This window comes from Pan paniscus, chromosome 20, assembly GCF_029289425.2.
Source record: "Pan paniscus chromosome 20, NHGRI_mPanPan1-v2.0_pri, whole genome shotgun sequence".
Lineage (NCBI taxonomy): Eukaryota > Metazoa > Chordata > Mammalia > Primates > Hominidae > Pan > Pan paniscus.
In genome coordinates, this window is record NC_073269.2 from 67,234,055 (window position 1) to 67,378,233 (window position 144,179).

Genomic DNA, 144,179 nt, shown 5'->3' on the forward strand with positions numbered 1-144,179 from the left:
CTTTATACAGATGGCATTGTAGATATTTCCTTATTCACACAGATGTCGGTGTAGATGTTTCCATGTTTATACAGATGGCGGAGTAGTTAGTTCCATGTTTATGGAGATGGCAGTGTAGATATTTTCATGTTTATAGAGATGGTGGTGTAGATATTTCCATGTTTATACAGATAGCGGTGTAGATATTTCCATGTTTTTACAGATATCGGTGTAGATATTTCCATGTTTACACAGATTGCGGTGTAGATATTTCCATCTTTCTACAGATGGCATTGTAGATATTTCCATGTTTATGCAGATGGCGGTGTAGATATTTCCATGTTTATATAGATGGTGGTGTAGATATTACCATGTTTATACAGATAGCGGTGTAGATATTTCCATGTTTATACAGATAGCGGTGTAGATATTTCCATGTTTATAGAGATAGCGGTGTAGGTGTTTCCATGTTTACAGACATAGCGGTGTAGATATTTCCATGTTTATATAGATGGCGTTGTAGATATTTCCATTTTTATACCGATAGATGTGTTGGTATTTCCACGTTTATACAGATAGCGATGTAGATATTTCCATGTTTATACAGCTCGCGGTGCAGATATTTATATCTTTATACAGATGGCATTGTAGATATTTCCTTATTCACACAGATGGCGGTGTAGATGTTTCCATGTTTATACAGATTGCGGAGTAGTTAGTTCCATGTTTATGGAGATGGCTGTGTAGATGTTTTCATGTTTATAGAGATGGCGGTGTAGATATTTCCATGTTTATAGAGATAGCAGTGTAGATATTTACATGTTTATACAGATGGCTGTGTAGGTATTTCCATGTGTATACAGATGGCATTGTAGATATTTCCATGTTTATACAGATGACTGTAGAGGTATTTCCATGTTTTACAGATGGCTGTGCAGATATTTCCATGTTTATAGAGATAGCGGTGTACATATTTCCAAGTTTGTACAGATGGCGTTGTTGATATTTCCATTTATACACCGATGGCCGTGTAGATATTTCCATGTTTATACAGATGGCAGCGTAGATATTTCCATGGACATGCAAATGGCGGTGTAGATATTTCCATGTTTATACAGATAGCGGTGTAGATATTTCAATGTTTTCACAGATGGTGGTGTAGATATTTCCGTGTTTATACACATGGCGGAGTAGATACTTCCATCTTTATGGAGATGGCAGTGTAGATATTTTCATGTTTATAGAGATGGCGGTGTAGTTATTTCCATATTTATAGAGATAGCGGTGTAGTTATTTCCATCTTTCTACAGATGGCAGTGTAGATATTTCCATGTTTATACAGATGGCGGTGTAGTTATTTCCATACTTATACAGATGTCTGTGTAGGTATTTCCATGTGTATACAGATGGTATTGTAAGTATTTCCATGTTTATACAGATGGTGGTGTAGATATTTCCATGTTTATTCAGATGACTGTGTAGATATTTCCATGTTTTTACAGATGGCAGTGTAGATATTTCAATGTTTATAGAGATGGCGCTGTAGATATCTCCATGTTTATACAGATCGCGGTGTAGATATTTCCATGTTAATACAGATAGCGGTGTAGATAAGTCCACGTTTTTACAGATATCGGTGTAGATATTTCCATGTTTACACATATTGCGGTGTAGATATTTCCATCTTTCTACAGATGGCATTGTAGATATTTCCATGTTTATGCAGATGGCGGTGTATATATTTCCATGTTTATATAGATGGTGGTGTAGATATTTCCATCTTTCTACAGATGGCAGTGTAGATATTTCCATGTTTATACAGATGGTGGTGTAGAAATTTCCATACTTATACAGATGTCTGTGTAGATATTTCCATGTGTATACAGATGGTATTGTAGGTATTTCCATGTTTATACAGATGGTGGTGTAGATATTTCCATGTTTATTCTGATGACTGTGTAGATATTTCCATGTTTTTACAGATGGCAGTGTAGATTTTTCAATGTTTATAGAGATGGCGCTGTAGATATTTCCATGTTTATACAGATTGCGGTGTAGATATTTCCATGTTTATACAGATAGCGGTGTAGATATTTCCATGTTTATACAGATAGCGGTGTAGATATTTCCATGTGTATACAGATGGCGGTGTAGATATTTCCATACTTATACAGATGTCTGTGTAGATATTTCCATGTGTATTCAGATGGTATTGTAGGTATTTCCATGTTCATACAGAAGGTGGTGTAGATATTTCCATGTTTATTCACATGACTGTGTAGATATTTCCATGTTTTTACAGACGGCAGTGTAGATATTTCAATGTTTATAGAGATGGCGCTGTAGTTATTTCCAAGTTTATACAGAACGCGGTGTAGATATTTCCATGTTTATACAGATAGCGGTGTAGATATTTCCATGTTTTCACAGATGGTGGTGTAGATATTTCCGTGTTTATACACATGGCGGAGTAGATAGTTCCATCTTTATGGAGATGGCAGTGTAGATATTTTCATGTTTATAGAGATGGCGGTGTAGATATTTCCGTATTTATAGAGATAGCGGTGTAGATATTTCCATCTTTCTACAGATGGCAGTGTAGATATTTCCATGTTTATACAGATGGCGGTGTAGATATTTCCATACTTATACAGATGTCTGTGTAGATATGTCCATGTGAATACAGATGGTATAGTAGGTATTTCCATGTTTATACAGGTGGTGGTGTATTTATTTCCATGTTTATTCAGATGACTGTGTATATATTTCCATGTTTTTACAGATGGCAGTGTAGATATTTCAATGTTTATAGAGATGGCGCTTTAGATATTTCCATGTTTATACAAATCGCCGTGTAGATATTTCCATGTTTATACAGATCACGGTATAGATATTTCCATGTTTATACAGATAGCGGTGTAGATATTTCCATGTTTATACAGATGTCTGTAGAGGTATTTCCATGTTTTACAGATGGCTGTGCAGATATTTCCATCTTTATAGAGATAGCGGTGTAGATATTTCCATGTTTGTACAGATGGGGTTGTTGATATTTCCATCTATACACAGATGGCCGTGTAGATAATTCCATGTTTATACAGATGGCAGCGTAGATATTTCCATGGACATGCAGATGGCGGTGTAGATATTCCCATGTTTATACAGATAGCGGTGTAGATATTTCCATGTTTATACAGATCGTGGTGAAGATATTTCCATGTTTATACAGATCGTGGTGAAGATATTTCCATGTTTATACAGATAGCGGTGTAGATATTTCCATGTTTTTACAGATATCGGTGTAGATATTTCCATGTTTACACAGATTGCAGTGTAGATATTTCCATCTTTCTACAGATGGCATTGTAGATATTTCCATGTTTATGCTGATGGCGGTGTATATATTTCCATGTTTTTATAGATGGTGGTGTAGATATTACCATGTTTATACAGATAGCGGTGTCGATATTTCCATGTTTATACAGATCGTGGTGAAGATATTTCCATGTTTATACAAATCGCGGTGTAGATATTTCCATGTTTATACAGATCACGGTATAGATATTTCCATGTTTATACAGATAGCGGTGTAGATATTTCCATGTTTATACAGATAGCGGTGTAGATATTTCCATGTTTATAGAGACAGCGGTGTAGGTATTTCCATGTTTATAGACATAGCGGTGTAGATATTTCCATGTTTATATAGATGGCGTTGTAGATATTTCCATGTTTATACCGATAGATGTGCTGGTATTTCCACGTTTATAAAGATAGCGATGTAGATATTTCCATGTTTATACAGCCCGCGGTGCAGATATTTATATCTTTATACAGATGGCATTGTAGATATTTCCTTATTCACACAGATGGCGGTGTAGATGTTTCCATGTTTATACAGATGGCGGAGTAGTTAGTTCCATGTTTATGGAGATGGCAGTGTAGATATTTTCATGTTTATAGAGATGGCGTTGTAGGTATTTCCATGTTTATAGAGATAGCAGTGCAGATATTTCCATGTTTATGCAGATGACTGTGTAGATATTTCCATGTGTATACAGATGGCATTGTAGATATTTCCATGTTTATACAGATGACTGTAGAGGTATTTCCATGTTTTACAGATGGCTGTGCAGATATTTCCATGTTTTTAGAGATAGCGGTATAGATATTTCCATGTTTGTACAGATGGCGTTCTTGATATTTCCATCTATACACAGATGGCCGTGTAGATATTTCCATGTTTATACAGATGGCAGCGTAGATATTTCCATGGACATGCAGATGGCGGTGTAGATATTTCCATGTTTATACAGAGAGCGGTGTAGATATTTCCATGTTTTCACAGATGGTGGTGTAGATATTTCCGTGTTTATACACATGGCGGAGTAGATACTTCCATCTTTATGGAGATGGCAGTGTAGATATTTTCATGTTTATAGAGATGGCGGTGTAGATATTTCCGTATTTATAGAGATAGCGGTGTAGATATTTCCATCTTTCTACAGATGGCAGTGTAGATATTTCCATGTTTATCCAGATGGCGGTGTAGATATCTCCATACTTATAGAGATGTCTGTGTAGATATTTCCATGTGTATACAGATGGTATTGTAGGTATTTCCATGTTTATACAGATGGTGGTGTATTTATTTCCATGTTTATTCAGATGACTGTGTATACATTTCCATGTTTTTACAGATGGCAGTGTAGATATTTCAATGTTTATAGAGATGGCGCTTTGGATATTTCCATGTTTATACAGATCACAGTGTATATATTTCCATGTTTATACAGATAGCGGTGTAGATATTTCCATGTTTATACAGATTGCGGTGTAGATATTTCCATCTTTCTACAGATGGCATTGTAGATATTTCCATGTTTATGCAGATGGCGGTGTATATATTTCCATGTTAATATAGATGGTGGTGTAGATATTACCGTGTTTCTACAGAGAGCGGTGTAGCTATTTCCTTGTTTATACAGATCGTGGTGAAGATATTTCCATGTATATACAGATCGCGGTGTAGGTATTTACATGTTTATACAGATCACGGTGTAGATATTTCCATGTTTATACAGATAGCGGTGTAGATATTTCCATGTTTATACAGATAGTGTTGTAGATATTTCCATGTTTATAGAGATAGCGGTGTAGGTATTTCCGTGTTTATAGGCATAGCGGTGTAGATATTTCCATGTTTATATAGATGGCGTTGTAGATATTTCCATGTTTATACCGATAGATGTGTTGGTATCTCCACGTTTATAAAGATAGCGATGTAGATATTTCCATGTTTATACAGCTCGCGGTGCAGATATTTATATCTTTCTACAGATGGCATTGTAGATATTTCCTTATTCACACAGATGGCGGTGTAGATGTTTTCATGTTTATACAGATGGCGGAGTAGTTAGTTCCATGTTTATGGAGATGGCAGTGTAGATATTTTCATGTTTATAGAGATGGCGGTGTAGATATTTCCATGTGTATACAGATGGCATTGTAGATATTTCCATGTTTATACAGATAACTGTAGAGGTATTTCCATGTTTTACAGATGGCTGTGCAGATATTTCCATATTTATAGAGATAACGGTGTAGATATTTCCATGTTTGTACAGACGGGGTTGTTGATATTTCCATCTATACACAGATGGCCGTGTAGATATTTCCATGTTTATACAGATGGCAGCGTAGATATTTCCATGGACATGCAGAAGGCGGTGTAGATATTTCCATGTTTATACAGATAGCGGTGTAGATATTTCCATGTTTATACAGATCGTGGTGAAGATATTTCCATGTTTATACAGATCGTGGTGAAGAAATGTCCATGTTTATACAGATAGCGGTTTAGATATTTCCATGTTTTTACAGATATCGGTGTAGATATTTCCATATTTACACATATTGTGGTGTAGATATTTCCATCTTTCTACAGATGGCATTGTAGATATTTCCATGTTTATGCAGATGGCGGTGTATATATTTCCATGTTTATATAGATGGTGGTGTAGATATTACCATGTTTATACAGATAGCGGCGTAGATATTTCCATGTTTATACAGATCGCGGTGAAGATATATCCATGTTTATACAGATCGCGGTGTAGATATTTCCATGTTTATACAGATCACGGTGTAGTTATTTCCATGTTTATACAGATAGCTGTGTTGATATTTCCATGTTTATACAGATAGCGGTGTAGATATTTCCATGTTTATAGAGATAGCGGTGTAGGTATTTCCATGTTTATAGACATAGCGGTGTACATATTTCCATGTTTATATAGATGGCGTTGTAGATATTTCCATGTTTATACCGATAGATGTGTTGGTATTTCCACGTTTATAAAGATAGCGATGTAGATATTTCCATGTTTATACAGCTCGCGGTGCAGATATTTATATCTTTATACAGATGGCATTGTAGATATTTCCTTATTCACACAGATGGCGGTGTAGATGTTTCCATGTTTATACAGATGGCGGAGTAGTTAGTTCCATGTTTATGGAGATGGCAGTGTAGATATTTTCATGTTTATAGAGATGGCGGTGCAGATATTTCCATGTTTATAGAGATAGCAGTGTAGATATTTCTATGTCTATACAGATGGCTGTGTAGATATTTCCATGTGAATACAGATGGCATTGTAGATATTTCCATGTTTATAGAGATGACTGTAGAGGTATTTCCATGTTTTACAGATGGCTGTGCAGATATTTCCATCTTTATAGAGATAGCGGTGTAGATATTTCCATGTTTGTACACATGGGGTTGTTGATATTTCCATCTATACACAGATGGCCGTGTAGATATTTCCATGTTTATACAGATGGCAGCGTAGATATTTCCATTGACATGCAGGTGGCGGTGTAGAAATTTCCATGTTTATACAGATAGCGGTGTAGATATTTCCATGTTTACACAGATTGCGGTGTAGATATTTCCATCTTTCTACAGATGGCATTGTAGATATTTCCATGTTTATGCAGATGGCGGTGTAGCTATTTCCATGTTTATATAGATGGTGGTGAAGATATTACCATGTTTATACAGATAGCGGTGTAGATATTTCCATGTTTATACAGATCGTGGTGAAGATATTTCCATGTTTATACAGATCGCAGTGTAGATATTTCCATGTTTATACAGATCGCGGTGTAGATATTTCCATGTTTATACAGATTGCGGTGTAGATATTTCCATGTTTGTACAGATGGCGTTGTTGAAATTTCCATCTATACACAGATGGCCGTGTAGATATTTCCATGTTTATAGAGATAGCGGTATAGGTATTTCCATGTTTGTACAGATGGCGTTGTTGATATTTCCATCTATACACAGATGGCCGTGTAGATATTTCCATGTTTATACAGATGGCAGCGTAGATATTTCCATGGACATGCAGATGGCGGTGTAGATATTTCCATGTTTATACAGAGCACGGTGTAGATATTTCCATGTTTTCACAGATGGTGGTGTAGATATTTCCGTGTTTATACACATGGTGGAGTAGATACTTCCATCTTTATGGAGATGGCAGTGTAGATATTTTCATGTTTATAGAGATGGCGGTGTAGATATTTCGATATTTACAGAGATAGCGGTGTAGATATTTCCATCTTTGTACAGATGGCTGTGTAGATATTTCCATGTTTATACAGATGGCGGTGTAGATATTCCCATACTTATACAGATGTCTGTGTAGATATTTCCATGTGTATACAGATGGTATTGTAGGTATTTCCATGTTTATACAGATGGTGGTGTAGATATTTCCATGTTTATTCAGATGACTGTGTAGATATTTCCATGTTTTTACAGATGGCAGTGTAGATATTTCAATGCTTATAGAGATGGCGCTGTAGATATTTCCATGTTTATACAGATCGCGGTGTAGATATATCCATGTTTATACAGATAGCGGTGTAGATATTTCCATGTTTTTACAGATATCGGTGTAGATATTTCCATGTTTACACAGATTGCGGTGTAGGTATTTCCATCTTTCTACAGATGGCATTGTAGATATTTCCATGTGTATGCAGATGGCGGTGTATATATATCCACGTTTATATAGATGGTGGTGTAGATATTACCATGTTTCTACAGATTGCGGTGTAGATATTTCCATGTTTATACAGATCGTGGTGAAGATATTTCCATGTTTATACCGATCGCGGTGTAGATATTTCCATGTTTATACAGATATCGTTGTAGATATTTCCATGTTTATACAGATCGCGGTGTAGATATTTCCATGTTTATACAGATATCGTTGTAGATATTTCCATGTTTATAGAGATAGCGGTGTAGATATTTCCATGTTTATAGAGATAGCGGTGTAGGTATTTCCATGTTTATAGACATAGCGGTGTAGATATTTCCATGTTTATATAGATGGCGTTGTAGATATTTCCATGTTTATACCGATAGATGTGTTGTTATTTCCACGTTTATACAGATAGCGATGTAGATATTTCCATGTTTATACAGCTCGCGGTGCAGATATTTATATCTTTATACAGATGGTATTGTAGATATTTCCTTATTCACACAGATGGAGGTGTAGATGTTTCCATGTTTATACAGATGGCGGAGTAGTTAGTTCCATGTTTATGGAGATGGCAGTGTAGATATTTTCATGTTTATAGAGATGGCGGTGTAGATATTTCCATGTTTATAGAGATAGCAGTGTAGATATTTGCATGTTTATACAGATGGCTGTGTAGGTATTTCCATGTGTATACAGATGGCATTGTAGATATTTCCATGTTTATACAGATGACTGTAGAGGTATTTCCATGTTTTACAGATGGCTGTGCAGATATTTCCATCTTTATAGAGATAGCGGTGTAGATATTTCCATGTTTGTACAGATGGCGTTGTTGATATTTCCATCTATACACAGATGGCCGTGTAGATATTTCCATGTTTATACAGATGGCAGCGTAGGTATTTCCATGGACATGCAGATGGCGGTGTAGGTATTTCCATGTTTATACAGATAGCGGTGTAGATAGTTCCATGTTTTCACAGATGGTGGTGTAGATATTTCCGTGTATATACACATGGCGGAGTAGATACTTCCATATTTATAGAGATGGCAGTGTAGATATTTTCATGTTTATAGAGATGGCGGTGTAGATATTTCCATATTTATAGAGATAGCGGTGTAGATATTTCCATCTTTCTACAGATAGCAGTGTAGATATTTCCATGTTTATACAGATGGCGGTGTAGATATTTCCATACTTATACAGATGTCTGTGTAGATATTTCCATGTGTATACAGATGGTATTGTAGGTATTTCCATGTTTATACAGATGGTGGTGTATTTATTTCTATGTTTATTCAGATGACTGTGTAGATATTTCCATGTTTTTACAGATGGCAGTGTAGATATTTCAATGTTTACAGAGATGGCGCTGTAGATATTTCCATGTTTATACAGATCGCGGTGTAGATATTTCCATGTTTATACAGATAGCGATATAGATATTTCCATGTTTATGCAGCTCGCGGTGCAGATATTTATACCTTTATACAGATGGCATTGTAGATATTTCCTTATTCACACAGATGGCGGTGTAGATGTTTCCATGTTTATTCAGATGGCGGAGTAGTTAGTTCCATGTTTATGGAGATGGCAGTGTAGATATTTTCATGTTCATAGAGATGGCGGTGTAGATATTTCCATGTTTATAGAGATAGCAGTGTAGATATTTACATGTTTAAACAGATGGCTGTGTAGATATTTCCATGTGTATACAGATGGCATTGTAGATATTTCCATGTTTATACAGATTACTGTAGAGGTATTTCCATGTTTTACAGATGGCTGTGCAGATATTTCCATGTTTATAGAGATAGCGGTGTAGATATTTCCATGTTGTACAGATGGCGTTGTTGATATTTCCATCTATACACAGATGGCCGTGTAGATATTTCCATGTTTATACAGATGGCAGCGTAAATATTTCCAAGGACATGCAGATGGCGGTGTAGATATTTCCATGTTTATACAGAGAGCGGTGTAGATATTTCCATGTTTTCACAGATGGTGGTGTAGATATTTCCGTGTTTAAACACATGGCGGAGTAGATACTTCCATCTTTATGGAGATGGCAGTGTAGATATTTTCATGTTTATAGAGATGGCGGTATAGATATTTCCATATTTATAGAGATAGCGGTGTAGATATTTCCATCTTTCTACAGATGGTAGTGTAGATATTTCCATGTTTATACAGATAGCGGTGTAGATATTTCCATGTTTTTACAGATAGCGGTGTAGATATTTCCATGTTTACACAGATTGTGGTGTAGATATTTCCATCTTTCTACAGATGGCATTGTAGATATTTCCATGTTTATGCAGATGGCGGTGTAGATATTTCCATGTTTATATAGATGGTGGTGTAGATATTACCATGTTTATACACATAGCGGTGTAGATATTTCCATGTTTATACAGATCGTGGTGAAGATATTTCCATGTTCATACAGATCGTGGTGTAGATATTTCCATGTTTATACAGATCGCTGTGTAGATATTTCCATGTTTATACAGATAGCGGTGTAGATATTTCCATGTTTATAGAGATAGCGGTGTAGGTATTTCCATGTTTATAGACATAGCGGTGTAGATATTTCCATGTTTATATAGATGGCGTTGTAGATATTTCCATGTTTATACCGATAGATGTGTTGGTATTTCCACGTTTATACAGATAGCGATGTAGATATTTCCATGTTTATACAGCTCGCGGTACAGATATTTATATCTTTATACAGATGGCATTGTAGATATATCCTTATTCACACAGATGGCGGTGTAGATGTTTCCATGTTTATACAGATGGCGGAGAAGATAGTTCCATGTTTATGGAGATGGCAGTGTAGATATTTTCATGTTTATAGGGATGGCGTTGTAGAAATTTCCATGTTTAAAGAGATAGCAGTGTAGATATTTGCATGTTTATACAGATGGATGTCTAGGTATTTCCATGTGTATACAGATGGCATTGTAGATATTTCCATGTTTATACAGATGACTGTAGAGGTATTTCCATGTTTTACAGATGGCTGTGCAGATATTTCCATGTTTATAGAGATAGCGGTGTAGATATTTCCATGTTTGTACAGATGGCGTTGTTGATATTTCCATCTATACACAGATGGCCGTGTAGATATTTCCATGTTTATACAGATGGCAGCGTAGATATTTCCATGGACATGCAGATGGCGGTGTAGATATTTCCATGTTTATACAGATAGCGGTGTAGATAGTTCCATGTTTTCACAGATGGTGGTGTAGATATTTCCGTGTTTATACACATGGCGGAGTAGATACTTCCATATTTATAGAGATGGCAGTGTAGATATTTTGATGTTTATAGAGATGGCGGTGTAGGTATTTCCATATAGATAGAGATAGCGGTGTAGATATTTCCATCTTTCTACAGATGGCAGTGTAGATATTTCCATGTTTATACAGATGGCGGTGTAGATATTTCCATACTTATACAGATGTCTGTGTAGATATTTCCATGTGTATACAGATGGTATTGTAGGTATTTCCATGTTTATACAGATGGTGGTGTATTTATTTCCATGTTTATTCAGATGACTGTGTAGATATTTCCATGTTTTTACAGATGGCAGTGTAGATATTTCAATGTTTATAAAGATGGCGCTGTAGATATTTCCATGTTTATACAGATCGCGGTGTAGATATTTCCATGTTTATACAGATCGCGGTGTAGATATTTCCATGTTTTTACAGATATCGGTGTAGATATTTCCATGTTTACACAGATTGCGGTGTAGATATTTCCATCTTTCTACAGATGGCATTGTAGATATTTCCATGTTTATGCAGATGGCGGTGTAGATATTTCCATGTTTATATAGATGGTTGTGTAGATATTACCATGTTTATACAGATAGCGGTGTAGATATTTCCATGTTTATACAGATCGTGGTGAAGATATTTCCATGTTCATACAGATCGTGGTGTAGATATTTCCATGTGTATACAGATCGCGGTGTAGATATTTCCATGTTTATACAGATAGCGTTGTAGATATTTCCACGTTTATACAGATAGCGGTTTAGATATTTCCATGTTTATAGAGATAGTGGTGTAGGTATTTCCATGTTTACAGACATAGCGGTGTAGATATTTCCATGTTTATATAGATGGCGTTGTAGATATTTCCATGTTTTCACAGATGGTGGTGTAGATATTTCCGTGTTTATACATATGGCGGAGTAGATACTTCCATCTTTATGGAGATGGCAGTGTAGATATTTTCATGTTTATAGAGATGGCAGTGTAGATATTTCGATATTTATAGAGATAGCGGTGTAGATATTTCCATCTTTCAACAGATGGCAGTGTAGATATTTCCATGTTTACACAGATGGCGGTGTAGATATTTCCATACTTATACAGATGTATGTGTAGATATTTCCATGTGTATACAGATGGTATTGTAGGTATTTCCATGTTTATACATATGGTGGTGTAGATATTTCCATGTTTATTCTGATGACTGTGTAGATATTTCCATGTTTTTACATATGGCAGTGTAGATATTTCAATGTTTATAGAGATGGCGCTGTAGATATTTCCATGTTTAAACAGATCGCGGTGTAGATATTTCCATGTTTATACAGATAGCGGTGTAGGTATTTCCATGTTTTTACAGATCGTGGTGAAGATATTTCCATGTTCATACAGATCGTGGTGTAGATATTTCCATGTGTATACAGATCGCGGTGTAGATATTTCCATGTTTATACAGATAGCGGTGTAGATATTTCCATGTTAGTACAGATAGCGGTGTAGATATTTCCATGTTTACACAGATTGCGGTGTAGATATTTCCATCTTTCTACAGATGGCATTGTAGATATTTCCATGTTTATGCAGATGCCAGTGTATATATTTCCATGTTTATATAGATGGTGTTGTAGATATTACCATGTTTATACAGATAGCGGTGTAGATATTTCCATGTTTATACAGATCGTGGTGAAGATATTTCCATGTTTATACAGATCGCGGTGTAGATATTTCCATGTTTATACAGATAGCGGTGTAGATATTTCCATGTTTATACAGATAGCTTTGTAGATATTTCCATGTTTATACAGATAGTGGTGTAGATATTTCCATGTTTATAGAGATAGCGGTGTAGGTATTTCCATGTTTATAGACATAGCGGTGTAGATATTTCCATGTTTATATAGATGGCGTTGTAGAATTTCCATGTTTATACCGATAGATGTGTTGGTATTTCCATGTTTATACAGATAGCGATGTAGATATTTCCATGTTTATACAGCTTGCGGTGCAGATATTTATATCTTTATACAGATGGCATTGTAGATATTTCCTTATTCACACTGATGGCGGTGTAGATGTTTCCATGTTTATACAGATGGCGGAGTAGTTAGTTCCATGTTTATGGAGATGGCAGTGTAGATATTTTCATGTTTATAGAGATGGCGGTGTAGATATTTCCATGTTTATAGAGATAGCAGTGTAGATATGTACATGTTTATACAGATGGCTGTGTAGATATTTCCATGTGTATACAGATGGCATTGTAGATATTTCCATGTTTATACAGATGACTGTAGACGTATTTCCATGTTTTACTGATGGCTGTGCAGATATTTCCATGTTTATAGAGATAGCGGTGTAGGTATTTCCATGTTTGTACAGATGGCGTTGTTGATATTTCCATCTATACACAGATGTCCGTGTAGATATTTCCATGTTTATTCAGATGGCAGCGTAGATATTTCCATGGACATGCAGATGGCGGTGTAGATATTTCCATGTTTATACAGAGAGCGGTGTAGATATTTCCATGTTTTCACAGATGGTGGTGTAGATATTTCCGTGTTTATACACATGGCGGAGTAGATACTTCCATCTTTATGGAGATGGCAGTGTAGATATTTTCATGTTTATAGAGATGGCGGTGTAGATATTTCCATATTTATAGAGATAGCGGTGTAGTTATTTCCATCTTTCTACAGATGGCAGTGTGGATATTTCCATGTTTATACAGATGGCGGTGTACATATTTCCATGTTTATATAGATGGTGGTGTAGATATTACCATGTTTATACAGATAGCGGTGTAGATATTTCCATGTTTATACAGATCGTGGTGAAGATATTTCCATGTTCATACAGATCGTGGTGTAGATATTTCAATGTTTATGCAGATCGCGGTGTAGATATTTCCATGTTTATACAGATAGCGGTGTAGATATTTCCATGTTTATACAGATAGCGGTGTAGATATTTCCATGTTTATAGAGATAGCGGTGTAGGTATTTCCATGTTTATAGACATAGCGGTGTAGATATTTCCATGTTTATATAGACGGCGTTGTAGATATTTCCATGTTTATACCGATAGATGTGTTGGTATTTCCACGTTTATACAGATAGCGATGTAGTTATTTCCATGTTTATACAGCTCGCGGTGCAGATATTTATACCTTTATACAGATGGCATTGTAGATATTTCCTTATTCACACAGATGGCGGTGTAGATGTTTCCATGTTTATACAGACGGCGTAGTAGTTAGTTCCATGTGTATGGAGATGGCAGTGTAGATATTTTCATGTTTATAGAGATGGCGGTGTAGATATTTCCATGTTTATAGAGATAGCAGTGTAGATATTTACATGTTTATACAGATGGCTGTGTAGATATTTCCATGTGTATACAGATGGCATTGTAGATATTTGCATGTTTATACAGATGACTGTAGAGGTATTTCCATGTTTTACAGATGGCTGTGCAGATATTTCCATGTTTATAGAGATAGCGGTGTAGATATTTCCATGTTTGTACAGATGACGTTGTTGATATTTCCATCTATACACAGATGGCCGTGTAGATATTTCCATGTTTATACAGATGGCAGCGTAGATATTTCCATGGACATGCAGATGGCGCTGTAGATATTTCCATGTTTATACAGAGCGCGGTGTAGATATTTCCATGTTTTCACAGATGGTGGTGTAGGTATTTCCGTGTTTATACACATGGCGGAGTAGATACTTCCATCTTTATGGAGATGGCAGTGTAGATATTTTCATGTTTATAGAGATGGCGGTGTAGATATTTCGATATTTACAGAGATAGCGGTGTAGATATTTCCATCTTTGTACAGATGGCTGTGTAGGTATTTCCATGTTTATACAGATGGCGGTGTAGATATTCCCATACTTATACAGATGTCTGTGTAGATATTTCCATGTGTATACAGATGGTATTGTAGGTATTTCCATCTTTATACAGATGGTGGTGTAGATATTTCCATGTTTATTCAGATGACTGTGTATATATTTCCATGTTTTTACAGATGGCAGTGTAGATATTTCAATGCTTATAGAGATGGCGCTGTAGATATTTCCATGTTTATACAGATCGCGGTGTAGATATTTCCATGTTTATACAGATAGCGGTGTAGATATTTCCATGTTTTTACAGATATCGGTGTAGATATTTGCATGTTTACACAGATTGCGGTGTATGTATTTCCATCTTTCTACAGATGGCATTGTAGATATTTCCATGTGTATGCAGATGGCGGTGTATATATATCCATGTTTATATAGATGGTGGTGTAGATATTACCATGTTTCTACAGATTGCGGTGTAGATATTTCCATGTTTATACAGATCGTGGTGAAGATATTTCCATGTTTATACCGATCGCGGTTTAGATATTTCCATGTTTATACAGATCGCGGTGTAGATATTTCCATGTTTATACAGATATCGTTGTAGATATTTCCATGTTTATACAGATAGCGGTGTAGATATTTCCATGTTTATAGAGATAGCGGTGTAGGTATTTCCATGTTTATAGACATAGCGGTGTAGATATTTCCATGTTTATATAGATGGCGTTGTAGATATTTCCATGTTTATACCGATAGATGTGTTGGTATTTCCACGTTTATACAGATAGCGATGTAGATATTTCCATGTTTATACAGCTCGCGGTGCAGATATTTATATCTTTATACAGATGGTATTGTAGATATTGCCTTATTCACACAGATGGAGGTGTAGATGTTTCCATGTTTATACAGATGGCGGAGTAGTTAGTTCCATGTTTATGGAGATGGCAGTGTAGATATTTTCATGTTTATAGAGATGGCGGTGTAGATATTTCCATGTTTATAGAGATAGCAGTGCAGATATTTGCATGTTTATACAGATGGCTGTGTAGGTATTTCCATGTGTATACAGATGGCATTGTAGATATTTCCATGTTTATACAGATGACTGTAGAGGTATTTCCATGTTTTACAGATGGCTGTGCAGATATTTCCATATTTATAGAGATAGCGGTGTAGATATTTCCATGTTTGTACAGATGGCGTTGTTGATATTTCCATCTATACACAGATGGCCGTGTAGATATTTCCATGTTTATACAGATGGCAGCGTAGGTATTTCCATGGACATGCAGATGGCGGTGTAGGTATTTCCATCTTTATACAGATAGCGGTGTAGATAGTTCCATGTTTTCACAGATGGTGGTGTAAATATTTCCGTGTTTATACACATGGCGGAGTAGATACTTCCATATTTATAGAGATGGCAGTGTAGATATTTTCATGTTTATAGAGATGGCGGTGTAGATATTTCCATATTTATAGAGATAGCGGTGTAGATATTTCCATCTTTCTACAGATGGCAGTGTAGATATTTCCATGTTTATACAGATGGCGGTGTAGATATTTCCATACTTATACAGATGTCTGTGTAGATATTTCCATGTGTATACAGATGGTATTGTAGGTATTTCCATGTTTATTCAGATGGTGGTGTATTTATTTCTATGTTTATTCAGATGACTGTGTAGATATTTCCATGTTTTTACAGATGGCAGTGTAGATATTTCAATGTTTACAGAGATGGCGCTGTAGATATTTCCATGTTTATACAGATCGCGGTGTAGATATTTCCATGTTTTTACAGATATTGGTGTAGATATCTCCATGTTTACACAGATTGCAGTGTAGATATTTCCATCTTTCTACAGATGGCATTGTAGATATTTCCATGTTTATGCAGATGGCGGTGTAGATATTTCCATGTTTATATAGATGGTGGTGTAGATATTACCATGTTTATACAGATAGCGGTGTAGATATTTCCATGTTTATACAGATCGTGGTGAAGATATTTCCATGTTCGTACAGATCGTGGTGTAGATATTTCCATGTGTATACAGATCGCGGTGTAGATATTTCCATGTTTATACAGATAGCGTTGTAGATATTTCCATGTTTATACAGATATCGGTGTAGATATTTCCATGTTTATAGAGAGAGTGGTGTAGGTATTTCCATGTTTACAGATATTGCGGTGTAGATATTTCCATGTTTATATAGATGGCGTTGTAGATATTTCCATGTTGTCACAGATGGTGGTGTAGATATTTCCGTGTTTATACACATGGCGTAGTAGATACTTCCATCTTTATGGAGATGGCAGTGTAGATATTTTCATGTTTTTAGAGATGGCGGTATAGATATTTCCATATTTATAGAGATAGCGGTGTAGATATTTCCATCTTTCTAAAGATGGCAGTGTAGATATTTCCATGTTTATACAGATGGCGGTGTAGATATTTCCATACTTATAGAGATGTCTGTGTAGATATTTCCATGTGTAAACAGATGGTATTGTAGGTATTTCCATGTTTATACAGATGGTGGTGTAGATATTTCCATGTTTATTCAGATGAATGTGTAGGTATTTCCATGTTTTACAGATGGCAGTGTAGATATTTCAATGTTTATAGAGATGGCGCTGTAGATATTTCCATGTTTATACAGATCGCTGTGTAGAGATTTCCATGTTTATACAGATAGCGGTGTAGATATTTCCATGTTTTTACAGATATCGGTGTAGATATTTCCATGTTTACACAGATTGTGGTGTAGATATTTCCATCTTTCTACAGATGGCATTGTAGATATTTCCATGTTTATGCAAATGGCGGTGTAGATATTTCCATGTTTATATAGATGGTGGTGTAGATATTACCATGTTTATACAGATAGCGGTGTAGATATTTCCATGTTTATACAGATAGCGGTGTAGATAGTTCCATGTTTTCACAGATGGTGGTGTAGATATTTCCGTGTTTATACACATGGCGCAGTAGATACTTCCATCTTTATGGAGATGGCAGTGTAGATATTTTCATGTTTATAGAGATGGCGGTGTAGATATTTCCACATTTATAGAGATAGCGGTGTAGATATTTCCATCTTTCTACAGATGGCAGTGTAGATATTTCCATGTTTATACAGATGGCGGTGTAGAAATTTCCATACTTATACAGATGTCTGTGTAGATATTTCCATGTGTATACAGATGGTATTGTAGGTATTTCCATCTTTATACAGATGGTGGTGTAGATATTTCCATGTTTATACAGATAACGGTGTAGATATTTCCATGTTTATACAGATAGCGGTGTAGATATTTCCATGTTTATAGAGATAGCGGTGTAGGTATTTCCATGTTTATAGACATTGCGGTGTAGATATTTCCATGTTTATATAGATGGCGTTGTAGATATTTCCATGTTTATACCGATAGATGTGTTGGTATTTCCACGTTTATAAAGATAGCGATGTAGATATTTCCATGTTTATACAGCTCGCGGTGCAGATATTTATATGTTTATACAGATGGCATTGTAGATATTTCCTTATTCACACAGATGGCGGTGTAGATGTTTCCATGTTCATACAGATGGCGGAGTAGTGACTTTCATGTTTATGGAGATGGCAGTGTAGATATTTTCATGTTTATAGAGATGGCGGTGTAGATATTTCCATGTTTATAGAGATAGCAGTGTAGATATTTACATGTTTATACAGATGGCTGTGTAGATATTTCCATGTGTATACAGATGGCATTGTAGATATTTCCATGTTTATACAGATGACTGTAGAGGTATTTCCATGTTTTACTGACGGCTGTGCAGATATTTCCATGTTTATAGAGATAGCGGTGTAGATATTTCCATGTTTGTACAGAAGGCGTTGTTGATATTTCCATCTATACACAGATGGCCGTGTAGATATTTCCATGTTTATACAGATGGCAGCGTAGATATTTCCATGGACATGCAGATGGCGGTGTAGATATTTCCATGTTTATACAGATAGCGGTGTAGATATTTCCATGTTTTCACAGATGGTGGTGTAGATATTTCCGTGTTTATACACATGGCGCAGTAGATACTTCCATCTTTATGGAGATGGCAGTGTAGATATTTTCATGTTTATAGAGATGGCGGTGTAGATATTTCCACATTTATAGAGATAGCGGTGTAGATATTTCCATCTTTCTACAGATGGCAGTGTAGATATTTCCATGTTTATACAGATAGCGGTGTAGAAATTTCCATACTTATACAGATGTCTGTGTAGATATTTCCATGTGTATACAGATGGTATTGTATGTATTTCCATCTTTATACAGATGGTGGTGTAGATATTTCCATGTTTATACAGATAACGGTGTAGATATTTCCATGTTTATACAGATAGCGGTGTAGATATTTCCATGTTTATAGAGATAGCGGTGTAGGTATTTCCATGTTTATAGACATTGCGGTGTAGATATTTCCATGTTTATATAGATGGCGTTGTAGATATTTCCATGTTTATACCGATAGATGTGTTGGTATTTCCACGTTTATACAGATAGCGATGTAGATATTTCCATGTTTATACAGCTCGCGGTGCAGATATTTATATCTTTATACAGATGGAATTGTAGATATTTCCTTATTCACACAGATGGCGGTGTAGATGTTTCCATGTTTATACAGATGGCGGAGTAGTTAGTTCCATGTTTATGGAGATGGCAGTGTAGATATTTTCATGTTTATAGAGAGGCGGTGTAGATATTTCCATGTTTATAGAGATAGCAATGTAGATATTTACATGTTTATACAGATGGCTGTGTAGATATTTCCATGTGTATACAGATTGCATTGTAGATATTTACATGTTTATACAGATGACTGTAGAGGTAATTCCATGTTTTACAGATGGCTCTGCAGATATTTCCATGTTTATAGAGATTGCGGTGTAGATATTTCCATGTTTATACAGATGGCAGCGTAGATATTTCCATGGACATGCAGATGGCGGTGTAGATATTTCCATGTTTATACAGATAACGGTGTAGATATTTCCATGTTTTCACAGATGGTGGTGTAGATATTTCCGTGTTTATACACATGGCGCAGTAGATACTTCCATCTTTATGGAGATGGCAGTGTAGATATTTTCATGTTTATAGAGATGGCGGTGTAGATATTTCCACATTTATAGAGATAGCGGTGTAGATATTTCCATCTTTCTACAGATAGCAGTGTAGATATTTCCATGTTTATACAGATGGCGGTGTAGAAATTTCCATACTTATACAGATGTCTGTGTAGATATTTCCATGTGTATACAGATGGTATTGTAGGTATTTCCATCTTTATACAGATGGTGGTGTAGATATTTCCATGTTTATACAGATAACGGTGTAGATATTTCCATGTTTATACAGATAGCGGTGTAGATATTTCCATGTTTATAGAGATAGCGGTGTAGGTATTTCCATGTTTATAGACATTGCGTTGTAGATATTTCCATGTTTATATAGATGGCGTTGTAGATATTTCCATGTTTATACCAATATATGTGTTGGTATTTCCACGTTTATACAGATAGCGATGTAGACATTTCCATCTTTCTACAGATGGCAGTGTAGATATTTCCATGTTTTTTCAGATGGCGTTGTAGATATTTCCAAACTTATACAGATGTCTGTGTAGATATTTCCATGTGTATACAGATGGTATTGTAGGTATTTCCATGTTTATACAGATGGTGGTGTATTTATTTCCATGTTTATTCAGATGACTGAGTATATATTTCCATGTTTTTACAGATGGCAGTGTAGATATTTCAATGTTTATAGAGATGGCGCTGTAGATATTTCCATGTTTATACAGATCGTGGTGTAGATATTTCCATGTTTATTCAGATAGCGGTGTAGATATTTCCATGTTTTTAGAGATATCGGTGTAGATATTTGCATGTTTACACAGATTGCGGTGTAGATATTTCCATCTTTCTACAGATGGCATTGTAGATAATTCCATGTTTATGCAGATGGCGGTGTATATATTTCCATGTTTATATAGATGGTGGTGTAGATATTACCATGTTTATACAGATAGCGGTGTAGATATTTCCATGTTTATTCAGATCGTGGTGAAGATATTTCCATGTTTCTACAGATCGCGGTGTAGATATTTCCATGTTTATACAGATCGCGGTGTAGATATTTACATGTTTACACAGATAACGTTGTAGATATTTCCATGTTTATACAGATAGCGGTGTAGATATTTCCATGTTTATAGAGATAGCGGTGTAGGTATTTCCATGTTTATAGACATAGAGGTGTAGTTATTTCCTTGTTTATATAAATGGCGTTGTAGATATTTCCATGTTTATACGGGTAGATGTGTTGGTATTTCCACGTTTATACAGATAGCGATGTAGATATTTCCATGTTTATACAGCTCGCGGTGCAGATATTTATATCTTTATACAGATGGCATTGTAGATATTTCCTTATTCACACAGATGGCTGTGTAGATGTTTCCATGTTTATACAGATGGCGGAGTAGTTAGTTCCATGTTTATGGAGATGGCAGTGTAGATATTTTCATGTTTATAGAGATGGCGGTGTAGATATTTCCATTTTATAGAGATAGCAGTGTAGATATTTACATGTTTATACAGATGGCTGTGTAGGTATTTCCATGTGTATCCAGATGGCATTGTAGATATTTCCATGTTTATACAGATGACTGTAGAGGTATTTCCATGTTTTACAGATGGCTGTGCAGATATTTCCATGTTTACAGAGATAGCGGTGTAGATATTTCCATGTTTGTACAGATGGCGTTGTTAATATTTCCATCTATACACGGTTGGCCGTGTAGATATTTCCATGTTTATACAGATGGCAGCATAGACATTTCCATGGACATGCAGATGGCGGTGTAGATATTTCCATGTTTATACAGATAGCGGTGTAGGTATTTCCATGTTTTCACAGATGGTGGTGTAGATATTTCCGTGTTTATACACATGGCGGCGTAGATAATTCCATTTTTATGGAGATGGCAGTGTAGATATTTTCATGTTTATAGAGATGGCGGTGTAGGTATTTCCATATTTATAGAGATAGCGGTGTAGATATTTCCATCTTTCTACAGATGTCAGTGTAGATATTTCCATGTTTATACAGATGGCAGTGTAGATATTTCCATACTTATACAGATGTCTGTGTAGATACTTCCATGTGTATACAGATGGTATTGTAGTTATTTCCATGTTTATACAGATGGTGGTGTAGATATTTCCATGTTTATTCAGATGACTGTGTAGATATTTCCATGTTTTTACAGATGGCAGTGTAGATATTTCAATGTTTATAGAGATGGCGCTGTAGATATTTCCATGTTTATACAGATCGCGGTGTAGATATTTCCATGTTTATACAGATAGCGGTGTAGATATTTCCATGTTTATACAGATCGCGGTGTAGATATTTCCATGTTTATACACATCGCGGTGTAGATATTTCCATGTTTATACAGATCGTGGTGAAGATATTTCCATGTTTATACAGATCGTGGTGTACATATTTCCATTTTTATACAGATGGCGGTGTAGATATTTCCATACTTATACAGATGTCTGTGTAGATATTTCCATGTGTATACAGATGGTATTGTAGGTATTTCCATGTTTATACAGATGGTGGTGTAGTTATTTCCATGTTTATTCATATGACTGTGTAGATATTTCCATGTTTTTACAGATGGCAGTGTAGATATTTCAATGTTTATAGAGATGGCGCTGTAGATATTTCCATGTTTATACAGATCGCGGTGTAGATATTTCCATGTTTATACAGAGAGCGGTGTAGATATTTCCATGTTTATATAGATGGTGGTGTAGATATTACCATGTTTATACAGATAGCGGTGTAGATATTTCCATGTTTATACAGATCGTGGTGAAGATATTTCCATGTTTATACAGATCGCTGTATAGATATTTCCATGTTTATACAGATCGCGGTGTAGATATTTCCATGTTTATACAGATAGCGGTGTAGATATTTCCATGTTTATACAGATAGCGGTGTAGATATTTCCATGTTTATGGCGATAGCAGTGTAGGTATTTCCATGTTTATAGACATAGCGGTGTAGATATTTCCATGTTTATATAGATGGCGTTGTAGATATTTCCATGTTTATACCGATAGATATGTTGGTATTTCCACGTTTATTCAGATAGCGATGTAGATATTTCCATGTTTATACAGCTCGCGGTGCAGATATTTATATCTTTATACAGATGGCATTGTACATATTTCCTTATTCACACAGATGGCGGTGTAGATGTTTCCATGTTTATACAGATGGTGGAGTAGTTATTTCCATGTTTATGGAGATGGCAGTGTAGATATTTTCGTGTTTATAGAGATGGCGGTGTAGATATTTCCATGTTTATAGAGATAGCAGTGTAGATATTTCCATGTTTATACAGATGGCAGCGTAGATATTTCCATGGACATGCAGATGGCGGTGTAGATATTTCCATGTTTATACAGATAGCGGTGTAGATATTTCCATGTTTATACAGATCGTGGTGAAGATATTTCCATGTTTATACAGATCGTGGTGAAGATATTTCCATGTTTATACAGATGGCGGTGTAGATATTTCCATACTTATACAGATGTCTGTGTAGATATTTCCATGTGTATACATATGGTATTTTAGGTATTTCCATGTTTATACAGATGGTGGTGTAGATATTTCCACGTTTTACAGATGGCAGTGTAGATATTTCAATGTTTATGGAGATGGCGCTGCAGATATTTCCATGTTTACACAGATCGCGTTGTAGATATTTCCATGTTTACACAGATTGCGGTGTAGATATTTCCATCTTTCTACAGATGGCATTGTAGATATTTCCATGTTTATGCAGACGGCGGTGTAGATATTTCCATGTTTATATAGATGGTGGTGTAGATATTACCATGTTTATACAGATAGCGGTGTAGATATTTCCATGTTTATACAGATCGTGGTGAAGATATTTCCGTGTTTATAGACATAGCGGTGTAGATATTTCCATGTTTATATAGATGGCGTTGTAGATATTTCCATGTTTATACCGATAGATGTGTTGGTATTTCGACGTTTATACAGATAGCGATGTAGGTATTTCCATGTTTATACAGCTCGCGGTGCAGATACTTATATCTTTATACAGATGGAATTGTAGATATCTCCTTATTCACACAAATGGCTGTGTAGATGTTTCCATGTTTATACAGATGGCAGAGTAGTTAGTTCCATGTTTATGGAGATGGCAGTGTAGATATTTTCATGTTTATAGAGAGGCGGTGTAGATATTTCCATGTTTATAGAGATAGCAGTGTAGATATTTACATGTTTATACAGATGGCTGTGTAGATATTTCCATGTGTATACAGATGGCATTGTAGATATTTCCATGTTTATACAGATGACTGTAGAGGTATTTCCATGTTTTACAGATGGCTCTGCAGATATTTCCATGTTTATAGAGATAGCGGTGTAGATATTTCCATGTTTATACTGATAACGGTGTAGATATTTCCATGTTTATACAGAGGGCAGTGTGGATATTTCCATGTATATACAGACGATGGTGTAGATATTTCAATGTTTATACAGATAACGGAGTAGATAATTCCATGTTTTCAAAGGTAGCTGTGTAGATATTTCCAAGTTTACACAGATAGCTTTGTAAATATTTCCATATTTATGCAGATAACGGTGTAAATATTTCCATGTTTAAAGAGATAGTGGTGTAGGTATTTCCATGTTTATACAGATAGCCGTGGAGATATTTCCAGGTTTATACATATAGCGATGTAGGTATTTTCATGTTCATACTGATAGCGGTGTATATATTTCCATGTTTATACAGAGAGTGGTGTAGATATTTCAATGCTTATACAGATAGTGGTGTAGATATTTCCATATTTATACAAATAGCGGTGGAGATATTTCCAGGTTTATGAAGATAGCGGTGGAGATATTTCCAAGTTTATACAGATAGCCGTGTAGATATTTCCATGTTTATACAGATATTGGTGTTGGTATTTCCCTGTGTATACAGATAGCGGTGTAGATATTTCCATGTTTATACAGCTCACAGTGTAGATATTTCCATCTTTATACAGATGGCAGTGTGGATATTTCCATGTTTATAGAGATAGAGGAGTAGATATTTCCATGTTTACCCTGATGGCAGTGTAGATAATTCCATGTTTATGGAGATGTCGGTGTAGATATTTTCATGTTTATAGAGATGGCGGTGTATATATTTCCATGTTTATAGAGATTGCAGTGTAGGTATTTCCATGTGTATAGAGATACCGGTGCAGATGTTTCTATGTTTATACTGATGGCTGTGTAGATATTTTCATGTGTATAAGAATGGCAGTGTAGATATTTTCATGTTAATAGAGATGGCTGTGAAGGTTTTTCCATGTATATACAGTTGACTGTGTAGATATTTCCATGTTTATACAGATGGCGGTGTAGATATTTCCATGTTTATATAGATAGCGGTGTAGATATTTCCATCTTTATAGAGATAGCGCTCTATATATTTCCATCTTTGCACAGATTGCGGTGAAGGTATTTCCATGTTTATACAGATAGCAGTGTAGATATTTCCATGTTTATAGAGATAGCGGTGTAGTTATTTCCATGTTTATACAGATAACTGTGTAGGTGTTTCCATACTTATACAGATGGTGGTGTAGATATTTCCATGTATATAGAAATAGCCATGTGGATATTTCCATGTTTATACACATAGCGGTGTAGACATTTCCATGTTTATACAGATAGCGGTGTAGATATTTCCATATTTATACAGAGAGCAGTGTAGATATTTCCATGTTTATACAAGTAGAAGTGTAGATATTTCCATGTTTATGCAGATCGCGGTGTAGAAATTTCCATCTTTCTACAGATGGCAGTGTAAATTATTTCTATGTTTATATAGATGGCGGTGTAGATATTTCCAAGTTTACACAGAGGGCGGTATAGATATTTCCATGTTTATCCAGATGGAAATGTAGATATTTCCATGTTTATAGACATGGCGGTGTAGATATTTCTATGTTTATAGAGATAGCGTAGTAGATAATTCCATGTTTATAGAGATGGCGGTGTAGGTATTTCCATGTTTGTGCAGATAGCGGTGTTGATATTTCCATTTTTATACAGCTCGCGGTGTAGATATTTCCATCTTTATACAGATGTCTGGGTGGATATTTCCATGTTTATAAAGATAGCAGTATAGACATATCCATGTTTACAGAGATGGCGGTGTAGATAATTCCATGTTTATGGAGATGGCGTTGTAGTTATTTTCATGTTTATAGAGACGGCGGTGTAGATATTTCCATGTTAATAAAGATTGTGGTGTAGATATTTCCATGTTTATAGAGATTGCAGTGTAGGTATTTCCATGTGTACAGAGATAGCGGTGCAGATGTTTCCATGTATATACTGATGGCTGTGTAGATATTTCCATGTGTATACAGACTGCAGTGTAGATATTTCTATGTTTGTAGAGATGGTGTTGTAGATATTTCCATGTATATACAGATGACTGTGTAGATATTTCCATGTTTATACAGATCGCTGTGGAGATTTTTCCATGTTCATACAGATGGCCGTGTAGATATTTCCAAAATTATACAGATAGCAGTGTAGATATTTCCAAGTTTATACAGATAGTGGTGTAGGTATTTCCATGTTTATAGAGACAGCGGTGTAGATATTTCCATGTTTATACTGATGGCAGTGTAGATATTTCCATGTGTATACAGATGGCAGTGTAGATATTTCCATGTTTATACAGATAGCGGTGTGGCTTTTTCCATGTTTATACAGATAGCGGTGAGGATACTTCCATGTTTATAGAGATGGCTGTGTAGATATTTCCCCGTTTATACACACGGCTGTGTAGATATTTACATGTTTATACAGATGGCACTGTGGATATTTCCATGTTTATACAGATAGTAGTGTAAAAATTTCCATCTTTTCACAGATTGCGGTGTAGATATTTCCATCTTTACACAGATAGCGGTGTAGATAATTCCATGTTTATACTGATAGCAGTGTAGGTATTTCCATGTTTATACTGATAGCGGTGTAGATATTTCCATATTTATACAGATAGCTGTGCAGATATTTCCAAGATTATACAGATAGCGGTGGAGATATTTCCGTGTTTATACAGATAGCAATGCAGATGTTTCCATGTTTATACAGATAGTGGTGTATATATTTCCATGTTTATACAGATAGTGGTGTAGATATTTCCATGCTTATACAGATAGTGGTGTAGATATTTCCATATTTATACTGATAGTGGTGGAGATAGTTCCATGTTTATGCAGATAGCGGTGGAGATATTTCCATGTTTATACTGATGGAGTTGTAGATATTTTCATGTTTATACCAATAACGGTGTAGATATTTCCAAGTTTATACAGATAGCCGTGTAGATATTTCCATGTTTCTACAGATATTGGTGATGTTATTTCCATCTGTATACAGATAGCGGTGTAGGTATTTCCATGGTTATACAGCTCACCGTGTAAATATTTCCATCTTTATACAGGTGGCAGTGTAGGTATTTCCATGTTTATAGAGATAGTGGTGTAGATATTTCCATGTTTACCCAGATGGCGGTGTAGATAGTTCCATGTTTATGGAGATGGCGTTGTAGATATTTTCATGTTTTTAGAGATGGAGTTGTAGATATTTCCATGTTTATAGAGATTGCAGTGTATATATTTCCATGTTTATGTAGATTGCAGTGTAGGTATTTCCATGTGTATAGAGATAGCGGTGCAGATGTTTCCATGTTTATACTGATGGCTGTGTAGATATTTCCATGTGTATACGAATGGCAGTTTAGATATTTTCCTGGTTATAGAGATGGTTGTGAAGATATTACCATGTATATTCAGATGACTGTGTAGATATTTTCATGTTTATACAGATAGCGCTGTATATATTTGCATCTTTGCACAGATTGCGGTGCAGATATTTCCATGTTTATACAGATAGCAGTGTAGATATTTCCATGTTTATAGAGATAGCGGTGTAGATATTTCCATGTTTATACAGAAAACTGTGTGGGTATTTCCATGTTTATACATATGGTGGTGTAGATATTTCCATGTTTATAGAAATAGCCATGTGGATATTTCCATGTTTATACAGATACCGGTGTAGACATTTCCATGTTTATGCAGTTAGCGGTGCAGATATTTCCATGTTTATACAGAGAGCAGTGTAGATATTTTCATGTTTATACACGTAAAGGTGTAGATATTTCCATGTTTATGCAGATCGCGTTGTAGATATTTCCATCTTTCTACAGAGCAGTGTAGATTATTCAATGTTTATACAGATGGTGGTGTAGATATTTCCAAATTTACACAGAGGGCGGTATAGATATTTCCATGTTTATCCAGATGGAAGTTTAGATATTTCCATGTTTATAGAGATGGCGGTGTAGATATTTCTATGTTTATAGAGATAGCGGTGTAGATAATTCCTTGTTTATAGAGATGGCGGTGTAGGTATTTCCATGTTTATAGAGGTAGTGGTGTAGATATTTCCATGTTTATAGAGATAGCGGTGTAGATATTTCCATGTTTTTACAGATAGTGGTGTTGGTATTTCCCTGTTTATACTGATAGCGATGTAGATATTTCCATGTTTATACAGCTCGCGGTGTAGATATTTCCATCTTTATAGAGATGGCAGTGTAGATATTTCCAAGTTTATACAGATAGCAGTGTAGATATTTCCATGTTTACACAGATGGTGGTGTAGATATTTCCATGTTTATGGAGATGGCGTTGTAGATATTTTCATGTTTATAGAGACGGCGGTGTATATATTTACCTGTTTAGAAAGATTTTGGTGTAGATATTTCCATGTTTATAGAGATTGCGGTGTAGGTATTTCCATGTGTACAGAGAGAGCGGTGCAGGTGTTTCCATCTTTATACTGATGGCTGTGTAGATATTTCCATGTGTATACAGATGGCAGTTTAGTTATTTCCATGTTTGTAGAGATGGTGTTGTAGATATTTCCATGTATATACAGTTGACTGTGTAGATATTTCCATATTTATACAGACAGCGGTTTAGATATTTCCATGTATATACAGATAGCGGTGGAGATATTTCCATGTTTACACAGAGACCGGTGCAGATATTTCAATGTTTATACAGATGGAGGTGTAGATATTCCCATGTTTATGCAGATAACTGTGTAGATATTTCCATGTTTTTACAGATGGCGGTGAAGATATTTCCATGTTTATACAGATAGCGGTGTGGCTATTTCCATGTTTATAGAGATAGCGGTGTAGGTATTTCCATGTATATGCAGATGACTGTGAAGGTATTTCCATGTTTAAACTGATAGCGGTGACGATATTTCCATGTTTACACAGATGGCAGTGTAGATAGTTCCATGTTTATGAAGGTGGGGGTGTAAATATTTTCATGTTTATACAGATGTCGGTGTAGTTATTTCCATTTTTGTAGACATGGCGGTGTAGGCACTTCCATGTTTATAGAGATTCTGGTGTAGGTATTTCCATGTGTATAGAGATGATAGCGGTGCAGATGTCTCCACGTTTATACTGAAGGCTGTGTAGATATTTCCATGTGTATTCAGATGGCAGTGTAAATATTTCCATGTTTTTAGAGATGGTGGTTTATATATTTCCATGTATATACAGATGACTGTGTAGATATTTCCATGTTTATAGAGATGGCGGTGTAGATATTTCCATGTTTATAGAGTTAGCAGTGTAGATATTTCCATGATTATACAGATAGCGGTGCAGATATTTCCATGTTAATAGAGATAGTGTTGTAGATATTTCCATCTTTGCACAGACTGCGGTGTAGATATTTCCATCTTTAAACAGATAGCGTTGTAGAAGTTTCCATGTTTATAGAGATAGCGGTGGAGGTATTACCATGTTTATACAGATAGCGATGTAGTTATTTCCGTGCTTATACAGACGGCAGTGTAGGTAATTCCATGTTTATACAGAGGGAGGTGTAGATATTCCCATGTTTATTCAGACGACTGTGTAGATATTTCCATGTTTTTAAAGATGGCGTTGTAGATATTTCCATGTTTATACAGATATCGGTGTGGCTATTTCCGTGTTTATAGAGATTTCGGTGAAGATATTTCCATGTATATGCAGATTACTGTGTAGATATTTCCATGTTTATGCAGATAGCGCTGTAGATATTTCCATGTTTATACAGATGGCGGTGGAGCTATTTCCATGTTTATACAGATGGCGGTGTAGATATTTCCAAGTTTATACAGATCGCGGTGTAGATATTTCCATGTTTCTACAGATAGCGGACTAGATATTTCCATTTTTATAGAGATTGCCGTGTAGTTATTTCCATGTTTATAGAGATAGCGGTGTAGATATTTACATGTTTATACAGATGGCTGTGTAGATATTTAAATTTTTATACTGATGGATGTGTAGATATTTCCACGTTTATACAGATGACTGTGTAGATAATTCCATGTTTTTACAGACGGCTGTGTAGATATTTCCATGTTTATACAGATACCGGTGTAAATATTTCCATGTTTATACAGATGACTGTGTAGGTATTTCCATGTTTATACAGATGTCGGTATAGATATTTCCATGTTTATAGAGATAGCCATGTAGATATTTCCATGGTTGTAGAGATAGCTGTGTAGGCATTTCCATGTTTATAGAGATAGCGGTGAAGCTATTTCCATATTTAATCAGATAGCGGTGTATATATTTCCATGTTTATACTGATAGCAGTGTAGATATTTCAATGTTTATAGAGATGGCGGTGTAGATATTTCCATGTTTATACAGATAGCGGTGTAGATATTTCCATGTTTATACAGACAGCGGTGTAGATATTTCCATGTTTACAGAGATAGCGGTGTAGAAATTTCCATATTTGCACAGATTGCGGTGTAGATTTTTCCATCTTTACACAGATAGCACTGTACATAATTCCATGTTTACACAGATAGCTGTGTTGATATTTCCATGTTTACACAGAAAGTTTTGTAGATATGTCCATGTTTATAGAGATAGTTGTGTAGATATTTCCATGTTTATGCAGATAGCGCTGTAGATATTTCCATGTTTATACAGATGGCTGTGTAGATATTTCCATGTGTATACAGATGGCAGTGTAGATATTTCCATGTTTATACAGAGGGAGGTGTAGAGATTTCAATATTTATACAGATGACAGTGTAGATATTTCCTTGTTTTACAGATGATGGTGTAGATATTACCACGTTTATACAGATAGCAGTGTGGCTATTTCCATTTTATAGAGATAGCAGTGTAGATATTTCCATATTTATAGAGATAGCTCTGTAGATATTTCCATGTATACATAGATGGCAGTGTAGATATTTCCATGTTTACACAGATAGTGGTGTAGATATTTCCACGTTTACACAGATGACTGTGTAGGTATTTCCATGTTTATACAGATAGCGGTGTAGACATTTCCATGTTTATACAGATAGCGTTGTAGATATTTCCATATTTTTACAGATAGCGGAGTAGGTATTTCCATGTTTATACAGATAGCAGCACAGATATTTCCATGTTTATAAAGATACATGTGTAGATATTACCATGTTTATACAGATCGTGTTCCAGATATTTCCATGCTTATACAGATAGCGGTGTAGATATTTCCATGTTTGAACAGATAGCGGTGTAGATATACCCATGCTTACAGTGATAGCGGTGTAGATATTTCCATATTTGCACAGATTGCGGTGTGGTTATTTCCATCTTTACACAGATAGCGGTGTAGGTATTTCCATATTTACACAGAGAGCGGTGTACATATTTCCATGTTTATACAGATAGCGGTGTAGATATTTCCATGTTTATACAGATAGCGGTGTGGATATTTCCATGATTATACAGATAGCGTTGAAGATATTTCCGTGTTTATACAGGTAGCGGTGTTGGTATTTCCATGTTTATACAGACAGCGGTGTAGATATTTCCGTGTTTATACAGCTCGCAGTGTTGATATTTCCATCTTTATACATATGGAAGTGTAGGTATTTCCATGTTAATAGAGATAGCGGTGTACATATTTCCATGTTTATACAAATAGCGTGGTAAATATTTCCATGTCTATAGAGACATCTGTGTAAATATTTCCATGTTTATTCAGGGAGCGGTTTAAATGTTTACCCCTTTACAGAGATAGCGGTGTAGATATTTCCACGTTTATACAGAAAGTGGTTTAGATATTTCCACGTTTACAGAGATAGCGGTGCAGATATTTCCACGTTTATAGAGATAGTGGTGTAGATATTTCCACGTTTATACACATAGCGGTGTAGATATTTCCACGTTTACAGAGATAGCGGTGAAGATATTTGCAAGTTTATACAGATAGCGGTGTAGATATTTCTACGATTATACTGATATCTGTGTAGATATTTCCACGTTTATAGATATAGCGGTGTAGATATTTCCATGTTTATAGAGATAGCGGTGTAGATATTTCCATGTTTACAGAGACACCGTTGTATATATTTGCACGTTTACAGAGATAGCGGTGTAGATATTTCCATGTTTATAGAGACAGCCCTGTAGATACTTCCACCTTTATAGAGATAGCCGTGTAGATATTTCCAAGTTTATGGGGAAAGCGGTGTAAATATTTACATGTTCATAGAGACAGCGGTGTAGTTATTTCCATGTTTTTAGAGACAGCGTCATAGATATTTCCATATAAATAAAGATAGCGGTGTAGATCTTTCCATGTTTATAGAGACAGCAGTGTAGCTATTTCCATGTTTATACAGATACCGGTGTAGATATTTCTATGTTTTCACAGATAGCTGTGTAGATATTTCCATCTTTACACAGATAGCGTTGTAGATATTTCCAGGTTTATAGGGATTGCGGTGGAGATTTTACCATGTTTATACAGATGGCGGTGTAGATATATTCATGTTAAGACAGATAGCGGTGTAGATATTTCCATGTTTATACCGATAGCGTTGAAGATATTTCCAGGTTTATACAGATAGCGGTTTAGATATTTCCACGTTTACAGAGATAGCGGTGCAGATATTTCCATGTTTATACTGATGGCTGTGTAGATTTTTCCATGTGTATACAGATGGCAGGTGAAATATTTCCATGTTTATTCTGGTGGAGGTGTGGATATTTCCATGTTTGTACAGATGACTGTGTACATATTTCCTTGTTATTACAGCTGTCGGTGTAGATATTTCGATGTTTATGGAGATAGCATTGTGGATATTTCCATGATTATACAGATGGCGGAGTTGGTTTTTCCATGTTTTTACAGATAGCAGTGTAGATATTTCCATGTTTATACAGCTCGTGGTCTTGATATTTCCATCTTTATACAGATGGCAGTGTAGCTATTTCCAAGTTTATAGAGATAGCGGTGTACATATTTCCATGTTTATACACATAGCGTAGTAAATACTTCCATGTTTATAGAGATAGCAGTGTAAATATTTCCTTGTTTATACAGATAGCCGTTTAAATGTTTAGTCATTTACAGAGATATCGGAGTAGATATTTCCACGTTTATACAGAATGTGGTGTAGATATTTCCACGTTTACAGAGATAGCGGTGTAGATATTTCCACGTTTATACAGGTAGCGGTGTAGATATTTCCACGTGTATACACATAGCGGTGTAAATATTTCCATTTTATAGAGATAGCGGTGTAGTATTTGCATGTTTATACAGGTAGCGGTGTAGACATTTACAAGTTTATACTGATAGCGGTGTAGATATTTCCACGTTTATAGAGATAGCGGTGTAGATATTTCCAAGTTTATAGAGATAGCGGTGTAGATATTTCCATGTTTACAGAGACAGCGGTGTAGATACTTCCACCTTTATAGAGATAGCCGTGTAGATATTTCCAAGTTTATGGAGACAGCGGTGTAGATATTTGCATGTTTATAGAGACAGCGGTGAAGATATATCCGTGTTTTTAGAGACAGCTGTGTAGATATATCCATGTTTATAATGATTGCGGTATAGATATTTCCATGTTTATAGAGACAGCAGTGTAGATATATCCATGTTTATACAGACAGTGGTGTAGTTATTTCTATCTTTATAGAGATAGCAGTGTAGATATTTCCATGCTTATACTGATAGCGGTGTAGGTATTTCCATGTTTATTCAGATGGCGGTGTAGTTATTTCCATGTTTATACAGATGGCGGTGTACATAATTCAGTCTTTATACAGATATCGGAGTAGCTATTTCCATGTTTATACTGATAGCGTTATAGATATTTCCATTTTTACACAGATAGCTGTTTAGATATTTCCATGTTTACTCAGATAGCGTTGTAGATATTTCCATATTTATACAGATAGCGGTGAAGATATTTCCATGTTTATACAGATAGCGGTGTAGATATTTCCATGTTTATACAGATAGCGGTGTAGATATTTCCATGTTTATACAGACAGTAGTGTAGATATTTCCATCTTTATACTGATAACAATGTGGAGGTTTCCATGTTTATAGAGATAGCGGTGCAGATATTTCCATATTCATACAAATACTGATGTAGATATTTCCTTGTTTATTCAGATGGCGGTGTAGATAGTTCCATGTTTATACAGATAACTGTGTAGTTATTTCCATGCTTACACAGATGTCGTTGTAGATATTTCTATGTTTATAGAAATAGCCATGTGGATATTTCCATGTTTGTACTGATAGTGGTGTAGACATTTCCATGTTTATACAGAGAGCGGTGTAGATATTTCCATATTTATACAGAGAACAGTGAAGATATTTCCATGTTTATACAGGTAGAGGTGTAGATATTTCCATGTTTATGCAGATCGCGGTGTAGATATTTCCATCTTTCTACAGATGGCAGTGAAAATATTTCTATGTTTATACAGATGGCGGTGTAGATATTTCTAAGTTTACACAGAGGGCGATATAGATATTTCCATGAATATCCAGATGGAAGTGTAGATATTTCCATGTTTATAGACATGGCGATGTAGATATTTCTATGTTTATAGAGATAGCGGTGTAGATAATTCCATGTTTATAGAGATGGCGGTGTAGGTATTTCCATGTTTGTGCAGATAGCGGTGTGGATATTTCCATGTTTATACAGCTCACGGTGTAGATATTTCCATCTTTATATGGATGGCAGTGTGGATATTTCCATGTTTATACAGATAGCAGTGTAGATATTTCCATGTTTACAGAGATGGCGGTGTAGATATTTCCATATTTATGGAGATAGCGTTGTAGATATTTTCATGTTTATAGAGACGGCGGTGTGGATATTTCCATGTTTACAAAGATTGTGGTGTAGATATTTCCATGTTTATAGAGATTGCAGTGTAGGTATTTCCATGTGTACAGAGATAGCGGTGCAGATGTTTCCATGTATATACTGATGGCTGTGTAGATATTTCCATGTGTATACAGATGGCAGTGTAGATATTTCCATGTTTGTAGAGATGGTGTTGTAGATATTTCCATGTATATACAGATGACTGTGTAGATATTTCCATATTTAAACAGATAGCGGTGGAGATATTTCCATGTTTATACAGATCGCGGTGTAGATTTTTCCATGTTCATACAGATGGCCGTGTAGATATTTCCAAGTTTATAGAGATGGCGGTGTAGATATTTCCATGTTTATACAGATGACTGCCTAGATATTTCCATGTTTTTACATATTGTGGTGTAGGTATTTCCATGTTTATAGAGATAGTGGTGTAGATATTTTCCTGTTTATACAGATAGCAATGCAGATATTTCCATGTTTATAGAGATAGCGATGTAGAGATTTCCATCTTTGCACAGATTGCGGTGTAGATATTTCCATCTTTACACAGATAGCGGTGTAGATATTTCCATGTTTACACAGATAGCTGTGTAGATATTTCCATGATTACACAGAAAGCGTTGTAGATATTTCCAAGTTTATAGAGATAGCAGTTTAGATATTTCCATGTTTATACAGATAGCGGTGTAGATATTTCAATGTTTATACAGATAGCGATGTGGATATTTCTATGTTTACGCAGATCATGGTGTGGATATTTCCATGTTTTTACAGATATCAGTGTAGATATTTCAATGTTTACACAGTTAGCTGTATAGATATTTCCATGTTTACACAGATAGCGGTGTAGATATTTCCATGTTTGTACAGCTAGCGGTGCAGATATTCCCATCTTTATACAGATGACGGTGAAGATATTTCCATGTTTATACAGATGGCGTTGTAGATATTTCCATGTTTATACAGATAGCGTTTTACTTCTTTCCATGTTTACACAGATAGCGGTGTAGATATTTCCATCTTTGCAGAGCTTACGGTGTAGAAATTTGAATCTTTACACTTATAGCGGTGAAGACATTTCCATGTTTACACAGATAGTTGTGTAGATATTTCCACGTTTACACAGATATTGTTGTAGATATTTCCAAGTTTATACAGATAGCGGTGGAGATATTTGCATGTTTATACAGATGGCGGTGTAGGTATTTCCATCTTCATAGTGATAGCAATGTAGATATTTCCATGTTTATAAAGATAGCGATGTAGGTATTTCCATGTTTATACAGATAGCGGTGTAGATAATTGCATTTTTATACAGATATCGCTGTAGATATTTTCATGTTTATATAGATCGCGGTGTAGATATTCCCATGTTTATACAGATAGCTGTGGAGATATTTCCATGTTTATACAGATAGCGGTGTAGATATTTCCATGTTTATACAGATAGCAGAGTAGATATTTCCATGTTTACACAGATAGCGGTATAGATATTTCCATTTTTACAATGAAAGCGGTGTAAATATTTCCATCTTTACACAGATAGCGCTGTAGACATTTCCATGTTTACACAGATAGCGGTGTAGACATTTCCATGTTTACACAGATAGCGTTGTAGATATTTCCATGTTTATACAGATAGCGGGGTTGTTATTTCCATGTTTATAAAGATCGTGGTGTAGATCTTTCCATGTTTATACAGATAGCGTTGTAGGTATTTCCATGTCCATACAGATAGCTGTGTAGATATTTCCATGTTTATACAGATAGCGGTGTAGGTATATCCATGTTTATACAGATAGCAGTGTAGATATTTCCATTTTTCTTCAGATGGCGGCGTAGATATTTCCAAGTTTATACATATGGCGGTATAGATATTTCCATGTTTATAGAGATGGCATTGTAGTTAGTTCTACGTTTATGGAGATGGCAGTGTAGATATTTTCATGTTTATAGAGATGGCGGTGTAGATATTTCCATGTTTAAAGAGATAGGGGTGTAGGTATTTCCATGTTTACAGACGGCTGTGTAGATATATCCATGTGAATACAGATGGCATTGTAGATATTTCCATGTTTATACAGATGGTGGTGTAGATATTTCCATGTTTATACAGATGACTGTGTAGATATTTCCATGTTTTTACAGATGGTGGTGTGGATATTTCCATGTTTTTACACATGGCGTTGTAGATATTTCCAGGTTGAAGCAGATGGCGGTTTAGATATTTCCATGTTTACAGTGATAGCAGTGAAGATAATTTCATGTTTATGCAAATGGTGATGAAGGTATTTCCATGTTTATAGAGATAGCGGTGTAAATATTTCCATAGTTATACAGATGGTGGTGTGGATATTTCCAGTTTTATGCAGATAGCGGTGTAGGTATTTCCATGTTTATACAGATAATGGTGTAGATATTTCCATGTTTATACAGATAGTGGTGTAGATCTTTCCATGTTTATATAGATCGTTGTGTAGATATTTCCATGTTTATACAGACAGCGGTGAAGTTATTTCCATGTTTATACAGATAGCGGTGTACATATTTCCATATTTATACAGATATAGGGGTAGATATTTCCATGTTTATACAGATAGCGGTGTAGATATTTCCATGTTTATACAGATCGTGGTGTAGATATTTCGATGTTTATACAGATAACGGTGTAGATATTTCCATGTTTTTACTGATGTCGGTGGAGGTATTTCCATGTTTATAGAGACAGCGGTGTAGATATTTCCATGTTTAGACAGATGGCGGTGTAGATATTTCCATGCTTATAGAGATAGCCGTGTAGATATTTCCATATTTATACACATGTTGGTGTAGATATTTCCATGTTTATATAGATAGCGGTGTAGGTATTTACATGTTTATACTGATAGAAGTGTAGATATTTCCATGTTTATACAGATGGTGGTGTAGATATTTGCATGTTTATAGAGATAGCGGTGTAGATATTTCCATTTTTATACAGATTTCGGTGAAGATATTTCCATGTTTATACTTTTGGCGGTGTAGATATTTCCATGTTTAGACAGGTAAAGGTGGAGATATTTCTATGTTTATACAGACAGCAGTGGAGATATTTCCATGTTTATACACATAGCCGTGTACATATTTCCATATTAATAGAGACAGCGGTGTAGGTATTTCCATGTTTATACAGATAGCGGTGCAGCTATTTCCATGTTTATACAGATGACTATGCAGATATTTCCATATTTATACAGAGGGCTGTGTAGATATTTCTATGTTTATACAGATGTCAGTGTAGATATTTCCATGTTCCTACACATGACTGTGTAGGTATTTCCATGTTTAAACAGATGGCTTTGTAGATATTTCCATGTTTATAGAGATAGCGGTGCAGATATTTCCATGTTTATACAGATAGCGGTGTATATATTTCCATGTTTATACAGAGCGTAGTGTAGATATTTCCATGTTTATACAGATACCAGTGTAGATATTTCCATGTTTATACAGACCGCAGTGTAGATATTTCCATGTTTATAGAGATAGCAGTGTAGATATTTACATGTTTGTACAGATGGCGGTGTTGATGTTTCCATCTATACACAGATTGCCGTGTAGGTATTTCCATGTGTATACGGATGGCATTGTAGATATTTACATGTTTATACAGATGGTGGTTTAGATATTTCCATGTTTACACAGATGACTGTATAGGTATTTCCATGTTTATACAGATGGCGATGTAGATATTTCCATGTTTATAGAGATTGCTTTGCAGAAATTTCCATATTTATACAGATAACGGTGTAGAAATTTCCATGTTTATACAGATATCTGTATAAATATTTCCATGTTTATACAGATCACGGTGTAGGTATTTCCATGTTTATAGAGATAGCGGTGTATATATTTCCATGTTTATACAGATAGCGGTGTAGATATTTCCATGTTTATACAGACTGCGGTGTAGATATTTCCATGTTTATACAGATATCGGTGCAGATATTTCCATGTTTGTACAGATTGCGTTGTTGATATTTCCATCTATACACAGATGACCGTGTAGATATTTCCAAGTTTATACAGATGGCGGCGCAGATATTTCTATGGATATGTAAATGGCGGTGTAGATATTTCCATGTATATACAGATAACGGTGTAGTTGTTTCCATGTTTATATAGAGAGCGGTTTAGATATTTCCATGTATGTACACATGGCTTTGTAGATATTTCCATGTTTATACAGATGGCGGTGTAGATATTTCCATGTTTATACAGATCGTGGTGTAGATATTTCCATGTTTATACAGATGGTGGTGTAGATATTTGCATGTTTATAGAGATAGCGGTGAAGATATTTCCATTTTTATACAGATTTCGATGAAGATATTTCCATGTTTATACTTTTGGCGGTGTAGATATTTCCATGTTTAGACAGGTAACGGTGGAGATATTTCTATGTTTATACAGACAGCAGTGGAGATATTTCCATGTTTATACACATAGCCGTGTACATATTTCCATATTAATAGAGACAGCGGTGTAGATACTTCCATGTATGTACACATGGCTTTGTAGATATTTCCATGTTTCTACAGATGGCGGTGTAGATATTTCCATGTTTATACAGATCGTGGTGTAGATATTTCCATGTTTATACAGATACCGGTGTAGATATTTCCATGTTTATAGAGACCGCAGTGTAGATATTTCCATGTTTATAGAGATAGCGGTGTAGATAATTCCATGTTTGTACAGATGGCGGTGTTGATGTTTCCATCTATACACAGATTGCCGTGTAGGTATTTCCATGTGTATACAGATGGCATTGTAGATATTTCCATGTTTATACAGATTGTGGTGTAGATATTTCCATGTTTATACTGATAACTGTTTAGGTATTTCCATGTTTTTACAGATGTCATAGTAGTTATTTCCATGTTTATAGAGATAGCAGTGTAGATATTTCCATGTTCATATAGATGGCAGTGTAGATATTTCCATGTTTATAGAGATAGCGGTGTAGATATTTCCATATTTATACAGATAACGGTGTAGAAATTTCCATGTTTATACAGACCGTGGTGTAAATATTTCCATGTTTATACAGAAAGCGGTGTAGTTATTTCCATGTTTATATAGATAGCGGTGTAGATATTTCCATGTATATACACATGGCTGTGTAGATATTTCCAAGTTTATACAGATGGCGGTGTAGATATTTCCATGTTTATACAGATAACTTTTAAGTATTTCCATGTTTATACAGATGGCGGTGTAGATATTTTGATGTTTATAGAGATTGCAGTGGAGATATTTCCATGTTTATACAGATAGCGGTGTAGATATTTCCATGTTTATACTGATCGCGGTGTAGATATTTCCATGTTTATAGAGATGGCGGTGTAGATATTTCCATGTTCACAGAGATAGCGGTGTTGATTTTTCCATGTTTATAGAGACGGCGGTGTGGATATTTCCATATTTATACAGATAGGGGTGTAGATATTTCCATGTTTATAGAGATGGCGGTGTAGATATTTCCATGTTTACAGATCACGGTGTAGAAGTTTCCATGTTTATACAGATCATGGTGTAGATATTTCCATGTTTATACAGACCGCTGTGTTGATATTACCATGTTTATAGGGATAGCGGTGCAAATATTTCCAAATTTATACAGATAGCGGTGTAGTTATTAGCATGTTTATACAGATTGCGGTGTAGATATTTCCGTGTATAAACAGATGTCTGTGTATATATATCCATGTTTAAACAGATGGCGGTGTAGACATTTACTTGTTTATACAAATAGCGTTGTAGTTAGTTCCATGTTTATACAGATAGCGGTGCCGATATTTCCATCTATACACAGATGACCGTGTAGATATTTCCATGTTTATACAGATGGCGGCACAGATATTTCTATACATATGTATATGGCGGGGTAGATATTTCCATGTTTATACAGATAGCGGTGTAGTTATTTCCATGTTTGTATAGATAGCGGTGTAGATATTTCCATGTATATAAACATGGCTGTGTAGATATTTCCATGTTTATACAAATGGCGGTGTAGATATTTCCATGTTTATACAGATAACTTGTAAGTATTTCCACGTTTATACAGATGGCGGTGTAGATATTTGGTTCATTATAGAGATAGCAGTGGAGATATTTCCATGTTTATGCAGATAGCGGTGTAGATATTTCCATATTTATACTGATCACGGTGTAGGTATTTCCATGTTTATACAGATAGAAGTGTAGATATTTCCAGATTTATACAGATGTCTGTGTATATATTTCCATGTGTATACAGATGGTATTGTAGGTACTTCCATGTTTATACAGATGGTGGTGTAGATATTTCAATGTTTATTCGGATGACTATGTAGATATTTCCATGTTTTAACAGATGGCAGTGTAGATATTTCAAAGTTTATAGAGATGGCGCTGTAGATATTTCCATGTTTATACAGATAAAGGTGGAGATATTTCCATGTTTATACAGACAGCAGTGCAGATATTAGCATGTTTATACAGATAGCGGTGTACATATTTCCATGTTTATAGAGACAGCGGTGTAGGTATTTCCACGTTTATACAGATAGCGGTGCGGATATTTCCATGTTTATACAGATGCCTATGCAGATATTTCCATATTTATACAGAGCGCTGTGTAGATATTTCCATGATTATACAGATGGCATTGTAGATATTTCCATGTTCCTACACATGACTGTGTAGTTATTTCCATGTTTAAACAGATGGCTTTGCAGGTATTTCCTTGTTTATAGAGATAGCGGTGTAGATATTTCCATGTTTATACACATAGCGTTGTAAATATTTCCATGTTTTATACAGATCGTTGTGTAGATATTTCCATGTTTATACAGATACCGGTGTAGATATTTCCATGTTTATACAGACCACAGTGTAGATATTTCCATGTCTATACAGATGGCGGTGTTGATGTTTCCATCTATACACAGATTGCCGTGTAGGTATTTCCTTGTGTATACAGATGGCATTGTAGATATTTCCATGTTTATACAGAGGGTGGTGTAGATATTTCCATGTTTCTACAGATGGCGTTGTAGGTATTTCCATGTTTATACAGATAACAGTGTAGATATTTCCATGTTTATACAGCCAGCAGTGTAAATATTTACATGTTTATACAGATCACGGTGTAGATATTTCCATGTTTATAGAGATAGTGGTGTAGATATTTCCATGTTTATACAGGTAGCGGTTTAGATATTTCCATGTTTATACAGACCGCGGTGTAGATATTTCCATCTTTATACAGATTGCGGTGCAGATATTTCCATGTTTGTACAGATGGCGGTGTTGATATTTCCATCTATGCACAGATGACCGTGTAGATATTTCCATGTTTATACAGATGGCGGCGCTGATATTTCCATGGATATGTAGATGGCGGTGTAGATATTTCCGTGTTTATACTGATGGCGGTGTAGTTATTTCCATGTTTATATAGATAGCGGCGTAGATATTTCCATGTATATACACATGGCTGAGTAGATATTTCCATGTTTATACAGATGGCGGTGTAGATATTTCCATGTTTATACAGATAACTTTGTAAGTATTTCCATGTTTATACAGATGGCGGTGTTGATATTTCGATGTTTATAGAGATAGCAGTGGAGATATTTCCATGTTTATACAGATAGCGGTGTAGATATTTCCATGTTTATTCTGATCGTAGTGGAGATATTTCCATGTTTACTGAGATGGCGGTGTAGATATTTCCGTGTTCATAGAGATAGCGGTGTTGATTTTTCCATGTTTATAGAGATAGCGGAGTGGATATTTCCATGTTTATACCGATAGGGGTGTAGATATTTCCGAGTTTATAGAGATGGCGGTGTAGATATTTCCATGTTTATACAGATCACAGTGTAGATATTTCCTTGTTTATACAAATAGCGGTGTAGTTATTTCCATGTTTATACAGATAGCGGTGTAGATATTTCCGTATATATACAGATGGCTGTGTAGATATTTCCATGTTTATACTGATGGCTGTGTAGATATTTCCATGTATATACAGATGACTTTGCAGGTGTTTCCATGTTTATGCAGATGGTGGTGTAGATATTTCCATGTTTACACAGATGACTGTATAGTTATTTCCATGTTTATACAGATGGCTGTGTAGATATTTCCACGTTTATAGAGATAGCGGTGTAGGTATTTCCATATTTATAGACATAGCGGTTTAGATATTTCCATGTTTATATTGATGGCATTGTAGATATTTCCATATTTATACCGTTAGCGGTGTTGGTATTTCCGCGTTTATACAGATAGCGATGTTGATATTTCCATGTTTATACAGCTCGCGGTGCAGATATTTATATTTTTATAAAGATGGCATTGTAGATATTTCCTTGTTCACAGAGATGGCGGTGTAGATGTTTCCATGTTTATACAGATGGCGGAGAAGTTAGTTCCATGTTTATGGAGATGGCAGTGTAGATATTTTCATGTTTATAGAGATGGCGGTGTAGATATTTCCATGTTTATAGAGATAGCAGTGTAGATAATTTCATGTTTATACAGATGGCTGTGTAGATATTTCCATGGGTATACAGATGGCATTGTAGATATTTCCATGTTTATACAGATGACTGTATACGTATTTCCATGTTTTTACAGATGGCAGTGCAGATATTTCCATGTTTATAGAGATAACGGTGTAGATATTTCCATGTTTCTACAGATGGCGGTGTTGATATTTCCAACTACACACAGATGGCCGTGTAGTTATTTCCATGTTTATACAGATGGCGGCGTACATATTTCCATGGAGATGCAGATGGCGGTGTAGATATTTCCATGTTTAAACAGATAGCGGTGTAGATATTTCCATGTTTACACAGATAGTGGTGTAGATATTTCCGTGTTTATACACATGGCAGAGGAGATACTTCCATCTTTATGGAGATGGCAGTGTAGATATTTTCAAGTTTATAGAGATGGCGGTGTAGATATTTCCATATTTATAGAGATAGCGGTGTTGATATATCCATCTTTCTGCAAATGGCAGTGTAGATATTTCCATGTTTATACAGATGGCCGTGTAGTTATTTCCATGTGTATACAGATGGTATTGTAGGTATTTCCATGTTTATACAGATGGTGGTGTAGATATTTCCATGCTTACACAGTTAGCGGTGTAGATATTTCCATGTTTTTACAGATGGCAGTGTAGATATTTCAATGTTTATGGAGATGGCGCTTTAGATATTTCCATGTTTATACAGATAACGGTGGAGATATTTCCATGTTTATACAGAGAGCATTGGAGATATTTCCATGTTTATACACATAGCGGTGTACATATTTCCATGTTTATAGAGACAGCAGTGTAGGTATTTCCATGTTTATACAGATAGTGATGCAGATATTTCCATGTTTACACAGATGCCTATGCAGATATTTCCATATTTATACAGAGGGCTTTGTAGATATTTCTATGTTTATACAGATGGCAGTGTAAATATTTAAATGTTTCTACACATGACTGTGTAGGTATTTCCATGTTTATAGAGATGTCTTTATAGTTATTTCCATGTTTATAGAGATAGCGGTGCAGATATTTTCATGTTTAGACAGATAGCGGTGTATATATTTCCATGTTTATACAGATCATGGTGTAGATATTTCCATGTTTATTCAGATACCGGTGTGGATATTTCCATATTTATACAGACCGCAGTGTAGATATTTCCATATTTATAGAGATAGCAGTGTAGATATTTCCATGTTTGTACAGATGGCGGTGTTGATGTTTCCATCTTTGTACAGATGGTGGTGTTGATGTTTCCATGTATACACAGATTGCCGTGTAGGTATTTCCATGTGTATTCAGATGGCATTCAAGATATTTCCATGTTTTACAGATGGTGGTGTAGATATTTCCATCTTTACACAGATGACTGTATAGGTATTTCCATGTTTATACAGATGGCGGTGTAGATATTTCCATGTTTATAGAGATAGCTGTGTAGATATTTCCATGTTTATACAGATAGCGGTGTAGATATTTCCATGTTTATACAGATCGCGGTGTAGATATTTCCATGTTTATACAGATCGCGGTGTAGATATTTCCATCTTTATACAGATCGCGGTGTAGATATTTCCATGTTTATACAGATCGCGGTGTAGATATTTCCATGTTTATACAGATCGCGGTGTAGATATTTCCATCTTTATACAGATAGCAGTGTAGATATTTCCATGTGTTTACAGATAGCGGTGTACATAGTTCCATGTTTACACAGATTGCGGTGTAGATATTTCCATCTTTCTACAGATGGCATTGTAGATATTTCCATGTTTATACAGATGGCGGTGCAGATATTTCCAAGTTTATACAGATGGTGGTGTAGATATTACCATGTTTATTCAGGAAGCGGTGTAGATATTTCCATGTTTATACAGTTTGTGGTGAAGGTATTTCCATGTTTATATAGATCGCGGTTTAGATATTTCCATGTATATACAGTTTGTGGTGAAGGTATTTCCATGTTTATACAGATCGCGGTTTAGTTATTTCCATGTTTACCCAGATTGCGGTGTAGATATTTCCATCTTTCTACAGATGGCATTGTAGATATTTCCATGTTTATACAGATGGCGGTGTAGATATTTCCATCTTTATATAGATGGTGGTGTAGATATTACCATGTTTATACAGGTAGCGGTGTAGATATTTCCATGTTTATACAGATCGCAGTGTAGATATTTCCATGTTTATACAGATAGCGGTGTAGATATTTCCATGTTTATATAGATAGCGGTGTAGATATTTCCATATTTATAACAATAACGGTGTAGAAATTTCCATGTTTATACAGATAGCGGTGTAAATTTTTCCATGTTTATACAGATCACGGTGTAGATATTTCCATGTTTACAGAGATAGCGGTGTAGATATTTCCATCTTTATACAGATAGCGGTGTAGATATTTCCATGTTTATACCGACCGCGGTGTAGATTTTTCCATGGTTATACAGATGGCAGCGCAGATATTTCCAGGGATATGTAGATGGCGGTGTAGATATTTCCATATTTATACAGATAGCGTTGTAGTTATTTCCATGTTTATATAGATAGCGGTGTAGTTATTTCCATGTATATACACATGGCTGTGTAGATATTTCCATGCTTATACAGATAGGGGTGTAGATATTTCCATGTATATACAGATGGCTGAGTAGATATTTCCATGTTTATACAGATGGTTGTGTAGATATTTCCATGTTTATACAGATGAGTTTGTAGGTATTTCCATGTTTATACAGATGGCGGTGTAGATTTTCCATGTTTATAGTGATACCTGTGTAGACATTTCCATGTTTATACAGATAGCGGTGTAGATATTTCCATGTTTACACAGATTGCGGTGTAGATATTTCCATCTTTCTACAGATGGCATTGTAGATATTTCCATGTTAATACAGATGGTGGTGTAGATATTTCCATGTTTATATAGATGGTGGTGTAGATATTACCATGTTTATACACATAGCGGTGTTGATATTTCCATGTTTATACAGATCGTGGTGAAGGTATTTCCATGTTTATACGGATCGTGGTGTAGATATTTCCATGTTTATACAGATCGCGGTGTAGATATTTCCATGTTTATACAGATAGCAGTGTAGATATTTCCATGTTTATACAGATAGCGTTGTAGATATTTCCTTGTTTATAGGGATAGCGGTGTAGGTATTTCCATGTTTATAGACATAGCGGTGTAGATATTTCCATGTTTATATAGATGGCGTTGTAGATATTTCCATCTTTATACCGACAGCGGTGTCGGTATTTCCACGTTTATACAGATAGCGATGTAGATATTTCCATGTTTATACAGCTCGTGGTGCAGATATTTATATTTTTGTACAGATGGCATTGTAGATATTTCCTTATTCACACAGATGGCGGTTTAGATGTTTCCATGTTTATACAGATGGCAGAATAGTTAGTTCCATGTTTATGGAGATGGCATTGTAGATAATTTCATGTTTATAGAGATGGCGGTGTAGATATTTCCATGTTTATAGAGATAGCAGTGTAGATATTTACATGTTTATACAGATGGCTGTGTATATATTTCCATGTGTATATAGATGGCATTGTAGATATTTCCATGTTTATACAGATGGCTGTGTACGTATTTCCATGTTTTTACAGATGGCAGTGCAGATATTTCCATGTTTATGGAGATAGCGGTGTAGATATTTCCATGTTTCTACAGATGGCGGTGTTGATATTTCCATCTATACACAGATGGCCGTGTGGATATTTCCAGGTTTATACAGATGGTGGCATAGATATTTCCATGGAGATGCAGATGGACGTGTAGATATTTCCATGTTTATAGAGATAGCGGTGTAGATATTTCCATGTTTATACAGATAGCGGTGTAGATATTTCCATGTTTATACAGACCGCGGTGTAGATATTTCCATGGTTATACAGATAGCGGTGCAGATATTTCCATGTTTGTACGGATGGCGGTGTTGATATTTCCATCTATACACAGATGACCGTGTAGATATTTCCATGTTTATACAGATGGCGGCGCAGATATTTCCATGGATATGTAGATGGTGGTGTAGATATTTCCATGTTTATACAGATAGCGGTGTAGTTATTTCCATGTTTATATAGATAGCGGTGTAGATATTTCCATGTATATACTCATGGCTGTGTAGATATTTCCATGTTTATACAGATGGCGGTGTAGATATTTCCATGTTTATACAGATAACTTTGTAAGTATTTCCATGTTTATACAGATGGCGGTGTTGATATTTCGATGTTTATAGAGATAGCAGTGGAGATATTTCCATATTTATACAGATAGCGGTGTAGATGTTTCCATGTTTATACTGATGGTGGTGTAGATATTTCCATGTTTATAGGGATGGCGGTGTAGATATTTCCATGTTCATAGAGATAGCGGTGTTGATTTTTCCACGTTTATAGAGATAGCGGTGTGGATACTTCCATGCTTATACAGATAGGGGTGTAGATATTTCCATGTTTATAGAGATAGTGGTGTAGATATTTCCATTTTTTTACAGATCATGGTGTAGTTATTTCCTTGTTTATACTAATAGCGGTGTAGTTATTTCCATGTCTATACAGATAGCGGTGTAGATATTTCCATGTTTATACAGATGGCTGTGTAGATATTTCCAGGTTTATACAGATGGCTTTGTAGGTATTTCCATGTTTATACAGATGGCGGTGAAGATTTTCCATGTTTATATTGATAGCTGTGTAGATATTTCCATGATTATACAGATAGCGGTGTAGATATTTCCATGTTTATACAGATCGCGGTTTAGATATTTCCATGTTTATATAGACGGTGGTGTAGATATTACCATGTTTATACAGGTAGCGATGTAGATATTTCCATGTTTATACAGATTGTGGTGAAGATATTTCCATGTTTATACAGATCGCGGTGTAGATATTTTCATGTTTACACAGATTGCGGTGTAGATATTTCCATCTTTCTACAGATGGCATTGTAGATATTTCCATGTTTATACAGATGGCGGTGTAGATATTTCCATGTTTATATAGATGGTGGTGTAGATATTACCATGTTTATACAGATTGTGGTGAAGATATTTCCATGTTTATACAGATCGCGGTGTAGATATTTCCATGTTTATACAGATCTCGGTGTAGATATTTCCATGTTTATACAGATAGCGGTGTAGATATTTCCATTTTTATACAGATAGCGGTGTAGATATTTCCATATTTATACAGATAACGGTGTAGAAATTTCCATGTTTATACAGATAGCGGTGTAAATTTTTCCATGTTTATACAGATCACGGTGTAGATATTTCTATGTTTATAGAGTTTGCGGTGTAGATATTTCCATGTTTATACAGATAGCAGTGTAGATATTTCCATGTTTATACAGACCGCGGTGTAGATATTTCCATGGTTATACAGATAGCGGTGCAGATAATTCCATGTTTGTACAGATGGCGGTGTTGATATTTCCATCTATACACAGATGACAGTGTAGATATTTCCATGTTTATACAGATGGCGGCGCAGATATTTCCATGGATATGTAGATGGTGGTGTAGATATTTCCATGTTTATACAGATAGCGTTATAGTTATTTCCATGTATATATAGATAGCGGTGTAGATATTTCCATGTATATACACATGGCTGTGTAGATATTTCCATGTTTATACAGATGGCGGTGTAGATATTTCCATGTTTATACAGACAACTTTGTAAGTATTTCCATGTTTATTCAGATGGCGGTGTAGATATTTCGATGTTTATAGAGATAGCAATGGAGATATTTCCATGTTTATACAGATAGCGGTGTAGATGTTTCCATGTTTATACTGATCGTGGTGTAGATATTTCCATGTTTATAGAGATGGCGGTGTAGATATTTCCATGTTCATAGAGATAGCGGTGTTGATTTTTCCACGTTTATACAGATAGCGGTGTGGATATTTCCATGCTTATACAGATAGGGGTGTAGATATTTCCATGTTTATAGAGATAGCGGTGTAGATATTTCCATTTTTTTACAGATCACGGTGTAGATACTTCCTTGTTTACACTAATAGCGGTGTAGTTATTTCCATGTTTATACAGATAGCGGTGTAGATATTTCCATGTATATACAGATTGTTGTGTAGATTTTTCCATGTTTATACAGATGGCTGTGTAGATATTTCCATGTTTATACAGATGACTTTGTCGGTATTTCCATGTTTATACAGATGGCGGTGTAGATTTTCCATGTTTATATTGATAGCTGTGTAGATATTTCCATGTTTATACAGATAGCGGTGTAGATATTTCCATGTTTATACAGATCGCGGTGTAGATATTTCCATGTTTATACAGATCGCGGTGTAGATATTTCCATGTTTATAGAGATAGCAGTGTAGATATTTCCATGTTTTTACAGATATCGGTGTAGATATTTCCATGTTTACACAGATTGTGGTGTAGATATTTCCATCTTTCTACAGATGGCATTGTAGATATTTCCATGTTTATACAGATGGTGGTGTAGATATTTCCATGTTTATATAGATGGTTTTGTAGATATTACCATGTTTATACAGATAGCGGTGTAGATATTTCCATGTTTATAGAGATAGCGGTGTAGGTATTTCCATGTCTATAGACATAGCGGTGTAGATATTTCCATGTTTATATAGATGGCGTTGTAGATATTTCCATGTTTTCACCGACAGCGGTGTCGGTATTTCCACGTTTATACAGATAGCGATGTAGATATTTCCATGTTTATACAGCTCGCGGTGCAGATATTTATATTTTTGTACAGATGGCATTGTAGATATTTCCTTATTCACACAGATGGCGGTGTAGATGTTTCCATGTTTATACAGATGGCAGAGTAGTTAGTTCCATGTTTATGGAGATGGCAGTGTAGATATTTTCATGTTTATAGAGGTGGCGGTGTAGATATTTCCATGTTTATAGAGATAGCAGTGTAGATATTTACATGTTTATACAGATGGCTGTGTAGATACTTCCATGTGTATACAGATGGCATTGTAGATATTTCCATGTTTATACAGATGACTGTCTACGTATTTCCATGTTTTTACAGATGGCAGTGCAGATATTTCCATGTTTATAGAGATAGCGGTGAAGATATTTCCATGTTTCTACAGATGGCGGTGTTGATATTTCCATCTATACACAGATGGCCGTGTAGTTATTTCCATGTTTATACAGATGGCGGCGTAGATATTTCCATGGAGGTGCAGATGGCGGTGTAGATATTTCCATGTTTATACAGATAGCGGTGTAGATATTTCCATGTTTACAGAGATAGTGTTGTAGATATTTCCGTGTTTATACACATGGCAGAGTAGATACCTCCATCTTTATGGAGATGGCACTGTAGATATTTTCATGTTTATAGAGATGGCGGTGTAGATATTTCCATATTTATAGAGATAGCGGTGAAGATAGTTCCATCTTTCTACAGATGGCAGTGTAGATATTTCCATGTTTATACAGATGGCGGTGTAGATATTTCCATATTTATACAGATGTCTGTGTAGATATTTCCATGTGTATACAGATGGTATTGTAGGTATTTCCATGTTTATACAGATGGTGGTGAAGATATTTCCATGTTTATTCAGATGACTGTGTAGATATTTCCATGTTTTTACAGATGGCAGTGTAGATAATTCAATGTTTATAGAGATGGCGCTGTTGATATTTCCATGTTTATACAGATAACGGTGGAGATATTTCCATGTTTATACAGAGAGCAGTGGAGATATTTCCATGTTTATACACATAGCGGTGTACATATTTCCATGATTATAGAGACAGCGGTGTAGGTATTTCCATGTTTATACAGATAGCGGTGCAGATATTTCCATGTTTACACAGATGCCTATGCAGATATTTCCATATTTATACAGAGGGCTGTGTAGATATTTCTATGTTTATACAGAAGGCAGTGGAGATATTTAAATGTTCCTACACATGACTGTGTAGGTATTGCCATGTTTATACAGATGTCTTTGTAGTTATTTCCATGTTTATACAGACCGCGGTGTAGATATTTTCACGTTTATACAAATAGCGGTGCAGATATTTCCATGTTTGTACAGATGGCGTTTTTGATATTTCCATCTCTACACAGATGACCGTGTAGATATTTCCATGTTTATACAGATCGCGGTGTAGATATTTCCATCTTTCTACAGATGGCATTGTAGATATTTCCATGTTTATACAGATGGCGGTGTAGATTTTCCATGTTTATATAGATGGCGGTGTAGATATTTCCATGTTCATAGAGATAGCGGTGTTGATTTTTCCACGTTTATAGAGATAGCGGTGTGGATATTTCCATGCTTATACAGATAGGGGTGTAGCTATTTCCATGTTTATGGAGATAGCGGTGTAGATATTTCCATTTTTAACAGATCACGGTGTAGATATTTCCTTGTTTATACTAATAGCGGTGTAGTTATTTCCATGTCTATAGAGATAGCGGTGTAGATATTTCCATGTATATACAGATGGCTGTGTAGATATTTCCATGTTTATACAGATGGCTGTGTAGATATTTCCATGTTTATACAGATGACTTTGTAGGTATTTCCATGTTTATACAGATGGCGGGGTAGATTTTCCATGTTTATATTGATAGCTGTGTAGGTATTTCCATGTTTATACAGATAGCGGTGTAGATATTTCCATGTTTATACAGATCACGGTGTAGATATTTCCATGTTTATACAGATCGCGGTGTAGATATTTCCATGTTTATACAGATAGCGGTGTAGATATTTCCATGTGTTTACAGAAAGCGGTGTAGATAGTTCCATGTTTACACAGATTGCGGTGTAGATATTTCCAACTTTCTACAGATGGCATTGTAGATATTTCCATGTTTATACAGATGGCGGTGTAGATATTTCCATGTTTATATAGATGGTGGTGTAGATATTATCATGTTTATACAGGTAGCGGTGTAGATATTTCCATGTTTATACAGATTGTGGTGAAGATATTTCCATGTTTATACAGATCGCGGTGTAGATATTTCCATGTTTACACAGATTGCGGTGTAGATATTTCCATCTTTCTACAGATGGCATTGTAGATATTTCCATGTTTATGCAGATGGCGGTGTAGATATTTCCATGTTTATATAGATGGTGGTGTAGATATTACCATGTTTATGCAGGTAGCGGTGTAGATATTTCCATGTTTATACAGATTGTGGTGAAGATATTTCCATGTTTGTACAGATCGTGGTGTAGATATTTCCATGTTTATACAGATCACGGTGTAGATATTTCCATGTTTATACAGATAGCGGTGTAGATATTTCCATGTTTACACAGATAGCGGTGTAAATATTTCCATATTTATTCAGATAACGGTGTAGAAATTTCCATGTTTATACAGATAACGGTGTAAACTTTTCCATGTTTATATAGATCACGGTGTAGATATTTCCATGTTTATAGAGATAGCAGTGTAGATATTTCCATGTTTATACAGATAGCGGTGTAGATATTTCCATGTTTATACAGACCGCGGTGTAGATATTTCCATGGTTATACAGATAGCGGTGCAGATATTTCCATGTTTGTACAGATGGCGGTGTTGATATTTCCATCTATACACAGTTGACCGTGTAGATATTTCCATGTTTATACAGATGGCGGCGCAGATATTTCCATGGATATGTAGATGGTGGTGTAGATATTTCCATGTTTATACAGATAGCGGTGTAGTTATTTCCATGTTTATATAGATAGCGGTGTAGATATTTCCATGTATATACACATGGCTGTGTAGATATTTCCAAGTTTATACAGATGGCAGTGTAGATATTTCCATGTTTATACAGATAACTTTGTAAGTATTTCCATGTTTATACAGATGGCGGTGTAGATATTTCGATGTTTATAGAGATAGCAGTGGAGATATTTCCATGTTTATACAGATAGCGGTGTAGATGTTTCCATGTTTATACTGATCGTGGTGTAGATATTTCCATGTTTATAGAGATGGCGGTGAAGATATTTCCATGTTCATAGAGATAGCGGTGTTGATTTGTCGACGTTTATAGAGATAGCGGTGTGGATATTTCCATGCTTATACAGATAGGGGTGTAGATATCTCCATGTTTATAGAGATAGCGGTGTAGATATTTCCATGTTTATACAGATCACGGTGTAGATATTTCCTTGTTTATACTAATAGCGGTGTAGTTATTTCCATGTTTATACAGATAGCGGTGTAGATATTTCCATGTATATACAGATGGTTGTGTAGATATTTCCATGTTTATACAGATGGCTATGTAGATATTTCCATGTTTATACAGATGACTTTGTAGGTATTTCCATGTTTATACAGATGACGGTGTAGATTTTCCATGTTTATAGTGATAGCTGTGTAGATATTTCCATGTTTACACAGATAGCGGTGTAGATATTTCCATGTTTATACAGATCACGGTGTAGATATTTCCATGTTTATACAGATCACGGTGTAGATATTTCCATGTTTATAGAGATAGCGGTGTAGATATTTCCATGTTTTTACAGATATCGGTGTAAATATTTCCATGTTTACACAGATTGCGGTGTAGATATTTCCATCTTTCTACAGATGGCATTGTAGATATTTCCATGTTTATACAGATGGTGGTGTAGATATTTCCATGTTTATATAGATGGTGGTGTAGATATTACCATGTTTTTACAGATAGCGGTGTAGATATTTCCATGTTTATACAGATCGTGGTGAAGATATTTCCATGTTTACAGATCGTGTTGTAGATATTTCCATGTTTATACAGATCGCGGTGTAGATATTAACATGTTTATACAGATAGCAGTGTAGATATTTCCATGTTTATACAGATAGCGGTGTAGATATTTCCATGTTTATAGGGATAGCGGTGTAGGTATTTCCATGTTTATAGACATAGCGGTGTAGATATTTCCATGTTTATATAGATGGCGTTGTAGATATTTCCATGTTTATACCGACAGCGGTGTCGGTATTTCCACGTTTATACAGATAGCGATGTAGATATTTCCATGTTTATACAGCTCGCGGTGCAGATATTTATATTTTTGTACAGATGTCATTGTAGATATTTCCTTTTTCACACAGATGGCGGTTTAGATGTTTCCATGTTTATACAGATGGCAGAGTAGTTAGTTCCATGTTTATGGAGATGGCAGTGTAGATAATTGCATGTTTATAGAGATGGCGGTGTAGATATTTCCATGTTTATAGAGATAGCAGTGTAGATATTTACATGTTTATACAGATGGCTGTGTAGATATTTCCATGTGTATACAGATGGCATTGTAGATATTTCCATGTTTATACAGATTACTGTATACGTATTTCCACGTTTTTACAGTTGGCAGTGCAGATATTTCCATGTTTATAGAGATAGCGGTGTAGATATTTCCATGTTTCTACAGATGGCGGTGTTGATATTTCCATCTATACACAGATGGCCGTGTAGATATTTCCATGTTTAAACAGATAGCGGTGTAGATATTCCCATGTTTTCACAGATAGTGGTGTAGATATTTCCGTGTTTATACACATGGCAGAGTAGATACCTCCATCTTTATGGAGATGGCAGTGTAGATATTTTCATGTTTATAGAGATGGCGGTGTAGATATTTCCATATTTATAGAGATAGCGGTGTAGATATTTCCATCTTTCTACAGATGGCAGTGTAGATATTTGCATGTTTATACAGATGGCCGTGTAGTTATTTCCATATTTATACAGATGTCTGTGTAGATATTTCCATGTGTATACAGATGGTATTGTAGGTATTTCCATATTTATACAGATGGTGGTGTAGATATTTCCATGCTTATACAGTTGGCGGTGTAGATATTTCCATGTTTTTACAGATGGCAGTGTAGATATTTCAATGTTTTTAGAGATGGCGCTGTAGATATTTCCATGTTTATACAGATAACGGTGGAGATATTTCCATGTTTATACAGAGAGCAGTGGAGATATTTCCATGTTTATACACATAGCGGTGTACATATTTCCATGTTTATAGAGACAGCGGTGTAGGTATTTCCATGTTTATACAGATAGCGGTGCAGATATTTCCATGTTTACACAGATGCCTATGCAGATACTTCCATATATATACAGAGGGCTTTGTAGATATTTCTTTGTTTATACAGATGGCAGTGTAGATATTTAAATGTTCCTACACATGACTGTGTAGGTATTTCCATGTTTATACAGATGTCTTTGTAGATATTTCCATGTTTATAGAGATAGCGGTGCAGATATTTCCATGTTTATACAGATAGCGGTGTAGATATTTCCATGTTTATACAGATCATTGTGTTGATATTTCTATGTTTATACAGATACCAGTGTAGGTATTTCCATGTTTATACAGACCGCAGTGTAGATATTTCCATGTTTATAGAGATTGCTGTGTAGATATTTCCATGTTTGTACAGATGGAGGTGTTGATGTTTCCATCTATACACAGATTGCCGTGTAGGTATTTCCATGTGTATTCAGATGGCATTGAAGGTATTTCCATGTTTATACTGATGGTGGTGTAGATATTTCCATGTTTACACAGATGACTGTATAGGTATTTCCATGTTTATACAGATGGCGGTGTAGATATTTCCATGTTTATACAGATAGCGGTGTAGATATTTCCATGTTTATACAGATCACGGTGTAGATATTTCCATGTTTATACAGATCGCGGTGTAGATATTTCCATGTTTATACAGATAGCGGTGTAGATATTTCCATGTGTTTACAGATAGCGGTGTAGATAGTTCCATGTTTATACAGATAGCGGTGTAGATATTTCCATATTTATACAGATAACGGTGTAGAAATTTCCATGTTTATACAGATAGCGGTGTAAATTTTTCCATGTTTATATAGATGGTGGCGAAGATATTACCATGTTTATAAAGGTAGCAGTGTAGGTATTTCCATGTTTATACAGATTGTGGTGAAGATATTTCCATGTTTATACAGATCGCGGTGTAGATATTTCCATGTTTACACAGATTGTGGTGTAGATATTTCCATCTTTCTACAGATGGCATTGTAGATATTTCCATGTTTATGCAGATGGCGGTGTAGATATTTCCATGTTTATATAGATGGTGGTGTAGATATTACCATGTTTATGCAGGTAGCGGTGTACATATTTCCATGTTTATACAGCTTGTGGGGAAGATATTTCCATGTTTATACAGATCGCGGTGTAGATATTTCCATGTTTATACAGATCGCGGTGTAGATATTTCCATGTTTATACAGATAGCGGTGTAGATATTTCCATGTTTATACAGATAGCGGTGTAGATATTTCCATATTTATACAGATAACGGTGTAGAAATTTCCATGTTTATGCAGATAGCGGTGTAAATTTTTCCATGTTTATACAGATCACGGTGTAGATATTTCCATCTTTATAGAGATAGCGGTGTAGATATTTCCATGTTTATACAGATAGCAGTGTAGATATTTCCATGTTCATACAGACCGCGGTGTAGATATTTCCATGGATATACAGATAGCAGTGCAGATATTTCCATGTTTGTACAGATGGCGGTGTTGATATTTCCATCTATACACAGATGACCGTGTAGATATTTCCATATTTATACAGATGGCGGCGCAGATACTTCCATGGATATGTAGATGGTGGTGTAGATATTTCCATGTTTATACAGTTAGCGGTGTAGTTATTTCCATGTTTATATAGATAGCGGTGTAGATATTTCCATGTATATACACATGGCTGTGTAGATATTTCCATGTTTATACAGATGGCGGTGTAGATATTTCCATGTTTATACAGATAACTTTGTAAGTATTTCCATGTTTATACAGATGGCGGTGTAGATATTTCGATGTTTATAGAGATAGCAGTGGAGATATTTCCATGTTTATACAGATAGCGGTGTAGATGTTTCCATGTTTATACTGATCGTGGTGTAGATATTTCCATGTTTATAGAGATGGCGGTGTAGATATTTCCATGTTCATAGAGATAGCGGTGTTGATTTTTCCACGTTTATAGAGATAGCGGTGTGGATATTTCCATGCTTATACAGATAGGGGTGTAGCTCTGTCCATGTTTATGGAGATAGCGGTGTAGATATTTCCATTTTTAACAGATCACGGTGTAGATATTTCCTTGTTTATACTAATAGCGGTGTAGTTATTTCCATGTCTATAGAGATAGCGGTGTAGATATTTCCATGTACATACAGATGGCTGTGTAGATATTTCCATGTTTATACAGATGGCTGTGTAGATATTTCCATGTTTATACAGATGACTTTGTAGGTATTTCCATGTTTATACAGATGGCGGTGCAGATTTTCCATGTTTATATTGATAGCTGTGTAGGTATTTCCATGTTTATACAGATAGCGGTGTAGATATTTCCATGTTTATACAGATCACGGTGTAGATATTTCCATGTTTATACAGATCGCGGTGTAGATATTTCCATGTTTATACAGATAGCGGTGTAGATATTTCCATGTGTTTACAGAAAGCGGTGTAGATAGTTCCATGTTTACAAAGATTGCGGTGTAGATATTTCCAACTTTCTACAGATGACATTGTAGATATTTCCACGTTTATACAGATGGCGGTGTAGATATTTCCATGTTTATATAGATGGTGGTGTAGATATTATCATGTTTATACAGGTAGCGGTGTAGATATTTCCATGTTTATACAGATCGTGGTGAAGATATTTCCATGTTTATACAGATCGCGGTGTAGATATTTCCATGTTTACACAGATTGCGGTGTAGATATTTCCATCTTTCTACAGATGGCATTGTAGATATTTCCATGTTTATGCAGATGGCGGTGTAGATATTTCCATGTTTATATAGATGGTGGTGTAGATATTACCATGTTTATGCAGGTAGCGGTGTAGATATTTCCATGTTTATACAGATTGTGGTGAAGTTATTTCCATGTTTGTACAGACCGTGGTGTAGATATTTCCATGTTTATACAGATCGCGGTGTAGTTATTTCCATGTTTATACAGATAGCGGTGTAGATATTTCCATGTTTACACAGATAGCGGTGTAAATATTTCCATATTTATTCAGATAACGGTGTAGAAATTTCCATGTTTATACAGCTAGCGGTGTAAATTTTTCCATGTTTATATAGATCACGGTGTAGATATTTCCATGTTTATAGAGATAGCATTGTAGATATTTCCATGTTTATACAGATAGCGGTGTAGATATTTCCATGTTTATACAGACCGCGGTGTAGATATTTCCATGGTCATACAGATAGCGGTGCAGATATTTCCATGTTTGTACAGATGGCGGTGTTGATATTTCCATCTATAAACAGATGACCGTGTAGATATTTCCATGTTTATACAGATGGCGGCGCAGATATTTCCATGGATATGTAGATGGTGGTGTAGATATTTCCATGTTTATACAGATAGCGGTGTAGTTATTTCCATGTTTACACAGATAGCGGTTTAGATATTTCCATGTATACACACATGGCTGTGTAGATATTTCCATGTTTATACTGATGGTAGTGTAGATATTTCCATGTATATACAGATAACTTTGTAAGTATTTCCATGTTTATACAGATGGCGGTGTAGATATTTCGATGTTTATAGAGATAGCAGTGGAGATATTTCCATGTTTATACAGATAGCGGTGTAGATGTTTCCATGTTTATACTGATCGTGGTGTAGATATTTCCATGTTTATAGAGATGGCGGTGTAGATATTTCCATGTTCATAGAGATAGCGGTGTTGATTTTTCCACGTTTATAGAGATAGCGGTGTGGATATTTCCATGCTTATACAGATAGGGGTGTAGATATTTCCATGTTTATAGAGATAGCGGTGTAGATATTTCCATTTTTTTACATATCACGGTGTAGATATTTCCTTGTTTATACTAATAGCGGTGTAGTTATTTCCATGTTTATACAGATAGCGGTGTAGATATTTCCATGTATATACAGATGGCTGTGTAGATTTTTCCATGTTTATACAGATGGCTGTGTAGATATTTCCATGTTTATACAGATGACTTTGTAGGTATTTCCATGTTTATACAGATGGCGGTGTAGATTTTCCATGTTTATATTGATAGCTGTGTAGATATTTCCATGTTTATACAGATAGCGGTGTAGATATTTCCATGTTTATACAGATCACGGTGTAGATATTTCCATGTTTATACAGTTCGCGGTGTAGATATTTCCATGTTTATAGAGACAGCGGTGTAGATATTTCCATGTTTTTACAGATATCGGTGTAGATATTTCCATGTTTACACAGATTGCGGTGTAAATATTTCCATCTTTCTACAGATGGCATTGTAGATATTTCCATGTTTATACAGATGGTGGTGTAGATATTTCCATGTTTATATAGATGGTGGTGTAGATATTACCATGTTTATACAGATAGCGGTGAAGATATTTCCATGTTTATACAGATCGTGGTAAAGATATATCCATGTTTATACAGATCGTGGTGTAGATATTTCCAGGTTCATACAGATCGTGGTGTAGATATTTCCATGTTTATACAGATAGCGGTGTAGATATTTCCATGTTTATACAGATAGCGGTGTAGATATTTCCATGTTTATAGAGATAGCGGGGTAGGTATTTCCATGTCTATAGACATAGCGGTGTAGATATTTCCATGTTTATATAGATGGCGTTGTAGATATTTCCAAGTTTATACCGACAGCGGTGTCGGTATTTCCACGTTTATACAGATAGCGATGTAGATATTTCCATGTTTATACGGGTCACGGTGCAGATATTTATATTTTTGTACAGATGGCATTGTAGACATTTCCTTATTCACACAGATGGCGGTGTAGATGTTTCCATGTTTATACAGATGGCAGAGTAGTTAGTTCCATGTCTATGAAGATGGCAGTGTAGATATTTTCATGTTTATAGAGGTGGCGGTGTAGATATTTCCATGTTTATAGAGATAGCAGTGTTGATATTTACATGTTTAAACAGATGGCTGTGTATATAATTCCATGTGTATACAGATGGCATTGTAGATATTTCCATGTTTATACAGATGACTGTCTACGTATTTCCATGTTTGTACAGATGGCAGTGCAGATATTTCCATGTTTAAAGAGATAGCGGTGTAGGTATTTCCATGTTTCTACAGATGGCGGTGTTGATATTTCCATCTATACACAGATGGCCATGTAGATATTTCCATGTTTATACCGATGGCGGCGCAGATATTTCCATGGATATGTAGATGGTGGTCTAGATATTTCCATGTTTATACAGATAGCGGTGTAGTTATTTCCATGTTTATATAGATAGCGGTGTAGATATTTCCATGTATATACACATGGCTGTGTAGATATTTCCATGTTTATACAGATGGCGGTGTAGATATTTCCATGTTTATACAGATCGCGGTGTAGATATTTCCATGTTTATACAGATCACGGTGTAGATATTTCCATGTTTATACAGATCGCGGTGTAGATATTTCCATGTTTATACAGATAGCGGTGTAGATATTTCCATGTGTTTATAGATAGCGGTGTAGATAGTTCCATGTTTATACAGATAGCGGCGAAGATATTTCCATGTTTATACAGATCACGGTGTAGATATTTCCATGTTTATACAGATCGCGGTGTAGATATTTCCATGTTTATACAGATAGCGGTGTAGATATTTCCATGTGTTTACAGATAGCGGTGTAGATAGTTCCATGTTTATACAGATAGCGGTGTAGATATTTCCATATTTATACAGATAATGGTGTAGAAATTTCCATGTTTATACAGATAGCGGTGTAAATTTTTCCATGTTTATATAGATGGTGGCGAAGATATTACCATGTTTATAAAGGTAGCAGTGTAGGTATTTCCATGTTTATACAGATTGTGGTGAAGATATTTCCATGTTTATACAGATCGCGGTGTAGATATTTCCATGTTTACACAGATTGCGGTGTAGATATTTCCATCTTTCTACAGATGGCATTGTAGATATTTCCATGTTTATGCAGATGGCGGTGTAGATATTTCCATGTTTATATAGATGGTGGTGTAGATATTACCATGTTTATGCAGGTAGCGGTGTACATATTTCCATGTTTATACAGATTGTGGGGAAGATATTTCCATGTTTATACAGATCGCGGTGTAGCTATTTCCATGTTTATACAGATCGCGGTGTAGATATTTCCACGTTTATACAGATAGCGGTGTAGATATTTCCATGTTTATACAGATAGCGGTGTAGATATTTCCATATTTATACAGATAACGGTGTAGAAATTTCCATGTTTATACAGATAGCGGTGTAAATTTTTCCATGTTTATACAGATCACGGTGTAGATATTTCCATCTTTATAGAGATAGCGGTGTAGATATTTCCATGTTTATACAGATAGCAGTGTAGATATTTCCATGTTCATACAGACCGCGGTGTAGATATTTCCATGGTTATACAGATAGCAGTGCAGATATTTCCATGTTTGTACAGATGGCGTTGTTGATATTTCCATCTATACACAGATGACCGTGTAGATATTTCCATATTTATAAAGATGGCGGCGCAGATACTTCCATGGATATGTAGATGGTGGTGTAGATATTTCCATGTTTATACAGTTAGCGGTGTAGTTATTTCCATGTTTATATAGATAGCGGTGTAGATATTTCCATGTATATACACATGGCTGTGTAGATATTTCCATGTTTATACAGATGGCGGTGTAGATATTTCCATGTTTATACAGATAACTTTGTAAGTATTTCCATGTTTATACAGATGGCGGTGTAGATATTTCGATGTTTATAGAGATAGCAGTGGAGATATTTCCATGTTTATACAGATAGCGGTGTAGGTGTTTCCATGTTTATACTGATCGTGGTGTAGATATTTCCATGTTTATAGAGATGGCGGTGTAGATATTTCCATGTTTCTACAGATGGCGGTGTTTATATTTCCATCTATACACAGATGGCCATGTAGATATTTCCATGTTTATGCAGATGGCGGCGCAGATATTTCCATGGATATGTAGATGGTGGTCTAGATATTTCCATGTTTATACAGATAGCGGTGTAGTTATTTCCATGTTTATATAGATAGCGGTGTAGATATTTCCATATATATACATATGGCTGTGTAGATATTTCCATGTTTATACAGATGGCAGTGTAGATATTTCCATGTTTATACAGATAACTTTGTAAGTATTTCCATGTTTATACAGATGGCGGTGTACATATTTCGATGTTTATAGAGATAGCAGTGGAGATATTTCCATGTTTATACAGATAGCGGTGTAGATGTTTCCATGTTTATACTGATCGTGGTGTGGATATTTCCATGCTTATAGAGATGGCGGTGTAGATATTTCCATGTTCATAGAGATAGCGGTGTTGATTTTTCCACGTTTATAGAGATAGCGGTGTGGATATTTCCATGCTTATACAGATAGGGGTGTAGATATTTCCATGTTTATAGAGATTGCGGTGTAGATATTTCCATTTTTTTACAGATCACGGTGTAGATATTTCCTTGTTTATACTAATAGCGGTGTAGTTATTTCCATGTTTATACAGATAGCGGTGTAGATATTTCCATGTATATACAGATGGCTGTGTAGATTTTTCCATGTTTATACAGATGGCTGTGTAGATATTTCCATGTTTATACAGATGACTTTGTAGGTATTTCCATGTTTATACAGATGGCGGTGTAGATTTTCCATGTTTATATTGATAGCTGTGTAGATATTTCCATGTTTATACAGATAGCGGTGTAGATATTTCCATGTTTATACAGATCGCGTTGTAGATATTTCCATGTTTATACAGATCACGGTGTAGATATTTCCACAGATTGCGGTGTAGATATTTCCATCTTTCTACAAATGGCATTGTAGATATTTCCATGTTTATACAGATGGTGGTGTAGATATTTCCATGTTTATATAGATGGTGGTGTAGACATTACCATGTTTATACAGATAGCGGTGCAGATATTTCCATGTTTATACAGATCGTGGTGAAGATATATCCATGTTTATACAGATCGTGGTGTAGATATTTCCATGTTCATACAGATCGTGGTGTAGATATTTCCATGTTTATACAGATAGCGGTGTAGATATTTCCATGTTTATACAGATAGCGGTGTAGATATTTCCATGTTTATAGAGATAGCAGTGTAGGTATTTCCATGTCTATAGACATAGCGGTGTAGATATTTCCATGTTTATATAGATGGCGTTGTAGATATTTCCATGTTTATACCGACAGCGGTGTCGGTATTTCCACGTTTATACAGATAGCGATGTAGATATTTCCATGTTTATACAGCTCGTGGTGCAGATATTTATATTTTTGTACAGATGGCATTGTAGACATTTCCTTATTCACACAGATGGCGGTGTAGATGTTTCCATGTTTATACAGATGGCAGAGTAGTTAGTTCCATGTCTATGAAGATGGCAGTGTAGATATTTTCATGTTTATACAGGTGGCGGTGTAGATATTTCCATGTTTATAGAGATAGCAGTGTTGATATTTACTTGTTTATACAGATGGCTGTGTAGATATTTCCATGTGTATACAGATGGCATTGTAGATATTTCCATGTTTATACAGATGACTGTCTACGTATTTCCATGTTTTTACAGATGGCAGTGCAGATATTTCCATGTTTATAGAGATAGCGGTGTAGATATTTCCATGTTTCTACAGATGGCGGTGTTGATATTTCCATCTATACACAGATGGCCGTGTAGATATTTCCATGTTTATACAGATGGCGGTGCAGTTATTTCCATGGATATGTACATGGTGGTGTAGATATTTCCATGTTTATACAGATAGCGGTGTAGTTATTTCCATGTTTATATAGATAGCGGTGTAGACATTTCCATGTATATACCCATGGCTTTGTAGATATTTCCATGTTTATACAGATGGCAGTGTAGATATTTCCATGTTTATACAGATAACTTTGTAAGTATTTCCATGTTTACACAGATGGCGGTGTAGATATTTCGATGTTTATAGAGATAGCATTGGAGATATTTCCATGTTTATACAGTCAGCGGTGTAGATGTTTCCATGTTTATACTGATCGTGGTGTAGATATTTCCATGTTTATAGAGATGGCGGTGTAGATATTTCCATGTTCATAGAGATAGCGGTGTTGATTTTTCCACATTTATAGAGATAGCGGTGTGGATATTTCCATGCTTATACAGATAGGGGTGTAGATATTTCCATGTTTATAGAGATAGCGGTGTAGATATTTCCATTTTTTTACAGATCACGGTGTAGATATTTCCTTGTTTATACTAATAGCGGTGTAGATATTTCCATGTCTATACAGACGGCGGTGTAGATATTTCCTTGTATACACAGATGGCTGTGTAGATATTTCCATGTTTATACAGATGGCTGTGTAGATATTTCCATGTTTATACAGATGACTTTGTAGGTATTTCCATGTTTATACAGATGGCGGTGTAGATTCTCCATGTTTATATTGATAGCTGTGTAGATATTTCCATGTTTATACAGATAGCGGTGTAGATATTTCCATGTTTATACAGATCGCGGTGCAGATATTTCCATGTTTATACAGATCGCGGTGTAGTAATTTCCATGTTTATACAGATAGCGGTGTAAATATTTCCATGTGTTTACAGATAGCGGTGTAGATAGTTCCATGTTTACTCAGATTGCGGTGTAGATATTTCCATCTTTCTACAGATGGCATTGTAGATATTTCCATGTTTATACAGATGGCGGTGTAGATATTTCCATGTTTATATAGATGGTGGTGTAGATATTACCATGTTTATACAGGTAGCGGTGTAGTTATTTCCATGTTTATACAGATTGTGGTGAAGATATTTCCATGTTTATACAGATCGCGGTGTAGATATTTTCACGTTTACAGAGATTGCGATGTAGATATTTCCATCATTCTACAGATGGCATTGTAGATATTTCCATGTTTATACAGATAGCGGTGTAGATATTTCCATATTTATACAGATTACGGTGTAGAAATTTCCATGTTTATACAGATAGCAGTGTAAATTTTTCCATGTTTATACAGATCACGGTGTAGATATTTCCATGTTTATAGAGATAGCGGTGTAGATATTTCTATGTTTATACAGATAGCGGTGTAGATATTTCCATATTCATACAGACCGCGGTGTAGATATTTCCATGGTTATACAGATAGCGGTGCAGATATTTCCATGTTTGTACAAATGGCGGTGTTGATATTTCCATCTATACACAGATGACCGTGTAGATATTTCCATGTTTATACAGATGGCGGCGCAGTTATTTCCATGGATATGTAGATGGTGGTGTAGATATTTCCATGTTTATACAGATAGCGGTGTAGTTATTTCCATGTTTATATAGATAGCGGTGTAGATATTTCCATGTATATACACATGGCGGTGTAGATATTTCCATGTTTATACAGATCGCGGTGTAGATATTTCCATGTTTATACAGATAGCGGTGTAGATATTTCCATGTTTATACAGATCGCGGTGTAGATATTTCCATGTTTATAGAGATAGCGGTGTAGATATTTCCATGTTTTTACAGATATCGGTGTAGATATTTCCGTGTTTACACAGATTGCGGTGTAGATATTTCCATCTTTCTACAGATGGCATTGTAGATATTTCCATGTTTATACAGATGGTGGTGTAGATATTTCCATGTTTAGATAGATGGTGGTGTAGATATTACCATGTTTATACAGATAGCGGTGTAGATATTTCCACGTTTATACAGATAATGGTGTAGATATTTTCATGTTTATACAGATACCGGTGTAGATATTTCCATGTTTATACAGACCGCAGTGTAGATATTTCCATGTTTATAGAGATAGCAGTGTAGAAATTTCGATGTTTGTACAGATGGCGGTGTTGATGATTCCATGTATACACAGATTGCCGTGTAGGTATTTCCATGTGTATTCAGATGGCAGTGAAGTTATTTCCATGTTTATTCAGATGGTGGTGTAGATATTTCCATGTTTACACAGATGACTATATAGGTATTTCCATGTTTATACAGATGGCGGTGTAGATATTTCCATCTTTATAGAGATAGCGGAGTATATATTTCCATGTTTATACAGATAACGGTGTAGATATTTCCTTGTTTATTCAGATAGCGGTGTAGATATTTCCATGTTTATACAGATCGCGGTGTAGGTATTTCCATGTTTATAGAGATAACGGTTTAGATATTTTCATGTTTATAGAGATGGCGGTGTAGATATTTCCATCTTTCTACAGATGGCAGTGTAGATATTTCCATGTTTATACAGATGGCGGTGCAGATATTTCCATACTTATAGAGATGTCTGTGTAGATATTTCCATGTGTATACAGATGGTATTGTAGGTATTTCCATGTTTATACAGATGGTGGTGTAGATATTTCCATGTTTATTCAGATGAATGTGTAGATATTTCCATGTTTTACAGATTGCTGTGCAGATATTTCCATGTTTATAGAGATACCGGTGTAGATATTTCCATGTTTGTACAGATGGCGTTGTTGATATTTCCATCTATACACAGATGGCCGTGTAGATATTTCCATGTTTATACAGATGGCAGTGTAGGTATTTCCATGGACATGCAGATGGCGGTGTAGATATTTCCATGTTTATACAGATAGCGGTGTAGATATTTCCATGTTTTCACAGATGGTGGTGTAGATATTTCCGTGTTTATACACATGGCGGAGTAGATACTTCCATCTTTATGGAGATGGCAGTGTAGATATTTTCATGTTTATAGAGATGGCGGTGTAGATATTTCCATATTTATAGAGATAGCGGTGTAGATATTTCCATCTTTCTACAGATGGCAGTGTAGATATTTCCATGTTTATACAGATGGCGGTGTAGATATTTCCAAACTTATACAGATGTCTGTGTAGATATTTCCATGTGTATACAGATGGTATTGTAGGTATTTCCATGTTTATACAGATGGTGGTGTAGACATTTCCATGTTTATTCAGATGACTGTGTAGATATTTCCAGGTTTTTACAGATGGCAGTGTAGATATTTCAATGTTAATAGAGATGGCGCTGTAGATATCTCCATGTTTATACAGATCGCGGTGTAGATATTTCCATGTTTATACAGATTGCGGTGTAGATATTTCCATGTTTTTACAGATATCGGTGTAGATATTTCCATGTTTACACAGATTGCGGTGTAGATATTTCCATCTTTCTACAAATGGCATTGTAGATACTTCCATGTTTATGCAGATGGCGGTGTAGATATTTTCATGTTTATATAGATGGTGGTGTAGATATTACCATGTTTATACAGATAGCGGTGTAGATATTTCCATGTTTATACAGATCGTGGTGAAGATATTTCCATGTTTATACAGATCGCGGTGTAGATATTTCCAGGTTTATACAGATCGCGGTGTAGATATTTCCATGTTTATACAGATAGCGGTGTAGATATTTCCATGTTTATAGAGAGAGCGGTGTAGGTATTTCCATGTTTATAGACATAGCGGTGTAGATATTTCCATGTTTATATAGATGGCGTTGTAGGTATTTCCATGTTTATACAGCTCGCGGTGCAGATATTTATATCTTTATACAGATGGCATTGTAGATATTTCCTTATTCACACAGATGGCGGTGTAGATGTTTCCATGTTTATACAGACGGCGGAGTAGTTAGTTCCATGTCTATGGAGATGGCAGTGTAGATATTTTCATGTTTATAGAGATGGCGGTGTAGATATTTCCATGTGTATAGAGATGGCATTGTAGATATTTCCATGTTTATACAGATGACTGTAGAGGTATTTCCATGTTTTACAGATGGCTGTGCAGATATTTCCATGTTTATAGAGATAGCAGTGTAGATATTTCCATGTTTGTACAGATGGCGTTGTTGTTATTTCCATCTATACACAGATGGCCGTGTAGATATTTCCATGTTTATACAGATGGCAGGGTAGGTATTTCCATGGACATGCAGATGGCGGTGTAGATATTTCCATGTTTATACAGAGAGCGGTGTAGATATTTCCATGTTTTCACAGATTGTGGTGTAGATATTTCCGTGTTTATACACATGGCGGAGTAGATACTTCCATCTTTATGGAGATGGCAGTGTAGATATTTTCATGTTTATAGAGATGGCGGTGTAGATATTTCCATATTTATAGAGATAGCGGTGTAGATATTTCCATCTTTCTACAGATGGCAGTGTAGATATTTCCATGTTTATACAGATGGTGGTGTAGATATTTCCATACTTATACAGATGTCTGTGTAGATATTTCCATGTGTATACAGATGGTATTGTAGGTATTTCCATGTTTATACACATGGTGGTGAAGATATTTCCATGTTTATTCAGATGACTGTGTAGATATTTCCATGTTTTTACAGATGGCAGTGTAGATATTTCAATGTTTATAGAGATGGCGCTGTAGATATTTCCATGTTTATACAGATCGCGATGAAGATATTTCCATGTTTATACAGATAGCGGTGTAGATATTTCCATGTTTTTACAGATATCGGTGTAGATATTTCCATGTTTACACAGATTGCGGTGTAGGTATTTCCATCTTTCTACAGATGGCATTGTAGATATTTCCATGTTTATGCAGATGGCGTTGTATATATTTCCATGTTTATATAGATGGTGGTGTAGATATTACCATGTTTATACAGATAGCGGTGTAGATATTTCCATGTTTATACAGATCGTGGTGAAGATATTTCCATGTTTATACAGATCACGGTGTAGATATTTCCATGTTTATACAGATCGTGGTGTAGATATTTCCAGGTTTATACAGATAGCGTTGTAGATATTTCCATGTTTATATAGATAGCGGTGTAGATATTTCCATGTTTATAGAGATAGCGGTGTAGGTATTTCCATGTTTATAGAGATAGCGGTGTAGATATTTCCATGTTGTACAGATGGCGTTGTTGATATTTCCATCTATACACAGATGTCCGTGTAGATATTTCCATGTTTATACAGATGGCAGCGTAGATATTTCCATGGACATGCAGATGGCGGTGTAGATATTTCCATGTTTATACAGATAGCGGTGTAGATATTTCCATGTTTTCACAGATGGTGGTGTAGATATTTCCGTGTTTATACACATGGCGGAGTAGATAATTCCATCTTTATGGAGATGGCAGTGTAGATATTTTCATGTTTATAGAGATGGCGGTATAGATATTTCCATATTTATAGAGATAGCGGTGTAGATATTTCCATCTTTCTACAGATGGCAGTGTAGATATTTCCATGTTTATACAGATGGCGGTGTAGATATTTCCATACTTATAGAGATGTCTGTGTAGATATTTCCATGTGTATACAGATGGTATTGTAGGTATTTCCATGTTTATACAGATGTTGGTGTAGATATTTCCATGTTTATTCAGATGAATGTGTAGATATTTCCATGTTTTACAGATGGCAGTGTAGATATTTCAGTGTTTATAGAGATGGCGCTGTAGATATTTCCATGTTTGTACAGATCGCGGTGTAGATATTTCCATGTTTATACAGATAGCGGTGTAGATATTTCCATGTTTTTACAGATATCGGTGTAGATATTTCCATGTTTACACAGATTGTGGTGTAGATATTTCCATCTTTCTACAGATGGCATTGTAGATATTTCCATGTATATGCAGATGGCGGTGCAGATATTTCCATGTTTATATAGATGGTGGTGTAGATATTACCATGTTTATACAGATAGCGGTGTAGATATTTCCATGTTTATACAGATCGTGGTGAAGATATTTCCATGTTTATACAGATCGCGGTGTAGATATTTCCATGTTTATACAGATCGCGGTGTAGATATTTCCATGTTTATACAGATAGCGGTGTAGATATTTCCATGTTTATAGAGAGAGCGGTGTAGGTATTTCCATGTTTATAGACATAGCGGTGTAGATATTTCCATGTTTATATAGATGGCGTTGTAGATATTTCCATGTTTATACAGCTCGCGGTGCAGATATTTATATCTTTATACAGATGGCATTGTAGATATTTCCTTATTCACACAGATGGCGGTGTAGATGTTTCCATGTTTATACAGACGGCGGAGTAGTTAGTTCCATGTTTATGGAGATGGCAGTGTAGATATTTTCATGTTTATAGAGATGGCGGTGTAGATATTTCCATGTGTATAGAGATGGCATTGTAGATATTTCCATGTTTATTCAGATGACTGTAGAGGTATTTCCATGTTTTAAAGATGGCTGTGCAGATATTTCCATGTTTATAGAGATAGCGGTGTAGATATTTCCATGTTTGTACAGATGGCGTTGTTGATATTTCCATCTATACACAGATGGCCGTGTAGATATTTCCATGTTTATACAGATGGCAGCGTAGATATTTCCATGGACATGCAGATGGCGTTGTAGATATTTCCATGTTTATACAGATAGCGGTGTAGATATTTCCATGTTTTCACAGATTGTGGTGTAGATATTTCCGTGTTTATACACATGGCGGAGTATATACTTCCATCTTTATGGAGATGGCAGTGTAGATATTTTCATGTTTATAGAGATGGCGGTGTAGATATTTCCATATTTATAAAGATAGCGGTGTAGATATTTCCATCTTTCTACAGATGGCAGTGTAGATATTTCCATGTTTATACAGATGGCGGTGTAGATATTTCCATACTTATACACATGACTGTGTAGATATTTCCATGTGTATACAGATGGTATTGTAGGTATTTACATGTTTATACACATGGTGGTGAAGATATTTCCATGTTTATTCAGATGACTGGGTAGATATTTCCATGTTTTTACAGATGGCAGTCTAGATATTTCAATGTTTATAGAGATGGCGCTGTAGATATTTCCATGTTTATACAGATCGCGGTGTAGATATTTCCATGTTTATAGAGAGAGCGGTGTAGGTTTTTCCATGTTTATAGACATAGCAGTGTAGATATTTCCATGTTTATATAGATGGCGTTGTAGATATTTCCATGTTTATACCGATAGATGTGTTGGTAGTTCCACGTTTGTACAGATAGCGATGTAGATATCTCCATGTTTATACAGCTCGCGGTGCAGATATTTATATCTATATACAGATGGCATTGTAGATATTTCCTTATTCACACAGATGGCGGTGTAGATGTTTCCATGTTTATACAGATGGCGGAGTTGTTAGTTCCATGTTTATGGAGATGGCAGTGTAGATATTTTCATGTTTATAGAGATGGCGGTGTAGATATTTCCATGTTTATAGAGATAGCAGTGTAGATATTTACATGTTTATACAGATGGCTGTGTAGATATTTCCATGTGTATACAGATGGCATTGTAGATATTTCCATGTTTATACAGATGACTGTAGAGCTATTTCCATGTTTTACAGATGGCTGTGCAGTTATTACCATGTTTATAGAGATAGCGGTGTAGATATTTCCATGTTTGTACAGATGGCGTTGTTGATATTTCCATCTATACACAGATGGCCGTGTAGATATTTCCATGTTTATACAGATGGCAGCGTAGATATTTCCATGGACATGCAGATGGCGGTGTAGATATTTCCATGTTTATAGAGAGAGCGGTGTAGATATTTCCATGTTTTCACAGATGGTGGTGTAGATATTTCCGTGTTTATACACATGGCGGAGTAGATACTTCCATCTTTATGGAGATGGCAGTGTAGATATTTTCATGTTTATAGAGATGGCGGTGTAGATATTTCCATATTTATAGAGAGAGCGGTGTAGATATTTCCATCTTTCTACAGATGGCATTGTACGTAATTCCATGTTTATGCAGATGGCGGTGTAGATATTTCCATGTTTATATAGATGGTGGTGTAGATATTAGCATGTTTATACAGATAGCGTTGTAGATATTTCCATGTTTATACAGATCGTGGTGAAGATATTTCCATGTTTATACAGATCGTGGTGTAGATATTTCCATGTTTATACAGATAGCGTTGTAGATATTTTCATGTTTATATAGATAGCGGTGTAGATATTTCCATGTTTATAGAGACAGCGGTGTAGTTATTTCCATGTTTATAGACATAGCGGTGTAGATATTTCCATGTTTATATAGATGGCGTTGTAGATATTTGCATGTTTATACCGATAGATGTGTTGGTATTTCCACGTTTATACAGATAGCGATGTAGATATTTCCATGTTTATACAGCTCGCGGTGCAGATATATATATCTTTATACAAATGGCATTGTAGATATTTCCTTATTCACACAGATGGCGGTGTGGATGTTTCCATGTTTATACAGATGGCGGAGTAGTTAGTTCCATGTTTATGGAGATGGCAGTGTAGATATTATCATGTTTATAGAGATGGCGGTGTAGATATTTCCATGTTTATAGAGATAGCAGTGTAGATATTTACATGTTTATTCAGATGGCTGTGTAGGTATTTCCATGTGTATAATGATGGCATTGTAGATATTTCCGTGTTTATAGAGATAGCGGTGTAGGTATTTCCATGTGTATACAGATGGCATTGTGGATATTTCCATGTTTATACAGATAGCATTGTAGATATTTCCATGTTTATACAGATAGCGGTGTAGATATTTCCATGTTTATAGAGATAGCGGTGTAGGTATTTCCATGTTTATACAGATAGCGGTGTAGATATTTCCATGTTTATACAGATAGCGGTGTAGATATTTCCATGTTTTTACAGATAGCGGTGTAGATATTTCCATGTTTTCACAGATGGTGGTGTAGATATTTCCGTGTTAATACACATGGCGGAGTAGATACTTCCATCTTTATGGAGATGGCAGTGTAGATATTTTCATGTTCATAGAGATGGCGGTATAGATATTTCCATATTTATATAGATAGCGGTGTAGATATTTCCATCTTTCTACAGATGGCAGTGTAGATACTTCCATGTTTATACAGATGGCGGTGTAGATATTTCCATACTCATAGAGATGTCAGTGTAGATATATCCATGTGTATACAGATGGTATTGTAGCTATTTCCATGTTTATACAGATGGTGGTGTAGATATTTCCATGTTTATTCAGATGACTGTGTAGATATTTCCATGTTTTACAGATGGCAGTGTAGATATTTCAATGTTTATAGAGATGGCGCTGTAGGTATTTCCATGTTTATACAGATCGCGGTGTAGATATTTCCATGTTTATTCAGATAGCGGGGTAGATATTTCCATGTTTTTACAGATAGCGGTGTAGATATTTCCATGTTTACACAGATTGTGGTGTAGATATTTCCATCTTTCTACAGATGGCAATGTAGATATTTCCATGTTTATGCAGATGGCGGTGTAGATATTTCCATGTTTATATAGATGGTGGTGTAGATATTACCATGTTTATACAGATAGCGGTATAGATATTTCCATGTTTATACAGATCGTGGTGAAGGTATTTCCATGTATATACAGATCGCGGTGTAGATATTTCCATGTTTATACAGATTGCTGTGTAGATATTTCCATGTTTATACAGATCGCGGTGTAGATATTTCCATGTTTATACAGATAGCGTTGTAGATATTTCCATGTTTATATAGATAGCGGTGTCGATATTTCCATGTTTATAGAGATAGCGGTGTAGGTATTTCCATGCTTATAGAGATAGCGGTGTAGATATTTCCATGTTGTACAGATGGCGTTGTTGATATTTCCATCTATACACAGATGTCCGTGTAGATATTTCCATGTTTATACAGATGGCAGCGTAGATATTTCCATGGACATGCAGATGGCGGTGTAGATATTTCCATGTTTATACAGATAGCGGTGTAGATATTTCCATGTTTTCACAGATGGTGGTGTAGATATTTCCGTGTTTATACACGTGGCGGAGTAGATACTTCCATCTTTATGGAGATGGCAGTGTAGATATTTTCATGTTTATAGAGATGGCCGTATAGATATTTCCATATTTATAGAGATAGCGGTGTAGATATTTCCATCTTTCTACAGATGGCAGTGTAGATATTTCCATGTTTATACAGATGGCGGTGTAGATATTTCCATACTTATAGAGATGTCTGTGTAGATATTTCCATGTGTATACAGATGGTATTGTAGGTATTTCCATGTTTATACAGATGGTGGTGTAGATATTTCCATGTTTATTCAGATGAATGTGTAGGTATTTCCATGTTTTACAGATGGCAGTGTAGATATTTCAATGTTTATAGAGATGGCACTGTAGATATTTCCATGTTTATACAGATCGCGGTGTAGATATTTCCATGTTTATACAGATAGCGGTGTAGATATTTCCATGTTTTTACAGATATCAGTGTAGATATTTCCATGTTTACACAGATTGCGGTGTAGATATTTCCATCTTTCTACAAATGGCATTGTAGATACTTCCATGTTTATGCAGATGGCGGTGTAGATATTTCCATGTTTATATAGATGGTGGTGTAGATATTACCATGTTTATACAGATAGCGGTGTAGATATTTCCATGTTTATACATATCGTGGTGAAGATATTTCCATGTTTATACAGATCGCGGTGTAGATATTTCCATGTTTATACAGATCGCGGTGTAGATATTTCCATGTTTATACAGATAGCGGAGTAGATATTTCCATGTTTATAGAGAGAGCGGTGTAGGTATTTCCATGTTTATAGACATAGCGGTGTAGATATTTCCATGTTTATATAGATGGCGTTGTAGATATTTCCATCTTTATACAGCTCGCGGTGCAGATATTCATATCTTTATACAGATGGCATTGTAGATATTTCCTTATTCACACAGATGGCGGTGTAGATGTTTCCATGTTTATACAGACGGCGGAGTAGTTAGTTCCATGTTTATGGAGATGGCAGTGTAGATATTTTCATGTTTATAGAGATGGCGGTGTAGATATTCCCATGTGTATAGAGATGGCATTGTAGATATTTCCATGTTTATACAGATGACTGTAGAGGTATTTCCATGTTTTACAGATGGCTGTGCAGATATTTCCATCTTTATAGAGATAGCGGTGTAGATATTTCCATGTTTGTACAGATGGCGTTGTTGATATTTCCATCTATACACAGATGGCCGTGTAGATATTTCCATGTTTATACAGATAGCGGTGTAGATATTTCCATGTTTTTACAGATATCGTTGTAGATATTTCCATGTTTACACAGATTGCGGTGTAGGTATTTCCATCTTTCTACAGATGGCATTGTAGATATTTCCATGTTTATGCAGATGGCGGTGTATATATTTCCATGTTTATATAGATGGTGGTGTAGATATTACCATGTTTATACAGATAGCGGTGTAGATATTTCCATGTTTATACAGATCGTGGTGAAGATATTTCCATGTTTATACAGATCGCGGTGTAGATATTTCCATGTTTATACAGATCGCGGTGTAGATATTTCCATGTTTATACAGATAGCGTTGTAGATGTTTCCTTGTTTATACAGATAGCGGTGTAGGTATTTCCATGTTTATAGAGATAGCGGTGTAGGTATTTCCATGTTTATAGACATAGCGGTGTAGATATTTCCATGTTTATATAGATGGCGTTGTAGATATTTCCATGTTTATACCGATAGATGTGTTGGTATTTCCACGTTTATACAGAAAGCGATGTAGATATTTCCATGTTTATACAGCTCGCGGTGCAGATATTTATATCTTTATACAGATGGCATTGTAGATATTTCCTTATTCACACAGATGGCGGTGTAGATCTTTCCATGTTTATACAGATGGCGGAGTAGTTATTTCCATGTTTATGGAGATGGCAGTGTAGATATTTTCATGTTTATAGAGATGGCGGTGTAGATATTTCCATGTTTATAGAGATAGCAGTGTAGATATTTACATGTTTATACGGATGGCTGTGTAGATATTTCCATGTGTATACAGATGGCATTGTAGATATTTCCATGTTTATACAGATGACTGTAGAGGTATTTCCATGTTTTACAGATGGCTGTGCAGATATTTCCATGTTTATAGAGATAGCAGTGTAGATATTTCCATGTTTGTACGGATGGCGTTGATATTTCCATCTATACACAGATGGTCGTGTAGATATTTCCATGTTTATACAGATGGCAGCGTAGATATTTCCATGGACATGCAGATGGCGGTGTAGATATTTCCATGTTTATACAGATAGCGGTGTAGTTATTTCCATGTTTTCACAGATGGTGGTGTAGATATTTCCGTGTTTATACACATGCCGGAGTAGATACTTCCATCTTTATGGAGATGGCGGTGTAGATATTTCCATATTTATAGAGATAGCGGTGTAGATATTTCCATCTTTCTACAGATGGCAGTGTAGATATTTCCATGTTTATACAGATGGCGGTGTAGATATTTCCATACTTATAGAGATGTCTGTGTAGATATTTCCATGTGTATACAGATGGTATTGTAGGTATTTCCATGTTTATACAGATGGTGGTGTTGATATTTCCATGTTTATTCAGATGACTGTGTAGATATTTCCATGTTTTTACAGATGGCAGTGTAGATATTTCAATGTTAATAGAGATGGCGCTGTAGATATCTCCATGTTTATACAGATCGCGGTGTAGATATTTCCATGTTTATACAGATAGCGGTGTAGATATTTCCATGTTTTTACAGATATCGGTGTAGATATTTCCATGTTTACACAGATTGCGGTGTAGATATTTCCATCTTTCTACAGATGGCATTGTAGATATTTCCATGTTTATGCAGATGGCGGTGTACATATTTCCATGTTTATATAGATGGTGGTGTAGATATTACCATGTTTATACAGATAGCGGTGTAGATATTTCCATGTGTATACAGATCGTGGTGAAGATATTTCCATGTTCATACAGATCGTGGTGTAGATATTTCCATGTGTATACAGATCGCGGTGTAGATATTTCCATGTTTATACAGATAGCGTTGTAGATATTTCCATGTTTATACAGATGGTGGTGTAGATATTTCCATACATATACAGATGTCTGTGTAGATATTTCCATGTGTATACAGATGGTATTGTAGGTATTTCCATGCTTATACAGATGGTGGTGTAATTATTTCCATGTTTATTCAGATGACTGTGTAGATATTTCCATGTGTATACAGATGGCATTGTAGATATTTCCATGTTTATGCAGATGGCGGTGTAGATATTTCCATGTTAATACAGATAGCGGTGTAGATATTTCCATGTTTATACAGATCGTGGTGAAGATATTTCCATGTTTATACAGATCGCGGTGTAGATATTTCCATGTTTATACAGATCGCTGTGTAGATATTTCCATGTTTATACAGATAGCGGTGTAGATATTTCCATGTTTATAGAGATAGCGGTGTAGGTATTTCCATGTTTATAGACATAGCGGTGTAGATATTTCCATGTTTATATGGATGGCGTTGTAGATATTTCCATGTTTATACCGATAGATATGTTGGTATTTCCACGTTTATACAGATAGCGATGTAGATATTTCCAGGTTTATACAGCTCGCGGTGCAGATATTTATATCTTTATACAGATGGCATTGTAGATATATCCTTATTCACACAGATGGCGGTGTAGATGTTTCCATGTTTATACAGATGGCGGAGTAGTTAGTTCCATGTTTATGGAGATGGCAGTGTAGTTATTTTCATGTTTATAGAGATGGCGGTGTAGATATTTCCATGTTTAAAGAGATAGCAGTGTAGATATTTGCATGTTTATACAGATGGCTGTGTAGGTATTTCCATGTGTATACAGATGGCATTGTAGATATTTCCATGTTTATACAGATGACTGTAGAGGTATTTCCATGTTTTACAGATGGCTGTGCAGATATTTCCATGTTTATAGAGATAGCGGTGTAGATATTTCCATGTTTGTACAGTTGGCGTTGTTGATATTTCCATCTATACACAGATGGACGTGTAGATATTTCCATGTTTATACAGATGGCAGCATAGATATTTCCATGGACATGCAGATGGCGGTGTAGATATTTCCATGTTTTTACAGATAGCGGTGTAGATAGTTCCATGTTTTCACAGATGGTGGTGTAGGTATTTCCGTGTTTATACACATGGCGGAGTAGATACTTCCATATTTATAGAGATGGCAGTGTAGATATTTTCATGTTTATAGAGATGGCGATGTAGATATTTCCATATTTACAGAGATAGCGGGGTAGATATTTCCATCTTTCTACAGATGACAGTGTAGATATTTCCATGTTTATACAGATGGCGGTGTAGATATTTCCATACATATACAGATGTCTGTGTAGATATTTCCATGTGTATACAGATGGTATTGTAGGTATTTCCATGCTTATACAGATGGTGGTGTAATTATTTCCATGTTTATTCAGATGACTATGTAGATATTTCCATGTTTTTACAGATGGCATTGTAGATATTTCAATGTTTATAGAGATGGCGCTGTAGATATTTCCATGTTTATACAGATCGCGGTGTAGTTATTTCCATGTTTATACAGATCGCGGTGTAGATATTTCCATGTTTTTACAGAGATCGGTGTAGATATTTCCATGTTTACACAGATTGCGGTGTAGATATTTCCATCTTTCTACAGATGGCATTGTAGATATTTCCATGTTTATGCAGATGGCGGTGTAGATATTTCCATGTTTATATAGATGGTGGTGTAGATATAACCATGTTTATACAGATAGCGGTGTAGATATTTCCATGTTTATACAGATCGTGGTGAAGATATCTCCATGTTCATACAGATCGTGGTGTAGATATTTCCATGTGTATACAGATCGCGGTGTAGATATTTCCATGTTTATACAGATAGCGTTGTAGATATTTCTATGTTTATACAGATAGCGGTGTAGATATTTCCATGTTTATAGAGATAGTGGTGTAGGTATTTCCATGTTTACAGACATAGCGGTGTAGATATTTCCATGTTTATAGAGATAGTGGTGTAGGTATTTCCATGTTTACAGACATAGCGGTGTAGATATTTCCATGTTTATATAGATGGCGTTGTAGATATTTCCATGTTTATACCGATAGATGTGTTGGTATTTCCACGTTTATACAGATAGCGATGTAGATATTTCCAAGTTTATACAGCTCGCGGTGCAGATATTTATATCTTTATACAGATGGCATTGTAGATATTTCCTTATTCACACAGATGGCGGTGTAGATGTTTCCATGTTTATACAGATTGCGGAGTAGTTTGTTCCATGTTTATGGAGATGGCAGTGTAGATATTTTCATGTTTATAGAGATGGCGGTGTAGATATTTCCATGTTTATAGAGATACCAGTGTAGATATTTACATGTTTATACAGATGGCTGTGTAGATATTTCCATGTGTATACAGATGGCATTGTAGATATTTCCATGTTTATGCAGATCACTGTAGAGGTATTTCCATGTTTTACAGATGGCTGTGCAGATATTTCCATGTTTATGCAGATGGCGGTGTAGCTATTTCCATGTTTATAGAGATAGCGGTGTAGGTATTTCCATGTTTATAGACATAGCGGTGTAGATATTTCCATGTTTCTATAGATGGCGTTGTAGATATTTCCATGTTTATACTGATAGATGTGTTGGTATTTCCACGTTCATACAGATAGCGATGTAGATATTTCCATGTTTATACAGCTCGCGGTGCAGATATTTATATCTTTATACAGATGGCATTGTAGATATTTCCTTATTCACACAGATGTCGGTGTAGATGTTTCCATGTTTATACAGATGGCGGAGTAGTTAGTTCCATGTTTATGGAGATGGCAGTGTAGATATTTTCATGTTTATAGAGATGGTGGTGTAGATATTTCCATGTTTATACAGATAGCGGTGTAGATATTTCCATGTTTTTACAGATGGCGTTGTTGATATTTCCATCTATACACAGATGGCCGTGTAGATATTTCCATGTTTATACAGATGGCAGCGTAGACATTTAAATGGACATGCAGATGGCGGTGTAGATATTTCCATGTTTATACAGATAGCGGTGTAGATTTTCCATGTTTAAAGAGATAGTGGTGTAGGTATTTCCATGTTTACAGACATAGCGGTGTAGATATTTCCATGTTTATATAGATGGCGTTGTAGATATTTTCATGTTTATGCCGATAGATGTGTTGGTATTTCCACGTTTATACAGATAGCGATGTACATATTTCCATGTTTATAGAGCTCGCGGTGAAGGTATTTCCATGTTTATACAGATCGCGGTGTAGATATTTCCATGTTTATACAGATCGCGGTGTAGATATTTCCATGTTTATACAGATTGCGGTGTAGATATTTCCATGTTTATACAGATAGCGGTGTAGATATTTCCATGTTTGTACAGATGGCGTTGTTGAAATTTCCATCTATACACAGATGGCCGTGTAGATATTTCCATGTTTATACAGATGGCAGCGTAGATATTTCCATGGACATGCAGATGGCGGTGTAGATATTTCAATCTTTATACAGATAGCGCAGTAGATATTTCCATGTTTTCACAGATGGTGGTGTAGATATTTCCGTGTTTATTCACATGGCGGAGTAGATACTTCCATCTTTATGGAGATGGCAGTGTAGATATTTTCATGTCTATAGAGATGGCGGTGTAGATATTTCCATATTTATAGAGATAGCGGTGTAGATATTTCCATCTTTCTACAGATGGCAGTGTAGATATTTCCATGTTTATACAGATGGCGGTGTAGATATTTCCATACTTATAGAGATGTCTGTATAGATATTTCCATGTGTATACAGATGGTATTGTAGGTATTTCCATGTTTATACAGATGGTGGTGTAGATATTTCCATGTTTATTCAGATGACAGTGTAGATGTTTCCATGGTTTTACAGATGGCAGTGTAGATGTTTCCATGGTTTTACAGATGGCAGTGTAGATATTTCAACGTTTATAGAGATGGCGCTGTAGATATTTCCATGTTTATACAGATGGCGGTGTAGTTATTTCCATACTTATACAGATGTCTGTGTAGATATTTCCATGTGTATACAGATGGTATTGTAGGTATTTCCATGTTTATACAGATGTTGGTGTAGATATTTCCATATTTATTCAGATGACTGTGTAGATATTTCCATGTTTTTACAGATGGCAGTGTAGATATTTCAATGTTTATAGAGATGGCGCTGTAGATATCTCCATGTTTATACAGATCGCGGTGTAGATATTTCCATGTTTATACAGATAGCGGTGTAGATATTTCCATGTTTTTACAGATATCGGTGTAGATATTTCCATGTTTACACAGATTGCTGTGTAGATATTTCCATCTTTCTACAGATGGCATTGTAGATATTTCCATGTTTATGCAGATGGCGGTGTAGCTATTTCCATGTTTATATAGATGGTGGTGTAGATATTACCATGTTTATACAGATAGCGGTGTAGATATTTCCATGTTTATACAGATCGTGGTGAAGATATTTCCATATTTATACAGATCGCGGTGTAGATATTTCCATGTTTATACAGATCGCGGTGTAGATATTTCCATGTTTATATAGATTGCGGTGTAGATATTTCCATGTTTATACAGATAGCGGTGTAGATATTTCCATGTTTGTACAGATGGCGTTGTTGAAATTTCCATCTTTACACAGATGGCCGTGTAGATATTTCCATGTTTATACAGATGGCAGCGTAGATATTTCCATGGACATGCAGATGGCGGTGTAGATATTTCCATCTTTATACAGATAGCGCTGTAGATATTTCCATGTTTTCACAGATGGTGGTGTAGATATTTCCGTGTTTATTCCCATGGCGGAGTAGATACTTCCATCTTTATGGAGATGGCAGTGTAGATATTTTCATGTTTATAGAGATGGCGGTGTAGATATTTCCATATTTATAGAGATAGCGGTGTAGATATTTCCATCTTTCTACAGATGGCAGTGTAGATATTTCCATGTTTATACAGATGGCGTTGTAGATATTTCCATACTTATAGAGATGTCTGTGTAGATATTTCCATGTGTATACAGATGGTATTGTAGGTATTTCCATGTTTATACAGATGGTGGTGTAGATATTTCCATGTTTATTCAGATGACAGTGTAGATATTTCCATGGTTTTACAGATGGCAGTGTAGATATTTCAAAGTTTATAGAGATGGCGCTGTAGATATTTCCATGTTTATACAGATCGCGGTGTAGATATTTCCATGTTTATAGAGATAGCGGTGTAGGTATTTCCATGTTTATAGACATAGCGGTGTAGATATTTCCATGTTTCTATAGATGGCGTTGTAGATATTTCCATGTTTATACTGATAGATGTGTTGGTATTTCCACGTTCCTACAGATAGCGATGTAGATATTTCCATGTTTATACAGCTCACGGTGCAGATATTTATATCTTTATACAGATGGCATTGTAGATATTTCCTTATTCACACAGATGTCAGTGTAGATGTTTCCATGTTTATACAGATGGCAGAGTAGTTAGTTCCATGTTTATGGAGATGGCAGTGTAGTTATTTTCATGTTTATAGAGATGGTGGTGTAGATATTTCCATGTTTATACAGATAGAGGTGTAGATATTTCCATGTTTTTACAGATATCGGTGTAGATATTTCCATGTTTACACAGATTGCGGTGTAGATATTTCCATCTTTCTACAGATGGCATTGTAGATATTTCCATGTTTATGCAGATGGCGGTGTAGATATTTCCATGTTTATATAGATGGTGGTGTAGATATTACCATGTTTATACAGATAGCGGTGTAGATATTTCCATGTTTATACAGATCGTGGTGAAGATATTTCCATGTTTATACAGATTGCGGTGTAGATATTTCCATGTTTATACAGATCGCGGTGTAGATATTTCCATGTTTATACAGATAGCGGTGTAGATATTTCCATGTTTATAGAGATAGAGGTGTAGGTGTTTCCATGTTTACAGACATAGCGGTGTAGATATTTCCATGTTTATATAGATGGCGTTGTAGATACTTCCATGTTTATACCAATAGATGTGTTGGTATTTCCACGTTTATACAGATAGCGATGTAGATATTTCCATGTTTATACAGCTCGCGGTGCAGATATTTATATCTTTATACAGATGGCTTTGTAGATATTTCCTTATTCACACAGATGGCGGTGTAGATGTTTCCATGTTTATACAGATTGCGGAGTAGTTAGTTCCATGTTAATGGAGATGGCAGTGTAGATATTTTCATGTTTATAGAGTTGGCGGTGTAGATATTTCCATGTTTATAGAGATAGCAGTGTAGATATTTACATGGTTATACAGATGGCTGTGTAGGTATTTCCATGTGTATACAGATGGCATTGTAGATATTTCCATGTTTATACAGATGACTGTAGAGGTATTTCCATGTTTTACAGATGGCTGTGCAGATATTTCCATGTTTATAGAGATAGCGGTGTAGATATTTCCAAGTTTGTACAGATGGCGTTGTTGATATTTCCATTTATACACCGATGGCCGTGTAGATATTTCCATGTTTATACAGATGGCAGCGTAGATATTTCCATGGACATGCAGATGGCGGTGTAGATATTTCCATGTTTATACAGATAGCGGTGTAGATATTTCCATGTTTTCACAGATGGTGGTGTAGATATTTCCGTGCTTATACACATGGCGGAGTAGATACTTCCATCTTTATGGAGATGGTAGTGTAGATATTTTCATGTTTATAGAGATGGCGGTGTAGATATTTCCATATTTATAGAGATAGCGGTGTAGATATTTCCATCTTTCTACAGATGGCAGTGTAGATATTTCCATGTTTATACAGATGGCGGTGTAGTTATTTCCATACTTATACAGATGTCTGTGAAGATATTTCCATGTGTATACAGATGGTATTGTAAGTATTTCCATGTTTATACAGATGGTGGTGTAGATATTTCCATGTTTATTCAGATGACTGTGTAGATATTTCCATGTTTTTACAGATGGCAGTGTAGATATTTCAATGTTTATAGAGATGGCGCTGTAGATATCTCCATGTTTATACAGATCGCGGTGTAGATATTTCCATGTTAATACAGATAGCGGTGTAGATAAGTCCACGTTTTTACAGATATCGGTGTAGATATTTCCATGTTTACACAGATTGCGGTGTAGATATTTCCATCTTTCTACAGATGGCATTGTAGATATTTCCATGTTTATGCAGATGGCGGTGTATATATTTCCATGTTTATATAGACGGTGGTGTAGATATTTCCATCTTTCTACAGATGGCAGTGTAGATATTTCCATGTTTATACAGATGGCGGTGTAGAAATTTCCATACTTATACAGATGTCTGTGTAGATATTTCCATGTGTATACAGATGGTATTGAAGGTATTTCCATGTTTATACAGATGGTGGTGTAGATATTTCCATGTTTATTCTGATGACTGTGTAGATATTTCCATGTTTTTACAGATGGCAGTGTAGATATTTCAATGTTTATAGAGATGGCTCTGTAGATATTTCCATGTTTATACAGCTTGCGGTGTAGATATTTCCATGTTTATACAGATAGCGGTGTAGATATTTCCATGTTTATACAGATAGCGGTGTAGATATTTCCATGTGTATACAGATGGCGGTGTAGATATTTCCATACTTATACAGATGTCTGTGTAGATATTTCCATGTGTATTCAGATGGTATTGTAGGTATTTCCGTCTTCATACAGAAGGTGGTGTAGATATTTCCATGTTTATTCACATGACTGTGTAGATATTTCCATGTTTTTACAGACGGCAGTGTAGATATTTCAATGTTTATAGAGATGGCGCTGTAGTTATTTCCATGTTTATACAGAACGCGGTGTAGATATTTCCATGTTTATACAGATAGCGGTGTAGATATTTCCATGTTTTCACAGATGGTGGTGTAGATATTTCCGTGTTTATACACATGGCGGAGTAGATAGTTCCATCTTTATGGAGATGGCAGTGTAGATATTTTCATGTTTATAGAGATGGCGGTGTAGATATTTCCGTATTTATAGAGATAGCGGTGTAGATATTTCCATCTTTCTACAGATGGCAGTGTAGATATTTCCATGTTTATACAGATGGCGGTGTAGATATTTCCATACTTATACAGATGTCTGTGTAGATATTTCCATGTGAATACAGATGTTATAGTAGGTATTTCCATGTTTATACAGATGGTGGTGTATTTATTTCCATGTTTATTCAGATGACTGTGTATATATTTCCATGTTTTTACAGATGGCAGTGTAGATATTTCAATGTTTATAGAGATGGCGCTTTAGATATTTCCATGTTTATACAAATCGCCGTGTAGATATTTCCATGTTTATACAGATCGCAGTGTAGATATTTCCATGTTTATACATATCACGGTGTAGATATTTCCATGTTTATACAGATAGCAGTGTAGATATTTCCATGTTTATACAGATAGCGGTGTAGATATTTCCATGTTTATAGAGACAGCGGTGTAGGTATTTCCATGTTTATAGGCATAGCGGTGTAGATATTTACATGTTTATATAGATGGCGTTGTAGATATTTCCATGATTATACAGCTCGCGGTGCAGATATTTATATCTTTATACAGATGGCATTGTAGATATTTCCTTATTCACACAGACGGCGGTGTAGATGTTTCCATGTTTATACAGATAGCGGAGTAGTTAGTTCCATGTTTATGGAGATGGCATTGTAGATATTTTCATTTTTATAGAGATGGCGGTGTAGATATTTCCATGTTTATAGAGATAGCAGTGTAGATATTTACATGTTTATACAGATGGCTGTGTAGATATTTCCATGGACATGCAGATGGCGGTGTAGAAATTTCCATGTTTATACAGATAGCGGTGTAGATATTTCCATGTTTACACAGATTGCGGTGTAGATATTTCCATCTTTCTACAGATGGCATTGTAGATATTTCCATGTTTATGCAGATGGCGGTGTAGCTATTTCCATGTTTATATAGATGGTGGTGTAGATATTACCATGTTTATACAGATAGCGGTGTAGATACTTCCATGTTTATACAGATCGCGGTGAAGATATTTCCATGTTTATACAGATCGCGGTGTAGATATTTCCATGTTTATACAGATCGCGGTGTAGATATTTCCATGTTTATACAGATTGCGGTGTAGATATTTCCATGTTTATACAGATAGCGGTGTAGATATTTCCATGTTTGTACAGATGGCGTTGTTGAAATTTCCATCTATACACAGATGGCCGTGTAGATATTTCCATGTTTATACTGATGGCAGCGTAGATATTTCCATGTTTATTCACATGGCGGAGTAGATACTTCCATCTTTATGGAGATGGCAGTGTAGATATTTTCATGTCTATAGAGATGGCGGTGTAGATATTTCCATATTTATAGAGATAGCGGTGTAGATATTTCCATTTTTCTGCAGATGGCAGTGTAGATATTTCCATGTTTATACAGATAGCGCTGTAGATATTTCCATGTTTTCACAGATGGTGGTGTAGATATTTCCGTGTTTATTCACATGGCGGAGTAGATACTTCCATCTTTATGGAGATGGCAGTGTAGATATTTTCATGTTTATAGAGATGGCGGTGTAGATATTTCCATATTTATAGAGATAGCGGTGTAGATATTTCCATCTTTCTACAGATGGCAGTGTAGATATTTCCATGTTTATACAGATGGCGTTGTAGATATTTCCATACTTATAGAGATGTCTGGGTAGATATTTCCATGTGTATACAGATGGTATTGTAGGTAGTTCCATGTTTATACAGAGGGTGGTGTAGATATTTCCATGTTTATTCAGATGACAGTGTAGATATTTCCATGGTTTTACAGATGGCAGTGTAGATATTTCAAAGTTTATGGAGATTGCGCTGTAGATATTTCCATGTTTATACAGATCGCGGTGTAGATATTTCCATGTTTATAGAGATAGCGGTGTAGGTATTTCCATGTTTATAGACATAGCGGTGTAGATATTTCCATGTTTCTATAGATGGCGTTGTAGATATTTCCATGTTTATACTGATAGATGTGTTGGTATTTCCACGTTCATACAGATAGCGATGTAGATATTTCCATGTTTATACAGCTCGTGGTGCAGATATTTATATCTTTATACAGATGGCATTGTAGATATTTCCTTATTCACACAGATGTCGGTGTAGATGTTTCCATGTTTATACAGATGGCGGAGTAGTGAGTTCCATGTTTATGGAGATGGCAGTGTAGATATTTTCATGTTTATAGAGATGGCGGTGTAGATATTTCCATGTTTATACAGATAGCGGTGTAGATATTTCCATGTTTTTACAGATATCGGTGTAGATATTTCCATGTTTACACAGATTGCGGTGTAGATATTTCCATCTTTCTACAGATGGCATTGTAGATATTTCCATGTTTATGCAGATGGCGGTGTAGGTATTTCCATGTTTATATAGATGGTGGTGTAGATATTACCATGTTTATACAGATAGCGGTGTAGATATTTCCATGTTTATGCAGATCGTGGTGAAGATATTTCCATGTTTATACAGATCGCTGTGTAGATATTTCCATGTTTATACAGATAGCGGTGTAGATATTTCCATGTTTATAGAGATAGCGGTGTAGGTGTCTCCATGTTTACAGACATAGCGGTGTAGATATTTCCATGTTTATATAGATGGCGTTGTAGATATTTCCATGTTTATACCGATAGATGTGTTGGTATTTCCACGTTTATACAGATAGCGATGTAGATATTTCCATGTTTATACAGCTCGCGGTGCAGATATTTATATCTTCATACAGATGGCATTGTAGATATTTCCTTATTCACACAGATGGCGGTGTAGATGTTTCCATGTTTATACAGATGGCGGAGTAGTTAGTTCCATGTTTATGGAGATGGCAGTGTAGATATTTTCATGTTTATAGAGATGGCGGTGTAGATATATCCATGTTTATAGAGATAGCAGTGTAGATATTTCTATGTCTATACAGATGGCTGTGTAGATATTTCCATGTGAATACAGATGGCATTGTAGATATTTCCATGATTATACAGATGACTGTAGAGGTATTTCCATGTTTTACAGATGGCTGTGCAGATATTTCCATGTTTATAGAGATAGCGGTGTAGATATTTCCATGTTTGTACACATGGCGTTGTTGATATTTCCATCTATACACAGATGGCCGTGTAGATATTTCCATGTTTATACTGATGGCAGCGTAGATATTTCCATGTTTATTCACATGGCGGAGTAGATACTTCCATCTTTATGGAGATGGCAGTGTAGATATTTTCATGTCTATAGAGATGGCGGTGTAGATATTTCCATATTTATAGAGATAGCGGTGTAGATATTTCCATTTTTCTGCAGATGGCAGTGTAGATATTTCCATGTTTATACAGATAGCGCTGTAGATATTTCCATGTTTTCACAGATGGTGGTGTAGATATTTCCGTGTTTATTCACATGGCGGAGTAGATACTTCCATCTTTATGGAGATGGCAGTGTAGATAATTTCATGTTTATAGAGATGGCGGTGTAGATATTTCCATATTTATAGAGATAGCGGTGTAGATATTTCCACCTTTCTACAGATGGCAGTGTAGATATTTCCATGTTTATACAGATGGCGTTGTAGATATTTCCATACTTATAGAGATGTCTGTGTAGATATTTCCATGTGTATACAGATGGTATTGTAGGTAGTTCCATGTTTATACAGAGGGTGGTGTAGATATTTCCATGTTTATTCAGATGACAGTGTAGATATTTCCATGGTTTTACAGATGGCAGTGTAGATATTTCAAAGTTTATAGAGATGGCGCTGTAGATATTTCCATGTTTATACAGATCACGGTGTAGATATTTCCATGTTTATAGAGATAGCGGTGTAGGTATTTCCATGTTTATAGACATAGCGGTGTAGATATTTCCATGTTTCTATAGATGGCGTTGTAGATATTTCCATGTTTATACTGATAGATGTGTTGGTATTTCCACGTTCATACAGATAGCGATGTAGATATTTCCATGTTTATACAGCTCGTGGTGCAGATATTTATATCTTTATACAGATGGCATTGTAGATATTTCCTTATTCACACAGATGTCGGTGTAGATGTTTCCATGTTTATACATATGGCGGAGTAGTTAGTTCCATGTTTATGGAGATGGCAGTGTAGATATTTTCATGTTTATAGAGATGGTGGTGTAGATATTTCCATGTTTATACAGATAGCGGTGTAGATATTTCCATGTTTTTACAGATATCGGTGTAGATATTTCCATGTTTACACAGATTGCGGTGTAGATATTTCCATCTTTCTACAGATGGCATTGTAGATATTTCCATGTTTATGCAGATGGCGGTGTAGGTATTTCCATGTTTATATAGATGGTGGTGTAGATATTACCATGTTTATACAGATAGCGGTGTAGATATTTCCATGTTTATGCGGATCGTGGTGAAGATATTTCCATGTTTATACAGATTGCGGTGTAGATATTTCCATGTTTATACAGATCGCTGTGTAGATATTTCCATGTTTATACAGATAGCGGTGTAGATATTTCCATGTTTATAGAGATAGCGGTGTAGGTGTCTCCATGTTTACAGACATAGCGGTGTAGATATTTCCATGTTTATATAGATGGCGTTGTAGATATTTCCATGTTTATACCGATAGATGTGTTGGTATTTCCACGTTTATACAGATAGCGATGTAGATATTTCCATGTTTATACAGCTCGCGGTGCAGATATTTATATCTTCATACAGATGGCATTGTAGATACTTCCTTATTCACACAGATGGCGGTGTAGATGTTTCCATGTTTATACAGATGGCGGAGTAGTTAGTTCCATGTTTATGGAGATGGCAGTGTAGATATTTTCATGTTTATAGAGATGGCGGTGTAGATATATCCATGTTTATAGAGATAGCAGTGTAGATATTTCTATGTCTATACAGATGGCTGTGTAGATATTTCCATGTGAATACAGATGGCATTGTAGATATTTCCATGATTATACAGATGACTGTAGAGGTATTTCCATGTTTTACAGATGGCTGTGCAGATATTTCCATGTTTATAGAGATAGCGGTGTAGATATTTCCATGTTTGTACAAATGGCGTTGTTGATATTTCCATCTATACACAGATGGCCGTGTAGATATTTCCATGTTTATACTGATGGCAGCGTAGATATTTCCATGGACATGCAGATGGCGGTGTAGATATTTCCATGTTTATACAGAGAGCGGTGTAGATATTTCCATGTTTTCACAGATGGTGGTGTAGATGTTTCCGTGTTTATACACATGGTGGAGTAGATACTTCCATCTTTATGGAGATGGCAGTGTAGGTATTTTCATGTTTATAGAGATGGCGGTGTAGATATTTCGATATTTACAGAGATAGCGGTGTAGATATTTCCATCTTTGTACAGATGGCTGTGTAGATATTTCCATGTTTATACAGATGGCGGTGTAGATATTCCCATACTTATACAGATGTCTGTGTAGATAATTCCATGTGTATACAGATGGTATTGTAGGTGTTTCCATGTTTATACAGATGGTGGTGTAGATATTTCCATGTTTATTCAGATGACTGTGTAGATATTTCCATGTTTTTACAGATGGCAGTGTAGATATTTCAATGCTTATAGAGATGGCGCTGTAGATATTTCCATGTTTATACAGATAGCGGTGTAGATATTTCCATGTTTTTACAGATATCGGTGTAGATATTTCCATGTTTACACAGATTGCGGTGTAGGTATTTCCATCTTTCTACAGATGGCATTGTAGATATTTCCATGTGTATGCAGATGGCGGTGTATATATATCCATGTTTATATAGATGGTGGTGTAGATATTACCATGTTTATACAGATTGCGGTGTAGATATTTCCATGTTTATACAGATCGTGGTGAAGATATTTCCATGTTTATACCGATCGCGGTGTAGATATTTCCATGTTTATACAGATCGCGGTGTAGATATTTCCATGTTTATACAGATATTGTTGTAGATATTTCCATGTTTATACAGATAGCGTTGTAGATATTTCCATGTTTATAGAGATAGCGGTGTAGGTATTTCCATGTTTATAGACATAGCGGTGTAGATATTTCCATGTTTATATAGATGGCGTTGTAGATATTTCCATGTTCGTACCGATAGATGTGTTGTTATTTCCACGTTTATACAGATAGCGATGTAGATATTTCCATGTTTATACAGCTCGCGGTGCAGATATTTATATCTTTATATAGATGGTATTGTAGATATTTCCTTATTCACACAGATGGAGGTGTAGATGTTTCCATGTTTATACAGATGGCGGAGTAGTTAGTTCCATGTTTATGGAGATGGCAGTGTAGATATTTTCATGTTTATAGAGATGGCGGTGTAGATATTTCCATGTTTATAGAGATAGCAGTGTAGATATTTGCATGTTTATACAGATGGCTGTGTAGGTATTTCCATGTGTATACAGATGGCATTGTAGATATTTCCATGTTTATACAGATGACTGTAGAGGTATTTCCATGTTTTACAGATGGCTGTGCAGATATTTCCATCTTTATAGAGATAGCGGTGTAGATATTTCCATGTTTGTACAGATGGCGTTGTTGATATTTCCATCTATACACAGATGGCCATGTAGATATTTCCATGTTTATACAGATGGCAGCGTAGGTATTTCCATGGACATGCAGATGGCGGTGTAGGTATTTCCATGTTTATACAGATAGCGGTGTAGATAGTTCCATGTTTTCACAGATGGTGGTGTAGATATTTCCGTGTTTATACACATGGCGGAGTAGATACTTCCATATTTATAGAGATGGCAGTGTAGATATTTTCATGTTTATAGAGATGGCGGTGTAGATATTTCCATATTTATAGAGATAGCGGTGTAGATATTTCCATCTTTCTACAGATGGCAGTGTAGATATTTCCATGTTTATACAGATGGCGGTGTAGATATTTCCATACTTATACAGATGTCTGTGTAGATATTTCCATGTGTATACAGATGGTATTGTAGGTATTTCCATGTTTATACAGATGGTGGTGTATTTATTTCTATGTTTATTCAGATGACTGTGTAGATATTTCCATGTTTTTACAGATGGCAGTGTAGATATTTCAATGTTTACAGAGATGGCGCTGTAGATATTTCCATGTTTATACAGATCGCGGTGTAGATATTTCCATGTTTATACAGATAGCGATGTAGATATTTCCATGTTTATACAGCTCGCGGTGCAGATATTTATACCTTTATACAGATGGCATTGTAGATATTTCCTTATTCACACAGATGGCGGTGTAGATGTTTCCATGTTTATACAGATGGCGGAGTAGTTAGTTCCATGTTTATGGAGATGGCAGTGTAGATATTTTCATGTTCATAGAGATGGCGGTGTAGATATTTCCATGTTTATAGAGATAGCAGTGTAGATATTTACATGTTTAAACAGATGGCTGTGTAGATATTTCCATGTGTATACAGATGGCATTGTAGATATTTCCATGTTTATACAGATGACTGTAGAGGTATTTCCATGTTTTACAGATGGCTGTGCAGATATTTCCATGTTTATAGAGATAGCGGTGTAGATATTTCCATGTTGTACAGATGGCGTTGTTGATATTTCCATCGATACACAGATGGCCGTGTAGATATTTCCATGTTTATACAGATGGCAGCGAAAATATTTCCAAGGACATGCAGATGGCGGTGTAGATATTTCCATGTTTATACAGAGAGCGGTGTAGATATTTCCATGTTTTCACAGATGGTGGTGTAGATATTTCCGTGTTTAAACACATGGCGGAGTAGATACTTCCATCTTTATGGAGATGGCAGTGTAGATATTTTCATGTTTATAGAGATGGCGGTATAGATATTTCCATATTTATAGAGATAGCGGTGTAGATATTTCCATCTTTCTACAGATGGTAGTGTAGATATTTCCATGTTTATACAGATAGCGGTGTAGATATTTCCATGTTTTTACAGATAGCGGTGTAGATATTTCCATGTTTACACAGATTGTGGTGTAGATATTTCCAGCTTTCTACAGATGGCATTGTAGATATTTCCATGTTTATGCAGATGGCGGTGTAGATATTACCATGTTTATATAGATGGAGGTGTAGATATTACCATGTTTATACAGATAGTGGTGTAGATATTTCCATGTTTATACAGATCGTGGTGAAGATATTTCCATGTTCATACAGATCGTGGTGTAGATATTTCCATGTTTATACAGATCGCTGTGTAGATATTTCCATGTTTATACAGATAGCGGTGTAGATATTTCCATGTTTATAGAGATAGCGGTGTAGGTATTTCCATGTTTATAGACATAGCGGTGTAGATATTTCCATGTTTATATAGATGGCGTTGTAGATATTTCCATGTTTATACCGATAGATGTGTTGGTATTTCCACGTTTATACAGATAGCGATGTAGATATTTCCATGTTTATACAGCTCGCGGTGCAGATATTTATATCTTTATACAGATGTCATTGTAGATATATCCTTATTCACACAGATGGCGGTGTAGATGTTTCCATGTTTATACAGATGGCGGAGAAGATAGTTCCATGTTTATGGAGATGGCAGTGTAGATATTTTCATGTTTATAGAGATGGCGGTGTAGATATTTCCATGTTTAAAGAGATAGCAGTGTAGATATTTGCATGTTTATACAGATGGCTGTGTAGGTATTTCCATGTGTATACAGATGGCATTGTAGATATTTCCATGTTTATACAGATGACTGTAGAGGTATTTCCATGTTTTACAGATGGCTGTGCAGATATTTCCATGTTTATAGAGATAGCGGTGTAGATATTTCCATGTTTAAAGAGATAGCAGTGTAGATATTTGCATGTTTATACAGATGGCTGTGTAGGTATTTCCATGTGTATACAGATGGCATTGTAGATATTTCCATGTTTATACAGATGACTGTAGAGGTATTTCCATGTTTTACAGATGGCTGTGCAGATATTTCCATGTTTATAGAGATGGCGGTGTAGATATTTCCATGTTTGTACAGATGGCGTTGTTGATATTTCCATCTATACACAGATGGCCGTGTAGATATTTCCATGTTTATACAGATGGCAGCGTAGGTATTTCCATGGACATGCAGATGGCGGTGTAGATATTTCCATGTTTATACAGATAGCGGTGTAGATAGTTCCATGTTTTCACAGATGGTGGTGTAGGTATTTCCGTGTTTATACACATGGCGGAGTAGATACTTCCATCTTTATAGAGATGGCAGTGTAGATATTTTCATGTTTATAGAGATGGCGGTGTAGATATTTCCATATATATAGAGATAGCGGTGTAGATATTTCCATCTTTCTACAGATGGCAGTGTAGATATTTCCATGTTTATACAGATGGCGGTGTAGATATTTCCATACTTATACAGATGTCTGTGTAGATATTTCCATGTGTATACAGATGGTATTGTAGGTATTTCCATGTTTATACAGATGGTGGTGTATTTATTTCCATGTTTATTCAGATGACTGTGTAGATATTTCCATGTTTTTACAGATGGCAGTGTAGATATTTCAATGTTTATAAAGATGGCGCTGTAGATATTTCCATGTTTATACAGATCGCGGTGTAGATATTTCCATGTTTATACAGATCGCGGTGTAGATATTTCCATGTTTTTACAGATATTGGTGTAGATATTTCCATGTTTACACAGATTGCAGTGTAGATATTTCCATCTTTCTACAGATGGCATTGTAGATATTTCCATGTTTATGCAGATGGCGGTGTAGATATTTCCATGTTTATATAGATGGTGGTGTAGATATTACCATGTTTATACAGATAGCAGTGTAGATATTTCCATGTTTATACAGATCGTGGTGAAGATATTTCCATGTTCATACAGATCGTGGTGTAGATATTTCCATGTGTATACAGATCGCGGTGTAGATATTTCCATGTTTATACAGATAGCGGTGTAGATATTTCCATGTTTATACAGATAGCGGTGTAGATATTTCCATGTTTATAGAGATAGTGGTGTAGGTATTTCCATGTTTACAGACATAGCGGTGTAGATATTTCCATGTTTATATAGATGGCGTTGTAGATATTTCCATGTTTTCACAGATGGTGGTGTAGATATTTCCGTGTTTATACATATGGCGGAGTAGATAATTCCATCTTTATGGAGATGGCAGTGTAGATATTTTCATGTTTATAGAGATGGCGGTGTAGATATTTCGATATTTATAGAGATAGCGGTGTAGGTATTTCCATGTTTATAGACATAGCGGTGTAGATATTTCCATGTTTATATAGATGGCGTTGTAGAATTTCCATTTTTATACCGATAGATGTGTTGGTATTTCCACGTTTATACAGATAGCGATGTAGATATTTCCATGTTTATACAGCTTGCGGTGCAGATATTTATATCTTTATACAGATGGCATTGTAGATATTTCCTTATTCACACAGATGGCGGTGTAGATGTTTCCATGTTTATGCAGATGGCGGAGTAGTTAGTTCCATGTTTATGGAGATGGCAGTGTAGATATTTTCATGTTTATAGAGATGGCGGTGTAGATATTTCCATGTTTATAGAGATAGCAGTGTAGATATGTACATGTTTATACAGATGGCTGTGTAGATATTTCCATGTGTATACAGATGGCATTGTAGATATTTCCATATTTATACAGATGACTGTAGAGGTATTTCCATGTTTTACAGATGGCTGTGCAGATATTTCCATGTTTATAGAGATAGCGGTGTAGGTATTTCCATGTTTGTACAGATGGCGTTGTTGATATTTCCATCTATACACAGATGGCCGTGTAGATATTTCCATGTTTATTCAGATGGCAGCGTAGATATTTCCATGGACATGCAGATGGCGGTGTAGATATTTCCATGTTTATACAGAGAGCGGTGTAGATATTTCCATGTTTTCACAGATGGTGGTGTAGATATTTCCGTGTTTATACACATGGCGGAGTAGATACTTCCATCTTTATGGAGATGGCAGTGTAGATATTTTCATGTTTATAGAGATGGCGGTGTAGATATTTCCATATTTATGGAGATAGCGGTGTAGATATTTCCATCTTTCTACAGATGGCAGTGTAGATATTTCGATGTTTATACAGATGGCGGTGTACATATTTCCATGTTTATATAGATGGTGGTGTAGATATTACCATGTTTATACAGATAGCGGTGTAGATATTTCCATGTTTATACAGATCGTGGTGAAGATATTTCCATGTTCATACAGATCGTGGTGTAGATATTTCAATGTTTATCCAGATCGCGGTGTAGATATTTCCATGTTTATACAGATAGCGGTGTAGATATTTCCATGTTTATACAGATAGCGGTGTAGATATTTCCATGTTTATAGAGATAGCGGTGTAGGTATTTCCATGTTTATAGACATAGCGGTGTAGATATTTCCATGTTTATATAGATGGCGTTGTAGATATTTCCATGTTTATACCGATAGATGTGTTGGTATTTCCACGTTTATACAGATATCGATGTAGGTATTTCCATGTTTATACAGCTCGCGGTGCAGATATTTATACCTTTATACAGATGGCATTGTAGATATTTCCTTATTCACACAGATGGCGGTGTAGATGTTTCCATGTTTATACAGACGGCGGAGTAGTTAGTTCCATGTTTTTGGAGATGGCAGTGTAGATATTTTCATGTTTATAGAGATGGCGGTGTAGATATTTCCATGTTTATAGAGATAGCACTGTAGATATTTACATGTTTATACAGATGGCTGTGTAGATATTTCCATGTGTATACAGATGGCATTGTAGATATTTCCATGTTTATAAAGATGACTGTAGGGGTATTTCCATGTTTTACAGATGGCTGTGCAGATATTTCCATGTTTATAGAGATAGCGGTGTAGATATTTCCATGTTTGTACAGATGGCGTTGTTGATATTTCCATCTATACGCAGATGGCCGTGTAGATATTTCCATGTTTATACAGATGGCAGCGTAGATATTTCCATGGACATGCAGATGGCGGTGTAGATATTTCCATGTTTATACAGAGAGCGGTGTAGACAGTTCCATGTTTTCACAGATGGTGGTGTAGATATTTCCGTGTTTATACACATGGCGGAGTAGATACTTCCATATTTATAGAGATGGCAGTGTAGATATTTTCATGTTTATAGAGATGGCGGTGTAGATATTTCCATATTTATAGAGATAGCCGTGTAGATATTTCCATCTTTCTACAGATGGCAGTGTAGATATTTCCATGTTTATACAGATGGCGGTGTAGATATTTCCATACTTATACAGATGTCTGTGTAGATATATCCATGTGTATACAGATGGTATTGTAGGTATTTCCATGTTTATACAGATGGTGGTGTATTTATTTCCATGTTTATTCAGATGACTGTGTAGATATTTCCATGTTTTTACAGATTGGAGTGTAGATATTTCAATGTTTACAGAGATGGCGCTGTAGATATTTCCATGTTTATACAGATCGCGGTGTAGATATTTCCATGTTTATACAGATAGCGGTGTAGATATTTCCATGTTTTTACAGATATCGGTGTAGATATTTCCATGTTTACACAGATTGCGGTGTAGATATTTCCATCTTTCTACAGATGGCATTGTAGATATTTCCATGTTTATGCAGATGGCGGTGTACATATTTCCATGTTTATATAGATGGTGGTGTAGATATTACCATGTTTATACAGATAGCGGTGTAGATATTTCCATGTTTATATAGATCGTGGTGAAGGTATTTCCATGTTCATACAGATCGTGGTGTAGATATTTCCATGTGTATACAGATCGCGGTGTAGATATTTCCATGTTTATACAGATAGCGTTGTAGATATTTCCATGTTTATACAGATAGCGGTGTAGATATTTCCATGTTTATAGAGATAGCGGTGTAGGTATTTCCATGTTTACAGACATAGCGGTGTAGATATTTCCATCTTTATATAGATGGCGTTGTAGATATTTCCATGTTTATACTGATAGATGTGTTGGTATTTCCACGTTTATACAGATAGCGATGTAGATATTTCCATGTTTATACAGCTCGCGGTGCAGATATTTATATCTTTATACAGATGGCATTGTAGATATTTCCTTATTCACACAGATGGCGGTGTAGATGTTTCCATGTTTATACAGATGGCGGAGTAGTTAGTTCCATGTTTATGGAGATGGCAGTGTAGATATTTTCATGTTTATAGAGATGGCGGTGTAGATATTTCCATGTTTATAGAGATAGCAGTGTAGATATTTACATGTTTATACAGATGGCTGTGTAGTTATTTCCATGTGTATACAGATGGCATTGTAGATATTTCCATGTTTATACAGATGACTGTAGAGGTATTTCCATGTTTTACAGATGGCTGTGCAGATATTTCCATGTTTATAGAGATAGCGGTGTAGATATTTCCATGTTGTACAGATGGCGTTGTTGATATTTCCATCTATACACAGATGGCCGTGTAGATATTTCCATGTTTATACAGATGGCAGCGTAGATATTTCCATGGACATGCAGATGGCGGTGTAGATATTTCCATGTTTATACAGAGAGCGGTGTAGATATTTCCATGTTTTCACAGATGGTGGTGTAGATATTTCCGTGTTTATACACATGGCGGAGAAGATACTTCCATCTATATGGAGATGGCAGTGTAGATATTTTCATGTTTATAGAGATGGCGGTATAGATATTTCCATATTTATAGAGATAGCGGTGTAGATATTTCCATCTTTCTACAGATGGCAGTGTAGATATTTCCATGTTTATACAGATGGCGGTGTTGATATTTCCATACTTATAGAGATGTCTGTGTAGATATTTCCATGTGTATACAGATGGTATTTTAGGTATTTCCATGTTTATACAGATGGTGGTGTAGATATTTCCATGTTTATTCAGATGACTGTGTAGATATTTCCATGTTTTACAAATGGCAGTGTAGATATTTCAATGTTTATAGAGATGGCGCTGTAGATATTTCCATGTTTATACAGATCGCGGTGTAGATATTTCCATGTTTATACAGATAGCGGTGTAGATATTTCCATGTTTTTACAGATAGCGTTGTAGATATTTCCATGTTTACACAGATTGTGGTGTAGATATTTCCATCTTTCTACTGATGGCATTGTAGATATTTCCATGTTTATGCAGATGGCGGTGTAGATATTTCCATGTTAATACAGATAGCGGTGCAGATATTTCCATGTTTATACAGATCGTGGTGAAGATATTTCCATGTTTATACAGATCGCGGTGTAGATATTTCCATGTTTACCCAGATCGCTGTGTAGATATTTCCATGTTTATACAGATAGCGGTGTAGATATTTCCATGTTTATAGAGATAGCGGTGTAGGTATTTCCATGTTTATAGACATAGCGGTGTAGATATTTCCATGTTTATATAGATGGCGTTGTAGATATTTCCATGTTTATACCGATAGATGTGTTGGTATTTCCACGTTTATACAGATAGCGATGTAGATATTTCCAGGTTTATACAGCTCGCGGTGCAGATATTTATATCTTTATACAGATGGCATTGTAGATATATCCTTATTCACACAGATGGCGGTGTAGATGTTTCCATGTTTATACAGATGGCGGAGTAGTTAGTTCCATGTTTATGGAGATGGCAGTGTAGTTATTTTCATGTTTATAGAGATGGAGGTGTAGATATTTCCATGTTTAAAGAGATAGCAGTGTAGATATTTCTATGTCTATACAGATGGCTGTGTAGATATTTCCATGTGAATACAGATGGCATTGTAGATATTTCCATGATTATACAGATGACTGTAGAGGTATTTCCATGTTTTACAGATGGCTGTGCAGATATTTCCATGTTTATAGAGATAGCGGTGTAGATATTTCCATGTTTGTACACATGGCGTTGTTGATATTTCCATCTATACACCGATGGCCGTGTAGATATTTCCATGTTTATACTGATGGCAGCGTAGATATTTCCATGGATATGCAGATGGCGGTGTAGATATTTCCATGTTTATACAGAGAGCGGTGTAGATATTTCCATGTTTTCACAGATGGTGGTGTAGATATTTCCGTGTTTATACACATGGTGGAGTAGATACTTCCATCTTTATGGAGATGGCAGTGTAGATATTTTTATGTTTATAGAGATGGCGGTGTAGATATTTCGATATTTACAGAGATAGCGGTGTAGATATTTCCATCTTTGTACAGATGGCTGTGTAGATATTTCCATGTTTATACAGATGGCGGTGTAGATATTCCCATACTTATACAGATGTCTGTGTAGATATTTCCATGTGTATACAGATGGTATTGTAGGTATTTCGATGTTTATACAGATGGTGGTGTAGATATTTCCATGTTTATTCAGATGACTGTGTAGATATTTCCATGTTTTTACAGATGGCAGTGTAGATATTTCAATGCTTATAGAGATGGCGCTGTAGATATTTCCATGTTTATACAGATCGTGGTGTAGATATTTCCATGTTTATACAGATAGCGGTGTAGATATTTCCATGTTTTTACAGATAACGGTGTAGATATTTCCGTGTTTACACAGATTGCGGTGTAGGTATTTCCATCTTTCTACAGATGGCATTGTAGATATTTCCATGTGTATGCAGATGGCGGTGTATATATATCCATGTTTATATAGATGGTGGTGTAGATATTACCATGTTTATACAGATTTTGGTGTAGATATTTCCATGTTTATACAGATCGTGGTGAAGATATTTCCATGTTTATACCCATCGCGGTGTAGATATTTCCATGTTTATACAGATCGCGGTGTAGATATTTCCATGTTTATACAGATATCGTTGTAGATATTTCCATGTTTATACAGATAGCGTTGTAGATATTTCCATGTTTATAGAGATAGCGGTGTAGGTATTTCCATGTTTATAGACATAGCGGTGTAGATATTTTCATGTTTATATAGATGGCGTTGTAGATATTTCCATGTTTATACCGATAGATGTGTTGTTATTTCCACGTTTATACAGATAGCGATGTAGATATTTCCATGTTTATACAGCTCGCGGTGCAGATATTTATATCTTTATACAGATGGTATTGTAGATATTTCCTTATTCACACAGATGGAGGTGTAGATGTTTCCATGTTTATACAGATGGCGGAGTAGTTAGTTCCATGTTTATGGAGATGGCAGTGTAGATATTTTCATGTTTATAGAGATGGCGGTGTAGATATTTCCATGTTTATAGAGATAGCAGTGTAGATATTTGCATGTTTATACAGATGGCTGTGTAGGTATTTCCATGTGTATACAGATGGCATTGTAGATATTTCCATGTTTATACAGATGACTGTAGAGGTATTTCCATGTTTTACAGATGGCTGTGCAGATATTTCCATGTTTATAGAGATAGCGGTGTAGATATTTCCATGTTTAAAGAGATAGCAGTGTAGATATTTGCATGTTTATACAGATGGCTGTGTAGGTATTTCCATGTGTATACAGATGGCATTGTAGATATTTCCATGTTTATACAGATGACTGTAGAGGTATTTCCATGTTTTACAGATGGCTGTGCAGATATTTCCATGTTTATAGAGATAGCGGTGTAGATATTTCCATGTTTGTACAGATGGCGTTGTTGATATTTCCATCTATACACAGATGGCCGTGTAGATATTTCCATGTTTATACAGATGGCAGCGTAGATATTTCCATGGACATGCAGATGGCGGTGTAGATATTTCCACGTTTATACAGATAGCGGTGTAGATAGTTCCATGTTTTCACAGATGGTGGTGTAGGTATTTCCGTGTTTATACACATGGCGGAGTAGATACTTCCATCTTTATAGAGATGGCAGTGTAGATATTTTCATGTTTATAGAGATGGCGGTGTAGATATTTCCATATATATAGAGATAGCGGTGTAGATATTTCCATCTTTCTACAGATGGCAGTGTAGATATTTCCATGTTTATACAGATGGCTGTGTAGATATTTCCATACTTATACAGATGTCTGTGTAGATATTTCCATGTGTATACAGATGGTATTGTAGGTATTTCCATGTTTATACAGATGGTGGTGTATTTATTTCCATGTTTATTCAGATGACTGTGTAGATATTTCCATGTTTTTACAGATGGCAGTGTAGATATTTCAATGTTTATAAAGATGGCGCTGTAGATATTTCCATGTTTATACAGATCGCGGTGTAGATATTTCCATGTTTATACAGATCGCGGTGTAGATATTTCCATGTTTTTACAGATATTGGTGTAGATATTTCCATGTTTACACAGATTGCAGTGTAGATATTTCCATCTTTCTACAGATGGCATTGTAGATATTTCCATGTTTATGCAGATGGCGGTGTAGATATTTCCATGTTTATATAGATGGTGGTGTAGATATTACCATGTTTATACAGATAGCGGTGTAGATATTTCCATGTTTATACAGATCGTGGTGAAGATATTTCCATGTTCATACAGATCGTGGTGTAGATATTTCCATGTGTATACAGATCGCGGTGTAGATATTTCCATGTTTATACAGATAGCGTTGTAGATATTTCCATGTTTATACAGATAGCGGTGTAGATATTTCCATGTTTATAGAGATAGTGGTGTAGGTATTTCCATGTTTACAGACATAGCGGTGTAGATATTTCCATGTTTATATAGATGGCGTTGTAGATATTTCCATGTTTTCACAGATGGTGGTGTAGTTATTTCCGTGTTTATACATATGGCGGAGTAGATAATTCCATCTTTATGGAGATGGCAGTGTAGATATTTTCATGTTTATAGAGATGGCGGTGTAGATATTTCGATATTTATAGAGATAGCGGTGTAGGTATTTCCATGTTTATAGACATAGCGGTGTAGATATTTCCATGTTTATATAGATGGCGTTGTAGAATTTCCATGTTTATACCGATAGATGTGTTGGTATTTCCACGTTTATACAGATAGCGATGTAGATATTTCCATGTTTATACAGCTTGCGGTGCAGATATTTATATCTTTATACAGATGGCATTGTAGATATTTCCTTATTCACACAGATGGCGGTGTAGATGTTTCCATGTTTATACAGATGGCGGAGTAGTTAGTTCCATGTTTATGGAGATGGCAGTGTAGATATTTTCATGTTTATAGAGATGGCGGTGTAGATATTTCCATGTTTATAGAGATAGCAGTGTAGATATGTACATGTTTATACAGATGGCTGTGTAGATATTTCCATGTGTATACAGATGGCATTGTAGATATTTCCATATTTATACAGATGACTGTAGAGGTATTTCCATGTTTTACAGATGGCTGTGCAGATATTTCCATGTTTATAGAGATAGCGGTGTAGGTATTTCCATGTTTGTACAGATGGCGTTGTTGATATTTCCATCTATACACAGATGGCCGTGTAGATATTTCCATGTTTATTCAGATGGCAGCGTAGATATTTCCATGGACATGCAGATGGCGGTGTAGATATTTCCATGTTTATACAGAGAGCGGTGTAGATATTTCCATGTTTTCACAGATGGTGGTGTAGATATTTCCGTGTTTATACACATGGCGGAGCAGATACTTCCATCTTTATGGAGATGGCAGTGTAGATATTTTCATGTTTATAGAGATGGCAGAGTAGATATTTCCATATTTATAGAGATAGCAGTGTAGATATTTCCATCATTCTACAGATGGCAGTGTAGATATTTCCATGTTTATACAGATGGCGGTGTAGATATTTCCATGTTTATACAGATAGCGGTGTAGATATTTCCATGTTTATATAGATGGTGGTGTAGATATTACCATGTTTATACAGATAGCGGTGTAGATATTTCCATGTTTATACAGATCGTGGTGAAGATATTTCCATGTTCATACAGATCGTGGTGTAGATATTTCAATGTTTATACAGATCACGGTGTAGATATTTCCATGTTTATACAGATAGCGGTGTAGATATTTCCATGTTTATACAGATAGCGGTGTAGATATTTCCATGTTTATAGAGATAGCGGTGTAGGTATTTCCATGTTTATAGACATAGCGGTGTAGATATTTCCATGTTTATATAGATGGCGTTGTAGATATTTCCATGTTTATACCGATAGATGTGTTGGTATTTCCACGTTTATACAGATATCGATGTAGGTATTTCCATGTTTATACAGCTCGCGGTGCAGATATTTCTACCTTTATACAGATGGCATTGTAGATATTTCCTTATTCACACAGATGGCGGTGTAGATGTTTCCATGTTTATACAGACGGCGGAGTAGTTAGTTCCATGTTTTTGTAGATGGCAGTGTAGATATTTTCATGTTTATAGAGATGGCGGTGTAGATATTTCCATGTTTATAGAGATAGCACTGTAGATATTTACATGTTTATACAGATGGCTGTGTAGATATTTCCATGTGTATACAGATGGCATTGTAGATATTTCCATGTTTATAAAGATGACTGTAGAGGTATTTCCATGTTTTACAGATGGCTGTGCAGATATTTCCATGTTTATAGAGATAGCGGTGTAGATATTTCCATGTTTGTACAGATGGCGTTGTTGATATTTCCATCTATACACAGATGGCCGTGTAGATATTTCCATGTTTATACAGATGGCAGCGTAGATATTTCCATGGACATGCAGATGGCGGTGTAGATATTTCCATGTTTATACAGAGAGCGGTGTAGATAGTTCCATGTTTTCACAGATGGTGGTGTAGATATTTCCGTGTTTATACACATGGCGGAGTAGATACTTCCATATTTATAGAGATGGCAGTGTAGATATTTTCATGTTTATAGAGATGGCGGTGTAGATATTTCCATATTTATAGAGATAGCGGTGTAGATATTTCCATCTTTCTACAGATGGCAGTGTAGATATTTCCATGTTTACAGATGGCGGTGTAGATATTTCCATACTTATACAGATGTCTGTGTAGATATATCCATGTGTATACAGATGGTATTGTAGGTATTTCCATGTTTATACAGATGGTGGTGTATTTATTTCCATGTTTATTCAGATGACTGTGTAGATATTTCCATGTTTTTACAGATTGGAGTGTAGATATTTCAATGTTTACAGAGATGGCGCTGTAGTTATTTCCATGTTTATACAGATCGCGGTGTAGATATTTCCATGTTTATACAGATAGCGGTGTAGATATTTCCATGTTTTTACAGATATCGGTGTAGATATTTCCATGTTTACACAGATTTCGGTGTAGATATTTCCATCTTTCTACAGATGGCATTGTAGATATTTCCATGTTTATGCAGATGGCGGTGTACATATTTCCATGTTTATATAGATGGTGGTGTAGATATTACCATGTTTATACAGATAGCGGTGTAGATATTTCCATGTTTACATAGATCGTGGTGAAGATATTTCCATGTTCATACAGATCGTGGTGTAGATATTTCCATGTGTATACAGATCGCGGTGTAGATATTTCCATGTTTATACAGATAGCGTTGTAGATATTTCCATGTTTATACAGATAGCGGTGTAGATATTTCCATGTTTATAGAGATAGCGGTGTAGGTATTTCCATGTTTACAGACATAGCGGTGTAGATATTTCCATCTTTATATTGATGGCGTTGTAGATATTTCCATGTTTATACTGATAGATGTGTTGGTATTTCCACGTTTATACAGATAGCGATGTAGATATTTCCATGTTTATACAGCTCGCGGTGCAGATACTTATATCTTTATACAGATGGCATTGTAGATATTTCCTTATTCACACAGATGGCGGTGTAGATGTTTCCATGTTTATACAGATGGCGGAGTAGTTAGTTCCATGTTTATGGAGATGGCAGTGTAGATATTTTCATGTTTATAGAGATGGCGGTGTAGATATTTCCATGTTTATAGAGATAGCAGTGTAGATATTTACATGTTCATACAGATGGCTGTGTAGTTATTTCCATGTGTATACAGATGGCATTGTAGATATTTCCATGTTTATACAGATGACTGTAGAGGTATTTCCATGTTTTACAGATGGCTGTGCAGATATTTCCATGTTTATAGAGATAGCGGTGTAGATATTTCCATGTTGTACAGATGGCGTTGTTGATATTTCCATCTATACACAGATGGCCGTGTAGATATTTCCATGTTTATACAGATGGCAGCGTAGATATTTCCATGGACATGCAGATGGCGGTGTAGATATTTCCATGTTTATACAGAGAGCGGTGTAGATATTTCCATGTTTTCACAGATGGTGGTGTAGATATTTCCGTGTTTATACACATGGCGGAGCAGATACTTCCATCTTTATGGAGATGGCAGTGTAGATATTTTCATGTTTATAGAGATGGCGGTATAGATATTTCCATATTTATAGAGATAGCGGTGTAGATATTTCCATCTTTCTACAGATGGCAGTGTAGATATTTCCATGTGTATACAGATGGTATTGTAGGTATTTCCATGTTTATACAGATGGTGGTGTAGATATTTCCATGTTTATTCAGATGACTGTGTAGATATTTCCATGTTTTACAGATGGCAGTGTAGATATTTCAATGTTTATAGAGATGGCGCTGTAGATATTTCCATGTTTATACAGATCGCGGTGTAGATATTTCCATGTTTATACAGATAGCGGTGTAGATATTTCCATGTTTTTACAGATAGCGTTGTAGATATTTCCATGTTTACACAGATTGTGGTGTAGATATTTCCATCTTTCTACTGATGGCATTGTAGATATTTCCATGTTTATGCAGATGGCGGTGTAGATATTTCCATGTTAATACAGATAGCTGTGTAGATATTTCCATGTTTATACAGATCGTGGTGAAGATATTTCCATGTTTATACAGATCGCGGTGTAGATATTTCCATGTTTACACAGATCGCTGTGTAGATATTTCCATGTTTATACAGATAGCGGTGTAGATATTTCCATGTTTATAGAGATAGCGGTGTAGGTATTTCCATGTTTATAGACATAGCGGTGTAGATATTTCCATGTTTATATAGATGGCGTTGTAGATATTTCCATGTTTATACCGATAGATGTGTTGGTATTTCCACGTTTATACAGATAGCGATGTAGATATTTCCAGGTTTATACAGCTTGCGGTGCAGATATTTATATCTTTATACAGATGGCATTGTAGATATTTCCTTATTCACACAGATGGCGGTGTAGATGTTTCCATGTTTATACAGATGGCGGAGTAGTTAGTTCCATGTTTATGGAGATGGCAGTGTAGATATTTTCATGTTTATAGAGATGGCGGTGTAGATATTTCCATGTTTATAGAGATAGCAGTGTAGATATGTACATGTTTATACAGATGGCTGTGTAGATATTTCCATGTGTATACAGATGGCATTGTAGATATTTCCATATTTATACAGATGACTGTAGAGGTATTTCCATGTTTTACAGATGGCTGTGCAGATATTTCCATGTTTATAGAGATAGCGGTGTAGGTATTTCCATGTTTGTACAGATGGCGTTGTTGATATTTCCATCTATACACAGATGGCCGTGTAGATATTTCCATGTTTATTCAGATGGCAGCGTAGATATTTCCATGGACATGCAGATGGCGGTGTAGATATTTCCATGTTTATACAGAGAGCGGTGTAGATATTTCCATGTTTTCACAGATGGTGGTGTAGATATTTCCGTGTTTATACACATGGCGGAGCAGATACTTCCATCTTTATGGAGATGGCAGTGTAGATATTTTCATGTTTATAGAGATGGCAGAGTAGATATTTCCATATTTATAGAGATAGCAGTGTAGATATTTCCATCTTTCTACAGATGGCAGTGTAGATATTTCCATGTTTATACAGATGGCGGTGTAGATATTTCCATGTTTATACAGATAGCGGTGTAGATATTTCCATGTTTATATAGATGGTGGTGTAGATATTACCATGTTTATACAGATAGCGGTGTAGATATTTCCATGTTTATACAGATCGTGGTGAAGATATTTCCATGTTCATACAGATCGTGGTGTAGATATTTCAATGTTTATACAGATCGCGGTGTAGATATTTCCATGTTTATACAGATAGCGGTGTAGATATTTCCATGTTTATACAGATAGCGGTGTAGATATTTCCATGTTTATAGAGATAGCGGTGTAGGTATTTCCATGTTTATAGACATAGCGGTGTAGATATTTCCATGTTTATATAGATGGCGTTGTAGATATTTCCATGTTTATACCGATAGATGTGTTGGTATTTCCACGTTTATACAGATATCGATGTAGGTATTTCCATGTTTATACAGCTCGCGGTGCAGATATTTCTACCTTTATACAGATGGCATTGTAGATATTTCCTTATTCACACAGATGGCGGTGTAGATGTTTCCATGTTTATACAGACGGCGGAGTAGTTAGTTCCATGTTTTTGTAGATGGCAGTGTAGATATTTTCATGTTTATAGAGATGGCGGTGTAGATATTTCCATGTTTATAGAGATAGCACTGTAGATATTTACATGTTTATACAGATGGCTGTGTAGATATTTCCATGTGTATACAGATGGCATTGTAGATATTTCCATGTTTATAAAGATGACTGTAGAGGTATTTCCATGTTTTACAGATGGCTGTGCAGATATTTCCATGTTTATAGAGATAGCGGTGTAGATATTTCCATGTTTGTACAGATGGCGTTGTTGATATTTCCATCTATACACAGATGGCCGTGTAGATATTTCCATGTTTATACAGATGGCAGCGTAGATATTTCCATGGACATGCAGATGGCGGTGTAGATATTTCCATGTTTATACAGAGAGCGGTGTAGATAGTTCCATGTTTTCACAGATGGTGGTGTAGATATTTCCGTGTTTATACACATGGCGGAGTAGATACTTCCATATTTATAGAGATGGCAGTGTAGATATTTTCATGTTTATAGAGATGGCGGTGTAGATATTTCCATATTTATAGAGATAGCGGTGTAGATATTTCCATCTTTCTACAGATGGCAGTGTAGATATTTCCATGTTTACAGATGGCGGTGTAGATATTTCCATACTTATACAGATATCTGTGTAGATATATCCATGTGTATACAGATGGTATTGTAGGTATTTCCATGTTTATACAGATGGTGGTGTATTTATTTCCATGTTTATTCAGATGACTGTGTAGATATTTCCATGTTTTTACAGATTGGAGTGTAGATATTTCAATGTTTACAGAGATGGCGCTGTAGATATTTCCATGTTTATACAGATCGCGGTGTAGATATTTCCATGTTTATACAGATAGCGGTGTAGATATTTCCATGTTTTTACAGATATCGGTGTAGATATTTCCATGTTTACACAGATTTCGGTGTAGATATTTCCATCTTTCTACAGATGGCATTGTAGATATTTCCATGTTTATGCAGATGGCGGTGTACATATTTCCATGTTTATATAGATGGTGGTGTAGATATTACCATGTTTATACAGATAGCGGTGTAGATATTTCCATGTTTATATAGATCGTGGTGAAGATATTTCCATGTTCATACAGATCGTGGTGTAGATATTTCCATGTGTATACAGATCGCGGTGTAGATATTTCCATGTTTATACAGATAGCGTTGTAGATATTTCCATGTTTATACAGATAGCGGTGTAGATATTTCCATGTTTATAGAGATAGCGGTGTAGGTATTTCCATGTTTACAGACATAGCGGTGTAGATATTTCCATCTTTATATTGATGGCGTTGTAGATATTTCCATGTTTATACTGATAGATGTGTTGGTATTTCCACGTTTATACAGATAGCGATGTAGATATTTCCATGTTTATACAGCTCGCGGTGCAGATATTTATATCTTTATACAGATGGCATTGTAGATATTTCCTTATTCACACAGATGGCGGTGTAGATGTTTCCATGTTTATACAGATGGCGGAGTAGTTAGTTCCATGTTTATGGAGATGGCAGTGTAGATATTTTCATGTTTATAGAGATGGCGGTGTAGATATTTCCATGTTTATAGAGATAGCAGTGTAGATATTTACATGTTCATACAGATGGCTGTGTAGTTATTTCCATGTGTATACAGATGGCATTGTAGATATTTCCATGTTTATACAGATGACTGTAGAGGTATTTCCATGTTTTACAGATGGCTGTGCAGATATTTCCATGTTTATAGAGATAGCGGTGTAGATATTTCCATGTTGTACAGATGGCGTTGTTGATATTTCCATCTATACACAGATGGCCGTGTAGATATTTCCATGTTTATACAGATGGCAGCGTAGATATTTCCATGGACATGCAGATGGCGGTGTAGATATTTCCATGTTTATACAGAGAGCGGTGTAGATATTTCCATGTTTTCACAGATGGTGGTGTAGATATTTCTGTGTTTATACACATGGCGGAGCAGATACTTCCATCTTATGGAGATGGCAGTGTAGATATTTTCATGTTTATAGAGATGGCGGTATAGATATTTCCATATTTATAGAGATAGCGGTGTAGATATTTCCATCTTTCTACAGATGGCAGTGTAGATATTTCCATGTGTATACAGATGGTATTGTAGGTATTTCCATGTTTATACAGATGGTGGTGTAGATATTTCCATGTTTATTCAGATGACTGTGTAGATATTTCCATGTTTTACAGATGGCAGTGTAGATATTTCAATGTTTATAGAGATGGCGCTGTAGATATTTCCATGTTTATACAGATCGCGGTGTAGATATTTCCATGTTTATACAGATAGCGGTGTAGATATTTCCATGTTTTTACAGATAGCGTTGTAGATATTTCCATGTTTACACAGATTGTGGTGTAGATATTTCCATCTTTCTACTGATGGCATTGTAGATATTTCCATGTTTATGCAGATGGCGGTGTAGATATTTCCATGTTAATACAGATAGCTGTGTAGATATTTCCATGTTTATACAGATCGTGGTGAAGATATTTCCATGTTTATACAGATCGCGGTGTAGATATTTCCATGTTTACACAGATCGCTGTGTAGATATTTCCATGTTTATACAGATAGCGGTGTAGATATTTCCATGTTTATAGAGATAGCGGTGTAGGTATTTCCATGTTTATAGACATAGCGGTGTAGATATTTCCATGTTTATATAGATGGCGTTGTAGATATTTCCATGTTTATACCGATAGATGTGTTGGTATTTCCACGTTTATACAGATAGCGATGTAGATATTTCCAGGTTTATACAGCTCGCGGTGCAGATATTTATATCTTTATACAGATGGCATTGTAGATATATCCTTATTCACACAGATGGCGGTGTAGATGTTTCCATGTTTATACAGATGGCGGAGTAGTTAGTTCCATGTTTATGGAGATGGCAGTGTAGTTATTTTCATGTTTATAGAGATGGCGGTGTAGATATTTCCATGTTTAAAGAGATAGCAGTGTAGATATTTGCATGTTTATACAGATGGCTGTGTAGGTATTTCCATGTGTATACAGATGGCATTGTAGATATTTCCATGTTTATACAGATGACTGTAGAGGTATTTCCATGTTTTACAGATGGCTGTGCAGATATTTCCATGTTTATAGAGATAGCGGTGTAGATTTTTCCATGTTTGTACAGTTGGCGTTGTTGATATTTCAATCTATTCACAGATGGCCGTGTAGATATTTCCATGTTTATACAGATGGCAGCGTAGATAGTTCCATGGACATGCAGATGGCGGTGTAGATATTTCCATGTTTATACAGAGAGCGGTGTAGATAGTTCCATGTTTTCACAGATGGTGGTGTAGATATTTCCGTGTTTATACACATGGCGGAGTAGATACTTCCATATTTATAGAGATGGCAGTGTAGATATTTTCATGTTTATAGAGATGGCGGTGTAGATATTTCCATATTTATAGAGATAGCGGTGTAGATATTTCCATCTTTCTACAGATGACAGTGTAGATATTTCCATGTTTATACAGATGGCGGTGTAGATATTTCCATACATATACAGATGTCTGTGTAGATATTTCCATGTGTATACAGATGGTATTGTAGGTATTTCCATGTTTATACAGATGGTGGTGTAATTATTTCCATGTTTATTCAGATGACTGTGTAGATATTTCCATGTTTTTACAGATGGCATTGTAGATATTTCAATGTTTATAGAGATGGCGCTGTAGATATTTCCATGTTTACACAGATTGCGGTGTAGATATTTCCATCTTTCTACAGATGGCATTGTAGATATTTCCATGTTTATGCAGATGGCGGTGTAGATATTTCCATGTTTATATAGATGGTGGTGTAGATATTACCATGTTTATACAGATAGCGGTGTAGATATTTCCATGTTTATACAGATCGTGGTGAAGATATCTCCATGTTCATACAGATCGTGGTGTAGATATTTCCATGTGTATACAGATCGCGGTGTAGATATTTCCATGTTTATACAGATAGCGTTGTAGATATTTCCATGTTTATACAGATAGCGGTGTAGATATTTCCATGTTTATAGAGATAGTGGTGTAGGTATTTCCATGTTTACAGACATAGCGGTGTAGATATTTCCATGTTTATATAGATGGCGTTGTAGATATTTCCATGTTTATACCGATAGATGTGTTGGTATTTCCACGTTTATACAGATAGCGATGTAGATATTTCCAAGTTTATACAGCTCGCGGTGCAGATATTTATATCTTTATACAGATGGCATTGTAGATATTTCCTTATTCACACAGATGGCGGTGTAGATGTTTCCATGTTTATACAGATGGCGGAGTAGTTAGTTCCATGTTTATGGAGATGGCAGTGTAGATATTTTCATGTTTATAGAGATGGCGGTGTAGATATTTCCATATTTATAGAGATAGCGGTGTAGATATTTCCATCTTTCTACAGATGGCAGTGTAGATATTTCCATGTTTATACAGATGGCGGTGTAGATATTTCCATACTTATACAGATGTCTGTGTAGATATTTCCATGTGTATACAGATGGTATTGTAGGTATTTCCATGTTTATACAGATGGTGGTGTATTTATTTCTATGTTTATTCAGATGACTGTGTAGATATTTCCATGTTTTTACAGATGGCAGTGTAGATATTTCAATGTTTAGAGAGATGGCGCTGTAGATATTTCCATGTTTATACAGATCGCGGTGTAGATATTTCCATGTTTATACAGCTCGCGGTGCAGATATTTATACCTTTATACAGATGGCATTGTAGATATTTCCTTATTCACACAGATGGCGGTGTAGATGTTTCCATGTTTATACAGATGGCGGAGTAGTTAGTTCCATGTTTATGGAGATGGCAGTGTAGATATTTTCATGTTCATAGAGATGGCGGTGTAGATATTTCCATGTTTATAGAGATAGCAGTGTAGATATTTACATGTTTAAACAGATGGCTGTGTAGATATTTCCATGTGTATACAGATGGCATTGTAGATATTTCCATGTTTATACAGATGACTGTAGAGGTATTTCCATGTTTTACAGATGGCTGTGCAGATATTTCCATGTTTATAGAGATAGCGGTGTAGATATTTCCATGTTGTACAGATGGCGTTGTTGATATTTCCATCTATACACAGATGGCCGTGTAGATATTTCCATGTTTATACAGATGGCAGCGTAAATATTTCCAAGGACATGCAGATGGCGGTGTAGATATTTCCATGTTTATACAGAGAGCGGTGTAGATATTTCCATGTTTTCACAGATGGTGGTGTAGATATTTCCGTGTTTAAACACATGGCGGAGTAGATACTTCCATCTTTATGGAGATGGCAGTGTAGACATTTTCATGTTTATAGAGATGGCGGTATAGATATTTCCATATTTATAGAGATAGCGGTGTAGATATTTCCATCTTTCTACAGATGGTAGTGTAGATATTTCCATGTTTATACAGATAGCGGTGTTGATATTTCCATGTTTTTACAGATAGCGGTGTAGATATTTCCATGTTTACACAGATTGTGGTGTAGATATTTCCATCTTTCTACAGATGGCATTGTAGATATTTCCATGTTTATGCAGATGGCGGTGTAGATATTTCCATGTTTATATAGATGGTGGTGTAGATATTACCATGTTTATACAGATAGCGGTGTAGATATTTCCATGTTTATACAGATCGTGGTGAAGATATTTCCATGTTCATACAGATCGTGGTGTAGATATTTCCATGTTTATACAGATCGCTGTGTAGATATTTCCATGTTTATACAGATAGCGGTGTAGATATTTCCATGTTTATAGAGATAGCGGTGTAGGTATTTCCATGTTTATAGACATAGCGGTGTAGGTATTTCCATGTTTATATAGATGGCGTTGTAGATATTTCCATGTTTATACCGATAGATGTGTTGGTATTTCCACGTTTATACAGATAGCGATGTAGATATTTCCATGTTTATACAGCTCGCGGTGCAGATATTTATATCTTTATACAGATGGCATTGTAGATATATCCTTATTCACACAGATGGCGGTGTAGATGTTTCCATGTTTATACAGATGGCGGAGAAGATAGTTCCATGTTTATGGAGATGGCAGTGTAGATATTTTCATGTTTATAGAGATGGCGGTGTAGATATTTCCATGTTTAAAGAGATAGCAGTGTAGATATTTGCATGTTTATACAGATGGCTGTGTAGGTATTTCTATGTGTATACAGATGGCATTGTAGATATTTCCATGTTTATACAGATGACTGTAGAGGTATTTCCATGTTTTACAGATGGCTGTGCAGATATTTCCATGTTTATAGAGATAGCGGTGTAGATATTTCCATGTTTAAAGAGATAGCAGTGTAGATATTTGCATGTTTATACAGATGGCTGTGTAGGTATTTCCATGTGTATACAGATGGCATTGTAGATATTTCCATGTTTATACAGATGACTGTAGAGATATTTCCATGTTTTACAGATGGCTGTGCAGATATTTCCATGTTTATAGAGATAGCGGTGTAGATATTTCCATGTTTGTACAGATGGCGTTGTTGATATTTCCATCTATACACAGATGGCCGTGTAGATATTTCCATGTTTATACAGATGGCAGCGTAGATATTTCCATGGACATGCAGATGGCGGTGTAGATATTTCCATGTTTATAGAGATAGCGGTGTAGATAGTTCCATGTTTTCACAGATGGTGGTGTAGGTATTTCCGTGTTTATACACATGGCGGAGTAGATACTTCCATCTTTATAGAGATGGCAGTGTAGATATTTTCATGTTTATAGAGATGGCGGTGTAGATATTTCCATATATATAGAGATAGCGGTGTAGATATTTCCATCTTTCTACAGATGGCAGTGTAGATATTTCCATGTTTATACAGATGGCGGTGTAGATATTTCCATACTTATACAGATGTCTGTGTAGATATTTCCATGTGTATACAGATGGTATTGTAGGTATTTCCATGTTTATACAGATGGTGGTGTATTTATTTCCATGTTTATTCAGATGACTGTGTAGATATTTCCATGTTTTTACAGATGGCAGTGTAGATATTTCAATGTTTATAAAGATGGCGCTGTAGATATTTCCATGTTTATACAGATCGCGGTGTAGATATTTCCATGTTTATACAGATCGCGGTGTAGATATTTCCATGTTTTTACAGATATTGGTGTAGATATTTCCATGTTTACACAGATTGCAGTGTAGATATATCCATCTTTCTACAGATGGCATTGTAGATATTTCCATGTTTATGCAGATGGCGGTGTAGATATTACCATGTTTATACAGATAGCGGTGTAGATATTTCCATGTTTATACAGATCGTGGTGAAGATATTTCCATGTTCATACAGATCGTGGTATAGATATTTCCATGTGTATACAGATCGCGGTGTAGATATTTCCATGTTTATACAGATAGCGTTGTAGATATTTCCATGTTTATACAGATAGCGGTGTAGATATTTCCATGTTTATAGAGATAGTGGTGTAGGTATTTCCATGTTTACAGACATAGCGGTGTAGATATTTCCATGTTTATATAGATGGCGTTGTAGATATTTCCATGTTTTCACAGATGGTGGTGTAGATATTTCCGTGTTTATACATATGGCGGAGTAGGTAATTCCATCTTTATGGAGATGGCAGTGTAGATATTTTCATGTTTATAGAGATGGCGGTGTAGATATTTCGATATTTATAGAGATAGCGGTGTAGGTATTTCCATGTTTATAGACATAGCGGTGTAGATATTTCCATGTTTATATAGATGGCGTTGTAGAATTTCCATGTTTATACCGATAGATGTGTTGGTATTTCCACGTTTATACAGATAGCGATGTAGATATTTCCATGTTTATACAGCTTGCGGTGCAGATATTTATATCTTTATACAGATGGCATTGTAGATATTTCTTATTCACACAGATGGCGGTGTAGATGTTTCCATGTTTATACAGATGGCAGAGTAGTTAGTTCCATGTTTATGGAGATGGCAGTGTAGATATTTTCATGTTTATAGAGATGGCGGTGTAGATATTTCCATGTTTATAGAGATAGCAGTGTAGATATGTACATGTTTATACAGATGGCTGTGTAGATATTTCCATGTGTATACAGATGGCATTGTAGATATTTCCATATTTATACAGATGACTGTAGAGGTATTTCCATGTTTTACAGATGGCTGTGCAGATATTTCCATGTTTATAGAGATAGCGGTGTAGGTATTTCCATGTTTGTACAGATGGCGTTGTTGATATTTCCATCTATACACAGATGGCCGTGTAGATATTTCCATGTTTATTCAGATGGCAGCGTAGATATTTCCATGGACATGCAGATGGCGGTGTAGATATTTCCATGTTTATACAGAGAGCGGTGTAGATATTTCCATGTTTTCACAGATGGTGGTGTAGATATTTCCGTGTTTATACACATGGCGGAGTAGATACTTCCATCTTTATGGAGATGGCAGTGTAGATATTTTCATGTTTATAGAGATGGCGGTGTAGATATTTCCATATTTATAGAGATAGCGGTGTAGGTATTTCCATCTTTCTACAGATGGCAGTGTAGATATTTCCATGTTTATACAGATGGCGGTGTACATATTTCCATGTTTATATAGATGGTGGTGTAGATATTACCATGTTTATACAGATAGCGGTGTAGATATTTCCATGTTTATACAGATCGTGGTGAAGATATTTCCATGTTCATACAGATCGTGGTGTAGATATTTCAATGTTTATACAGATCGCGGTGTAGATATTTCCATGTTTATAGAGATAGAGGTGTAGATATTTCCATGTTTGTACAGGTGGCGTTGTTGATATTTCCATCTATACACAGATGGCCGTGTAGATATTTCCAAGTTTATACAGATGGCAGCATAGCTATTTCCATGGACATGCAGATGGCGGTGTAGATATTTCCATGTTTATACAGATAGCGGTGTAGAAATTTCCATGTTTACTCAGATGGTGGTGTAGATATTTCCGTGTTTATAATCATGGCGGAGTAGATACTTCCATCTTTATGGAGATGGCAGTGTAGATATTTTCATGTTTATAGAGATGGCGGTGTAGATATTTCCATATTTATAGAGATAGCGGTGTAGATATTTCCATCTTTCTACAGATGGCAGTGTATATATTTCCATGTTTATTCAGATGGCGGTGTAGGTATTTCCATACTTATACAGATGTCTGTGTAGATATTTCCATGTGTATACAGATGGTATTGTAGGTATTTCCATGTTTATACAGATGGTGGTGTATATATTTCCATGTTTATTCTGATGACTGTGTAGATATTTCCATGTTACTACAGATGGCAGTGTAGATATTTCAATGTTTATAGAGATGGCGCTGTAGATATTTCCATGTTTATACAGATCGCGGTGTAGATATTTCCATGTTTATACAGATAGCGGTGTAGATATTTCCATGTTTTTACAGATATCGGTGTAGATATTTCCATGTTTACAAAGATTGCGGTGTAGATGTTTCCATCTTTCTACAGATGGCACTGTAGATATTTCCATGTTCATACAGATCGTGGTGTAGATATTTCCATGTTTATACAGATAACGGTGTAGAAATTTCCATGTTTTTACAGATATAGGTGTAGATATTTCCATGTTTACACAGATTGCGGTGTAGATATTTCCATCTTTCTACAGATGGCATTGTAGATATTTCCATGTTTATGCAGATGGCGGTGTAGATATTTCCATGTTTATATAGATGGTGGTGTAGATATTACCATGTTTATACAGATAGCGGTGTAGTTATTTCCATGTTTATACAGATCGTGGTGAAGATATTTCCATGTTTATACAGATCGCGGTGTAGATATTTCCATGTTGATACAGATAGCGGTGTAGATATTTCCATGTTTATAGAGATAAGGGTGTAGGTATTTCCATGTTTATAGACATAGCGGTGTAGATATTTCCATGTTTATACAGATGGCGTTGTAGATATTTCCATGTTTATACCGATAGATGTGTTGTTATTTCCACGTTTATACAGATAGCGATGTAGATATTTCCATGTTTATACAGCTCGCGGTGCAGATATTTATATCTTTATACAGATGGCATTGTAGATATTTCCTTATTCACACAGATGGCGGTGTAGATGTTTCCATGTTTATACAGATGGCGGAGTAGTTAGCTCCAAGTTTATGGAGGTGGCAGTGTAGATATTTTCATGTTTATAGAGATGGCGGTGTAGATATTTACATGTTTATAGAGATAGCAGTGTAGATATTTACATGTTTATACAGATGGCTGTGTAGATATTTCCATGTGTATAGAGATGGAATTGTAGATATTTCCATGTTTATACAGATGACTGTAGAGGTATTTCCATGTTTTACAGATGGCTCTGCAGATATTTCCATGTATATAGAGATAGCGGTGTAGATATTTCCATGTTTATAGAGATAGCAGTGTAGATAATTCCATGTTTGTTCAGATGGCGTTGTTGATATTTCCATCTATACACAGATGGCCGTGTAGATATTTCCATGTTTATACAGATGGCAGCGTAGATATTTCCATGGACATGCAGATGGCGGTGTAGATATTTCCATGTTTATACAGATAGCGGTGTAGATATTACCATGTTTACACAGATGGTGGTGTAGATATTTCCTTGTTTATACTCATGGCGGAGTAGATACTTCCATCTTTATGTAGATGGCAGTGTAGTTATTTTCATGTTTATAGAGATGGTGGTGTAGATATTTCCATATTTATAGAGATAGCGGTGTAGATATTTCCATCTTTCTACAGATGGCAGTGTAGATATTTCCATGTTTATACAGATGGCGGTGTAGGTATTTCCATACTTATACAGATGTCTCTGTAGATATTTGCATGTGTATACAGACGGTATTGTAGGTATTTCCATGTTTATACAGATGGTGGTGTAGATATTTCCATGTTTATTCTGATGACTGTGTAGATATTTCCATGTTTCTACAGATGGCAGTGTAGATATTTCAATGTTTATAGAGATTGCGCTGTAGATATTTCCATATTTATACAGATCGCGGTGTAGATATTTCCATGTTTATACAGATAGCGGTGTAGATATTTCCATGTTTTTACAGATATCGGTGTAGATATTTCCATCTTTACACAGATTGCGGTGTAGATATTTCCATCTTTCTACAGATGGCACTGTAGATATTTCCATGTTCATACAGATCGCGGTGTAGATATTTCCATGTTTATACAGATAGCGGTGTAGATATTTACATGTTTTTACAGATATCGGTGTAGATATTTCCATGTTTACACAGATAGCGGTGTAGGTATTTCCATCTTTCTACAGATGGCATTGTAGATATTTCCATGTGTATGCAGATGGCGGTGTATATATTTCCATGTTTATATAGATGGTGGTGTAGATATTACCATGTTTATACAGATAGCGGAGTAGATATTTCCATGTTTATACAGATCGTGGTGAAGATATTTCCATGTTCATACAGATCGTGGTGTAGATATTTCCATGTGTATACAGATCGCGGTGTAGATATTTCCATGTTTATACAGATAGCGGTGTAGATATTTCCATGTTTGTACAGATAGCAGTGTAGATATTTCCATGTTTATAGAGATAGTGGTGTAGGTATTTCCATGTTTACAGACATAGCGGTGTAGATATTTCCATGTTTATATAGATGGCGTTGTAGATATTTCCATGTTTATACCGATAGATGTGTTGGTATTTCCACTTTTATACAGATAGCGATGCAGATATTTCCATGTTTATACAGCTCGCGGTGCAGATATTTATATCTTTATACAGATGGCATTGTAGATATTTCCTTATTCACACAGATGGCGGTGTAGATGTTTCCATGTTTATACAGAAGGCGGAGTAGTTAGTTCCATGTTTATGGAGATGGCAGTGTAGATATTTTCATGTTTATAGAGATGGCGGTTTAGATATTTCCATGTTTATAGAGATAGCAGTGTAGATATTTACATGTTTATACAGATGGCTGTGTAGATATTTCCATGTGTATACAGATGGCATTGTAGATATTTCCATGTTTATACAGATGACTGTAGAGTTATTTCCATGTTTTACCGATGGCTCTGCAGATATTTCCATGTTTATAGAGATAGCGGTGTAGATATTTCCATGTTTGTACAGATGGCGTTGTTGATATTTCCATCTATACACAGATGGCCGTGTAGATATTTCCATGTTTATACAGATGGCAGCGTAGATATTTCCATGGACATGCAGATGGCGGTGTAGATATTTCCATGTTTATACAGAGAGCGGTGTAGATATTTCCATGTTTTCACAGATGGTGGTGTAGATATTTCCGTGTTTATACACATGGCGGAGTAGATACGTCCATCTTTATGGAGATGGCAGTGTAGATATTTTCATGTTTATAGAGATGGCGGTGTAGATATTTCCATATTTATAGAGATAGCGGTGTAGATATTTCCATCTTTCTACAGATGGCAGTGTAGATATTTCCATGTTTATACAGATGGCGGTGTCGATATTTCCATACTTATACAGATGTCTGTGTAGATATTTCCATATGTATACAGATAGTATTGTAGGTATTTCCATGTTTATACATATGGTGGTGTAGATATTTCCATGTTTATTGTGATGACTTTGTAGATATTTCCATGTTTTTACAGATGGCAGTGTAGATATTTCAATGTTTATAGAGATGGCGCTGTAGATATTTCCATGTTTATACAGATCGCGGTGTAGATGTTTCCATGTTTATACAGATAGCGGTGTAGATATTTCCATGTTTATACAGATCGCGGTGTAGATATTTCCATGTTTATACAGATCGCGGTGTAGATATTTCCATGTTTATACAGCTCGTGGTGAAGATATTTCCATGTTTATACAGATAGCGGTGAAGATATTTCCATGTGTATACAGATGGCGGTGTAGATATTTCCAAACTTATACAGATGTCTGTGTAGATATTTCCATGTGTATACAGATGGTATTGTAGGTATTTCCATGTTTATACAGAAGGTGGTGTAGATATTTCCATGTTTATTCAGATGACTGTGTAGATATTTCCATGTTTTTACAGACGGCAGTGTAGATATTTCAATGTTTATAGAGATGGCGCTGTAGTTATTTCCATGTTTATACAGAACGCGTTGTAGATATTTCCATGTTTATACAGATAGCGGTGTAGATATTTCCATGTTTTCACAGATGGTGGTGTAGATATTTCCGTGTTTACACACATGGCGGAGTAGATAGTTCCATCTTTCTGGAGATGGCAGTGTAGATATTTTCATGTTTATAGAGATGGCGGTGTAGTTATTTCCGTATTTATAGAGATAGCGGAGTAGATATTTCCATCTTTGTACAGATGGCAGTGTAGATATTTCCATGTTTATACAGATGGCGGTGTAGATATTTCCATACTTATACAGATGTCTGTGTAGATATTTCCATGTGTATACAGACGGTATAGTAGGTATTTCCATGTTTATACAGATGGTGGTGTATTTATTTCCATGTTTATTCAGATGACTGTGTATATATTTCCATGTTTTTACAGATGGCAGTGTAGATATTTCAATGTTTATAGAGATGGCGCTTTAGATATTTCCATGTTTATACAAATCGCAGGGTAGATATTTCCATGTTTATACAGATAGCGGTGTAGATATTCCCATCTTTGTACAGATGGCTGTGAAGATATTTCCATGTTTATACAGATGGCGGTGTAGATATTCCCATACTTATACAGATGTCTGTGTAGATATTTCCATATGTATACAGATAGTATTGTAGGTATTTCCATGTTTATACATATGGTGGTGTAGATATTTCCATGTTTATTCTGATGACTGTGTAGATATTTCCATGTTTTTACAGATGGCAGTGTAGATATTTCAATGTTTATAGAGAAGGCGCTGTAGATATTTCCATGTTTGTACAGATCGCGGTGTACATATTTCCATGTTTATACAGATAGCGGTGTAGATATTTCCATGTTTTTACAGATATCAGTGTAGATATTTCCATGTTTACACAGATTGCGGTGTAGATATTTCCATCTTTCTACAGATGGCATTGTAGATATTTCCATGTTTATGCAGATGGCGGTGTAGATATTTCCATGTTTATATATATGGTGGTGTAGATATTACCATGTTTATACAGATAGCGGTGTAGATATTTCCATGTTTATACAGATCGTGGTGAAGGTATTTCCATGTTCATACAGATCGTGGTGTAGATATTTCCATGTGTATACAAATCGCGGTGTAGATATTTCCATGTTTATACAGATAGAGGTGTAGATATTTCCATGTTTGTACAGATAGCGGTGTAGATATTTCCATGTTTATAGAGATAGCGGTGTAGGTATTTCCATGTTTACAGACATACCGGTGTAGATATTTCCATGTTTATATAGATGGCGTTGTAGATATTTCCATGTTTATACCGATAGATGTGTTGGTATTTCCACGTTTATACAGATAGCGATGTAGATATTTCCATGTTTATAGAGATAGCGGTGTAGGTATTTCCATGTTTATAGACATAGCGGTGTAAATATTTCCATGTTTATATAGATGGCGTTGTAGATATTTCCATGTTTATACCGATAGATGTGTTGTTATTTCCACGTTTATACAGATAGCGATGTAGATATTTCCATGTTTATACACCTCGCGGTGCAGATATTTATGTCTTTATACAGATGGCATTGTAGATATTTCCTTATTCACACAGATGGCGGTGTGGATGTTTCCATGTTTATACAGATGGCGGAGTAGTTAGTTCCATGCTTATGGAGATGGCGGTGTAGATATTTCCATGTTTATAGAGATAGCAGTGTAGATATTTGCATGTTTATACAGATGGCTGTTTATGTATTTCCATGTGTATACAGATGGCATTGTAGATATTTCCATGTTTATACAGATGACTGTAGAGGTATTTCCATGTTTTACAGATGGCTGTGCAGATATTTCCATGTTTATATAGATAGCGGTGTAGGTATTTCCATGTTTGTACATATGGCGTTGTTGATATTTCCATCTATACACAGATGGCCGTGTAGATATTTCCATGTTTATACAGATGGCAGCGTAAATATTTCCATGGACATGCAGATGGCGGTGTAGATATTTCCATGTTTATGCAGATTGCGGTGTAGATAGTTCCATGTTTTCACAGATGGTGGTGTAGATATTTCCGTGTTTATACACATGGCGGAGAAGATACTTCCATCTTTATAGAGATGGCAGTGTAGATATTTTCATGTTTATAGAGATGGCGGTGTAGATATTTCCATATTTATAGAGATAGCGGTGTAGATCTTTCCATCTTTCTACAGATGGCAGTGTAGATATTTCCATGTTTATACAGATGGCGGTGTAGATATTTCCATACTTATACAGATGTCTGTGTTGGTATTTCCATGTGTATACAGATGGTATTGTAGGTATTTCCATGTTTACACAGATGGTGGTGTATTTATTTCCATGTTTATTCAGATGACTGTGTAGATATTTCCATGTTTTTACAGATGGCAGTGTAGATATTTCAATGTTTATAGAGATGGCGCTGTAGATATTTCCAAGTTTATGCAGATCGCGGTGTAGATATTTCCATGTTTATACAGATAGCGGTGTAGATATTTCCATGTTTTTACAGATATCGGTGTAGATATTTCCATGTTTACACAGATTGCGGTGTAGATATTTCCATCTTTCTACAGATGGCATTGTAGATATTTCCATGTTTATGCAGATGGCGGTGTAGATATTTCCATGTTTATATAGATGGTGGTGTAGATATTACCATGTTTATACAGATAGCGGAGTAGATATTTCCATGTTTATACAGATCGTGGTGAAGATATTTCCATGTTCATACAGATCATGGTGTAGATATTTCCATGTGTATACAGATCGCGGTGTAGATATTTCCATGTTTATACAGATAGCGGTGTAGATATTTCCATGTTTGTACAGATAGCAGTGTAGATATTTCCAGGTTTATAGAGATAGTGGTGTAGGTATTTCCATGTTTACAGACATAGCGGTGTAGATATTTCCATGTTTATATAGATGGCGTTGTAGATATTTCCATGTTTATACCGATAGATGTGTTGGTATTTCCACGTTTATACAGATAGCGATGTAGATATTTCCATGTTTATACAGCTCGCGGTGCAGATATTTATATCTTTATACAGATGGCACTGTAGATATTTCCTTATTCACACAGATGGCGGTGTAGATGTTTCCATGTTTATACAGAAGGCGGAGTAGTTAGTTCCATGTTTATGGAGATGGCAGTGTAGATATTTTCATGTTTATAGAGATGGCGGTGTAGATATTTCCATGTTTATAGAGATAGCAGTGTAGATATTTACATGTTTATACAGATGGCTGTGTAGATATTTCCATGTGTATACAGATGGCATTGTAGATATTTCCATGTTTATACAGATGACTGTAGAGTTATTTCCATGTTTTACCGATGGCTCTGCAGATATTTCCATGTTTATAGAGATAGCGGTGTAGATATTTCCATGTTTGTACAGATGGCGTTGTTGATATTTCCATCTATACACAGATGGCCGTGTAGATATTTCCATGTTTATACAGATGGCAGCGTAGATATTTCCATGGACATGCAGATGGCGGTGTAGATATTTCCATGTTTATACAGAGAGCGGTGTAGATATTTCCATGTTTTCACAGATGGTGGTGTAGATATTTCCGTGTTTATACACATGGCGGAGTAGATACGTCCATCTTTACGGAGATGGCAGTGTAGATATTTTCATGTTTATAGAGATGGCGGTATAGATATTTCCATATTTATAGAGATAGCGGTGTAGATATTTCCATCTTTCTACAGATGGCAGTGTAGATATTTCCATGTTTATACAGATGGCGGTGTCGATATTTCCATACTTATACAGATGTCTGTGTAGATATTTCCATATGTATACAGATAGTATTGTATGTATTTCCATGTTTATACATATGGTGGTGTAGATATTTCCATGTTTATTGTGATGACTGTGTAGATATTTCCATGTTTTTACAGATGGCAGTGTAGATATTTCAATGTTTATTGAGATGGCGCTGTAGATTTTTCCATGTTTATACAGATCGCGGTGTAGATGTTTCCATGTTTATACAGATAGCGGTGTAGATATTTCCATGTTTATACAGATCGCGGTGTAGATATTTCCATGTTTATACAGATCGCGGTGTAGATATTTCCATGTTTATACAGCTCGTGGTGAAGATATTTCCATGTTTATACAGATAGCGGTGAAGATATTTCCATGTGTATACAGATGGCGGTGTAGATATTTCCAAACTTATACAGATGTCTGTGTAGATATTTCCATGTGTATACAGATGGTATTGTAGGTATTTCCATGTTTATACAGAAGGTGGTGTAGATATTTCCATGTTTATTCAGATGACTGTGTAGATATTTCCATGTTTTTACAGACGGCAGTGTGGATATTTCAATGTTTATAGAGATGGCGCTGTAGTTATTTCCATGTTTATACAGAACGCGTTGTAGATATTTCCATGTTTATACAGATAGCGGTGTAGATATTTCCATGTTTTCACAGATGGTGGTGTAGATATTTCCGTGTTTATACACATGGCGGAGTAGATAGTTCCATCTTTCTGGAGATGGCAGTGTAGATATTTTCATGTTTATAGAGATGGCGGTGTAGTTATTTCCGTATTTATAGAGATAGCGGAGTAGATATTTCCATCTTTGTACAGATGGCAGTGTAGATATTTCCATGTTTATACAGATGGCGGTGTAGATATTTCCATACTTATACTGATGTCTGTGTAGATATTTCCATGTGTATACCGATGGTATAGTAGGTATTTCCATGTTTATACAGATGGTGGTGTATTTATTTCCATGTTTATTCAGATGACTGTGTATATATTTCCATGTTTTTACAGATGGCAGTGTAGATAATTCAATGTTTATAGAGATGGCGCTTTAGATATTTCCATGTTTATACAAATCGCAGTGTAGATATTTCCATGTTTATACAGATAGCGGTGTAGATATTTCCATGTTTATACAGATTGTGGTGTAGATATTTCCATCTTTCTACAGATGGCATTGTAGATATTTCCATGTGAATGCAGATGGCGGTGTATATATTTCCACGTTTATATTGATGGTGGTGTAGATATTAACATGTTTATACAGATAGCGGTGTAGATATTTCCATGTTTATACAGATCGTGGTGAAGATATTTCCATGTTTATACAGATCGCGGTGTAGATATTTCCATGTTTATACAGATCACGGTGTAGATATTTCCATGTTTATAGAGATAGCGGTGTAGGTATTTCCATGTTTATAGGCATAGCGGTGCAGATATTTCCATGTTTATATAGATGGCGTTGTAGATATTTCCATGTTTATAGAGATAGCGGTGTAGGTATTTCCATGTTTATAGGCATAGCGGTGTAGATATTTCCATGTTTATATAGATGGCGTTGTAGATATTTCCATGTTTATACCGATAGATGTGTTGGTATTTCCACGTTTATAAAGATAGCGATGTAGATATTTCCATGTTTATACAGCTCGCGGTGCAGATATTTATATCTTTATACAGATGGCATTGTAGATATTTCCTTATTCACACAGACAGCGGTGTAGATGTTTCCATGTTTATACAGATGGCGGAGTAGTTAGTTCCATGTTTATGGAGATGGCATTGTAGATATTTTCATTTTTATATAGATGGCGGTGTAGATATTTCCATGTTTATAGAGATAGCAGTGTAGATATTTACATGTTTATACAGATGGCTGTGTAGATATTTCCATGTGTATACAGATGGCATTGTAGATATTTCCATGTTTATACAGATGACTGTAGATGTATTTCCATGTTTTACAGATGGCTGTGCAGATATTTCCATCTTTATAGAGATAGCGGTGTAGATATTTCCATATTTGTACAGATGGGGTTGTTGATATTTCCATCTATACACAGATGTCCGTGTAGATATTTCCATGTTTATACAGATGGCAGCGTAGATATTTCCATGGACATGCAGATGGCGGTGTATATATTTCCATGTTTATACAGATAGCGGTGTAGATATTTCCATGTTTATACAGATCGTGCTGAAGATATTTCCATGTTTATACAGATCGTGGTGAAGATATTTCCATGTTTATACAGATAGCGGTGTAGATATTTCCATGTTTTTACAGATATCGGTGTAGATATTTCCATGTTTACACAGATTGCGGTGTAGATATTTCCATCTTTCTACAGATGGCATTGTAGATATTTCCATGTTTATGCAGATGGCGGTGTATATATTTCCATGTTTTTATAGATGGTGGTGAAGATATTACCATGTTTATACAGATAGCGGTGTAGATATTTCCATGTTTATACAGATCGTGGTTAAGATATTGCCATGTTTATACAAATCGCGGTGTCGATATTTCCATGTTTATACAGATCACGGTATAGATATTTCCATGTTTATACAGATAGCGGTGTAGATATTTCCATGTTTATACAGATAGCGGTGTAGATATTTCCATGTTTATAGAGATAGCGGTGTAGGTATTTCCATGTTTATAGACATAGCGGTGTAGATATTTCCATGATTATATAGATGGCGTTGTAGATATTTCCATGTTTATACCGATAGATGTGCTGGTATTTCCACGTTTATAAAGATAGCGATGTAGATATTTCCATGTTTATACAGCCCGCGGTGCAGATATTTATATCTTTATACAGATGGCATTGTAGATATTTACTTATTCACACAGATGGCGCTGTAGATGTTTCCATGTTTATACAGATGGCGGAGTAGTTAGTTCCATGTTTATGGAGATGGCAGTGTAGATATTTTCATGTTTATAGAGATGGCGGTGTAGATATTTCCATGAGTATACAGATGGCATTGTAGATATTTCCATGTTTATACAGATAACTGTAGAGATATTTCCATGTTTTACAGATGGCTGTGCAGATATTTCCATATTTATAGAGATAACGGTGTAGATATTTCCATGTTTGTACAGATGGTGTTGTTGATATTTCCATCTATACACAGATGGCCGTGTAGATATTTCCATGTTTATACAGATGGCAGCGTAGATATTTTCATGGACATGCAGATGGCGGTGTAGATATTTCCATGTTTATACAGATAGCGGTGTAGATATTTCCATGTTTATACAGATCGTGGTGAAGATATTTCCATGTTTATACAAATCGTGGTGAAGAAATGTCCATGTTTATACAGATAGCGGTGTAGATATTTCCATGTTTTTACAGATATCGGTGTAGATATTTCCATGTTTACACAGACTGCGGTGTAGATATTTCCATCTTTCTACAGATGGCATTGTAGATATTTCCATGTTTATGCAGATGGCGGTGTATATATTTCCATGTTTATATAGATGGTGGTGTAGATATTACCATGTTTATACAGATAGCGGCGTAGATATTTCCATGTTTATAGAGATCGCGGTGAAGATATTTCCATGTTTATACAGATCGCGGTGTAGATATTTCCATGTTTATACAGATCACGGTGTAGTTATTTCCATGTTTATACAGATAGCGGTGTTGATATTTCCATGTTTATACAGATAGCGGTGTAGATATTTCCATGTTTATAGAGATAGCGGTGTAGGTATTTCCATGTTTATAGACATAGCGGTGTAGATATTTCCACGTTTATATAGATGGCGTTGTAGATATTTCCATGTTTATACCGATAGATGTGTTGGTATTTCCACGTTTATAAAGATAGCGATGTAGATATTTCCATGTTTATACAGCTCGCGGTGCAGATATTTATGTCTTTATAGAGATGGCATTGTAGATATTTCCTTATTCACACAGATGGCGGTGTAGATGTTTCCATGTTTATACAGATGGCGGAGTAGTTAGTTCCATGTTTATGGAGATGGCAGTGTAGATATTTTCATGTTTATAGAGATGGCGGTGTAGATATTTCCATGTTTATAGAGATGGCGGTGTAGATATTTCCATGTTTATAGAGATAGCAGTGTAGATATTTCTATGTCTATACAGATGGCTGTGTAGATATTTCCATGTGAATACAGATGGCATTGTAGATATTTCCATGTTTATACAGATGACTGTAGAGGTATTTCCATGTTTTACAGATGGCTGTGCAGATATTTCCATCTTTATAGAGATAGCGGTGTAGATATTTCCATGTTTGTACAGATGGGGTTATTGATATTTCCATCTATACACAGATGGCCGTGTACATATTTCCATGTTTATACAGATGGCAGCGTAGATATTTCCATGGACATGCAGATGGCGGTGTAGATATTTCCATGTTTATACAGAGAGCGGTGTAGATATTTCCATTATTATACAGATCGTGGTGAAGATATTTCCATGTTTATACAGATCGTGGTGAAGATATTTCCATGTTTATACAGATAGCGGTGTAGATATTTTCATGTTTATACAGATAGCGGTGTAGATATTTGCATGTTTATAGAGATTGCGGTGTAGGTATTTCCAAGTTTATAGACATAGCGGTGTAGATATTTCCATGTTTATAGAGATAGCAGTGTAGATATTTACAGGTTTATACAGATGGCTGTGTAGATATTTCCATGTGTATACAGATGGCATTGTAGATATTTCCATGTTTATACAGATGACTGTAGAGGTATTTCCATGTTTTACAGATGGCTGTGCAGATATTTCCATGTTTATAGAGGTTTTTCCATGTTTTACAGATGGCTGTGCAGATATTTCCATGTTTATAGAGATAGCGGTGTAGATATTTCCATGTTTGTACAGATGGCGTTGTTGATATTTCCATCCATACACAGATGGCCATGTAGATATTTCCATGTTTATACAGATGGCACAGTAGATTTTTCCATGGACATGCAGATGGCGGTGTAGATATTTCCATGTTTGTACAGATAGCGGTATAGATATTTCCATTTTTTCACAGATGGTGGTGTAGATATTTCCGTGTTTATACACATGGCGGAGTAGATAGTTCCATCTTTATGGAGATGGCAGTGTAGATATTTTCATGTTTATAGAGATGGCGGTGTAGATATTTCCATATTTATAGAGATAGCGGTGTAGATATTTCCATGTTTCTACAGATGGCAGTGTAGATATTTCCATGTTTATGCAGATGGCGGTGTAGATATTTCCATGTTTATATAGATGGTGGTGTAGATATTACCATGTTTATACAGATAGCGGTGTAGATATTTCCATGTTTATATAGATGGCGTTGTAGATATTTCCATGTTTATACCGATAGATGTGTTGGTATTTCCACGTTTATACAGATAGCAATGTAGGTATTTCCATGTTTATACAGCTCGCGGTGCAGATATTTATACCTTTATACAGATGGCATTGTAGATATTTCCTTATTCACACAGATGGCGGTGTAGATGTTTCCATGTTTATACAGACGGCGGAGTAGTTAGTTCCATGTTTTTGGAGATGGCAGTGTAGAGATTTTCATGTTTATAGAGATGGCGGTGTAGATATTTCCATGTTTATAGAGATAGCACTGTAGATATTTACATGTTTATACAGATGGCTGTGTAGATATTTCCATGTGTATACAGATGGCATTGTAGATATTTCCATGTTTATAAAGATGACTGTAGAGGTATTTCCATGTTTTACAGATGGCTGTGCAGATATTTCCATGTTTATAGAGATAGCGGTGTAGATATTTCCATGTTTGTACAGATGGCGTTGATATTTCCATCTATACACAGATGGCCGTGTAGATATTTCCATGTTTATACAGATGGCAGCGTAGATATTTCCATGGACATGCAGATGGCGGTGTAGATATTTCCATGTTTATACAGAGAGCGGTGTAGATATTTCCATGTTTTCACAGATGGTGGTGTAGATATTTCCGTGTTTATACACATGGTGGTGTAGATACTTCCATCTTTATGGAGATGGCAGTGTAGATATTTTCATGTTTATAGAGATGGCGGTGTAGATATTTCGATATTTACAGAGATAGCGGTGTAGATATTCCCATCTTTGTACAGATGGCTGTGTAGATAATTCCATGTTTATGCAGATGGCGGTGTAGATATTCCCATACTTTTAGAGATGTCTGTGTAGATATTTCCATGTGTATACAGATGGTATTGTAGGTATTTCCATGTTTATACAGATGGTGGTGTAGATATTTCCATGTTTATTCAGATGACTGTGTAGATATTTCCATGTTTTTACAGATGGCAGTGTAGATATTTCAATGCTTATAGAGATGGCGCTGTAGATATTTCCATGTTTATACACACCGCGGTGTAGATATTTCCATGTTTATGCAGATAGCAGTGTAGATATTTCCATGTTTTTACAGATATCGGTGTAGATATTTCCATGTTTACACAGATTGCGGTGTAGGTATTTCCATCTTTCTACAGATGGCATTGTAGATATTTCCATGTGTATGCAGATGGCGGTGTATATATATCCATGTTTATATAGATGGTGGTGTAGATATTACCATGTTTATACAGATTGCGGTGTAGATATTTCCATGTTTATACAGATCGTGGTGAAGATATTTCCATGTTTATACCGATCGCGGTGTAGATATTTCCATGTTTATACAGATCGCGGTGTAGATATTTCCATGTTTATACAGATATCGTTGTAGATATTTCCATGTTTATACAGATAGCGGTGTAGATATTTCCATGTTTATAGAGATAGCGGTGTAGGTATTTCCATGTTTATAGACATAGCGGTGTAGATATTTCCATGTTTATATAGATGGCGTTGTAGATATTTCCATGTTTATACCGATAGATGTGTTGGTATTTCCACGTTTATACAGATAGCGATGTAGGTATTTCCATGTTTATACAGCTCGCGGTGCAGATATTTATACCTTTATACAGATGGCATTGTAGATATTTCCTTATTCACACAGATGGCGGTGTAGATGTTTCCATGTTTATACAGACGGCGGAGTAGTTAGTTCCATGTTTTTGGAGATGGCAGTGTAGAGATTTTCATGTTTATAGAGATGGCGGTGTAGATATTTCCATGTTTATAGAGATAGCACTGTAGATATTTACATGTTTATACAGATGGCTGTGTAGATATTTCCATGTGTATACAGATGGCATTGTAGATATTTCCATGTTTATAAAGATGACTGTAGAGGTATTTCCATGTTTTACAGATGGCTGTGCAGATATTTCCATGTTTATAGAGATAGCGGTGTAGATATTTCCATGTTTGTACAGATGGCGTTGATATTTCCATCTATACACAGATGGCCGTGTAGATATTTCCATGTTTATACAGATGGCAGCGTAGATATTTCCATGGACATGCAGATGGCGGTGTAGATATTTCCATGTTTATACAGAGAGCGGTGTAGATATTTCCATGTTTTCACAGATGGTGGTGTAGATATTTCCGTGTTTATACACATGGTGGTGTAGATACTTCCATCTTTATGGAGATGGCAGTGTAGATATTTTCATGTTTATAGAGATGGTGGTGTAGATATTTCGATATTTACAGAGATAGCGGTGTAGATATTCCCATCTTTGTACAGATGGCTGTGTAGATATTTCCATGTTTATACAGATGGCGGTGTAGGTATTCCCATACTTATACAGATGTCTGTGTAGATATTTCCATGTGTATACAGATGGTATTGTAGGTATTTCCATGTTTATACAGATGGTGGTGTAGATATTTCCATGTTTATTCAGATGACTGTGTAGATATTTCCATGTTTTTACAGATGGCAGTGTAGATATTTCAATGCTTATAGAGATGGCGCTGTAGATATTTCCATGTTTATACACACCGCGGTGTAGATATTTCCATGTTTATGCAGATAGCGGTGTAGATATTTCCATGTTTTTACAGATATCGGTGTAGATATTTCCATGTTTACACAGATTGCGGTGTAGGTATTTCCATCTTTCTACAGATGGCATTGTAGATATTTCCATGTGTATGCAGATGGCGGTGTATATATATCCATGTTTATATAGATGGTGGTGTAGATATTACCATGTTTATACAGATTGCGGTGTAGATATTTCCATGTTTATACAGATCGTGGTGAAGATATTTCCATGTTTATACCGATCGCGGTGTAGATATTTCCATGTTTATACAGATCGCGGTGTAGATATTTCCATGTTTATACAGATATCGTTGTAGATATTTCCATGTTTATACAGATAGCGGTGTAGATATTTCCATGTTTATAGAGATAGCGGTGTAGGTATTTCCATGTTTACAGACATAGCGGTGTAGATATTTCCATCTTTATATAGATGGCGTTGTAGATATTTCCATGTTTATACTGATAGATGTGTTGGTATTTCCACGTTTATACAGATAGCGATATAGATATTTCCATGTTTATACAGCTCGCGGTGCAGATATTTATATCTTTATACAGATGGCATTGTAGATATTTCCTTATTCACACAGATGGCGGTGTAGATGTTTCCATGTTTATACAGATGGCGGAGTAGTTAGTTCCATGTTTATGGAGATGGCAGTGTAGATATTTTCATGTTTATAGAGATGGCGGTGTAGATATTTCCATGTTTATAGAGATAGCAGTGTAGATATTTACATGTTTATTCAGATGGCTGTGTAGATATTTCCATGTGTATACAGATGGCATTGTAGATATTTCCATGTTTATACAGATGACTGTAGAGGTTTTTCCATGTTTTACAGATGGCTGTGCAGATATTTCCATGTTTATAGAGATAGCGGTGTAGATATTTCCATGTTGTACAGATGGCGTTGTTGATATTTCCATCTATACACAGATGGCCGTGTAGATATTTCCATGTTTATACATATGGCAGCGTAGATATTTCCATGGACATGCAGATGGCGGTGTAGATATTTCCTTGTTTATACAGAGAGCGGTGTAGATATTTCCATGTTTTCACAGATGGTGCTGTAGATATTTCCGTGTTTATACACATGGCGGAGTAGATACTTCCATCTTTATGGAGATGGCAGTGTAGATATTTTCATGTTTATAGAGATGGCGGTATAGATATTTCCATATTTATAAGGAGAGCGGTGTAGATATTTCCATCTTTCTACAGATGGCAGTGTAGATATTTCCATGTTTATACAGAAGGCGGTGTTGATATTTCCATACTTATAGAGATGTCTGTGTAGATATTTCCATTTGTATACAGATGGTATTGTAGGTATTTCCATGTTTATACAGATGGTGGTGTATTTATTTCCATGTTTATTCAGATGACTGTGTAGATATTTCCATGTTTTACAGATGGCAGTGTAGATATTTCAATGTTTATAGAGATGGCGCTTTAGATATTTCCATGTTTATACAGATCGCGGTGTAGATATTTCCATGTTTATACAGATAGCGGTGTAGATATTTCCATGTTTTTACAGATATCGGTGTAGTTATTTCCATGTTTACACAGATTGCGGTGTAGATATTTCCATCTATCTACAGATGGCATTGTAGATATTTCCATGTTTATGCTGATGGCGGTGTAGATATTTCCATGTTTATATAGATGGCGTTGTAGATATTTCCATGTTTATACCGATAGATGTGTTGGTATTTCCACGTTTATAAAGATAGCGATGTAGATATTTCCATGTTTATACAGCTCGCGGTGCAGATATTTATATCTTTATACAGATGGCATTGTAGATATTTCCTTATTCACACAGATGGCGGTGTAGATGTTTCCATGTTTATACAGATGGCGGAGTAGTTAGTTCCATGTTTATGGAGATGGCAGTGTAGATATTTTCATGTTTATAGAGACGGCGGTGTAGATATTTCCATGTTTATAGAGATAGCAGTGTAGATATTTCTATGTCTATACAGATGGCTGTGTAGATATTTCCATGTGAATACAGATGGCATTGTAGATATTTCCATGTTTATACAGATGACTGTAGAGGTATTTCCATGTTTTACAGATGGCTGTGCAGATATTTCCATCTTTATAGAGATAGCGGTGTAGATATTTCCATGTTTGTACAGATGGGGTTGTTGATATTTCCATCTATACACAGATGGCCGTGTAGATATTTCCATGTTTATACAGATGGCAGCGTAGATATTTCCATGGACATGCAGATGGCGGTGTAGATATTTCCATGTTTATACAGAGAGCGGTGTAGATATATCCATTATTATACAGATCGTGGTGAAGATATTTCCATGTTTATACAGATCGTGGTGAAGATATTTCCATGTTTATACAGATAGCGGTGTAGATATTTTCATGTTTATACAGACAGCGGTGTAGATATTTGCATGTTTATAGAGATTGCGGTGTAGGTATTTCCAAGTTTATAGACATAGCGGTGTAGATATTTCCATGTTTATAGAGATAGCAGTGTAGATATTTACAGGTTTATACAGAAGGCTGTGTAGATATTTCCATGTGTATACAGATGGCATTGTAGATATTTCCATGTTTATACAGATGACTGTAGAGGTATTTCCATGTTTTACAGATGGCTGTGCAGATATTTCCATGTTTATAGAGATAGCGGTGTAGATATTTCCATGTTTGTACAGATGGCGTTGTTGATATTTCCATCCATACACAGATGGCCGTGTAGATATTTCCATGTTTATACAGATGGCACTTTAGATTTTTCCATGGACATGCAGATGGCGGTATAGATATTTCCATGTTTTCACAGATGGTGGTGTAGATATTTCCGTGTTTATACACATGGCGGAGTAGATAGTTCCATCTTTATGGAGATGGCAGTGTAGATATTTTCATGTTTATAGAGATGGCGGTGTAGATATTTCCATATTTATAGAGATAGCGGTGTAGATATTTCCATCTTTCTACAGATGGCAGTGTAGATATTTCCATGTTTATGCAGATATCGGTGTAGATATTTCCATGTTTATATAGATGGTGGTGTAGATATTACCATGTTTATACAGATAGCGGTGTAGATATTTCCAAGTTTATACAGATCGTGGTGAAATTATTTCCATGTTCATACAGATCGTGGTGTAGATATTTCAATGTTTATACAGATCGCGGTGTAGATATTTCCATGTTTATACAGATAGCGGTGTAGATATTTCCATGTTTATACAGATAGCGGTGTAGATATTTCCATGTTTATAGAGATAGCGGTGTAGGTATTTCCATGTTTATAGACATAGCGGTGTAGATATTTCCATGTTTATATAGATGGCGTTGTAGATATTTCCATGTTTATACCGATAGATGTGTTGGTATTTCCACGTTTATACAGATAGCGATGTAGGTATTTCCATGTTTATACAGCTCGCGGTGCAGATATTTATACCTTTATACAGATGGCATTGTAGATATTTCCTTATTCACACAGATGGCGGTGTAGATGTTTCCATGTTTATACAGGCGGCGGAGTAGTTAGTTCCATGTTTTTGGAGATGGCAGTGTAGATATTTTCATGTTTATAGAGATGGCGGTGTAGATATTTCCATGTTTATAGAGATAGCACTGTAGATATTTACATGTTTATACAGATGGCTGTGTAGATATTTCCATGTGTATACAGATGGCATTGTAGATATTTCCATGTTTATAAAGATGACTGTAGAGGTATTTCCATGTTTTACAGATGGCTGTGCAGATATTTCCATGTGTATAGAGATAGCGGTGTAGATATTTCCATGTTTGCACAGATGGCGTTGATATTTCCATCTATACACAGATGGCCGTGTAGATATTTCCATGTTTATACAGATGGCAGCGTAGATATTTCCATGGACATGCAGATGGCGGTGTAGATATTTCCATGTTTATACAGAGAGCGGTGTAGATATTTCCATGTTTTCACAGATGGTGGTGTAGATATTTCCGTGTTTATACACATGGTGGTGTAGATACTTCCATCTTTATGGAGATGGCAGTGTAGATATTTTCATGTTTATAGAGATGGCGGTGTAGATATTTCGATATTTACAGAGATAGCGGTGTAGATATTCCCATCTTTGTACAGATGGCTGTGTAGATATTTCCATGTTTATACAGATGGCGGTGTAGGTATTCCCATACTTATACAGATGTCTGTGTAGATATTTCCATGTGTATACAGATGGTATTGTAGGTATTTCCATGTTTATACAGATGGTGGTGTAGATATTTCCATGTTTATTCAGATGACTGTGTAGATATTTCCATGTTTTTACAGATGGCAGTGTAGATATTTCAATGCTTATAGAGATGGCGCTGTAGATATTTCCATGTTTATACACACCGCGGTGTAGATATTTCCATGTTTATGCAGATAGCGGTGTAGATATTTCCATGTTTTTACAGATATCGGTGTAGATATTTCCATGTTTACACAGATTGCGGTGTAGGTATTTCCATCTTTCTACAGATGGCATTGTAGATATTTCCATGTGTATGCAGATGGCGGTGTATATATATCCATGTTTATATAGATGGTGGTGTAGATATTACCATGTTTATACAGATTGCGGTGTAGATATTTCCATGTTTATACAGATCGTGGTGAAGATATTTCCATGTTTATACCGATCGCGGTGTAGATATTTCCATGTTTATACAGATCGCGGTGTAGATATTTCCATGTTTATACAGATATCGTTGTAGATATTTCCATGTTTATACAGATAGCGGTGTAGATATTTCCATGTTTATAGAGATAGCGGTGTAGGTATTTCCATGTTTACAGACATAGCGGTGTAGATATTTCCATCTTTATATAGATGGCGTTGTAGATATTTCCATGTTTATACTGATAGATGTGTTGGTATTTCCACGTTTATACAGATAGCGATGTAGATATTTTCATGTTTATACAGCTCGCGGTGCAGATATTTATATCTTTATACAGATGGCATTGTAGATATTTCCTTATTCACACAGATGGCGGTGTAGATGTTTCCATGTTTATACAGATGGCGGAGTAGTTAGTTCCATGTTTATGGAGATGGCAGTGTAGATATTTTCATGTTTATAGAGATGGCGGTGTAGATATTTCCATGTTTATAGAGATAGCAGTGTAGATATTTACATGTTTATTCAGATGGCTGTGTAGATATTTCCATGTGTATACAGATGGCATTGTAGATATTTCCATGTTTATACAGATGACTGTAGAGGTATTTCCATGTTTTACAGATGGCTGTGCAGATATTTCCATGTTTATAGAGATAGCGGTGTAGATATTTCCATGTTGTACAGATGGCGTTGTTGATTTTTCCATCTATACACAGATGGCCGTGTTGATATTTCCATGTTTATACATATGGCAGCGTAGATATTTCCATGGACATGCAGATGGCGGTGTAGATATTTCCTTGTTTATACAGAGAGCGGTGTAGATATTTCCATGTTTTCACAGATGGTGCTGTAGATATTTCCGTGTTTATACACATGGCGGAGTAGATACTTCCATCTTTATGGAGACGGCAGTGTAGATATTTTCATGTTTATAGAGATGGCGGTATAGATATTTCCATATTTATAAGGAGAGCGGTGTAGATATTTCCATCTTTCTACAGATGGCAGTGTAGATATTTCCATGTTTATACAGAAGGCGGTGTTGATATTTCCATACTTATAGAGATGTCTGTGTAGATATTTCCATTTGTATACAGATGGTATTGTAGGTATTTCCATGTTTATACAGATGGTGGTGTATTTATTTCCATGTTTATTCAGATGACTGTGTAGATATTTCCATGTTTTACAGATGGCAGTGTAGATATTTCAATGTTTATAGAGATGGCGCTTTAGATATTTCCATGTTTATGCAGATCGCGGTGTAGATATTTCCATGTTTATAGAGATGGCGGTGTAGATATTTCCATATTTATAGAGATAGCGGTGTAGATATTTCCATCTTTCTACAGATGGCAGTGTAGATATTTCCATGTTTATGCAGATATCGGTGTAGATATTTCCATGTTTATATAGATGGTGGTGTAGATATTACCATGTTTATACAGATAGCGGTGTAGATATTTCCAAGTTTATACAGATCGTGGTGAAATTATTTCCATGTTCATACAGATCGTGGTGTAGATATTTCAATGTTTATACAGAACGCGGTGTAGATATTTCCATGTTTATACAGATAGCGGTGTAGATATTTCCATGTTTATACAGATAGCGGTGTAGATATTTCCATGTTTATAGAGATAGCGGTGTAGGTATTTCCATGTTTATAGACATAGCGGTGTAGATATTTCCATGTTTATATAGATGGCGTTGTAGATATTTCCATGTTTATACCGATAGATGTGTTGGTATTTCCACGTTTATACAGATAGCGATGTAGGTATTTCCATGTTTATACAGCTCGCGGTGCAGATATTTATACCTTTATACAGATGGCATTGTAGATATTTCCTTATTCACACAGATGGCGGTGTAGATGTTTCCATGTTTATACAGGCGGCGGAGTAGTTAGTTCCATGTTTTTGGAGATGGCAGTGTAGATATTTTCATGTTTATAGAGATGGCGGTGTAGATATTTCCATGTTTATAGAGATAGCACTGTAGATATTTACATGTTTATACAGATGGCTGTGTAGATATTTCCATGTGTATACAGATGGCATTGTAGATATTTCCATGTTTATAAAGATGACTGTAGAGGTATTTCCATGTTTTACAGATGGCTGTGCAGATATTTCCATGTGTATAGAGATAGCGGTGTAGATATTTCCATGTTTGCACAGATGGCGTTGATATTTCCATCTATACACAGATGGCCGTGTAGATATTTCCATGTTTATACAGATGGCAGCGTAGATATTTCCATGGACATGCAGATGGCGGTGTAGATATTTCCATGTTTATACAGAGAGCGGTGTAGATATTTCCATGTTTTCACAGATGGTGGTGTAGATATTTCCGTGTTTATACACATGGTGGTGTAGATACTTCCATCTTTATGGAGATGGCAGTGTAGATATTTTCATGTTTATAGAGATGGCGGTGTAGATATTTCGATATTTACAGAGATAGCGGTGTAGATATTCCCATCTTTGTACAGATGGCTGTGTAGATATTTCCATGTTTATACAGATGGCGGTGTAGGTATTCCCATACTTATACAGATGTCTGTGTAGATATTTCCATGTGTATACAGATGGTATTGTAGGTATTTCCATGTTTATACAGATGGTGGTGTAGATATTTCCATGTTTATTCAGATGACTGTGTAGATATTTCCATGTTTTTACAGATGGCAGTGTAGATATTTCAATGCTTATAGAGATGGCGCTGTAGATATTTCCATGTTTATACACACCGCGGTGTAGATATTTCCATGTTTATGCAGATAGCGGTGTAGATATTTCCATGTTTTTACAGATATCGGTGTAGATATTTCCATGTTTACACAGATTGCGGTGTAGGTATTTCCATCTTTCTACAGATGGCATTGTAGATATTTCCATGTGTATGCAGATGGCGGTGTATATATATCCATGTTTATATAGATGGTGGTGTAGATATTACCATGTTTATACAGATTGCGGTGTAGATATTTCCATGTTTATACAGATCGTGGTGAAGATATTTCCATGTTTATACCGATCGCGGTGTAGATATTTCCATGTTTATACAGATCGCGGTGTAGATATTTCCATGTTTATACAGATATCGTTGTAGATATTTCCATGTTTATACAGATAGCGGTGTAGATATTTCCATGTTTATAGAGATAGCGGTGTAGGTATTTCCATGTTTACAGACATAGCGGTGTAGATATTTCCATCTTTATATAGATGGCGTTGTAGATATTTCCATGTTTATACTGATAGATGTGTTGGTATTTCCACGTTTATACAGATAGCGATGTAGATATTTTCATGTTTATACAGCTCGCGGTGCAGATATTTATATCTTTATACAGATGGCATTGTAGATATTTCCTTATTCACACAGATGGCGGTGTAGATGTTTCCATGTTTATACAGATGGCGGAGTAGTTAGTTCCATGTTTATGGAGATGGCAGTGTAGATATTTTCATGTTTATAGAGATGGCGGTGTAGATATTTCCATGTTTATAGAGATAGCAGTGTAGATATTTACATGTTTATTCAGATGGCTGTGTAGATATTTCCATGTGTATACAGATGGCATTGTAGATATTTCCATGTTTATACAGATGACTGTAGAGGTATTTCCATGTTTTACAGATGGCTGTGCAGATATTTCCATGTTTATAGAGATAGCGGTGTAGATATTTCCATGTTGTACAGATGGCGTTGTTGATTTTTCCATCTATACACAGATGGCCGTGTTGATATTTCCATGTTTATACATATGGCAGCGTAGATATTTCCATGGACATGCAGATGGCGGTGTAGATATTTCCTTGTTTATACAGAGAGCGGTGTAGATATTTCCATGTTTTCACAGATGGTGCTGTAGATATTTCCGTGTTTATACACATGGCGGAGTAGATACTTCCATCTTTATGGAGACGGCAGTGTAGATATTTTCATGTTTATAGAGATGGCGGTATAGATATTTCCATATTTATAAGGAGAGCGGTGTAGATATTTCCATCTTTCTACAGATGGCAGTGTAGATATTTCCATGTTTATACAGAAGGCGGTGTTGATATTTCCATACTTATAGAGATGTCTGTGTAGATATTTCCATTTGTATACAGATGGTATTGTAGGTATTTCCATGTTTATACAGATGGTGGTGTATTTATTTCCATGTTTATTCAGATGACTGTGTAGATATTTCCATGTTTTACAGATGGCAGTGTAGATATTTCAATGTTTATAGAGATGGCGCTTTAGATATTTCCATGTTTATGCAGATCGCGGTGTAGATATTTCCATGTTTATACAGATAGCGGTGTAGATATTTCCATGTTTTTACAGATATCGGTGTAGTTATTTCCATGTTTACACAGATTGCGGTGTAGATATTTCCATCTATCTACAGATGGCATTGTAGATATTTCCATGTTTATGCTGATGGCGGTATAGATATTTCCATGTTTATATAGATGGCGTTGTAGATATTTCCATGTTTATACCGATAGATGTGTTGGTATTTCCACGTTTATAAAGATAGCGA